Source organism: Lissotriton helveticus, chromosome 6 (genome assembly GCF_964261635.1).
Source record: "Lissotriton helveticus chromosome 6, aLisHel1.1, whole genome shotgun sequence".
In the NCBI taxonomy this organism is placed as follows: Eukaryota; Metazoa; Chordata; class Amphibia; order Caudata; family Salamandridae; genus Lissotriton; species Lissotriton helveticus.
Window position 1 is genome coordinate 1,432,200,116 of NC_136067.1, and position 144,179 is coordinate 1,432,344,294.

Below are 144,179 nucleotides of genomic sequence, written 5' to 3' on the forward strand. Positions count from 1 at the left end.
TTAGTGTTTAAGGGTGTTGCGGTATTTTAAGGAGTAAGGGTGGGTTATGATTATGGGGTGCAGGGGTGTTTAAAGGGAGCAGGGTGGACACCCAGAGTTGGAATGTACAGAACCTGGGAAGAAAAAACAATGAAATATTGGGCAAACCACTCGCTTTTTTTTCCGTAATCCCGCGCCCCGCACACGCCCACAGCACACGATATGAGACATGGCATGAAGGGCGGAACGTACCACACGCCCCCAGCATTTGTCACGCCCCCAGCACACGCCCACAGCACAACGCAGACACGCCCACAAGGGACTACTTTGCTGGCACGATTCTTTTACCTTTTAAATGTATATGGTGGGCGTCTGCATAGCCTATGTCCTTCTGCTGCAACTTCCCTTTCCAACGCTGTATTGGGTGTTGTGATTGGTGCTGTGGTTCCTGAGATTACCCGCCTCAAAGGTATGGGCTCTCTCTTTATTATAGTAGTATAGATTCGTACTGTGATTGACTCAAACATTTTAACCCAACTTCTGTTGTAAACTTTCTCTTATGTTCCACTATGCTAACATCACTCAAGCTCCTCCCCGCATCCTCTAAGATATCTAACTGGGTCGACGGGATGATCACTGGGGACAGTGGTAACTGAACGACAGAATTCTACAGCGGGGTAGGACTTAAAGGATGTAGTCAATCGCAACAGTCTAGACCCGACAATGGCGCAAATCTATTAGCTAGATTTTAAAAAAGGTAGTCTTTGATTAAATCCCTGAGGTGCTCTATGATTATTTTGTACCCGGACAAAAGATTTCTTATCAAAGAACATCCTCAGGTACCATATATTTACTTAGTGCCGAAAATCCATAAACACGCCACTAAGCCACCTTTTAGACCTATTGTGAGTACTTGTGATTCCATCCACGAACCTACTGGAAAGTACATCGATAAACATCTACAAGTTTGTGTCAAAAACATGTCTACTTATATTCAAGACACCACAGACTTCTTGATTAAGCTTCACAATATCACTGTTCCCCCAGATCAACCCATTATTCTATGAACCATAGATGTAAACTCTCTATATACATCAATTCCTCACAATCTGGGATTAGAAGCTTTGGAATCTGCCCTGGTACAAACTGACAAACCCATAGACTTGCAAATGTTCATTCTTGAATTAATGCAATTCACACTGCACCACAGTTACTTCAAGTCCTCCAGAAATGAACATTACTTGCAGCTATCTGGAGTTGCCATGGGCAACTGTCCCGCCCCAGCGTATGCCAATCTATTCATGTACCTATTCAAGAAACAACACATATTGAACCATCAAGATTGGCATCCATTTATATGTGCTTACTACAGATACATTGATGATATTTTCCTCGTTTGGAAAGGTGATGAAACACAGCTAATCAACACCATTGATTCTCTCAATTGCGTAAATGACCGAATTCAATTCACTTACAGTCTCAATACAACAACCATACCTTTTCTGGATTTACAAATCTCATTATCCACCAACCAATTTGTCACATCAATATACACCAAGGCCACTGACCGCAACAACTACCTACATTACGGTAGCTTTCATCAACCAAGTCTAAAACGTCATTTACCATACTCACAACTCCTTCGTGCCAAAAGAATTGCATCCACGTCTGACCTATATGCTCAGGACAGTACCATGATTACCACCAAATTCCACCAACGGGGATACCCCAGAGAATTAACTCAAGCTGCAGAAGACAGAGTATCAACGAAATCGAGACAAGACCTACTAAAAATTAAAGAAAAGCCTTCAAACACAGACACACGTTCTGTTTTTGTATCTAAATTCTCCACGCAATCCAAAAAAATCAAAGAGGCTATTCGCAAGCACTGGCCATTACTACAACTAGAAACAGATTTCAATAAAGTGTTCGACAAACCGCCCATTTTCGCTTACCAGCGTTCCAAAAACATCCAATCCATGTTGAAACAATCTCCCAGAGTTGGACATATTACCTTCAAAGGCACGATACCGTGCCATAACTGCGGACACTGCAGTAGTATCATTCCAGGCAACATACTACCCCACCCCACACAAGGAACACCGATACATCTTCAAGTAAATGCCACCTGTGATTCTATGAATGTTATATACATGCTAAGATGCCCCTGTGGCCTCCCATACGTGGGGAAGACAGAACGAAAAATCAAAACAAGATTGACTGAACATCGTAGTAATATCCGCACAAAGAACTTAAAGTCCTGTGTAGCTGCTCACTTTGTTCAACATTCTCATAACCCAAGCCAAATTTGTTTCCTGATCCTTGAAGTAGTAGACAAACACATTCACAAAGACAACAACGAAAATCTGCTTTGACGAGAACTATATTGGATACACCGTCTTCATGCCTTGCACCCGAAAGGGCTTAATGACAGACTGGAATATAGTTGTCACCTATAATATTGCATATATGGTTGATCTCTCTTTGCCCTTCCACTCTTTTTGCCCCATTGTTTATCTTACTCACTTTGCGCTCATGATTACTTGCATCATGTGTTTATTTCCTGCTTGTATTACTCTCTCACCACAGTTTTGCATTCCTCTTAAATTTACATTGTTACTCTTCTGTCAATCTTTCAGTTCCATCACGATCGTTTTATATTGTTATCTTTATCCATTACGCTTAGAGCACACTGATGTTCCATGTTAATTTTATGGTAATCCTTATTTCTTCTTTATTACTATTATTTTTTCTCCTTTCTTCTCCTCATCACCATTTCCACCACAATCACTGTTTCCTTGGTTTATCACGTCTGTATTCCATTCCCCACCGTCTACGCCTAGTCCGTTTTCTATGAGCACACTTTATATCCACATTAAGGAGCATGTGCGCATGCTCGGCGTCTTCTGGGTTGCCGTCTACACAAACCGGACTTCACCTTCAACACTTCGTCGGACTAATCCCAGTTCCTATGGTCGGTAAGTGACCATATCACATATGATTGGCATCAATTATTTTTCTTTAGACCCGCATGATCGCCTGTGCCACGTCCTGTTTTCCCTCACCATATCACATATGATTGGCGCTTATTATTTTTCTTTAGACCCGCATGATCGCCTATGCCACGTCCCATTTTCATTCACCATATTATTTACTTGGCACGTCCGTGAACACTATTACTATTTCTCCCGGATTACCGTAAGATCACTCTTGTCACGTTTAGAATTTGCTCAGAGACGCTTTCAATGCTCACTGCATAACATCGACCACAGCTTGGGGTGTCTTGCTCCCTTTCCTTTCTCGTTTCTTTTTCTCTACTTGCTTCTAGACACACTGTTTTGTAATCTTTATTAGTTCGATAGATGCATGATTCTTACCTTCTGAAGCACTTCACATCTTTTCTGCAGACACCAATCTCACAGATTATATCACGAGTTCACTGTATCTTAGACTCCTGATTCTCTTAGCGCCCTACAGACTCCTTTTCTTCTTTACACAGATTCCCCCTGAAAAAGTGCAACTCTGCACGAAATGCATCGGGGATTATTAAACCTTTGGAGCATATTTTCTTCATGACCTTGGGTTTCATGATCGAAATTGAAATGTATAATAACACCATCATATGACGTAATATGATCGAAATCTGAAATTATTGCCAAAATTGAAAATTGAACTGAATAAAGACTATTATGATCGTAACTACCTTTGGAATACAAATATACATTTAAACCACGCACTTCTGTGCATTGAAGAGTGCCCAGGGACAGTCCTTACTCCCTGTAAGGCTTGTTTTTTCACTATTTTGTACCCGCGACATCCGCCATCCATTCTGTACGAAGTGAGGTCTATAAAAAAAACAGAGGTAAAAGACCAATTTTATCAGCGCTAAAGTCTGAAATGTTGCTCCCCAGGCAGTTCAACAGAATTCCCAGCTCTCTCTCATCTTTATGACTGCTCTCCCCTCCGTCTCCAGCCTGTACATGTCCCTGCTATTTTGTCATTCCTAAAGAAAGGGAGATGACATGCATTTTACTTATTTACCTACACCGCCATATGAGTGCAAAAAAAAGGAATGCACACCAATTGAAAATGCTTTTTTGCTCATATTGATCAGTGCAGTCCGACTGGGTTCTTTGCAGAACAGGCGGCTGCTCAAGCACAGCAGGTCATGTCACTGCTAGTGCTGCCTGCAATTAGTAGGTCCAGGGATGACAGCGGCATCGGCATCCAGTGCTCAGCTTGCTGTGACCCTGCCTTCTACAGCACAAGCATTGTCGACAGCCGTAATGCTGCCAATGCCGGTAAATATGGCTGTGGCGCCTACTGGGCTCACGCGCGCTGGGCAATTAGCATGCTGGGTGGTAGCGTACAAATACTACAGGTGACTCCATGGTGCACAAAAGCTGTGTTGGGCCTCAGCTGCATCTAGCACGTTGATTATAGCAGCAATGCAGGGCTCCCATCTATACTACTCTGGCTGAGAAGCAATTTGAAAATCCACCCTTACTTTCGTTTAATCTTCCTCACAAGTTCCAAATGAGCTCTCGCACAGTTTCCTTGCCTCAACTCCATCATGACCCAGCCCCCACCTACAATTATTCAATGGAAGACTCAGGCTCAGGCAGTGACAGGGTGCAACAGACTCTAGGAATGGAACGCAAGCTATTCTTTGGCGATGAATTTGTGACAGGCGTGATGACATCATACTAACGTTTTGATACACAATCGTGCCTACCTGGACCGGCGTATGCCTGCTTGTGAACACAAACCGGCCAGTCACCATGCAAGGTATGTTATTCTTTAGATTTTGAAGTGGAATAATCAATATTGAGACCACCACCTGCAGGGTCAGAAGTCGTAGCCCCAGCCCTGTTGAATAAGTGCTGAGCACGGGAAAGCACCTGCTCAAATTAAGCACCGTTTTATCCCACACACAAGCAACATGTTGGATATCTTGTACACATGTTTCATGTAATGTGCCCAAACGCTGTAAACACAGGGATTACACTAAGGCAGGCTTCTCCAATGAGTAGCTCATGAGCTACTGGTGGCTCTCGAGGTACCTGTGAGTAGCTCAGTCAACTAAACTGGATGAATGAATATATGCATACCAAAATTAAAAAGCCTGTATTTTGGACAAAATGTGTGAATTTTCAGAACTCCAGCTAATATATGTAGAAAAATGGTTGAATTTCCAACATGTATCTAAAACTGATATTTGAGTAAGATAATTCAAATGGTGTTGAGGAGATTTTTTACTAATATTATTAACTTGGTGGCAGGGAATTTCACCTATGGCTGTTATGTGTTACTACATTAGAGGAATTCCACATTGACAAAGCATTTTCACATTACTGCTAGCAACCGCGCCTGATGCACTGAGCTGATTGCGGCTAGTAAGCTTGCATAAGATGGTCACTAATATAAAGTTGTCTGATGTGGTCTATTACATCTCAAATATTATTAGACATTTGGAAGAATTTTCATTGACCATAAATAGCTCCTATTACAGAAAAGGTTGGAGACCCCTGCACTAAGTATGTTTCACAACTTGAAGTCTTCATATGTTGTCGCTTCACCAGGTGATTTCATCCTGCAGATGATAGACCACCCTGGTAACTCATTACTAAGTCTTCTGAAATGATTGTTATTCATGATTTGTGTTGGGCTTTACAGATCCTATATAACCGTTTTTATGTTTTCACATCATTTTTTTTGTCTTAATTTTTTTATTGGAGATCAAAGATAGGCAATTTTTATAGGATACAAAACAATATAGTAAATATAAATGAGTATGTGACAAATAATATACATATGTAATATATCAAGGAAGAGGAAAAAAGGAGGGAAAAGGAAAAAGGAGAAGGGAAAAAGCTATATATAGGGAGGGAAAGAAAAGAGAATTAGAAATTCAGGAATCCCGAAGAAAGGGGGTCCACACCTGCTGGAATATTTGTTCTTGCTCTTGTATCTTATAAATTACCTGTTCATAGGATGCTGTCTGTATCATCGCAACCATCCAGTCCTCTTTGGAGGGAGGGCTAGGTTATTGCCACAGTCTTAAAACACATAGTTTAGCAGTATTAAGTGTAGTGTGTAAGAGTCAACTTTGAGGTTGTGAAATAGTAGGAAAACTTCTAAAGTCATGTAGCAAAATAGTGGCAGGTGTGAAAGGGAGTGAAAGAGGAATAGTTTCTAGTAGTGTAGCTCCTATTTGCTGCCAAAAATTGTTCTATAAAAGGACATTAAAACATGATATGCAGGAGGTCACAATTAGCTTCAGAGCATCTCCAACACCTAGAATGCAATGATAATCCAGCTTGTTGCAACTTTAAGGGAGTCCAATGGCAATCATGTAAAGTTTTAAAAATTCAGAACTTCATTCGTGCTTCACGAGTGCCGTTATCCAGGACTTCCAATATGTGGGGTCAGGTATCTTTGTCTCTGATGATATGAAGCCGTTCCTGCCATTTATCACGGAGAGTAGCAAGAAGTGGCTGCGAATATAACTGGTTAATCAGAGATCTATATAAATCTGACATGACACCTTTATGTCGGCCCCAAGTGCAAAGAAAAGTCAAAATCGGCGAAGTTTGCAGTGTCCAAGGGGGAAGGCCAAGACATCTCTTCAGAGAATGTTGAAGTTGTAAATATCTCGAAGCCTGATGTAAAGGAAGATCAAATTCTTCACAGAGAATCTCAAAAGATTTCAGTTCACCACCTGCTATAAGTTGATCTAAGATTAAGATTCCTCCTGAGCTCCATTCAGGCCAGGAAAGTGCTTGTCCATTAATACTTTCATTCTTCCAGATGGGAGCTTTAGAATGTAAACAATGGGCAATTCGCAGTAGACGATGTGCACGTTGTCATGTTTGATATGTGGCATTGAGCACAGGATGTGCAGAAGTAGTCCTAGGTTTATATTTCACATGATTAAATGTGCAGCTGTGCAATGTCTACTTTCGTATTTACCGCTGTCTTAACATGCTTTGTACAAAATAGAAAATAGATACAAATAAACGGGCAGACCAGAAAACAAAGATAAATCTTGGCTTCCCTGCTTAAACTGTGTGCTCCTGAGCTCCGTATCTAATATACATTAACAATGTTTATGAGTTTTATTGAGCGAACTCGACACGAAGATATCAGGTATCAGAGCGCTTTACATGAGCACCTGTTTAATTACAGACGAGCACATTCATTTTTTTGTTAGGCAGATTAAGTGATTTGCCCAGAATCACAGGATGTTGAGCGTAGTCACCGAAACTCGAACCCAATTCCCCCAGCTTCGTGGTCGACTGCTCTAGCCGTAAGGCTACATCCTCTCCCCAATGACAAAGCCAATAGCTCTCGCATAGCGGAGTTTGATAGACGTTGCCAATGCTTGTTCTTTTGGTCTCTGAGATCCCATTTTTAGGTCGAGCATTCAAGACCTCTTTTATATACTTCAGTATATACTTTAGAAAACATACTTTAGAATTTACCTATATGTGTATGTACTTTGTGGGCTCTAGAAACCAGCACTAGGACTTGTCTGCTTCAACTGAGGGACTTTTTTTCTGTTCAACTGCCTCTATTTAACTGTCTTGATAGAAAACGACCAGCAGTGGTCAGTAAAACACCAGAATTGCTTTCTGCTGAGGGACTTTTTTTTCTTCTGGCAACTGCCTCTATTTAACTGTCTTGATGCAAAACGACCAGCAGAGGTCAGTAAAATACCAGAAGCACTTTAGCATTTTCTAGATTCCAGTCCATAGAAATTGTCTTCCACCATCACCCGTAGACAATAATATTTTTTTCAAATCTTGGATTTTCAGTGATATGACAACCGAAGGACCTGCTTTTATATTAAAAACAGAGGTTTGGACTATAGCTTTTCCAGCTGAAAGGCAATATTTCTCTCCATGTGTTCCCATACCTGTTGTGTCACGCAGTTTGGTGCTTACTTTACCTCCATGTTAAAGAACAGTAGATGATTCAGCACCGAGGCTACTGGCTGCATTGCTAAATACATATAAGGACCCAAATGTGAGACCGGTTGCATTGCAAAGGCTTGTTAGCACTTACTGACACAATAAATCCAGCAGTGACTTAAAAAGTATGGGACATATTCACAAGGACTTACCTTCAATTTATCACCACCTTAACACATCAAAAGTGGAGATAGAACTAACACCCCATTCACAAGTTGTTGCAAACAGCAGATATCGTCAGAATTCCCGTGATAACAGCCCCAAAACCTAACACCACAGGGGACACCACCAACTAACACTAATGAGATGCAGAGTAGGTGTACCAGTGCAGAAACTCATGAAAAAACAGCAACACCACTTTCACAACAAACTGACAGATCCGCGAAACAAACCGAAAAAAACAATTGATAAGCAGCGGTACCGGCAGGTATTTAACACCTACCTCAAGCAGGTGTAAAGACGGACAACTACCTGCAGTAGGCAACGGAGCCCCGCACACAGCCACACCAGAAGAACGAACAACACCATGGAGCTACTCATCATGCAGCTCGGATCCCCAACAGGGCCACAACACCCACCGCCTCCACCCCCAGGACCGCCACCACCTCCCAGACTCACCCCCCCAGACCACCATAGAGGCAGCGCAGAGTAAGAGAGTGAACCTACTGAAAAAGCACCACTCTCACAGCCATAACACCCAAGGAACTCATTGCCCACTACAGGCTCAAAAGGACAACCATTCACTGCATCATGACCTACATCACCCACAGGCTGATGGTCCCAACACAGTGGAGAACCAACATCCCTCCACAGACAAAGCTATTGGCTATGCTGCACCTGTTGGCCTCTGGTACCTTCCAACCAACAACTGCCAGAGATGGAGGGGTCTCACAGCCAGCCCTATCAAAGTTCATCACACCTGTCCTGGATGCCATCCTCAGCTTCATACCCCAGTACCTTCACTTCCCCAACAATGCGCAGGAACAGCTGGAGACAAAGCTAGGCTTCTACACCATAGCCGGATTCCAGGCCTTGTTGGGGGCAATCAACTACACACATGTCCCACTTGTGCCCCCTGCAGATACTGCACACCACTACAGCAACAGAAAGCACACGTATTCCATCAATGTGCAGGCAATAGTGGAGCACTGGGGACTCTTCACCAATGTTGTTGCCAACTACTCAGGCAGTGTGCATAATTTCTACATCTTCCAACAGTCCATCATCAACCAGCGCTTCCAGGAAGGCACATAGGGGACAGGACAGCTTGTTGGTAAGTACCAAGTCAACACACCACACATCACAATGCCTCCAAAGCACAATGCACAACTGTGGGGATACACATGTGACCAAACCACATCCAACATGTCAAACTACATGAACACCTACCAGACATGACCACACCACTCCATGGTCATCCTGGCCTACCTCTGCACCCAATACAGACATTTCATAGCACCAAAGCCACACAACGGTTGGATGTGTATAGATGCAGATTTCAACCATAACACATTTGAAGCACTGTACTGCCCACATGACCCTACCCCAGTACCCCTCAGGTCAGCATCCCGCGGCGGTGGGCCCATATTGCCGGCTGTCCATCCGGGGCCACTAGCCCTGAGCAACTTGTGTCATCCCCCCTTGTAGTACTGACATTGCATGTCTGAGTGCCTGAAGACTGGTGGTGTAGTTGCCTGCATCAGCTACTCCCTGTGGGCTGGCTAACAGTCACCCCACACCCAGCCAGCACTGGCATCACTGGATTGATGGACCTGCCATCACATCGTGCAGAACCAAGTATTGACTCTTTTCTCCCTGCACTGTCACAGGTGATCAAGGATATGCACTCTGCCCTTGGATTATGACACCCCTTCGAGATCCAAACACACCCGCCCATACGTACCAGGGGCATTGTTGAATGCACATTTGGCGTGCTGAAGTCACGTTTCAGGAGCCTGGATGGCACAAGTGGGAAGCTCCTGTACAGCCCAGACATCATGTGCAAGCTGATCATTGCATGTTGTGTGTTGCACAACACCTGTTTGCGCACCAGGGCTCCATGGATCCCAGTTCCAGAGGTACCGGCCTATGATGGTGGTGATCGGGCAGCTTGCCCACATCCCACTGCAGCAGCAGCAGGAATGGCCCATAAGAATCCCATCATTGACACTTATTTCTCATGAGCACGTTACATTGTGACTGTCCATGGCAATGAAGCGACAGTAGGAAATGTCCAAAAGCACTGCATGTGTGAATAAAACATTTTTGCAGGTTTCAGCTTGTACTTGTACATTTTGATGTTACATTTCCCTGCATTTTCATATGTGATTTGGCAGGATGTGCACATTTGCTGAACCAATTGTGTCCTCTGTTCAAATGGGGGGTGCTGTTTGTCCCAAGATGCTGTCACTGCCCACTCCTGATTGTGTGCGTATGCTGCACAGTGGGTGTGTCGCTCCTGCGGCTCTGATTTATCTGCCACTGCTCTCTTTCGTGTGGTGTGCCTGTCGGTTCTGTTCTTCCACAGTGCTTGGATGTTGTGGTGTGCATGTTGTCCTCTGCAGTTGGCCAGGGTGCATCCATGGTATTCCGCTGTTGATGATTTTTGTTCAGTGGCATTTTCTGTATGCTGTTCTTGTACTATTTTCCTTCATTGCGCGTGAGTATTGCTGCCCTCGTGTTGATTGTCACTGTTTTCTTATCTCGCTTTTTCTCATCGCAGGTTTGTCTTTTTATCTCCGTCGAGGTAGTTGTTTCCCTTACATTGTCCGTGGTGTTGGCAAATTATCCATTGCTACTGCTGTGTTGTGAATTCCACGTTGTCACAGGGTTTTTTTCCCCAATGGGCTGCGATGTTGGAAGTTACGTTACGCTACTCTTGCAGTACTTATTACACGTTCTTGTGAATATACCCTATGTTTGTTTAATTACACAAAGCCACTATTAAATTGCTAATTTATTCCGCCTGAGCATTCAAGGTTGTTCGTTTACCAATTGCAAACTATGCATTCGACAGTGGCTGCAAGGCATAGTTTATTTATCGGTAGCCACTATCAAACGTTTATTTGCTTATTTATTCATTCTGGGTCGTGCGTTTTTACCAGCAACACACCCAGTACTGGCTGGAGCAACCTTGTTTTTCCCCACATGCAAGAAAACACTGGCTCTGATTTACTTAAAAGGAAAGGCTTACGTGTGAGGTAATGAATACATCAATTGCTGCCAATTTACCACTACCTACATAGCTACCTACAACAATAAATGTGTATTTTATTGGCTTGTGCGATTCTTACTGAACCTATTAATGTAATTTTAGACAGATTCTGTGGTTGCTCCCTTCAACACTAGTTAATCACACATCCAGGAAAATATCTTAGACATAATGATGCATGCCATGGCTGCTACTAAACAGAATACGATTGTACAAATAATGCACCATCTGGTAGGCTGCTGGTTCTTTCATATGCCTTTTTTGCAGTAAATAAATAGGTTTGTTGGGACCAATGTCCATCAAACGTTATTCGCAATAAAAATACAAAATACTGCAAAGATTCCAAAGACAGAGTGTTAATAAATTACAACTGTGCTAACTTGTCGGCCCGTCATTTTAATTCCATGTAAAAAGCGAGCTAACCTACTGCTACACCAAGAAAATACATGCTAGGCAGCAGTGCGATCGCTTACTGCCTAGATCCTGACTGATATTTCATAAATAAAGGTCTCAAAACTTAACTCGAGCTGATTTGAAAAAAAAACATGACATATTGAGCACTTCTTATTTAAGGAACACTGGCACCCACAAACGTAGAAGCCAATTCTTGCACTAGCAAGAAATCTTACTTATTTGAAATGTAACTTGATTAGCATACCTAATAGCTATCTCCCTCTCTATCCGGCTATCTAATGGACTATCTAGCTATCCATCTTAAAAAGAATACATCCAACAGTGGCTACAAAAAAACATTTTGTAATGTGTTGATCCTTAATTACTATTAAGCATGATTGTTTAATTGAAAGTGTTAAAATGTTTTGTATATCTGAAGAAATTGGAAGGCAAAAATTAAGCTAGTATCATTATCTTGATATGTGAGAACAGTACATCTTAAGGAAACAGAATCTACTATGGACTATTAGTGGACTCAAGGGAAGCAGCATTGGTATGTGATAACTGTTAGATCTGGGGGTCTCTAGTTGGCAGAGGTAGGTACCGATGTCCAAATAGGGACCCTTGCTTATAGTCAGGGTTAGGGGGATACACTCTTTAGACAACCCCTGCTCACCCCCTTGGTAGCTTGGCACAAGCAGACAGGCTTATCAAAGGCAATGTGTAAAGTATTTGTAACAACACACACAGTAACACAGTGGAAACACCACAAATGGACTCCACACCAGTTTAGAAAAATAAAGTATCTTTATCTAAACTACACAAGACCAAAATGACAAAAATCCAACATACACAGTTCAAGAATATGATTTTCAAAAAGTTGTAGGGTTTGCGTAAAAGTAATCCACAGTTGCGTCACGTTTAGCCAAAAGTACCTTTAGATGCAACAAAAGTTCCAAATGGAAGCTGCAGCGTTCAAAAACAAGCGATCCGTCACTCCTGAGACCCTGGGGAGGCGATGCGACAGCCCCGCTGGATACAGCAGGCGTGTTGCGACGAATCCGGTCTGTATGGGGAGGGAGGCGATACCTTGTATCGATTCCAGTGTGCAGGTTCGGTAGGAAGCATCTCGCAAAGGCACGATGCGATGATCTTCAAGACGGCGACGATCTCAGGTGTGGCGGCAATGCGCAGCGCAGCGTCGATCTTCTCCTCTCGCGGCCCCTCGATGCGATGGCTCTGCGATGATGTTCGTAACGACAAGATGCGGTCCGCAAGCAAACGGTGCAGCGATCTCACCCAGCGACGACAGGCTCTGTGACGATGTTCGCAGCGACAGTAATCTTCCCGCACCTGGCCGGTGCGTTCCGCAAGCGAAGAATGCTTCGGTTCTTGCAGCAGCAACAGGCGCTGCGACTATCTCGATCTTCGCTGCGGCGAGAATTTCTTGCACTGTCGGGGATGCGCTCCGCAAGCGAGCGATGTGTGAAAATTTGCAAATTGTCTTAGTTTCTCCTTGTCCAGGCTCCCAAACAGTAGGCACAAATTCCAGAGGCACCACAACTGGACCAAGCACTCTACGAAGGGCAGAACTCATACAGCAGAGTTCAGGGGGAAGCTGGGGGTGAAGTCCTTTTGTTCCTGGGACTTCTTAACAGGGAGCCAGCTCTACTCAGGCCCTTGGAGATCTCTTCAACCAAGGGGACACAGCAACAGCAAGGCCCTTCCCCTCTCCTTGGCAGCAAAGCAACTGCAGGTCAGCCCACAAGTACACAGCAGGACAGTCCTTCCTCTTCAGTCTTCCAGCTTTCTCCTTGGTAGAGGTTCCTTCTTGATTCCAGGATGATCTAATTTTCTGTATTCTGGGTAGCCAGACTTATACCAGTCTTTCCTTTGTTCTCTAGAGGCAGAGAGGCCTTGGCATGGTCAGAACCAGTTCAGGTCTGTTCCTGAGCACTTTGTTTTTCTGTCTTCTCCTCTCCTTTCAGAGAGAGGGGCAGGGTCGTCAGCCGCCCCAACAGGAGGTGGAGCCAGCATTGTGGAAGGCAGGCACAGCCCTATTCAGGCCCAGGTGATATCCCCTCCCACCACTTAAGATGCAGATGCAGTCAGTCAGCCTAAGGCTGACTCATCCACCCTCCTGGGGGCTCCCCAGCCCCTGTCACTCACAAACCAGACAGTCAGTTCACAAACAGGCCAAGGCACACAGAAAGGTTAGAAAAGAGAACAGTCACTTTCTAAAAGTGCTGTTCTCAAACACAGGATTTAAAAATCATCCTTCATGAAAGATGTGTTATTAAATTCTGAGTTCAGGGACACCAGACTTTAATTTTCTATCTTGCTCCTATGGGAAGATATGCAGGTAATCATGATACTCAGCATTCCCCATTATAGCCTATGGCCAAGATAGTCCTCTCAGCAGTGAAAAACGAAAATGGCTATCATTCACTACCAGAGCATGTCACACACTCCAGTACATGCTCTACCTTTCATATACACTGCACCCAGCCTAGGGGGGTACCTAGGGCCTTCTATAGGGGTGTACAATGTGTACAGAAAGGGATGGGTTAGGCCTGGCCAGTGTGTACACTGACCGGGGCAGCATGACAGTTAGCAACTGCACACGGGCACTGCGGTGGCAGGCCTGAGACACCATTTTAGGGCTACTCATGTGGATGGCACAATCAGTGCTGCGGGTCCACTAGTAGCATTTGAATCACCAGCCCCAGGCACACTCAGTGCACTTTACTAGGGACTTCCTGGTAATACAAGTATGCCAATTATGGAAAACCAATCACACTTACAATTTATTCAGGGAGCACTTGCACTTTGACACTGATCAGCAGGGGCAGAGTGCCCAAAGCATCTAAACCAGCAAAAACTAAATCCAGCACAGCGTCGAAAATACAGGAGGTAGAGGCAAAAAGTCAGGGGAAACCACGCCAATGATGCCAGGTCTAACAACAACAAAAAGAGAGCATGCATTAGGAGGCAAAAAGACACATCGCTTTGTATTTACGAAAGCTCCAACTTGGTCATTACAATTTCGATGTTGGCCTACTTCATTTTTGTTTGAGAATGAAATCATTTCCATAATTTCTCTACCCATTTCATGTATATGTGTTTTTGTGCAGTGCTGTGAGATTCAAATAAGGAAACTGTTTAGGTAGCAGTCCCAGGCCTTCAGTACTGATTTACCGGGCGTCCACGGAAGTCAAAAGGAACAGAACCACTGCCATAAATAAAATACTCATATTTTACAACAAAAACAGAGGGGAAAGATCCAAGTCCCTTCTACCTACCAACCTCTGCTTGGCCTAGCCCAATCAGTTGAGAAATCCTGGCTACCCGCCAGTTAGACATTTCCCATAATTAACTATAAATATGGTTGGTATGGCAACCCGAAAGTAGTGTAGTGCACGAAAATAGGAAATGATCATCGGTACAGCTCGTTCAGCATGCATCCCTTTAAAAATCTCAAGGCCAGTTCTTTCCTTGTCTTGTTTATTGTTTGATGCATCACGTTTTAGATGCCGTTGTTTATTTAGCAGAATGTTAGCACCTTCACAGAGCCCACTTACAGCTTCCTGTTGTGTCACCCCAGAGATCTGATTGATTTAATGGTTCTGAGATCCCTGAGGGAGGGTGTCATGCATGCGGTAATAGTTGGTGAAGGTTGGCAATGGGAAGTCAGTTTTACATACTTTTCATACACATTGAGACACTAAATATATGTAAATATATGTTGACGACGTGTGCAGAGCATTTTCTATATTTCCAATTTTTTTACATTCACACCATTAGTAACACACAAATTAGTTTCTTGCTACCATTGTTAATAGTAACATCAGGCAATATCATGCACGAGTTGGCCCATCTTCTATAAAAATAAATGCATATGCATTGTCAAGCAATATATGTAAATCCAGTCATTTCACATCCTCTGTGGAAATAAATAAATAAGATTAAATTATGTTAAAATTGACGGTAACCATCGGAGATTTCTGCACAGATCTAATGATTTACAGATTAGGTTTCCATTTGATGAAGATTGCTGCCGAGCTGCTGGATTCTCCCGTTTGAAATTCATGTTTCATGAATAAAAGGCCAATCTGAATCCTCAACATTCTGCCTGGTAATCGACAAAGAACGACAGGGCAATTAATTATCTTCATTTTTATGTCTGGCTTGACAACTCAGCATTCTACAAGACAGATTCTTTTCAATTCCTGTAAATGTACATAGAGTGGGTTTTGACTCCTCCCCAAAGAGTATTGCTTTCTCACCTGATGTTACTGTCGGTTTCTTGTATCATTCCACCTCCAAGGACTGCTAGCACTGCAGTACAAGAGGAACTATTTCAGATCTCAAAAGTATACTGAATTACCACACACTAATTATTTAGCTTATGGATGATTGTATACAGAAATATTTTTTCTGTGTGGCTTTCCACTGCAGCAATGTTTTCAAATGTTTGACTCAGAATTCAAAACACAAGCCAGACATTCTGACTTTGCTAATGTTTTTATTTTATCTGGCATAGTTTTTTTTTGTATTCAAGAACTAAAAATGCAGTTGCTCTCAGTGAATCTGCCCTGAATTGAAATGGGACTCCTGCTAGGTTTGTTTGGACTGCTGAAATTCAAACTGCCACATACAGTGTCCATTAGTCAATCACTATAGAGTTTAGTTCTGGAAGACATTGGATGGAATACATTTCCAGATACGATCATCTTCAGTGCTCGCCTGAACCACTTGTAGAAAAAGGCATACACCATGGGGTTAAATGTGGAATTCAGATACCCAAACCAAACTAAAGCATCAATTAAAATTGGTGGTATGGCATAGTTCATAAAGGGGTCCGTGGCCGTACAGAAGAAGAAGGGGGACCAGCATACCAGGAACACGCCCATCACTATCCCTAGCGTCTTGGCGGCTTTTCTTTCTCGAATGCGGGAGATCTGATGCTTTTCCCCAATTCCAACCTGACACTGAAACTGGTATGCGGCATCCGTGATGGCCCTAGCTTGCCTCCTAGCAATGCTGTATATTTTTCCATAAATCGATAACATAATAAATCCTGGTATATAGAAGGATATCAAAGGGGACAGGACACCTGTAGTTTTATTAAAAAACAAAAAGCAGCCCCCGACACAATTGATATGATCGTCAAAAAACTGCTCTGATCCCATGAGGTTCAACTTTAGGAAGATCACACCAAATCCAAAAATGGCAGAGCCCACCCAGCTGAGGCAGATCATGGAAACGATGACCAGAGAATTGATCTTCCTCTTGTATCGCAGTGGGTCACAGACAGCATAGTAGCGGTCCACAGAGATAAAGGAAAGGTGGAAGATGGAGGCGGTGCTGAGCATGACGTCCATGCTGCTGTGTAGCTGGCAGAAGAAGTTGCCAAAGTACCAGCAATGCTCCACTGAGCGCACCATGCTGAATGGCATGACCATGACGCCTAGGAGTAGGTCCACAGAGGCCATGGAGAGGATTAGGTAGTTGGTGTGGTTGTGGAGCTGCTTGAAGTGAGCAATGGAGATGATAACCACAAGGTTTCCTGCAACTGTTGTCAGTATCGTGCAGACCATGAAGGTATACATAGGGACACGAATGCCAAGAGCCCAGCTGCTCTTCTCGCAGGAACCGTTTAGTGAGTCGAAACAGAACTCAGCAGGCATGTTCTCATCAGTTCCCAATCATTCCTTTGTTGCGTTTACTGCCACTGAAAATTTGGAGTTGACATCAATCACACATGTTTAAGTGGAAAGTGTTCTGTTTCTTCCTCTGCACAGTGAAGACAATTCAGCTCAGAACACTGTATGGAAATGAAGAAATAAAAAGTAAATTAAAAACATGCAGTTGAAGTTGTCAAATAGTATTCAGCTACATTCTAAAACTCAAGCAGCAGTTTCACTGTAGAAACAACTCAGCCTGAGCAAACATATGCAAGTTAACATTAGAGGTATACAGTATAGATGCTCATAACGATATTAGTTTTCTTGCGCTTTTTCTTTCTTCCTTGATGGTCCAGCCAGCACGTGCAATGTGTAGGTACAAGGATACATCATAGATGTACAATATTGTGGAGACGCACATTTCCATGTCTATCTATGTCACCCAAAGTCAGTTAAAATTCATGTTGTCACATCTCATGCCTGATGTAATCATACGAGTTGGAATACAGTGGAAAACTCTACACATCATGATCATGAGAAAAAATGGGACGTTGTACACCTATCCATATCATTGAAAGTGCAAATATGTGCACAAAATGAATTGTATATAGGGGCGGACAGAAAAAGAAAACATGCGCAAAGTGTTTTGAAGCACCTGGCTGAATAATTCAACTGATTGCTCTTATGGAAAGATGAAGAGACTATAGGAGGGGAGGGACAAATCATATTGAAAGCGGAAGACCGTTTGACCGATTCCTAAAAACAATAGAATTAGAATGTAAATGGGAGAGAATTTAACATGAAACGAAAAGGTATCGGTGTTATCTGAGAAACTGGGAGCAATTGGGGGAAGTGAAGGGGGGACTATTGAAAGAGTTAAAGTGAGTCCAATGGTGTTCCAGCGAGAGGTAGAATAATAGGCACACGCTCTATTGAGACATCCAAATATGCTTTTGAGACACAGACATTAGCCTTTGAGGAACAGATACTAAGGAACTGAAAAAGAGACACTAAAGATATTTTGACCCAGGTCAGGCTGTGTCTTAGCATGGCATTCACAGCTTCATTGTGCTGGGTTGCAAACCTCTTTATTTTATTTGAGTTATCAATAAATCCCCATAGTAGAACACAGACTATTAGGTAAATGAATGTTGATCTTGTAATTCTATTGATTCATATGTCTATGTTTTCCAAGTCCTAAACAAGTCAAGCCTAAAAGAAACACTTACAAATCACACAGATGTGCAACACTGCAGAAAGCATACCATAGATGAATAAACATTTTTAAATAGATTTATATAGAACTAGACCCAAAGGTATCAGAGCACTTTGCATGAGAAACAGTTGTGTTAAAGACAGACACATTAATTTTTGTTTTAGCCACGTGAAGATTAAGCGATTTGCCAAGACTCACAGGATATTGAGCACCCCTGCCGAGACTCGAACCTGGTTGCCCAGCTTCGAGGTCCAATGCCCTAGCCGTTAGGCCACATCCTCTCCCCAACTTCCACCTTCCACTAACCTGGAAACTTCTCGTCATCCCTCAGCTCAAGCAACAACAAAAAACACCCATCAAAACCTTAACAACTTGTCCACAGTTTGCTCCAAGCTCGACAAAATTCAATGGATCTTCCTCATTCTATACAGACTATTTTACTGCTCAATAATTTACTGAAGACACTAACAACACTGCACAGTGTTCAAAGCAGTGCTATTAGATTTATATGTGGTCTGAAAACAAAATGACAATATATCATAATGATCCAAACTGATCTAACTACCCATCAAACAAGAACCCTCCCCGAACATTTGTAAGGCAGTACAACAAAAATCCCCCAAATAGCTCACAGCTCTATTTGTACAGACCAAGACCAAAAGAAAACACTTCTTCAATAAGAACCCTCACCTCTCAACCATCAAATGGTAATGAACACGGTTGGGGGCAATAACTTGCCAAAGCGGGAAAATATTATGGAATGATCTTCCTCTCTAATGCAGAAATACAATAAACTAGAGAATAAGAAACACCCAGTCTAAAGCATGGTCTACGAACTCAAATAGCTAAAGAAATCATGTAAAAAGCTGGAGCGCAGCTAGAGACAAGCTTATTGCCCATTTGATCAAAATAGCACTAAGGAAGTCCCAGAATGGTTTTATGCTGCCATTAAGAAGGCCGAAGGCAATTTTTACGCAGAGAGCGCATCGCTCAGTCTAAAAACAACTCAAAAGAAATGTTCTCCATTGTCCAGACTTTTCTGAAGCCTTGCGTGGAACGTATGGCCGTTCCCGCCTCTAATTCTTGGTGCGAGAAGCTTTCCGGTTTCTTTATAGACAAGCTCCAAACGATCCAGGACAGCTTTGGGTCCGGTTTCCAAGTGGAGTTGGAACACCCCCTCCGGACTGCCCTAGCCCCAGACTTAGCTCACACTTTCTTGACAACTTTTTTACCCATTCCTCTGTTGGACACATTGGCCATCCTCAAATCCCTTAAATCAGGTTCCCCAGAGCTAGGCAGTTAGCTGCGGTGGCGGAGGTAGTTATCCCTGAAGTGAAGATTATCATCAATTTATCGCTTCATACCACTACGGTCCCACCAGAGTGGAAACAGGCGAAACTACTCCACCTGCTAAAAAAGCCTTCCTTAAACCCCACTACACTAGCTAGCTACCATCCTATCTCACTCCTCCCGGCTGTGGCGAAGGTGTGTGAGAAGGCAGTTCACAAACCGCTCTCTGAGTTTGTTGAGACTTCTGGTGCCCTTCAAACAGCCCAGTCGGGTTTCAGGGCCTCATATAGAACAGAGACGGCCCTGGTCGAGATGTCAGAGGCTATTAGATGCCTAGATTCAGGCGGCATAGCGAACTTGATCTTACTGGACCTCTCTGCCGCCTTCGATACGATGCCGCATTGCCAACTCTTGGCCCATCTCTCCAGTATCGGAATCTCTGGCCTGGTGTGGGATAGGATTGAATCCTTTTTAGAGAATAGAACACAGCAGGTATGGCTGTCCCCATTCTCTTCAACACCAAGAAAGGTGACCACGGACATCCCACAAGGATCAACTTTAAGCCCCCTTCTCTTCAATGTATGCGTCATGCCGTTAATCTATCTGGCTCAGGAGCTGGGCGCAAAGATTATAGCGTATGCTGATGATACCCAGCTCCTCTTTTCATGGAAGGAAAATGATATGTCCCCTGACGTAGCCACAAAACTGTCTTGCAGAAGTTTTTAAATGGCTAGTGCAGGCTCAACTCAAATGCAAAGAGGACAAGTCTGAGGTACTCCTCAATGGGTCCTTGCCTCCGCATTTCAGGGATGACCTTTGGCCAGAGGGTTACCCCATGCCTAAGTCAACGGGGAAGAATGTGGGAATCTGATTTAGCGAGAACCTCAGATTCTCACCACAGATAAAAAAAACTGTCCGGCATGTGCTTTGGTACACTCAAACTACTTAGGAAATTCCTGCCATTGCTGCATAGATCTGCAAAGGAAATGACGACCTGCACTCTCATTCTATCACGCGTAGACAATGCCAATGCCTTATACATTGGCCTTCCTGGCTATCAGCTGAAAAAGCTACAGACCATCCAGAATGCGGCAGCACGAGTGCTGCTGGGCATCTCTGGTAGGTCAAGTACAAAGCAACATCTCTAGGATTTGCACTGGCTCCCGGTGGGTCAGCGTGTCCTGTTTAAGGCTCTTACCCTTGCCAATGGTGCCTTATTCAAATCTGGGCCCTTGTATCTCAGGAGGCGCTTTGATTTCTATGTGCCTCACAGACACCTAAGCTCCGCAGGGAAATGCCTTGCTGCTATTCCTCGTTACCGCCTTGCTAGAACAAGGGGCAGCTCCCTTTCATTCAAGGTGGCTAAAGCCTGGAATGCCCTTCCTTATGAGCTGCGAAACACCCAAGACATTAGGCTGTTTAAAAAGCATCCAGCCTCTGCACACGCCTCTCTGTCTCCTTTAAACTGGCTTTCGAGCCGGGACACCCTTGAGTATCCGTGCGCGCTACAAATGTCGGATAACATAACATAACATAAATAGATTGAATACTAAATACTATATAGATTGAAAACTGCAATGATAAATGTCATACAAGTAGACTTTGTCCGAATGTCCAATGAGTTCCTTAACTGCTTAAAGGACATCATATGTCCACATGTAGATATCCAGCCTTCTGTTCCACCCATACCTTTCTTTTTTTTTTGTCTTTCCCCAGCCTCTTGAAACCAGAATGCTTTCTGGTGTATGCTGTGCTTAATAAAGAAATCATTACAATTACAAATTCTATGCCAGCTTATGCCAATAATTAATAAAACAATACTGCCCACACACATAACCTACAAGCACACACACAGAGTTTGGTGGGAAGGTCTCTCCCCATCCTAAGACCTACTCTGCCAGTTGCCGCAAATGGTAAGAAAGTGTTCTTTGGATACAGAACTCAGGGGCAGTAAGAAAACAACAGGGAGTAGCCGGCATGGCAGTTCAGGCTGCACTGTTTCCATGACGAGCTGGGTCAAGACTGATTTGCATATGGCTGGGTCTAATATAGGGTGGTGTAGTGAGCAAAAGAATGATCTATTTAACCCAGATCTCTTGACTAGAGTTGAATGTTTGATACATTCAGCATTCCATCTATCATTTGTTGGAGCAGGTCATTATTTAAAAAGTAGTCACAGACATGGTTGTCTGCAGACCACAGCAGGCCACCATCCCTGTGAGTGCTGGCCATTACCAATGGGTTGCAAATTACGACCTGCCTCACGAATATTAATGAGGTGGGTTCCTTGTGACCCATTGGGAATTAAAAACAGTGGAATACACGTTGCTGTACATAGCTGTTTGCGATTTCCTAATATTGATTGCAAAAATTAGCTTTTAAGAAATTGCAAAATGGAGGCCTATGTACATCTGGACCAAATTGCTGAAAATTGTGCAGATACACCAATGTAAAAAGAATTGTACCCAGGCCTAACAAAATCCTCCTAATATAAAATAAAATGTTGTGTTGTGGATGTCAGTGCACCAGTGAAATCACTTTTTACATTTCTCGGGTTCTCAATACTTTATAGAAGGACATCATTAGAAAATATAATTTACATGAAAATGATTAAACATCTCAGAAAATTGCCCTAGTGAAAAGTGTGGGTGGAAGAGAGAAAATAGGACTGAAAATCTTGCACTCCGATTTAGGAAGGTTGGATGGGGTACAGTTCTGGTCACAAAGTATACAGTAGCGGTTTGCCTGAAACTTCAACTTGGTCTCCGTCAAGCACGACCAGATAGCTGTGGTTGACGCTTTTCACTTTTTGGCACTAGAAAGCACATTTATACATTTAATGTTTAAAAATCAATTTCTCTGTTTCCCTGCATTAGAATGCTGTTGTTTTGGTGTCATTTTAAAGGTAAAACTAGTTCCTGGTTTTATGAATTAGTGTTGGATTCATATTGTGTGTTGTGTCTTACTTATTTACTATTTTGTTGATAGTAAATGCTTTGCACGCCTGTCTTCTAAGTTAATCCTAACTGCTCATGAGCCAAGCTACCAAGGGTTGAGCAAGAATTCATTTATTAAAACTTGAGAGGGTCTTATTTGTGATTGAGGTGTTATTACTAGCTGTATGTACCTACCTGCACCTACTAATAAAACACCTTCCAACATTTTCTTTGAATGCTCTCTGGCTCACAAAATAAAACTGTCCCAACTAGTCAAACATAAAACGTCTTTGTTATGTACTCCAGTGCAACAAAATGGAAAAGTGACCTAGAAGAAAGCTACACAAAGTATATTGAGGACATGATTATTGGCCATTAGGAAAAAAATAGTAATCTCCATTTTTTTGTAACAGCTACGATTGCCTTTCATTCACCTTGACCATCATATGTGGCACAATCCTACTAAAAGCAAGAATGCCCAAAGAATAAATTAGACTGCAGATTTATTACATGAACAACTGAAAGACCCATTTATGGTCAAATGCAAATCGAAAACTATAAACCAATACATAATGAATAAAAAAATCTTAATCTGCATAAATGTTCTTTGCATGCTCTATGGCTCCCAAAATAAAACTGGGCCCAACAGGCAAAACAAAAACCATCGTTCTTATGTACTCCCATGCACCAAAATGGAAAAGTGACCTCGCAGTGAGCTATACAAATCACTATATGGAGCACATGATAATTGTCCATTAGGAAAAAAAAAATCTTTATTTCTATAACATCAATGATTTGCTTTTATTCGTTTGGGCTTCATATGTAGCACAATCTTGGGCTTCATATGTAGCACAATCCTACTTAAGGTAGCAAGAAAGCCTAAAAAATAAACTAGATGGCATATGTAAAGTTTCAGAATTACTACACGAACAATCAAAATAAACATTTATAGTTACATCATTATGGAAACCAATAAACAATATACATAAGAAATACAACAGATAAAGACAAAGAAATCACATTAAATCTGATTGCCTCTCTGTAGTTATAGTTAGTTTTCGTAAAGATAGGGATTCCTTGGATATTTGATCCCTAATAACTTTTAACCCGTTTGACGAATCAACACCAAACCTCCAGAACAATAGCATTTTCTACATTTTGAGACAATGTACATTTTTGTGGTGGATCATTAAAGAGGGTGTAAAGATAACAGGGGATTCCAAAATGCATTTTTCCATCAATGTATTATTCTCCATAGACTGTGGCATGTTCATACATTTAGCTGCAGAGATCATGGTTTTTGATGTATTGCAGTTAAGTAGGGTAAGTATTGTTTAACCCCTCCCATGCTCATGATGAGCTGAGCTCATCATGAGTCACGGTTCCCGTGTGCCCATGACGAGCTGAGCTCGTCATGACCGTTAAAACGCTCACACGCGGGGCTAATTCCCCTGCTGTTCTGAGCGTTCTAAGGAACGGACATGGTCATGACGTGCACACGAGAACCGTGGCTCATGACGAGCTCAGCTCGTCATGAGCACCGGGGCGCTGTGCGCACCTCCCCGCCCCCCAGCACAGCAGGGGAATCTGCCCCGCAGTGAAGGGGTTAAGTTATAAGACATTTAAACTTAGTGATGTCTGTCATCATGGTACATTTGCAGAATTTTTGAAAAATTGTGAAACTAACACAGTACATCGCCATAAACTTATTCAACAATAAATACAATTAATAAATACATTTCCCTACCTATTACCACTTTAATAAAGTAGTAATAGGTAGGAACCTCCCACTTACCTATATTTAAAAACCTAACTATGAAGACAACCAAATATGGCTGCCTTTTCATTCTCTAAAAACATCCATTGCCCAATTATATACTGGCTCGTCATTGTCAGGTACCACGGAATACTGCAAAGGTGTCATGGTATGCCATGGCCCAAAATTAACTAAGGCCAAGCTGTATTATTGGATAGCGGTACCCTTGCATCACTTATGGTGTCACATGGGCAATGCAATACTTAAGTCATACTTACAAAGGAACGCAAGGCTGCCATGCATGGCTCTGCGTTGATTGTTAATCTGGAGAAATTAAAGGCAGCGCAATTCACTGTTTTGCATTACTGTGCAAACCAGGTTCAACACTGTTGCTAAATTTCACATACATCTGTGTGCCATGCACTGTAGCCAGTTCATTATACACCATTCCACTCTACACAACTCCACTCTACACCTCTCCACTGTATGAGATTCAGCTACACACCACTCCAGTCTACTCTGTTACACTGCATGTAACGTCACTGTATACTACTCCTCTCTATGCCACCTAGTGTATGGCACTCCACTCTATGCCACTTAATTGTAAGCTATTCGTTTGGACCCTATGCCACTGTATTCCACTCCAGTCTACACCATTTCATAATATCCCACTACACTGTATGCTACTTCACTATTCTACTCAATGCCACTGCGCTCCGATTGACTCCACTATGCTATTACACTGTACAATCAATAAATCAATCATATCATTTGTAAAGCGCACTACATACCCGTGAGTGTCTCATGTCGCTAGGGGCAGGGGAATGCTGCTACTGTTCAAAGAGCCAGGTCTTGAGCAGTCTTCTGAAGGTCAGGAGGTCTTGGGTCTGCCGTAGGCGGATGGGAGGGTGTTCCATGTCTTGGCGGCAAGGTGGGAGAATGATCTGCCACCGGCGGTAACTCTTTGGATGCGTGGGACTGTGGCGAGGGCGCGGTCTGCTGAGCAGAGCGGAGCTGGCGGGTGGGGGTGTAGAAGCTGAGTCGGCTGTTGAGGTACGCTGGTCCGGTGTTGTGGAGTGCCTTGTGTGCGTGGATGAGAAGGTTGAAGGTTATCCTCTTGTTGACAGGGAGCCAGTGCAGGCCTATCAGGTGGGTTGTGATGTGGATGTGGCGAGGGATGTCGAGGAGCAGACGTGCAGGGGCGTTCTGGATGCATTAGAGCCGTTTCAGGAGTTTGGCCAAGGCTCCTGCGTAAAGCGCGTTTCCGTATTCCAGTCTGCTGCTGATGAGAGCCTGGGTGATCGTCCTTCTTGTTTTGGCGGAGACCCACTTTCAAATCTTGTGAAGCATGCAGAGAGTGTTGAAGTAGAAGGAGGAGATGGCATTGACCTGCTTTGTCACGGAGAGGGTGGAGTCGAGGATGACCCCCTAGGTTGTGTGCGTGGTCCACAAGTGTAGGGGGTGTTCCTAATGCAGTCGGCCACCAGGACTTGTCCCAGGTCGAGGGGGTGGACCCGAGGATGAGGACCTCCATCTTGTCTGAGTTAAGCTTCAGTCGGCTGTTCCTCATCCAGTCAGCGATGTCCTTCATTCCTTCATGGAGGTTGGTTTTAGCGGTGTGGGGGTTCTTGGTGAGGGAGAGGATCAGCTGGGTGTCGTCAGCATAAGAGATGATGTTGAGGTAGTGCAATGTGGGCGACCGGTGCAATGTAGATGTTGAACAGCGTTGGGCTGAGGGATGAGCCCTGGGGTATGCCGCAGATGATCTCAGTGGCTTCGGAGCGGAAGGGGGGGCGGACGCTCTATGTTCTGCCGGAGAGGAAGGAGGTTGTGCAGTCCAAGACCTTTTCATGGATTCCGGCGTCCTAGAGGCGCGTTCGTAGTGTGCGATGGCAGACCGTGTCGAAGGCGGCTGACAGGTCCAGGAGGATGAGGGCCCGGGTTCTCCGTTGTCTAGCAGGGTCCTGATGTCATCGGTGGCGGCAATGAGGACAGTTTCGGTGCTATGGTTGCTGCGAACCTAGACTGGGAAGGGGCTAGGATTCTGTTCTCCTTGAGGAAGCTGGTCAGTTGTTTGTTGACGGCCTTCTCAATGACCTTCACTGTGTACGGGAGCAGGGAGATGGGTCGGACGTTCTTGAGGTCCTCGGGGTCCGCCTTGGGTTTCTTGAATAAGGTGTTGATCTCAGCATGCTTCCAGCTCTCCGGGAAGGTCACTGTCTCGAAGGAGATGTTGATGGCTTTCCGGAGATGGGGGTCAATGATAGTGCTGGCTTTGTTGAAGATGTGGTGTGGGCAAGGGTCTGACGGGGATCCGGAGTGGACGGTGTTCATGATCTTGATGGTGTCGTCGTCGATGTTGGTCCAGGAGAGCAGGCGGTTGGTGCGGATGGTGGTCCTGGGGGCAGAAGGCTCAGTGGTTGCCGGGGTGGTCGTGGCGTTGAAGCTGTCTAGATGTCTGCAATCTTGCGGTGGAAGAAGGTGGCCAGTGAGTCGCATAGGTCTTGCGAAGGTGGGATATCGTCGGAGTTGGAGCTGGGGTTGGAGAGTTCGTTCACGATGTTGAAGAGCTCTTTGCTGTTGTGTGCGTTGTTGTCTAGGCAGTCTTTGAAGGAGGTCCTTTTAGTGGATCTGATCAGGTGGTGGTGTCTGCAGGTGGTGTTCTTGTGGGCTGTGTGGCCTTCCGGTGTTCGTTCAAGGATCCAGTTCTTTTCCAGCTTTCGGCAGGTTTACTTGAAGGCCTAGAGGTCTTTGGTGAACCAGCTGCTTTCTTGCTGGTGTGGTTGTTGTAGGGCTTCTTGAGCGGGGCGAGGGTGTTGGCACAGTCGTTGATCCACTGTCTGAGGTTGCGCGCAGCGGCAGCGGGGTCGGTCGGGTCTGCGGGTGAGCTCCGGGCAAGGGTGGTGGATTGCTGGTCTTCGGTGACTTTACACCAGCAGTGGCGTGGCATCTGCTGGGTGCAGTGGTGCGTGGTAGGTTTCTGGAAAGGGAAGTGGATGCAACGGTGATTGGTCCAGTGGAGCTCGGTGGTGTGGATAAAAGAGACCTGGGAGAAGATGGGGTCAAGCGTGTGGCCGGCGGAGTGGGTGGGTGAGGTGACAAGTTGTCTGAGTCCAAGGTTGGCAAGGTTGTCGATCAGGGTGGTGGAGTTGGTGTCTTTGTTGTTCTCGAGGTAGAAGTTTAGTCCATTGAGGCGAGGGCGTGTGTGCTGATGAAGTCGGCGATGGAGTCGCTGATCTGTGGTCGGGGTCCGGGGGGTCTGTAGACGAGGGGTCCTCTGAGGGTGGTGTTGGGATCAGTGTGAATCTGGAAGTATGTATGTATGTATGTATTGGCATATTTGTATAGCGCTGTACTGTCACCCAAAGGGTATCCTGGCGCTTTGATTCAGCAAGCCGAAACCACCAATGCAAGATCACACTGCTCTTGGAAACAGGTGAGTCTTCAGACCTCTCTTAAAGGATAGAAAATCCCCCTGACTCCTCAACGATATCGGGAGAGAATTCCATAGTCTAGCAGCCACAAAACTGAAAGACCGACCACCCATCCTTACACTCTGAACTCTGGGAACCGTCGCCAGATACGCCGAGGAAGAACGTAGTCTCCAAGAAGTGGAGTACCATGAGAATAAATTCTGCAGCAAAACCGGACCCTGTCCATGCAACGCTCTGAAAACCAGACAGGATGCTTTAAAAAGGATTCGTTGATGGACCGGCAGCCAATGTAAGTCCAAGAGTGCCATGGAAGAAGAGGCAGTGCGCGAGCGAGACAGTGCCAGCTTGGCTGCCATATTTTGTACCTGCTGCAGCTTGCCCACCAGCGTACCAGGTGCCTCCAGAAGCAGTGCGTTGCAGTAATCCAACCTGCTTAGAATGATGCCCCGCACTACCTCAGGCCTAGCCTGCGCTGGGAGCAATGGAAGAACTTTACGTAGCATCCGCAGCAGCATCATGCAAGTGGCTACGGTTTTATTAACAAAGATGTCCAATTGTAAGTTGGGGCCAAACATGACCCCAAGATTGCGAGCAGATTCCGCTGCAGTCACTGCCCCAGGAAAGGAGGGATGCCAGAAATCATCTGGCAAAGGACGCGGAACCCGATCATTAGAACAATGCAGCACCTCCGTTTTTGACCCAAGGAGACAGCGTCCTTACCCTCCAAAGAAAAGACCAATTGGGTATCGTCGGCGTAGTTAAACACCGAAATACCAAAGGAACTTATTAATTGGATCAGAGGGCGGAGGTACAGATTGAATAATATAGGACTGATGGCTGAGCCCTGGGGCACCCCCTGCCCAACTCTCCGCACATCCGACCTAAAAGGCGGCAATGCCACCACCTGTTGCCTGTTGTTAAGGTACGAGACCAGCCAGTCCCTTGCCAACCCCGTGACTCCGATCTCCTCCAGCCGCTCAATAAGGGTGGAGTGGCTGACCGTGTCGAACGAGGCCGACATGTCGAGCAGCACTAGAAAGGCTGCCAGACCCGTGTCGACCCGCAAATGAAGATTGTCCAACATGGCCACCAGCGCAGACTCCGTCCCGTGAGCTGGCCGGAAGCCAAACTGGGCCACATCCAGCCAGGTGTTATCCAATAGGAATCTAGATAGAGATCGGGTAACCAGCTTCTCCATGATCTTAACCGGGAAAGGGAGCAAGGAGATGGGTCTGTAATTTGACAAGCAGGAGGGGTCGAGTGTGGGTTTCTTCAGGAGGGGTGAAACCACTGCCAACTTCCAGCTCTCCGGGACAGTTGCGGTGGCAAACGACTGATGGCAGATGGAATATAATGGATGAAAAAGGTCTTTCTGGAATAATTTCCCGAATTTGTGCGGGAGTGGATCCAGCGGGGAGCCTGATGACACAGTTTGCGCTAGTGTTGCGGAAGTGCTGGTGTTCAGCAGTGCTGAGGGTGTCGTCAGTGCTGGTTGAGACTTTGAGAGTGTTTCTGGGGTTCAGCCAGGTCTCCGTCAGGAAGGCGACGTCTGGGGTGTTGGAGTCGAGTAGATCCCAGAGTTAAACGGCGTGTTTGCTTTCGGAGTGGGTATTGATTGAGTAGGATACGTCTGAGGTAGTTGGGTTCTTTGGTAGGTTGGTTGGTGTGCAGGATGCTGGTGAAGCTGCAGTTCCAGTCAAAGTAAACCCAAGGTATTGGGTTTAGAGACCTAGTACAAAAAGGTGGCTCCTAACCAGTGTGATCAGGAAAAACCAGGAAGAAAGAAAAATGTCTTTCTTGAGTCCCCTCATCACCAGGGTTTCCCCACAGTGACATGCTTCATCATTGGGGCCATCCCAGTTCTCTACAAACTGGGGAATGCTACAACTTGAGCAATTATGTAGGAGCACTTTAAGTGGAAGACTATGTGTGGTGCAGTAGGTGGTGGAGTGGTTGGAAAGTGATTAAAAATACCTTACTAGTGGTCCTAAATAACTTTTATTCTTGCTCCTAGGTTGGTATGTCTAAAAAAGGGGGGGTACACTGGGAAACCTAACTATGGCGAGTAGGAATTCAGTGAATGATCAACATGTTTCGAGTTTCCCCTAGCTCTTCATCAGGACCACACAGGGACCAGCCCTGTGTTTGCCACTCCTAATAAACCTCAATAGGAAATTAGAGATAGTGAAATAAAGAATATAAAGTGAACTCTGCTACTAATAAAGCATGCGTAATTAATACATACGTTCCCTAAGTCACGTTGTGTATCTGAAATGGTAAACATGGAGAAAATGCGTTAGAAAACAGAGCCCCCCTCACTCGAGTGGGGGTACACATTTTATTCTTCCATGCTACAGTGCTCCATATTGGTGATTTGCTCCATAATGGCGCACGCAGGCTTCCGAGGCGAGCGTGGTTTTGCCTAGAAAGGTTTAAAACATGCTCGTCAGACGCGCAGCGTGAATTATTTACATATGTGTATAAACAGTTATACACAACTCAAGTGATGACACACAAGCAACACACATTTCATACAAACAGGTAAACAAGGTTTTCATACTGTTACTTTGTTATGTGCGAGGTTGCGCTCCATGGACTCAGGGGGGGCGGTGTCTCCCTATGAAACAATCGTGCCAAAAATGAGAAGGTAGGAAAGGTCAGCGTATATATTTGACAGAGAGATTGAGGTTTACATGGGTTCACGCAACCTAAAAGATATGTCGGACTCATGTCCTTGACAGCGAAATCTGTGTAAGCAAATTTCACTTACTTCAGTGTTGGGGACGCCGCGTCTGGGCACCTAGACCTCTCCCCACCGGACCGCATATTAGCGTGTCTCCAGCGAGGAGACGGTGTAAATGCTTCCGTGTTTGCCGCATAATGTTGTTCAGAAACTAGACCGCGCGGGTTGTTCAAAATGGACGCTACTGTTGGAAAAAAGGGGTGGCCATGTTTGTAGGATACGTGGGCGGGCTCCGCAGTATCCTCGTCTTTCACACTAATATGTTTGTGTTACACATTGTTCTGCAGTTCCAGCAGGAGAAATGTTCTTGGGTGCACTTCTGGGAGGCCAGGCAGCAGGTGCGTGATCGTCCGGCATTGAGTGCGTGGAGGGTGCTGGAGTCATGGTGGAGGCGGCAGAGTGGTGTTCGCAGGGACCAGGGGTTCTGGCCCTGGGCGTGGTCCAGTCACGGATGGGCACAGACGGGCAGGCCTTAGGCGCACCTTTGGCGCGGCCGCTATGAGGAGGTGGGAGGGAGAAGCAGCTGGGAGGCGTGAGCGGGCAGCGAATGGGAGTGTAGGGGGTGGGGCTGCAGGAGAGGCAGCAGCGGGAAACGAGCAGGAATTATAGCGGGCGAGGGAACAGTACAAACAAATACACCTAGCAACAATAGAATCACAACAAGAGCAAAATACAAATGCAGGGGGCACAGAAAGAAAAATGCTACAAATGGGGGCAACTAACAGCAATGAGATCACAAGGGGCAAAAATACTAATGCAAGGGCACATCAGGGAAATACTGGAAAGGGGCAGCAGGCTTACAGTGGTGGCGAACTCAGGCAGCAGGGGGCTAAAGGCATGAACACACAGGTGGTGCTGTGTGGGCTGGGGAGCGGCCTAACCTGCAAGCAGGGTCAAGGGTACACAACTCCACTTTACTCCAGTCCACTTTACGCTATTACACTTTATGCAACTCCACTCTACGCCTCTTCAGTGTATGCACTCAACTGTGTGCCACTCCACTAAACGCTACTCCAGTGTATGATATTCCACTCTACACCATTCCATGGTATGTCACTCCATTTTATGCTATTCTACTGTATGCCACTCAACTGTATGCTACTGCACTCTACGTCACTCCTGTGTATGGCACTTCACTCTACACCACTACATTTTATGCTATTCGATTGGACCCCACTCCGATGTACACCACTCCACGTCACTGTAAGCTACTCATGTCTACACCACTCCATTATACACCATTCCATGGTACACTACTCCACTATTCCATATTACACTCTAAGTCACTCTACTGTACAACACTGCGCACTACACCAATCCAATTTGTGCTATTACACTGTACACAACTCCACTCTATGCCAATCCATTCTACCCTATTACACTGTATGCATCTCCACTCTATGCCTCTTCAGTGTACGCTACTCCACTCTATGCTACTCTGCTATACACTACTTCAGTATATGCTATTCCACTTTATGCCATTCCACTGTATGACACTCCACTCAATGATATTCCACGGTATTCCACTCAACTGTATCCAACTCCACTCTACTCCACTCCAGTGTATGCCACTCCACTTTACTCCACTTCATTCTACGGAATTCTATTGGATACCACTGTCAATGTTAATATTAATGTATTTTTAAAGCGCGTGATTACCATAAGACGTCTTGGAGCTACTATCATTATACCCTATTGTTAGACCTGGCATCCTTGGCAGGGCTTCTCCAGACTTTTTGCCTCTCCCTCCTGTATCTTTGACACTGTGCTAGATTTCGTTTTTGATGGTTTAGATGCTTTGGGCACTTTGCCACTGCTGATGAATGCCAAAGTGCAAGTGCTCCCTCAGTAAATTGCTATTGTGATTGGTTATCTCAGATTGGCATTTTTGCTTTACCAGTAGGTCCCTAATAAAGTGCACTGTGTGTAACAGGGCTGGTAATTCAAATGCCACTAGTGTGCCTGCAGCACTCATTGTGACACACACATGAGTAGCCCCAAAGAGATGTCTCAGGCCTGCCACTGCAGTGCCTGTGCGCAGTTTTCTAACTGCCATATCGACCTGGCCAGTGTACCCACTTGCTAGACCTTACCCTTCCCTTTTCTTATACCTAGGACACCCCTATTGCAGGCCCAAGATACCACCCCCCCCCTGTGCATGGAGCAGTGTATGTAAAAGGTAGGACATGTCCCAGTGTGTGTATCATGTCCTGATACTGAAATACAGCCAATTTAGTTTTTCACTTTTGAAAGGCTATCTTGCCTATAGGACAGAATGGGGAATGCTGTGTAATATGTTTACCTGCATATCTTCCCATAGGAGATAGATTGAAACTTGGAGTCTGGAATCCCTGAACTCAGAATCTGATAACACATCTTTTAGGAAGGAAGGTTTTTAAAGTGTGTGTTTGGGAATAGCACTTTTATAAAGTGGTATTTTCTTGTTCAGATTTTCTGTGTGCCTCTGCCTGTTTGTGGATTGACTGTCTGGTTTGAGAGTGACAGGGGCTGGGGTGGCTCCAGGAGTCTGGGTGAGTCAGCACTAGGCTGAATAGGCCGATCTGCATTTGGAGTGGTGGGAGGAGTAGCACCTGGGCCTGAATAGGGCTGTGCCTGCCTTCCACAATGCTGGCTCCACCTCCTGTGGTGCGTCTGATGTTCCTGGCCCACACTAACAAAGGAAGAAGTTGTGCACCTGCAGAGTGCACCCAGAACTGGTTTGGACTGGGTCCAGTACCCCTTACACCTAGAGAACAAAGACTTTGGGGGTATAAATATGAGAGCTGAAACCCCTGAACTTTAGACTACTTTGTGATCAAGAGGAACCTGTTGCCAAAGAGGACAGCTGAAGAGACTGAGGAGAAGTACTGCCCTTGCTGTGTGTCTGGGGCTGGGCTGCAGTTTGCTGTTTCTGCTGACGATAGGACAAAGGGACTTTGCTGTGTGCTGTGTCCCCTGCTTGAAGAAGGACTTTGCTGTTCTGGTGTGGCCATCTGAGGAAAAGTCTCCAAGGGCCTGAGAAGAGCTGGCCTCCTGTTTCTGAAGTCCCAGGCACAAAAGGACTACACCCCCAGCTTCTCTGACTTTCATGCTGGAAGTTCTGACCTGCCCTGAGGTGCCTGTAACTGTACGTGAGGCCCTTGCTGTTGGGAGCTGGAAGTGCGACGCAATGAGGGAGACGTGTAATGCCGCTGCAGCAGCTGAAGTCGCATTGTCAAGGAAGCGTGTTGCCACTGCCGCTGTTCGCATCACCGGAGAAGCGTGTCGCTGGGCCGTTGCATCGCCAAGGAAGCATGATGCCGCTGCTGCAGCCACTGTCGCATCGCCAAGGAAGCTTGTTGCCGCTGCCGCTGTTCACCACCGCATCACCGGAGAAGAGTGATGCAGTGCCTGTCGAGGCTCAGGAAACCACAGATTTCGGCGCACGGCTGTCGGCGGTGCACACATAGCATCCATGTTGACGCATCACATCAGAGACGCCATTTAATCACATAGCACCAGATCGTTGCAATACATCGAGGCACCATCTTGTCGCATCGCAACCAGAGCACAGGAAGAATCGACGCATCGTCTTCTCTGCGACCCTTTTGTTTGTTCTGCGTTTCGCATCTTTGAGAGAAAAGTGTCACATTTACCATCTACAACTTTATTTTTGCAAAAACCCTTTTTAAAGTCATTCTACCGAGTATCTGTATGTTGGATTTTTGTCAGTAGCATTACTAGGCCCATGAAAAAATTGTAAATTGATAACCTTTAAACTGTTTCCTGTCAATGATTACCTCTCACCCTCTTGGTCCTCCGATGGATCTTGTTTAGTGCTGAGAGGAGTTGGATATAAAAGGGTTCCAACAGTCATCCAATGAGAACCAGGAATTGAATGACTGAACTACAAACTATAAACACAACTCATATAGATCACTGTCAATACAATACTATAAAGATAGAAGATTATCAGCGCAAGCCCAAATCTCCTGAAGAAACATAGGCAAGCCAGAATCATTCACACTAAGACCTCAGTTAAAGCTATACAGTATACCAGCATTAGTATTTGATGTTGTGAGATCTCTCTAATATGATCTCCTCTAGTCATTAGTCCCAAATTAGGAATGCACATTCAATTGAAAAGGAACAGTCATGATAGCTGAATCGATATGGGGATTTTGTTTAGTTTATCAAAATTTGAGGTAAACAAGTGCATCAGTAAATCAGGTTATATACAATTTAGTCAAATTCTAATAAGGCAATTGAAATAATATACCAAAACTCAAGAACTCAGGAAGTGCATGAAACATATTAGTTCAAGTAGTTTCCTAAAAAATGAAGAGACCGCTCAACGCACACAGTATATGCTTCAGTTCATAACGGAAGCCAGGTGTGTCCGCATCCAGCAGATCAAGATTTGCCTAGGAACTTTCAGCAAATATTTAGCAAGTTAGCAGCTCAACCGTCACACTCAAGAGCGCTAATTCCAGCCAGCAAAAGGAAGAACCACACTCATCAGTTACATTGGGCAATATTATATTCTTGTTGTTCTGGGGGCGACACCTCCTGGAATGACCTCATCGGGTCAGACTACTCAGTCGATTGGTCAGCTTATCTAGGATGGGTGTCAAGCGACATAAAGAAGATCCACTATGTGAAACATTAGAGCAATGCTCCTTCAGCAAGTTCAAGAGGACAGTTTCCCAGGCAGCTGTTCAGGATTGTATCGAAAAAAGGTAGCAAAGTATCTTGTACAATGCATACGAACTCAGGAAAGAAAACACTGTTTCTCATTATTGCTTATTCCGAGGAATTCTCTCACGAACAGTAGCTTCAGCAAGTCAACGGACTTCACATCTTTAGTCAGGCCTACATTAAATTGAGCTAACATAATGTAAAACATACATAATTATTAAGCAGAAATTCACAGGGAATATGAATTGTCATAATTCTAGTTCAATTCTAATGCACTTGAAGTTATTTAGTATGGTTACAAATAATACGTATTAATGTGACAGATTTCTGCTCGAATGTACTAACATGTACAAACATTTAAAATCCTAAGGGATTAAATTCATTTTAGTTGGACAATATTAGTACATGTGAAATACAAGCTATGGAGGTTTCATGAAGTCATAATTAATTAGGAATGTGTAACACCTACTTTTCTTCTGTCATTTTGGTGCACACTTTTAAACATATAAGATATATTTATTTTGAATCTGTCATCATATTCAGGTTAAATCTTGATGCTTAACAAAGTCCAATTAGTTATACACATGAATAAATGATAACAAGAAAGATTAGAGATAAACTCCATAAAGTGAGAGATTAGCATTTACATATTTCTAGCACTCTTTAATGAAATATAGCACTTTGTCACTTAGTAAATCACAATCTATATTCTTTGTACGAATTATATCATGTAGGCTATACCTTTTTCTGCATGCTTTTATGATGCAGTAACCAAGGTTCTCATGTTTAGTCATGTGTTCTTGAGCCAGTAGTTAGCACGTTTATTAGTTTTCTCTCAAAAAGTGTCATAATCAAGTTTTTCATGTTATTAAAAGTTTAAATGTATTTTCCTCTCCAACATTTGTTGGCCTACCAAGATCGCTATTGACGTGAGATAATGAAAAGATAAGTTTTCGCTTCCTTCCAAAATATTAAATGATAGTACTGTTCTCTGTGATGAGATGGGAGGGGGTTCCCACACTTGGAGGAGCAATATGAGAAATGTCTTCCCCCATTGAAATTTTTTTATTCTGGGTACACAGACCTGTTGATTGTACTAGATCACAGGGTACGACAGGGAGTGTACATTTAAGAGTGGACTGTAGAAAGCAAGGCCTAACTTAATGCAGTGCCTTATGGGCCCAGCATAGAGCCTTAAACCTAATGCTTGCCCTAAAGGCAACTAATGAAGGTCTCTGATTGATTTGGATGCTAAACAGAATTTGGGAAAAATGTTAAGGACTCTGGCAGCCGCATTGTGAATGATCAGCTTGTTCATGAATGCAAGCCTGAGTGCCTACATAGAGGGCATTGCAGTGGTCCATCTTGGAGATGACAAAAGCTAGTATGGCAATCTGTTTCTAAGATCCACAGGAATAAAAGGTAAGATTTCCTTTGAAATTTTTAACATCAGGAAACAATAGGATGTAACCTGTTTAAAGTGATTGAGGAAGGGGAGATTTAAGTCACAGGTAACTCCCACATGTTTGTCCCTTTGAAATGAAAAAGGGAAGGGACCAAGGCTTGACAGCCACCAGGAAGAGTACCAGAAATAATAGTACTTCAGTCTTATCAGAATTTATGATCAAAAAGTTCTTCCGCATCCAGGTGACAATCATCAACGTACATGATCAAAAATCTTTGGCCACCGTGTTGGGGTCTGTGGACACTGATACCACAATTTGGGTGTCATTGGCATATGATTCAAACAAGAACCTGAATTCCAGACTAATCAGAGGAGGTATGTAAGCATTAAAAAATGGAAGACTAACCGAGTACCTCTGTAGGACCCCATATAGTAGCGAAAAATGATCCGATGTAAAACTGTCCAACTCCACCGATTGCTTTCGACTGGACAAAAAAGATTTTAGTAATCTAAGGGCAGATCCTCCTACGCCTAAGCTTCCTAGATTGTTTGCCAGGGCGGAGTAGTCAACCTTATCGAAATAGTCTGAAAGATCCAGTAGAGTCAAGGCCGTATTATCTCCTTTATTCACTATAGATATAATAGCTTTTGCTACAGCTAATAAGGTGGATTTTGTGCAATGATATTACTGGAATCCATGTTGAGCAGGGTGAAGGCTGTTAGAGCTTTCAAGGAAGATAGAGATATCCTGATTCATGGTTTTAACAAAAACCTGGGTTTCTTTAATAAAGGCAGGATGGATGCCTTTTTCCAGACCTCAGGGAAAATGCCTAACTCAAGTGCCATGTTGATTGAAGGCATGAGATAGGTAGATATTGCTTTTGAGAATGTATTTAACTCCTGCAGAGTAGTATGCACCCTAGGCATACTATCTCGAGCATCCCGTACGGTGAGATCTTAAGACTCAAAAGGATATGCAGCACAAATACTGAATTTGAATCTTGCCTTAAAGACATGGTTGTCCGTTTTAAAGCACGAGGTTATACTGATGCCACATTAAAATTAAAACTTAGAACTAGAGAAAGCCTATTCACACACAATGATCAGGAAATTGATACTTTGGCTATTCCTGTCAAATCTACCCCTAATGCCAACTGTCCACGCTTGATAACAACTTTTAGCAGAGAAGATAGACAACTCAAAGCCGGCATGAAGAAGAATTGGCCGATAATACTAAGTGATACCATTTTAGGTCCTAAGCTCCCTCAATCTCCTATTATCACTTTTAGAAGGGCAAACAATATGGGATCTGCCTTGAACAAGGCTGCCCCTGAGCTTAAGCAAAAGACACCATGGCTTCAATCTGCTAAAGGGTTTGGAAAATGCTCGAATTGTCGAGCCTGTAAATTTGGGGTCAACGCCACACGTTACTCGACCCCCTTTTGCCCAGATGGCATTCCGATCACTGGCAGTTATAACTGCAAAACCGATCATGCTGTGTATGTCCTGACCTGCACCTGTGGCTTGAACTACATTGGTAGCACAAAGCTGCAGGTGCACGTCAGGATATTGCAGCATTTGAGGACCATCATCCACAGTGACCCAGCCTATCCGGTTGCCCGCCACTTTAAGACTGTCCATAACAAAGATCTGGCATGTCTCAAATATTTTGTGGTGGGAGCTATTCCTCAACTCAGAAGAGGAGGTAATCGAGAACTTGTGCTCAGACAGTTGGAAACGAAAATGATTTTAGAATTTGACAGTAGGTAGCCTAATTGATTAAATAATACAGAAGAAATGCATCATTTCATATGATTATTGATATACAATCTTTCACTTCTAGAACCATAGGTTCACTTTACACACGTGCTTTCTCATGACCTATCAATTTGTTACAGCAACTAGGCACTCAATAGTTAGGATCCCTATTATTGAGTGCAATATTATCAACAGTTGCTATATGCGTATACATTCGTACTTGAAGCTGACGTTTTTCCAATTCTTGATAAATTTGATGCTATGCTGTAAAAATATATATATGACGCTATAGTTTTTAACTTTATCTTAATATATTCTATTTTTTCTCCTTCTTTTTCAGATAATTCGGTCCTATTTTTCTACTATATTTTTTTCTACTATTTTTCTACATATATTTTGAATGTACTTTTAGGCATTTATATACTTATTTATAAATGTATGATGATCTCTTTCTTCATGTTCGTGTATGGTTCAGCTCATATATTTGTTGATGACCATTCGGATGTACACACGCACATGTTTTTTTAATGTTTTTTACTGTTTTTATGGTTATTTTAGTAAATTTTATTGTAACCATCTCAGGGATCTGAGTATATACAGTTGCAAATAATGAATTACTTCTTGACCATTGCAGTATGCACCTTTTGCTTCTTTTGCACAATTCTTACACAGTCTCACATGCACTTTTATTTAATTGCTGCTTTTGTATTTTTGCACCAATCACTTCATAGACATATTAATGTTGGATTTTGTATGTAATAGCTCGTGCGATTTACATGTATTTATACAGATAAATAATTGCTTATTAAATATTTAAGCTATATTCATGAAGCCAAATGGGATTTATCCCATTATCTATTTGCAAAATTAAGCTACACAGAGAAAAAAATAGTGACAAAAGCAAATATTTATTTTATGTCTATGATCATGTGATATATGATGTCATCACTAGAGGTGTGTTCACGTTCAAAGCATATAAAAAAAGCAATTGTTTTTATTAGAATTACAGTGTGAACAAGGGCAAGTTGGCCCGAAATGCGTAGCTGTTCTCTGTTAAAATAAAATACCATCTTGCTGTACCTGGTTGGTCCGTCTCCTTCGTTGCTGGCGCAGCGCGCTGAGCTGAGCTGTAAGGAGCTGATTGTCCATATATATATATATTCACTGAAAAAACCATAGGTTATACACCATATATAGTTAGGAATTAGCATTTAAAAAACCTTATTTTACTCACACAAAACCATTGAAATTCCATATATAGTTAGTTGCACTAACTATATATCGCGCACCCGCAATCCACTGCTGATCATGTCACATATTACATCATTCATGACATGGTCAGTGACATCACTGATGACATCACTGATGACATCTCAAATGACATCACTGATGAGATCACTGATGACATCATCCAGTGACTGTGTGTTTCTGTAAAGTTTAAATATGTTTTACATATTGAAGAATGAGTAGATGTATAAGTGTCTGGACGAAGGATTTAGTAGGTGCATGACTGAATGTATGAGTGAGTGATTAAATGTGTCTCACTGAGTGCATGGGTTAGTGACTAAACTGTCTTAATTTGTGCATCATTATGTCTGTTGTTCTGTAAACTGCTGCATGTGTTGATCAGTAGCTATATGATTAACTATATGGGTTATTGATTGATTGTCCAAGTATTTGTATAGGAGACTGAGTGTGTGTGTGGCTGGCTGGGAGGTGTGTGACTCTGTGCAGATCAATGTGTACTTGTATCAATGATTGTATAAGAAAGTAAGTATGTGTTAGTATATGTTTGAAAATGTAAGGTGCTCTATGTTTAACTGTATAGACAAGAAAATGGAAGTGTGATTGATTCTTTACAGGACTGACTAGGTGTGTGAGTAACTCCATGGATGAGTGACAGAGTGTAAGTGTCTGTATAGGTGTATGAGTGCATATGATAGTGTTGTAAAGATGAGTGATTGTATGTATGAATGATTGTATGGGTGAATGAGTGAATGTGTGTGTAGACGTAGGAATCAGTGAGTACGTATGTAGCAACTAGTATTGGTGTGTCAATGGTTTCAAAAATTATACTCTGTATTTAACACTGGGTGAAACAGAGGTTATATTAAAACGTGAGGAGATGCATTGTATTGTCACATGAATGATATCATCAGTGATGTGGTCATTGATGTCAAATGAGATGTCATCAGTGATCTCATCAGTGATGTCATTTGAGATGTCATCAGTGATGTCATCAGTGATGTCACTGACCATGTCATGAATGATGTAATATGTGACATGATCAGCAGTGGATTGCGGGTGCGCGATATATAGTTAGTGCAACTAACTATATATGGAATTTCAATGGTTTTGTGTGAGTAAAATAAGGTTTTTTAAATGCTAATTCCTAACTATATATGGTGTATAACCTATGGTTTTTTCAGTGAATTTTCAAGGTTTTGTAAATGCTAATTCCTAACTATATATGGTCTATAACCTATGGTTTTTTCAGTGAATTTCAATGGTTTTTAATAGCAAATATCATAAGCTATCGAATGTCAAGTACGTGGTAAGTAAAAACATTTTTGTGTTTATGCACACTGATCTGCTTTGAATGCTGCCCCCCACCCCTCATTTCTATTAGGAATACTCTCTCTTTGCAGATAGTGAAGGGTAGTTAACGCAGCCCTTTGCCCCCTTTGTAATCCGTCGTGCCTGCTTCTCTCTCCATTTGATTGATTGTTCTCTTTGGTTCATTCTCTATTTACAAACAAGCACAGAGTCGCAATACTCTGTTTAGTCTTTGCAGATAGCGAAAAATCGTGTAAAAAAACAAAAGGAATCGAGCAAAATCAGTAGGCCACTAATGGGATCTCTTTTTGACCTCGCTAAAATAGAAACATTAGGAACAACCTGTTGAAAATAGCAATGCGTATGTACATAAGCGGCGTTCATTTGTGTTCACAGTACCCTTTGTTGATTGTTTGAATCGAGCATTGAATTGTTCGAAGTTAATTCTCTTAAGGATCTTCTCTGCCTGCAAACGAGGAAGAATAGGAATATTCTCTCTCCCTTTGCAGATAGTGAAGGGTAGGTAACGCAAGCCTTTAACACGTCGTACCTATTTCATTCCTCATTGATTGATTGATTGTCCGAACATTGACTGTTTGGGAATTAGTTCTTTTTGGAGGTATTCCCTGTTTGCAAATAAACGTAGGAAAATCTTTGCAAGTAGTGAAAGGGTACGTAATGCGGACCTTTCTCCCCCGTTGTAATCTGTCATGCCTATCTACTCCCCACTGATTGATGCACCTGTTTCACCCGGACCATTTACTAGAGATACGTCATCTGGCCCGACCAGAGAGCACCCCTAGTGAAAAGGACATATGCAATAATAACGAAGTGATCACTGTATCCTGTTAACAGAAACTTTAGCATGAAACAACCTGGAAAGAAAAGAATAGGAAAACGAAAATCAGTAGGCCACTGATTAACATGAACTTTTATTAAACAACGAACAAAGAAACGATAACATAACGTAATGATAAAACCTATTAATGTCCTAGAAACAAGAAAACGTTAAAATATGCCAGTGGTGAGAGACCAGAAAAACAGTAAGAGAAACCAAATCACCCCTCGCTGTCCCACCGCCTGCCACGGCAAAAAAATCGATAGACTAGGGAAAATGCAAGTCAGTAGAACATCCGCCCCCACTCTGGAAACTTCCAAGGTGGGGCAGGGTTCCGGCTACGCCCAGCCGGGACCAGCCCATATAAGGCAGGTCCTGCTGCCACGCCTCGGCCAGGAGATCCTAACGTAGGGTGTAGCCGGAGGAGAGGCCGAGGCCAGCGGGACCCGGCCAGGGGATTGCCTTTACAACGCTGAACAGTTGCAGGGGGGGGGAATGTCTCCTCGACCCTCCCCTCTCTCTCCCAGTCCGGCCGCGGTGGCCCTTGAGAGTTGCAGGTAGTCCCGCCACATGCTCTTCCGGTCCGGCCACCAATGGTCGGGGGGCCGAGGCCGACGGGATCCGGCTGCAGCCGATAAACCAAGAAACCCGTTCATGGGGCCAGAGCCAGGGGCGTCCGGCCGACATCTACCGGAAGCCCGGCCCGAAGACGGACGGGACACTTCTTCTTTCTTGAATAATGGCTGCGACAACACTGGGGGGGGATGTCTTGCACATGCCTCCGACCCCCCCCCCCCCCTCGTCCTCATCGCCTGGTCCGGCCATAACAAATCTCAAGCGAGACGCCGTGGGGTGCACTGGGAGGGAGAGACGGTGCGAACAGGCCTCTCCCGCCTCCCCAGGTGGAGGCTTCCCAGCTGCACCCTCAGCGCTCCAGGCGCCCGGAAAAGGGTTCTTCCACTGTGGCCATGCTGCAACGTCTCGCCCGGCAGGGTGGAGCCCGTCCGCTCATGTGACCCCGCGATCGCCGGTAGCTGCCGAACTCTCAAAATGGCGGTCGACCTGGCAAGAGCGGGCCCAGCATAAAGAAATGGCCCGGTCACTGGTTGACTCCACCACCGTAGTCCTCCACGACCTTGAAGATTCTAGAGGAGCCGCGGGAGTCTCCGACCCCCGATGGGGAATGACTGCCATGATCGCCCGTGGAGTGACGAAACTGTATCCGCGGGACGTCGGCGCTCCCATGCTGGCGCCAGCCTCACTTTGAATTACTAGAATCCTGCAGACCTCACTTCCGGTGAAAGCACAGTGTGACCCGGTAGGAAAAATTATTGCACCCCCTCCCCTTTTTGACTGATAGTTCAAACCACCGATCCTTTCCTTTGCCCTTTTAACGGAACTTTGGACTGCCTCCCCCTCTTTTACATTTTCATTAACCACTACATTAGCATAGCAGTTGACACCAGAACTGTTTTCAAATTGAAAACCAACAACATCTTCAACAGAATCCTTTTTGTTTCTGCTGTGACCCTGCTACAGCACAGGCATTGTCCCCAGCAGTAATTCTGCAATGCCGGTAAGAATAGCTGTGGTGCCTACTGGACTCACTCACCCCCGCGGCGCCCCACGCCGTTATTTGCTGGGCGGCAACTTACTAGACATCACCTTCGTGCCATCTAGATTTCAGCGCGTTCTGCTGCCTTGGAACTATTCGCACAACAGACCGCTACTGACAAGAATATTTCATTATTGGTGCTGTCAATTTCAATAAATCTATTGGATAATTCAAAAGAAATTGCCACGGTCTCTTCGTTGTTTAAATGTTTTTACTGTTTTTGTTTTGTTGTATATATTTATATGTTATTAAAGTTTTATATTCCTACTACTTTGTTGGAGTGCTATATATTTTTAATGTGACACATAATTGTAAAAACTTTGATGTACAAAGAGTCATTCCTGGAATCTTCCGCTTCAGGCTCGGTCCCCTCCCCAATCACAATACAGGATGGTTTTCAGATAGTAGGAACACGTGTGGTGTGACGGATCTCATCGGGTGTGGGCCTTGATCTACTATAACTCCTTTGAAGAGGGGTGATTCTTTACAGCTGGGGCCATAAACTACATCTGCAGGGCTAGCTGATAGCCTGGACAATCGGACACAGAGGAAGAGGAGTGTCAGAGGGTGCGGTAGTGAATAGGGCGAAAGGGAGGTGTCGGGCGGGCACAGAGTGTGATTCTCAGGGAAGAGCAGCGCAGATGGGGGGAGGTTTATTGCCCATGCATAAGGCAGAGAGCGGTGGTGACCAGTGCCTGGGGAAGATGCTTGCGTGGGTGAGGAGCCATGCTACGAATCGACAGCGTGCAGAGAGTGGGTCTGGTCAAGACATCTAAAATGGCTGCCGTGCACGACAAAAGTGTGGCATTTCAAAAAAGGCAAGATGGCGCAGACAATGTTTTTCAACACTTCCTCATTTCCTTCGAATCGAACGTTAACTGACGTTGGGGCATATTACCAAAGTTAAGCGATATTTATCGCTAACGATGCTTACCAACGAATTTTTTACCACTAAGCATCGTCAGAAATTATCGAAGATAAACCTTGCTATTATCAAGGTTTATCGCAAATGCGATAATAAACGGCCGCAATGCATGAATATCGCTAAAAACTCAGCGATATTCATGCATTACCGAGCTAATGCTCTTAGCCATGTTATCCACCTCCCATTGGATAACATGGCTAAGAACTGCTCAGGGCAGGTGTTACTTTTTGGAGATATTCGCGCTTAGCACGAATATCTCCAAAAGTTGGTAATAGGAGATAGATATCTTGCATGTTGTAATGCAAGTTATAGTGGTATATGGAACTCATACCATAATCTCTCAGGAAAGCAGAAACTGATCCTTTTGGGACCGCCTAAAAAGGCCTAGGGGGTGAGGAGTACTGTACTTTGCCCCCTTTTCACGTTCCGAACTATTTTATTTTACTCTCTTCTGTAATTACACAAAATAGCAGCGATAAGATGCATCGGAGACACACAGTGAGAGAAAGGAGGCCGGAGATGAAGAAGAGATGTCAAATACACATTGGAGATAATATAGTGGCAGAAGGGAAGTAAATATGAGTAAACTTACCATGTAACATAAAAATGTTGCACTCTATACTATAAGTCTCATTTTATACTACAATCACTTCGCTACAACCTCATAAATTAAAAATAAAAATGAATAATGTCTCAAACAATTTTTGATTTCTAAATATAAATTTATTCTTCAGAATTTTCTAAATTTGAAAGAACTAGTAACATGTCCTCATCAGCAATGTCCTCATGAAAAGTCTCCAATGATGATTCTTGTAACTCTATGGTCTCCAAACACTCGATAAATTCGCCATCAAGAGATTGATCAAAAAAATCATTCAAGTCATCTCCTCCTTGTGACAATATTTCATTATTGGTGCTGTCAATTTCAATCAATGTAGTGGAATCATTCAAGTCATCTCCTCGTGACAATATTTCATTATTGGTGCTCTCAATTTCAATCAATGTAGTGGAATCATTCAAGTCATCTCCTCCTTGTGACAATATTTCATTATTGGTGCTGTCCATTTCAATCAATCTAATGGAATCATACAAGTCATCTCCTCCTTGTGACAATATTTCATTATTGGTGCTCTCAATTTCAATCAATGTAGTGGAATCATTCAAGTCATCTCCTTGTGACAATATTTCATTCTTGGTGCTGTCCATTTCAATCAATCTAATGGAATCATACAAGTCATGTCCTCCTTGTGACAATATTTCATTATTGGTGCTCTCAATTTCAATCAATGTAGTGGACAATTCAAAAGAAATTGCCACGGTCTCTTCATTGTGAGCCATTTTATTTTGAAATTGCTTGCTGTAAATTGCAGAAAAAAATAATCACTTTCATTTATCGTTTTTAGTAATACATAATATAAAACTAACTTTATCAAGTATTTAGTATAACAGAAGGACTGCAAATAAATAACAGAAAACATTTTTCAAATTATCTTCAAGTGTACAACATAGTTCCCCTTACAAATTAACAACTCACCTTTTTAAAAGTAGGAGAAGTGTTAGTACTGTGTAAATCAAACACCAGAAATTCACCACCAAAAATTCCTCACAAATGTACCTCAGACAGTAGTATCACAAAATGGCTGTGGTTTCCTCTCATTTGAAATATATACATAACCAATTAACTTTCATCACACACAAATACAAAACCAAAGTAACATTTTAATTGGTTCTAAATTTCAACACTTTCAAATGTGTTTTCCCCATGCAATTTTCCATAGGACATTTACATACGTCTACAGCCTGAATGGCTGAACGGAATTACACCAAACTTGGCAAAATGGTACATCAAACCTAAGAGGTCAGGAAGGATCTACTATGCCCCCTTATGGTCATTTCCCCCTTCGCTTTGGCCTCCTCTTGTCTCTCAATCCTACCGAGAGACAAGATGGCGGCCGCTACGGACTGTTTGGAATGTTGACAGACGCCGGAGAACCAATCAGCTTCGCAAAGCTCCGTAACGCGAAAAGTACGCGAAGCGGAGCGCTGTTACAGATATATATCTTTTTTTGAACGTTAATTTCTCAAAATCCACTGGAGCACATATATTGAGACCTAGCAAAGGCACATCGGGCTACCAGTCCCTAATATTTTGCCAAGTTTCGTGCAAATCCATTCAGCCGTTCGATTATTATTATTTTTTTTTTTTTGCCCCGCGGGGCCCTTTTAAAACCTCCACATCAAACGTAGGGGGTCAGCGAGGATCTACTTTTCCCCCTTATGGTCATTTGCCCCTTCGCTTTGGCCTCCTCTTGTCTCTCGATCCTACCGAGAGACAAGATGGCGGCCGCTACGGACTGTTTGGAATGTTGACAGACGCCGGAGAACCAATCAGCTTCGCTTCACAAAGCTCCGTTGCGCGAAAAGTACGCGTCCTGGAGCGCTGCCCGGTCCGCTGTTACAGATATATATCTTTTTTTAAACGTTAATTTCTCAAAATCCACTGTAGCACATATATTGAGACCTACAAAAGGCACATTGGGCTAACAGTCCCTACAATTTTGCCAAGTTTCGTGCAAATCCATTCACCCGTTCGGGCTAAAAGTGAGGCCAACCGCCCTATGGAAAACTCAATGTTAAAAACACGTTTTGGGACCCCCCTTTTTTCTCAGCCCCCCCTTGACGAACCCCCCTCAAATTTTCAAGGGCTGCTCAGAAACAAAATGTGCCATTTTCCTGAAAATTTCAGCCAATTCCGTCCACAAACGCCAAAGTTATTAGACATAGAATTTTCAAAAAACCCATAGAGAAAAAATCCTAACTATATATACCTACTGGCGACCGCCAGTAGGTAATATATATATATATATATATTCACTGAAAAAAACATAGGTTATACACCATATATAGTTAGGAATTAGCATTTAAAAAACCTTATTTTACTCACACAAAACCAATGAAATTCCATATATAGTTAGTTGTACTAACTATATATCGCGCACCCGCAATCCACTGCTGATCATGTCACATATTACATCATTCATGACATGGACAGTGACATCACTGATGACATCACTGATGACATCTCAAATGACATCACTGATGACATCACTGATGACATCTCAAATGACATCACTGATGACATCACTGATGACATCTCATTTGACATTACTGATCACATCACTGATGACATCATTCATGTGATAATACGATGAACCTCTTCAGACTCTATTATAACCTTAGATACACTCAGTGTAAACAGACACTCACAGACTGTCACTCATCCATGGAGTTACTTACACACCTAGTCAGTCATGCAAAGAATCAATCACACCTCCATTTTCACAACTATACAGTTATACACACCTTACTTATTCAAACATATACTAAAACATATTTACTCACTTATACAATCCTGGATACAAGTTCACAATGATCCATACAGCCACTCACACATTCACTGGCTCCTATGCACAGTTATTTATATATGTCAACTCTCACATGTACTGTATTTTACATATGTACTTACTTTGACATGTAGCACTGAGATATCCATTCACTCACCAATACACTCATGCACACAGTCAACCGCCCATACAGCTGTTTCCACATGCACTTTTGAACCCATACATCTATGCACAGAGTCATACTCCTCCCAGCCACCCACACACACACTCAGTCTCCCATACAAATGCTTGGGCAACCAATCAATAACCCATATAGTTACTCATATAGCTACTGATCAACACATGCAGCAGTTTACAGAAGAACAGACATAATGATGCACAAATTAAGACAGTTTAGTCACTAACCCATGCACTCAGTGAGACACATTTAACCACTCACTCATACAGTCAGTCATGCACCTACTAAATCCTTCATCCAGACACTTATACATCCACTCATTCTTAAATATGTAAGACATATTTTAACTTTACAGAAAAATACAGTCACTGGATGTTGTCATCAGTGATGTCATCTGTGATGTCATTTGAGATGTCATCAGTGATGTCATCAGTGATGTCATTTGAGATGTCATCAGTGATGTCATCAGTGCTGTCACTGACCATGTCATGAATGATGTAATATGTGACATGATCAGCAGTGGATTGCGGGTGCGCGATATATAGTTAGTACAACTAACTATATATGGAATTTCATTGGTTTTGTGTGAGTAAAATAAGGTTTTTTAAATGCTAATTCCTAACTATATATGGTGTATAACCTATGGTTTTTTCAGTGAATTTTCAAGGTTTTGTAAATGCTAATTCCTAACTATATATGGTCTATAACCTATGGTTTTTTCAGTGAATTTCATTGGTTTTTTAAAAGCTAATATCTATAGCTGTAAAATGTATTCTTCTTTAAATCCAAAAATATATTTTATATGTTTATTAATCATTTTTTTTAAATATTTTTTTTTGTTTCGCTCCCGGTCCGCGAACCGGAAAGCTTTCCGTTAGCTCAAATTGATGCCGCGACCCGGTCCGCGAACCGGTAAGAAATCAACATAGTGACGGTATCGCGTTGCCGCGTAATGCGTCTTGTGACGTACCGCGTTAGCGCACCCGGAAGTGCCCCGGGGCGCGGACCGAGGCGCGAGGCGCAGCGACCCGGAAGCTAACCGGGGCGCGTTCCGCAGCGCGTAACATGAGCGTGAGAGGTCATGTGACTTGTTAATAAAACTTTTCATTGGTTCATTTCACTTTTGGTTTCATAATGATGTAAGGCTAGGTCAGGTGACCTAAAAATAACACTTTTCATTGGTTTAGAACTATTTTTTTTCCCCAAATGATGAAAGCCCCCACCTTTTTTCTCACTCTGACTTTCAACTTTGAGAAAGGAAGACCTGATCATTTGCTCTGATTAAAAAATGGCTTCAATAGTAGCTTCAGCTTCTGCACCCCCACCACCACCACCACCATCTCCTCATAGGAAGAGAGGACCACCTGCACAGTTTATTGGAGACACAGAGGAGGAAGAGGAAGAACAAGACGGAGAGGAAGAAGAGGGACCACGATTTGTCAAAGAGTTACCCCGGGTATCTCATCGCAAAGTTAGCTTTATCTGGCAATTTTTTTCCATTCCACCAGGAGAGAAAAAAGTCAATGCACGCCATGCTACGTGCCTTATCTGCCAAGATAAGTTATCCCGGGGCACTAATAAAAAATACAGTTATGGAAATCACACGATGCACCGACATATGCAGAGGCGGCATCCAATCAACTATAGTCGTGCAGAGATGCGTGAACTACAACAGAACCCCCCAACTTCGGTGACAAGTATATCTACTGATATCTCTCTCACAGTTGGAGAGGCCAACGAAACAGTGCCAAATATTCAAAAAAATGTTGTCCATATGAAGCTGACATGCTTATATTGTGGCACTTTAATTTCATGCGCAAACATGAGTCTGAAATTAATTAATTTGGCTTTTGAGAAACACCGATGCTCCAAACGCAGCAAGTTTTAATTTTTTTTTTTGCTCCTGTTGAGCCTTTTTCAATGCCTCTTTCTGTTCTTTCCCTTTGAAAAAAAACAAAAAAAACAAATAAGTGTTCAAAAAATACAAAAAAAACAAATAATGTTCAAAAAATAAATAAATATATAAAACAACAAAAATATAAAAAAAAAAGTTCTTTTCAGAACTACCTCCCCGTTATTAAAAAATTGCTAGAATGTTTAGCACTCTGGCAAGCTCTATTTCTTTTGGTTCGCTTCCCGGTTAGCTTCCCGGTACGCGGACCGGGAGCTAACCCAAAAAAAAAAAAAAAAAAAAAATAGAGTAAGTATAAGGAAAGTAAACAGAGAGTGATGTTAAAAGAAAGACAGCTATAGGGACTAAAGAAGAGATACTGTTTAATAGATCTATTTACCGAAGAAAAGACGGAAGAGGGTATAATTGTGAAAAACAAAATAGATAACGAAGTGAAAGAAAAAAAAAGAGAGTATAACATTAACAAAGAAGAGTTTCTTGAAGAATGTGAGTGAATGTTCAAAATAAGATTAAAACATGAAGAATAACAGAGAGAAAAAATAGAAAACAGAAAACAAAAAATAACAGAAAAAGATTAATTGAAACAGCAAAGAAATGTAAGTAACATAGAGCCATATCATCAACATATGCAATAAAAGTTTTGCAGCTTTTATTGGCAGAAATGTGTCGCTAAAGCTGCTTTTGCGGCAGAAAACTGCCGCTAAAACCACTTTTGCACCAGTTTTCTGCCAATAAAAAGAGCAATAATTTTATTGGCTGTGTTCATAATATGCCCCTTAGTGTGCTTCAACTACACAGAGAAAGCATTATGAACAAATAGTGATACAGTGATCAGTCAAAGACACTAAGAGTAATAGAGACGGAGTGAGTGAACAAGAGTGAGGAACTATGAGAAGAGAGGGACTGAGAAAAAGAGTGGAAGGAGTTGAGTAAGTAGGTAATAGAGAAAGGAATGAGGGAAGTAGCAAAGGCAGGCAACTGAGGGTTAAAGAAATGAAGCAGTGGAACTAATAGAAGTTAAATGTGATAGAAATGTAACGAAAAGAATACAAAAAATTTACCTTATAATTGTCGTTAAATTACTCACTTTTTGTTTTTATACTTTCAATCTGTGAAAGAGAGAACAAACATTTGAAAAATATTAAAACATGTATTTAAAAATTACAAAAGACAAGGGAAAAGATTGAAGGACAAACAGTTTTTCAACAACTTTGACACTGACAAGAGCTTCTGCTTCTCCAGGCCCCCTACACAGTCCTAAAGATATACATTTTAAACTAACAGTATCTTGATCCAGATGAAGTGAGGCCTATCTTAAAACATGGTGCATCTTTTGCATTGCTGTTGTCTCAGAAAAGTGTCGCAAGACACTAAAATTTTAAATGATTGCTTCAGGATGCCAATAAGATGTGTCCTATCCAGAGGTTTGTTTGAGGTGAGGCCTACTCAGGGTTCCAAATGAAATTTCGAGTTGTTGAAGAGAACAGAGGACATAATACATGTGAAGGTCTACCAATGAAGTGAGTCATGTCCACTGCACTCTTGAACAAAGTCCAAACCTCCTATGTTTCCCTGGACAGACCTAAACTTGATCTGCACAATGTGATTCGTAATGATAGGAAACACAGGTGATGTAAATGAAATACGTGCAATTTATTTTACTCATTTCACAATCACATCACTTGTGTTTCCTTTGCTTAGGTATCTCATTGTGCAGATGTAGTCCAGCATATGAAAGAATACGCAGAAGTGCAGCACTGCATGCAACAACTTTGACACTTACAGAAGCCTCACCTTCTCCATGCCTCCTACACAGTTCTACATATACATCATAAATGCAAACAGTACAGAATTAATTATACATGTTAAATGGTTTATTTTTGCTGTTCTCAGAATGTATCAAAATTCACTAAAAACAGTGACTTGAAGGTATTCATCATATAACAGCGGGGAAAAAAAAACACAATCAAAATGATTGTGTTTAAAAAACCCATACAACATAACAAATCAGAATTCAGAACTCCTTAAAGTTAACTTACTTTCCATGACGTCAAAGGATGTCCTATGAACAGCTTATACTCTGTTGTGCTGTTATTACTTTCAGCCCGCCACTTTCTGAAAGAAAATCTCCATCGTTTTTAAAAACATGTTACATGCAATAAATGACTTCTTGCTCTCTACCACAAGTTTCCACAAGGCCAAATCTTGTCAGAGCCATTTATAACTCTTGGATTTCTTGTAAGCCAATCCCGTCATTTGGCATTTCTGCAACTTTCAGAATTAAAATGTTGAAGATCATTTTCACAATCCTGGAATAGTAATATCTTCCCCTTCTTGCTCAGTCATGTTCTACATTTCCTATGACACTGATACTGCTTACTATGAAGCAGACTTACACTACCTCTATGAGTACTACAATTATTTAATTCTCTACATCACTTTTAATCACAAAGCAATGTAAAACAGTAGACAGCATTGCAGACTTACATTCCCTCTACTCTATGTTTTGATTGGCTGCTTCAATTAGCTTATAAAAAGAAATAGTTTTTCTGAACTCATTCAAAGTGCACTTATTTCTCCATGACGTCCAGTCTTATGGTTAGAAGTTATGTCTCTGAACTACACTTATCCTCAAGGCCAAATTGTGTAGGAGCCATTAGAACTTCTTGAAATTCCACAGAGCACATCCCGAGATTATTTCCCTAAAATTTTGGTTTTAAAAACACCAGGTAAGAGTTTTTAAGGTCATACGGCAATTTTTTTGTGAAAATTAAAACAGAATCATTGCAGAATGACCAGCCATTTCTAGACTTTAAATAAGCTGTGTAATGTCCTGATGTTATTGAAGGGCCGTCATGATATATAATTGCTGCAGTTACAAAAGTCCTTCCTGATATTGACAACTGCGAAGCTACAAAATTTTTAATTAAAGTTGTCAATTTTGTTCCATCAGGCCTACATCGTTGGAACATTAAAATGACATACTGGCCATATGTTCGTATAAATAATGTGGACATCATTTCAGATTTACATTGGCTACACTCCATGTTGTGATCAGCTGCTTTTACTAGCTTATTAAAGGAGACTGATTTACTGTCTGGCAAAGTTAAATATATAAATCTTTCTGAGTCTACACTAGTAGTACTTGATACCATACAGTTCTCGCAGTCATGCTGCCATTGATAAGAAAGCCCAAACAGCTGATCTACATCTACACCTTCAGCATGCAATACATCAAGCATATACATTAAAAACTCCTGACAATCTTGCTGAATATTTTGAGAGAATTGTGTTTGGCCTGAACATCTGTCTAACAGATTTCGAATTTCAGACACACTTTCTATGTTTGTTCTATCAGTGCTACATTTCTCTAACACAGAATTTAACAAACTGCAAAATCTTTGATCAGAATTGACCACAATCTCTTCTTTTACATTTTCTAGAGAAAACAAAACATTAACCACTACATTAGCATAGCAGTTGACACCAGAACTGTTTTCAAATTGAAAACCAACAACATCTTCAACAGAATCCTTTTTGTTTCTGCTTGTAATTTCAGGTTCATCGACTTTTCGTCTTTTTGCTACAACCTCCCCAGTATTGGTCACATTTCTTCGTTTCCGGCCTACCACACGTTTCTCAAACAAAGGATACTGAGGCAAATGTGGCGCATACTCTCTTCTTAACCTATTGTATTCCTTAACACAATCTAGATCCGCACAAATGTTTGTGACATCACACTCAATCAAGTACAATCCCGATAAAGTTCTAACTCGTGACAATGCCACATATGCCATACCCTCCTTGAACACAGAACTGCCAATATTCACCAATGCACAGTCTACACTTAAACCTTGCGATTTATGGATTGTCACCGCATATGCCAAGCAAACAGGAAACTGCTTACGGCGAACATATAAGTCTTTTACAAGCAAAAATCTAGCAGAGCAACGACCAATTAGCTGTACTTCCTCAATGCCATCAAATTTAATTTTTAAAAATTCAATTCCATCTCTATTTCTGTATTTTACAAAATCAACAACATTACCCATTGATCCATTTACCAGACCTCTTTCAACATGTAAATTCCTTCTTAAAATTATACGGCAGTTCAAGCACACATTCAGAGTCTTTTCAAAACCTGCAGTTTTAGATATACTCTTCTCTAATGAATCCAATTTTGTTTTCAGATTCTCAGACAAAATAATTGTTGATCCCATATGCTCTACTCTGTCAATAGCTTCCAGTTTCACAATCTCTTGCTTTTCTAAATGCAACATTTTGTTGTTGAATTTGGCACATTCTGCAAGAGTTGGCATCAAACATATTCCAGATTTCTTATCAGTAATTTTCTGAAAAATATTCTCAGGCACAACATCTTGTTCTGGATATAAATTTGACAGTAATCGTGCATGTAAAGCTTCTTTCCCATGCTCGGTCACTTTTCCAATTCTAACATCTTGTAGAATAGTCTTGTAAACTTCATCCTTCGCCTGACGCATATTTTCATGCAGTTCAGCATAATTGAAGTTTAACCATATATTGACGTTGCCAATGCTGCCTAGGCACTTCCTGGTATCTTCATGCGTGAGCATTTTGAACACAGGTTGCCCTTTCACTGGTGTCAGCTGCAAAAGATCTCCGAAAACAATGATGTGTTTGCCACCAAATAACACATCATACTCTGTTTTGAGAACTTCTTGCATTCTCAAATGCACAAAGGCAAGCATGACATTGGAAACCATGCTTACTTCGTCAATGATAAGAAGTTTCATTTTCCTCAAGATTCTTGAAACTTCAAAACAAGCATCTCCAGATAGCTTGTGATATTGTAATTTGTTGTCATGCTCCACTGGCAGCATCAGTAAACGATGTAAAGTAATCCCTTTAATGTTATGTGCTGCCAGTCCAGTTGGAGCGGTGACAACACAAGACAGCGATGACTCTTTCCTTTCCTGCAAATAGCATGAAATTGCTTTAATGAGGAAACTTTTTCCAGTTCCCGCTTCTCCACTCACGTACAGTCGGACAGGCTTCAACGACGTACATGAGCACTCTTTCTTGTCATGACTTAATCCATGATCAATTTGCATGGTAACTTCGTCATATATTTTCCTCTGCTCAACGTTGAGTTGTCTTTCCACCTCTTCTAAGTTAACCGCATCCTCCTGAGCATGTGCCATGGCTCTTTCCACTTCATTCATAGCAGTGGCAGCTTCATTTTCGATAACAGGTCCTCCTAGTGGATCCTGACTCAATGAAGCAGAACTCTGACTGTCCTGAGAACTGTCTCTGGCAATCTCGGCTGCAATCGTTGCTTCCTGCTCAATTTCCGCATTCAATATTTCTACATATTTGGGAAAAGCAGGACATTCTATGGTCTCCTTGGCAGCATTGAAAGAGTCTTCGTAACAGAGGAAATCTCCAAGCAGTTCCTCTTCTGCACGCCAAGGCTTGAAAAGTTGCAAAAGTGCTAAATAGAAAAACTCCTTTTTTTCAGGAGATTCGCCACTCAATTTTCGATGGTTTACCAAGTGGCATTTTCTTTGCTTGACCAGACATCCCTCACTTCCTATTACAGCATACACTCCTTTCTCAGTATCTTCTTTGATGTTCCTCTTGAATATGTAATTTTGAAGAACCTCATACAGACAAACATTGTCGAGGTGACTGCTTCTATTTGGATAATATGTATCCAACATGTTGGTCTTCAAAATGTCGGTATTGTTTGGCTCCTTTTCCGCCAAATACTCAATTTCCCGCACAGGTTTTAGAACTCGATTACGCGTTGCAGCAAGACCAAGACTCGCCCAAACGATACTCCTGGACTTGGCATAGAGACTTGCTGAAGACAACCGGTCAGAGCATTCGTAAGCTCCGATTTCTCGATGCGACAACATCTTCAGACTGAAACTGTACAACTTCTTGCTGAGGCTCTTTTCATGGGAAATGTCCTCCCACATATCCTTCAATTCTGTCTTCTCTTTTTTGGTGATGTAAGATGTCACATACCGAGCCACAGCCATACAGTTATCAGCCACAAACTGTATATCCATGTTAGCATTCCACATGGACAAAATCACCGGGTTGTAGTCGTTGATGTACTTGGACTCTTCGTTCCTCTTCAAATTGTATGTGTTTTTAGGTGATTTCTTCATCACATTATGTCGCAGCGAAGACATCAAACTGTTTACTCTTCCTTTAGAAATCACCGGTCGTGGAAAGCCGAAACGACATTTGGTGTAGAACTTGTCCTTGTTTCGGAAATTACGACGGCAGTACTTTCCACATCGATGGCTTTGGAAACGCAGAACTTTTTCTCTTAGGCTTTTCTTCTCCTTTGCGTTTGGAACAGCACACGTAGAATACTGTTGGATGAAACTCATCACTGAGTCTTCTGGATCCGTTCCAAATTTAGGTGCATCCTTGATCCACAGCAGCATATGTATATGAGGAGCACCTCTTGCTTGGTACTCCTTTCTCCAGAAGAAATCCAACACCTCTCCAAGAGGTGGATTCTTCTTATTCATGATGAAAGACATCATAGCTTCAAATCTATGATTGAAGTACCTACATACATTGACTGGATCCAAAGAGCACAGTTCTCCGGGTGTCTTGAATTCGATGTTATCTACGTTAGCATTTGCCTCTCGTAGAAATTCAAGTAAGTCTTCCCAGCCATACTCGGCACAGCTCAGAGTGAGGAACCATGTGGGAGTACCTAAGTTCCTCAGCATACATTTTAAATCACCATGACGACGGTACCAGTACTCATTAGTACCACGCTGACACGCCATGAGATTAATCAGGTGAGAATCCAAAATACTGTCTTGGACATTGACTTTATCCATAAAGTCACTTGCCGAGATGTTTTGCATGTGTATACCACTTTTCAAGATGTGGTTCACTGCATATGACAGTCCAGACAGATTGCTTTCAAACAGGAGATGAAACAAATAAGGAATGCATTGTCGAAACCTAGCATCTCCTGCATACAATCGCAAAGTCTGGTATTCAGAAGCAGGAATTTGATGAGGTCGCTCATCATATCTTCCTCCATGACCTGTTGGAAAAAGCTGTGGGAAACACCGAGCTTCCAAACTTTCCTCCCAAACACTAATGGGACTCCCTTTGGCTTGTTTCATTTGAAACAACTCAATAGCATTCCCCATGACTTCCTTGGAATGCAAAGGATGAACACTATAATGTTCATATATTTCTTCACTAGTAGAGGGTTCTACTTTCTCAATTTGACCAGCACACAAATCGCTATCCTCTTCCTCACTTACTTCCTCTTCTGCAACATATACATTCTTATAGTATTTATTATTTTTTTTCAAATACAATGTTGCCTTTTTAACTTTCCTAACATCTACTAAATCTTGCCATATTTTCTTATTCTTTGTCGGAACCCCATTAACTAAGATAACCAGAGGTTCCTCTTCCACTTTTTCTACTCCAATTGTGTTAATGTTTTTCTTCAAATCTAGAGGCAAATAAACAACTCTTCCCTTTAATCCTCTCTGTAAATCTGATGGAGGCAATTTCCCTGTCTTTGGCTCCATTCTTACAATAGCCTGAAAGGGATGGATACTTTGAATCAAAATAGATTCATAAGTATTTAAATCCTTCAATTCAGAAGGAATCTCAACCAATTCCAGATTATTATGAACTGCTCTAGCAGGCATCTGGTTTTGATTTAATTTGCAACAACAATAAGTACACACACGTTGATCCAATCCCAAATCAAAACAATTTTCTACCATCAAGTATGTTGCGAAATCCTTCCATTCACTATTATTTTCCCTTTCACTTTTTGCATATAAATCCACTAACTTAGTCTGATTCTTATAATAAGTGCGTCGACAACACACACAAGTGAAATTTGGCCTCTCACTTGATTTGACCTGAAATGTGACAATTTCCCTCTGGAAATTATCTGTACTGGAAACCTGTACACTATCTTCCACATTACCCGCTTCTTCTTGGTCAATTTCAACATTCTCCTCTTTACTTCCAAAGTAACAAAACTCAATTTCTTCACATATATTCTTCACATCTATTTCAGAACCATGCAAAAGAGCAGCGCATAATTGTTTAAGCATAATTGCTGGACTCTTAGCATAATACAACATTCTAACTAATTTCCTCACTTTATTATGATGCACTGCTAGCATCCTGAAATGATGAAAAACACTCTGGCATACTCTCCTGGAAAGACAAGCCAGTGAATGACCATGCAAACCTGTCATTTCTCTCACTCTGCAAGGATCTAATTCTTGCAACAACCTTATTTTCTGCTTCAAACTTTTCTTATTAAATGACTGTACAAAATCACAAAGCAAATTGATGGAATCCTGTCGCACACTACAAATACTACTACACTTCCAGGTGTACACAGGACCCTTAGCACGTCTTCCTAAAACCTCATTACCTAACACCTCTTCTGCCTCTGTTGTCACAAGTTTTTCTTTTTCAACTGGACAACCATCTTTCACTTCATAAGCACGACCACTGGTGTCAACTGCATGCACCAAATCATTATCCTGGAAATAACTCTCCTCATTAAAAAATGCCTCAGAGCTTGAACTATGCATCCATTCTCCAGAAAAAACTTCACAAAAATTACTACGGTTAACTATTCTCTTCCATCTACTATTTCTTTTGAAATCATAAATTGCCTTGTTTAGCTTCCTAATTCTATTGATTATCAAAATAAATAACTTACGTTTAATTTCAAATGCCTGATCAATAACTTTCTCAACTTTTTTTTTCTCTTATAAAAAACCACTTTCTGTTGACCTTTCTTAATATTTTATAACAAATTGCCAATTATCCTGTTGCGGAACATTCGTTTACGAATGTCCCTAAACTGTTGTTTCCTTCTACTATCATGCACAGAGTTATCTCTTGCTCTAGCAGTAACATTTTTGATTGGCCTTTCCTTTCCATTTGAATTGCTTCTCTTTTTATGGACTGAAACATTTTCTGTAGTAATATTTTTTTTACTACACATATTTCTTATGAATGTTTTTGTACTCTTACCCGGTGCTTTCTTCGTGACTTGACAAATCTTTTTGTTAGAGGACTGCTGCTTCTTTTGATTGGCCTGCTGTCTTTGACGTTTGGCAGCCTTTCTCTCTCTTTCTTTCGTTGGCATGGTGAAATGTTGAAATGATCTGCAGTTGAATCTGTGGTAAAATATATTAAAAAATGTTATTAACCACTATTACCAAACAGTAAATCAATAACAGTGATCAAAAACTTAACACACTACTTGACATTTTAAATAGAAGATTTTTTAGTCCTTGGCAAATTTACAATACAGAAATAGCAGAAAAGAAATGGAATTTATATTCATGTTACCTGTGCTATTTTATATGTGAATCTGATCTAATTTTATGAGCATATTTTAATATTTTATTGAAGACACTACACATAACCTGTTTTTGAAGGTGTCTTTATTTTTAAATTAAACGGTTTACACTTTTACTTTTTATTTATTATACATTTTAAAAATAAATGTTTATAGTTCCATAGGCTCAAGCAGGTCAGCTTCCCACCCTATGTCATATAATTCGGACAAATCTGCATCCTCATCACGCTCTTCTTCATCCTCAGGATTTAAATCATCCAAGGGATCAACATCCACTGATGTTTCAATTACAAGTTCAATGATGAGGTCAAAATCAACTGATTGCAGATTGTCGCTCATGTTGATGTTGTCTTTATCTTTAAAGAAAGATAACAACAATGAGATGTTGCAGAGTAAGAGACAAATCTCAGAGATTATAATAGTAAAATTGTTTAACAAGAGTAACATTTTGCAGCTATTATTTAGCCATGTCCAGCGATGCTGAGCAGGTGAAGCCTATGTCTAATTTTTCAGTGAACAGGACTCATCTCTTCTTAACCTTGGATAAGCCTCACCAACTCTGTGTCCCCTGCACATACTTAAATGTAAAGGGGCAGATTTATGTTAAATGGCACATCCCCAGGCATGCACCAGTTAACGTGCACCGCTGCTCTGCCACCCCCTGGTGTGCCGTATTTACAATCAGATAGGAGAAAGCTGCGTCAAAACCCTGCGCCTGCTTTAAGCAGGCATAGGTCTTGACGCAACATTGTGGAGATGGGGCACCCCTGAGCCTTGCTTGAGCTGCATCGCACTTGCGATACAACTCCAGCAATGCGCCACCTTTACAGCACAGATACGTCACGCATCTGTGCCATTTTTGCCCCATGCTGCGCCGCATTGTAAATGCAGCACACCATGGGTGGCGGAACAGCGGCGCAGGATGACTGGCACATCCCTGGTGATGCGCCAGTCATCATAAATCTATCCCTAAGCTTCTTATCTTGTTACAGATGAACCGCCATATGTACCATCAAACTATTTTGCATTTCCTAAAGAGCGAATTTTAAGGAATAAATAGCAATTCTTTACCATTCCTAATTTGCAATGAGCAAATTGCTAATTGCAAATTACCCATTCATTTCCATGGGCTAGGAGGCTCATAGGAATGAAGGTGCAATTTGCGATTAGCAATTAGCTCATCGCAAATTAGGAATTTTTCCAAGGGTGCATGGGTGTCTCAAGAACACCCTGCTGCACCCCTGAAAAAGAAATTTGGGGGCATATAGCGCACATACATGCCCTAAGGGCATGTATTGGCGTCATGTGGCACCTTTTGTTTTTTAAAAAAAAATGCTTTTTGAAAAGAATTCGCAAATTACCACCAACTAGAATTTGGTGGTAGTTTCCAAATCCTTAATGTCATTTTTTACATATTTTTAGTTTGATACATTGCATTTAAGGAATCGCAAAATTTGCAAATCCTTCAGTGCAATCGCAAAATAAGGATTAGCAAATTTTGCTATTCCTTATTTTGCATCAAACTTGTTTGATACATACCATTTGTCTAATTAGCATTCGCAAAGGCTGAAATTTGCAGAATTTTGATCTTTGCGAATGGTAATTAGCTTGATACATATGACCCCAAGTGAGGCCTGTCTTGCAACATGGTGCATCTTTTGCATCACTGCTGCATCGGTTTCATGTGGCACGTTTTTTTTACACCATGACACATCTGCCTAAATGCATCAATTTGTAATTTTCTCGCCTCATAGCAAATCTTTTGCACCGCCACTGCATCATAAAACTGACGCACAGTGGCGCAAAAGAGACATACACCTATCATAAATCTGTCTCTACCATTTTAAATGATTAATCCAGGATGACGATAAGGTGTGGCCTATCCAGAGGTTTGTTTATGGTGAGGCCTACTCAGGATTGCAGATTAAATTTACGCTTGATAAAGAATACAGAGGAGATAATACATGTAAAGGCCTACCAATGAAGTAAGTAATGTCCACTTTATTGCGCCAGTCATCATAAATGTATCCCTAACCTTCTTATCTTGTTACAGATGAACCGCCATATGTACCATCAAACTATTTTGCATTTCCTAAATAGCGAATTTTAAGGAATAAATAGCAATTCTTTACCATTCCTAATTTGCAATGAGCAAATTGCTAATTGCAAATTACCCATTCATTTCCATGGGCTAGGAGGCTCATAGGATTGAAGGTGCAATTTGCGATTAGCAATTAGCTCATCGCAAATTAGGAATTTTTTCAAGGGTGCAGGGGTATCTCAAGAACACACTGCTGCACCCCTGAAAAAGAAATTTGGGGGCATATGGCGCACATACATGCCCTAAGGACATGTATTGGCGTCATATGGCACCTTTTGTTTTTTGGAAAAAAATGTTTTTTGAAAAGAATTCGCAAATTACCACAAACTAGAAGTTGGTGGTAGTTTCCAAATCCTTAATGTCATTTTTTACATATTTTTTGTTTGATACATTGCATTTAAGAAATCGCAAAATTTGCAAATCCTTCAGTGCAATCGCAAAATAAGGAATATCAAATTTTGAATTAAGGACATTTTAAGTCATTTCCACATGTGCAGTGTTTTCAAATTATGATTTGAAAATCGTTTTTGGGGAAAAGGAATGGTTTGCAAATTTATGACAAGGACATAATGGTATATGCTTCTCTATAAGGCATTTCACTGTCTCTGATGTCATTTTTCCCATATTACATTATAAGACCTTTCCCCATGGAGCACATTCCTTGTAAATATGCTCCCACCTGTGCATGGTGAATTTAGATTTTGACTGTTTGAGTCACATAGCCATGTTAAAAGTGACCCAAAAAAATTGCAAACGCTTTAAAAAAACACATTCATGTGTCTTAAGCACATTTTAAGTCATTTCCCCGTGGACAGTGTTTTGTAAGTGGCGCAAAAGAGGCATACACCTATCATAAATCTGTCCCTAGCATTTTAAATGATTAATTCATGATGACGATAAGGTGTGGCCTATCCAGAGGTTTGTTTAAGGTGAGGCCTACTCAGGATTGCAGATTAAAGTTACGCTTGATGAAGAATACAGAGGACATAATACATGTAAAGCTCTACCAATGAAGTAAGTAATGTCCACTTCATTGTGCCAGTCATCATAAATGTATCCCTAAGCTTCTTATCTTGTTAGACATCAACCGGCATTTGTATCATCAAACTATTTTGCATTTCCAAAATAGCAAATTTTAAGGAATAAATAGCAATTCTTTACCATTCCTAATTTGCAATGAGCAAATTGCTAATTGCAAATTACCCATTCATTTCCATGGGCTAGGAGGCTCATAGGAATGAAGGTGCAATTTGCGATTAGCAATTAGCTCATCGCAAATTAGGAATTTTTCCAAGGGTGCATGGGTGTCTCAAGAACACCCTGCTGCACCCCTGAAAAAGAAATTTGGGGGCATATGGCGCACATACATGCCCTAAGGACATGTATTGGCGTCATATGGCAGCTTTTGTTTTTTGGAAAAAAATGCTTTTTGAAAAGAATTCGCAAATTACCACAAACTAGAAGTTGGTGGTAGTTTCCAAATCCTTAATGTAATTTTTTACATATTTTTTGTTTGATACATTGCATTTAAGAAATCGCAAAATTTGCAAATCCTTCAGTGCAATCGCAAAATAAGGAATAGCAAATTTTGAATTAAGGACATTTTAAGTCATTTCCACATGTGCAGTGTTTTCAAATTATGATTTGAAAATCGTTTTTGGGGAAAAGGAATGGTTTGCAAATTTATGACAAGGACATAATGGTGTATGCTTCTCTATAAGGCATTTCACTGTCTCTGATGTCATTTTTCCCATATTACATTATAAGACCTTTCCCCATGGAGCACATTCCTTGTAAATATGCTCCCACCTGTGCATGGTGAATTTAGATTTTGACTGTTTGAGTCACATAGCCATGTTAAAAGTGACCCAAAAAAATTGCAAACGCTTTAAAAAAACACATTCATGTGTCTTAAGCACATTTTAAGTCATTTCCCCGTTGCGCCACAGAGAAAGGTCTTACATTAAAATGGGAAAAATAACATCAGAGACAGTCAATTGCCTTATAAAAAAGCATACACCATTATGTCCTTGTCATAAATTTAAAAACAATTCCTTTTCCCCAAAAACGATTTTCAAATCATAATTTCAAAACACTGCACATGGGAAAATTACTTAAAATGTCCTTAAGACACATAAAAGTGTTTTTTGATTGCCTTTGCAGCATGTTTGTATCACTTTTAACATGGCTATGTAACACAAACATTCAAAATCTAAATTTACCATGCACAGGTGGGAGCATATTTACAAGCAATTTGCGCCACAGAGAAAGGTCTTTAAAATGGGAAAAATAACATCAGAGACATTCAATTGCATTATAAAGAAGCATACACCATTATGTCCTTGTCAGAGATATTATAACCATTCATTTTCCTCAAAAACGATTCTCAAGTCATAATTTGAAAAGACTCCACAGCTCCTATGCAGAAAAACACCCTGTCAGTACTAATACTTCACATTTTCTCCAATTACATTTTCTCAAAGAAACAAAATCTATTTGTAAAACACTTGAGACAAAGCAACATTTGAAAAACACAACTTTCTTCATAATTTTCTCCTTAAAGCACACTATTCTCTATCTAAATTAAAGAAATATTTTCTCACCTTAGCAAATACTTTGAGTTTGAAAACAGTCTCAGAAACACACCAATTTGTCTTCAGCAGAGCAAAAGGTATGCACTCCAGAGTCTGCAGCTATCAAAAGCACAGAAATGCTGTAATTCTTCACACATATCTCTCATGTCACCCAATCAAAACTCTTCCCTCACTTTTTTTCAAATGAAAACCCTTCCCCCCTCTGCCATTTCATGCCTTTTCTGCATAGCAACCACCTCTTGCAAGGCCTCTGGTGTTTGCAAGTTCACACAACAATGTTGCAATTGAACTCTGAACTCTCAGTGCACCTGCGTATCCACTGCAATCTTTCATTTAATGATTATTTATTGACCATTCAAAATACATCTTTCAAAGAACTCATCCATGCACCCTAACTTTCTGTTTTCAGCAATCAAAATCCACCAATCACTGTTACTGCTTCATTAACACAGAAACTCCACAGTTTTTTTCATTTTAAACTCTCATTTTTTCAACTGCCATTTCATTGCCACACTTCATCTGACTGCAGCAGAACCTTCTCTCACCATGTTTTCTGTCTGGATTGTTGGACATAGTTATATCCACTGGGCTCACAGGTATGCTGAGAACAGAAAATTACCTAACCTCAATTTACAAGATGTGGAAATTAAGTGGTTTGGCCACAGAGGATTAAAATGTCACCAATTGATACCATTGGTGAAAACCTTTATGGATTTGCCCAAACCTGACCTGTTAATTGTGCACTGTGGAGGTAATGATTTGGGCACTTTGACTGGGGTAGGTCTGGAAATGCTTTTAAAGGACACCTTTGAGCAATTGATGGCACTTTTTCCTCAGACTGCCTTGGTATATTCAAATATATGCCAAAGACAGAAATGGAGGTGGTCAAACCAATTTTGTCCACAAATTGAGAAGTCGAGGAAGCATGTAAACAAATCTGTTTCAGCTTACATGAGAGACCATGGAATGGGCTCCCTGTACAACAATAACTTGCGTTACTACATGCAAGATATCTACAGAGGAGATGGAGTTCACTTCTCAGATGAGGGCAACAGAGTTTTCATTCTGAATTTAAGACTGTGCATTGGTACCTACTTATAAGTACCTAAATGTACCATAAACCCAAAAGCTCTTCTCAGAGCTACCCTACATCTGATCACTCACAATTATTATTTTACTCTAACTTTTTTCACTAATTTTCAACAAAGTACGCTCCCCGGGGCGCTACCCGGTACGCGAACCGGGAGCTAACCTCGCGAAATTTAAAAAAAAAAAATTTTTTTCGCACATATAAGCCTCCTCAGCCACCCTCACAAAACCTAGGGGGTCAAGATAAGTCTACCGTGCCCCCTTCTACCCATTCTGAACATTATTTGCCCTCCATTTTGTATCTTAATTCGACCGAAACACAAAATGGTGGACTCCCGTAACGCTTAAGGTTCGCGAACCGGGGCGCTCAACAGTTCGCGTACCGGGTCGCTCCCCGGGAAGCGCACCATCAAAAAAGGTGGGAAAGTAGTTTACAGAAAAACCACTGGAGACAATTTCACCAAATATAGATTAGCTCATACTACATACCAATCCCTACCATTTTCACAAATTTCATTGGAATTCCATTTAGCCATTTAGCCTGTAGACCTCTCTTAATACCCTGAGGTAAATTACTTCTCAAAACACATCTGAAGTGTTGGAATTGACAACCAATTAAAATGTTACTTTCATTTTCTACTTTTTTTACCTGACATTTGATTGGTTATGTACCTGAATATATATAAAAGAAGAGAATGAAACACAGCCATTTTGACTACTACTTCCTGGTGTACATTTCAATTGGATTTTCACTAATCACTTCAACTTCTTTCTAAAGGTAAGTTGTTATTTTAAAAACTGAACTATATTGTGCACTATCAGTTAATATGGTAAACTTTTTCTGATAGTTATATACTATCCCTCTGTAGTAGTTATAGATTTAGATAGACTTCTCTGTTATAGTTATGGATGGAGTTAGGCTTCTCTTTTATAATTATGAATTTACTTACGTTAAATCACATACACTTTTTTATATTCCTACTTCCACTCTGATACTATACACTGCCCAAAGATAAATTCACTGATAAAAAATGCCTATCTAAAATTAATCCCAACAGTGCCCTATCTCTACTAATATATATTTTTTTTATCCAAATTTCAGGCAACATGGAAGGCGAACAGAAAGTTTCATTTCAAATTGTCCTGCAAGAGAGCAGCCAAGAATTAATTGATCCAAATTATATAGAATTTATGGATGAAACTTGGGACCAAGAACTACTGCAATGTGTGCAAGCAGTGGATGACCTCCTTCAAAATGAGGACATTTTACACCCTCATAGATTACAAGCTATGTTCAATGAAAATGACGACATTTCAGACAGTGAAATGTTAGAAATGTTATTAAATTTTGAAACACAATCACAATAATAAATAATTGCTTAAAAAATAAAAAAATTAAAAAATAATCAACAAAACCAACAATCAATTAACATACAGTATTTGAAAAAGTCTATCATTCATTTTTCATTGCAGTACGCTGCCCAGAACGCTTCCCGGTTCGCGGACCGGGCGCTACCCACGCAAAAAAAACAAAAACATTTTTTTTTTTTTTTGCCCCGCGGGGCCCTTTTAAAACCTCCACATTAAACCTAGGGGGTCAGGGAGGATCTACTATGCCCCCTTATGGTTATTTCCCCCTTTGTTTTGGCCTCCTCTTGTCTCTCAATCCTACCGAGAGACAAGATGGCGGCCGCTCCGGACTGTTTAGAATGTTGACAGACACCGGAGAGCCAATCAGCTTCGCTACGCGAAGTTCCGGTACGCGTAAGGTCCGCGAACCGGGGCGCTGCCCGGTCCGCTGTTACAGATATATATCTTTTTTTAAACGTTAATTTCTCAAAATCCACTGGAGCACATATATTGAGACCTACAAAAGGCACATCGGGCTACCAGTCCCTACAATTTTGCCAAGTTTCGTGCAAATCCATTCAGCCGTTCGGGCTAAAAGTGAGGCCAACCGCCCTATGGAAAACTCAATGTTAAAAACACGTTTTGGGACCCCCCTTTTTTCTCGGCCCCCCCTTGACGAACCCCCCCAAATTTTCAGGGGCTGCTCAGAAACAAAATGTTCCATTTTCCTGAAAGTTTCAGCCAATTCCGTCCACAAACGCCAAAGTTATTAGACACAGAATTTTCAAAAATCCCATAGAGAAAAAATCCTAACTATATATACCTACTGGCGACCGCCAGTAGGTAATATATATATATATATGTCACCAAAACTCCCTCACCAAGAAGAAGCAGGATCCTGAGGGGAAGGTTGGAGAGGCTTTATTAATCCAAACACAGATTCCAGCTAGGCGAATGCATTTCAACACACATATATATACATAAAAGAAACCAGGTTGCCCACATGGAGTCATCACTCGTGGAAGGGAAACAGCACACAGCCCCCGGCAGTATCAACACAGCGCTCCCATAGCCATTTCACCTGCAAACTGCCAAACGCGTTTCGAGCCCTGTTGGCTCTTGATCACTGGCTTGCACAAAGATGAACCAAACAGCAGGAAGGTGCTATGTGGCCATTTTTAATTTTGTGATTGTTACCGCCCATGTGGGCGTTACCCATAGCATGCTGGTTAATGTAGTCCTCAGGATAACCATATAGCCAAACTAGCCCCAGATGTCATTGCAAGTGGACTTACTCCACTCTTCAATTCAGATGCTGGAGAAAGGAGAATATCCCTCCATATGGAAGCGAGCATCCATCTTGCCACTACTAAAAAAACCCAACCAAGACATTACCAATTTGAACAATTATCGGCCGATAGCTCGACTTCCTCTCCCCGCAAAAATTATCGAAGGCAGCCTTAATTCACAACTTAGCGCCTTTTTAAACACAGGGGATTACCTTGACCCTTCACAACACGGGTTTCGGGCAGAGCACAGTACGGAATCCGCCCTGATTAAATCAGTGGAAGACATCAGGCAGGTGATGGACGCAGGAGGCAGAGCGGCCCTGATCCTGCTGGATCTCTCCGCGGCCTTTGATACGGTCCACCACAAACTGTTGGTGGACCGGCTGAGGGCCTGTGGAATCCAGGGAAAGGCACTCAATATCCTACAGGCCTTCCTGGCCGACAGAACCCAGGTAGTGGCCCTAGGAGACTACGAATCCCACCCGTTTGCGCTGCCTTGTGGTGTCCCTCAGGGGTCTTCGCTCAGCCCGACCCTTTTTAATGTCTATGTTGCATCCCTAGCCCCGGTGATACGATCGTTTGGCTTTCACCTCACAGCATATGCAGACGACACTCAGATAGTGGTGTCACTCTTACCGGGAAATGTTGACAATACAGCAGACAGATTTAAAAACTGCATGCGTGAGGTGGACCGCTGGATGGCACAAAACTGCCTAAAACTTAATTCCACGAAGACAGAAGTATTGCTCTTCGGAGCCACGGATAACTTCTGGTCTCCGAGTTGGTGGCCAGATGAAATGGGTCCTCTCCCCTCTCCGGTGGACAAAGTAAAAAACCTGGGCATTCTAGTGGACAATTCCCTGTCCTTTAAACCCCAGGTTAACGCACTCTCCTCCTCCTTGCATTATGTTCTTAAAACCATTAGAAAAATTCTTCCCTATGTGGAGAAGGAACATAGGAAAACCATTGTTACAGGTCTAGTCCTCTCCCGCTTAGACTATTGTAACAGCCTGATGCTAAACGCCCAGCAGAGCGTCCTTAATAAACTCCAACTATTACAGAACGCAGCTGCCCGCCTGATCACTGACACTCCCAAATTCGCATCAATCAGTCAGGACTTAATGACTCTACACTGGCTACCTGTCCGCAAGCGAATTGTCTTTAAGGCGCTATGCATGGTTTTCAAAGCCCTACATGATACGGGCCCCAGATATATGAAACTGCTCTTTCGCTGGCATATACCGGCAAGAACACTGAGATCAGGGGAACAGGCCCTGGTCACGGTCCCCAGAACCAAAAGAGCTCGCTGGGGAGGTAGGAGTTTCTCCCTTGGGGCTGCCGAGGCCTGGAACAAACTTCCTCTCAAGCTTAGACAATCCCAGGACCTGATGGTGTTCAGGAGAGAGCTCAAAACCTGGCTCTTTACCCACTAAGCCCATCTACTCATACCAGCACTAGCAGTCAGCGCCAGGACACCTCCGGGTAACAGAGCGCTCTACAAATGTGAAAATAAATAAACTGGACTCTAATACAGAACCTTTGCGTAAGTGCTGCTGTCATCGTTAAAATGAACCCAAGGGGGGGTAGTGTTCAAAGATTAAAGTCATTGGAAATGGTAAGTGGTTTCGCCATATTAACACCAATATCACTCCAGGGATCAGGCCCCTTCCACTCCAGAAGGCGCCCGCGGTTACGAGCGCTGGATTTGCATAATATGCGGCGGGACTTCTGCGGCCGGACTAGCTGCTTTACAAAAAAGAAACCAGGTTGCCCACGTAGAGTCATCACTTGTGGAAGGGAAACAGCACACAGCCCCCGGCAGTATCAACACAGCGCTCCCATAGCCATTTCACTTGCAAACTGCCATACGCGTTTCGAGCCCAGTTGGCTCTTGATCACAGGCTTGCACAAAGATGAACGAAACAGCAGGAAGGTGCTATGTGGCCATTTTTCATTTCATGATTGTTACCGTCAACAGCGTTGCTTGGTGGGAGCGGAAAATATACCGCCAAGCTATAGCAAAGAGCTATGTCATTGGGAACAGCAGGCTCATCTATGGCTCCCGGAGGGGGGCTACGCGGGCCCCACCTTTGTTCTAATTTGTCCTGGGGTGGTGGATGTCTCAAGGGCTGCTGGGGGCCATGGGGCCCCCTGCATTACTTTTCATTAAAGCCCTGGGGAGGTGGTCGTCCCTGGGGCTGTTGGGATTGCTGTGTGGCCCTCCTGCCTTACAGTTTAAAAAAGCTCAGTGAAGGTGGAGGTCCCCATGGTTTCCAGGGTGTCCATGTGACCCCCCCCCCATCAATTACAATTAAAGCCCAAGGGAGGTTGTGGCCCCCGGGCCAGCAGTGGTCTGGCATAATTGAAGGGGAATTAATTCCCCATTGTAAAACGTGCCACAGGGCGCGTTTGCAGAGTGTTGCTGTGAGGGGGCGGGGCCTCCAGCACAATCCTCGGTTTTGTTTGGTTTATTTTTTTTAGACGGGGGCTGTGTGGCCCCCCTTCTTTTTACTTTTTTTAGGCCCTGGGGACCCATCCTCAGGGCCTTGCCCATATTTTTTTTTTTAAATGACCGGGAAGAGGGCCTCATGGACCCCCCTCCCGTGGCCAATTCCAGCCCCGGGGACCCCATCCCCAGGGCATGTCCACATAATTTTTTTTTTATTAATATGGAGGGGGGTTGTGTGGCCGCCCTCCTGAAACCTCTATTGGTACCGGGAACCTCATCCCCGGGGCCGGCCTTTTTTTTGGGGGGGGGGGAGAAACACTGCGTGGCCCCCCTCCCATGCCACTTCTGGCCCTGTGGACCCCATCCCCGGGGCCTGGACATTGGTTTTTTATTTATTTTGAGGAGGGGGCCACATGGCCACCCTCCTCAGGCCAATTATGGCCCCAGGAACCCTATGCCCTGGGGCGGCCTGCCTTTTTAAAAAAAAAATTGTTGGGGCCCCCCACACTTTTTTTTTTTACAGTCCCCGGGACCTGGCCCACCGAGGGGCTAAATATTAACGAAGCACAGGAGTCTGCGTTTCGTTTTTTTATTTTCTCGGCAAGATCTGCAGATCCTCCACGGATTTTTAATGTTTTATTTGGCCCTGGGGGTCCTTGTGGGACCCCCTGAGCAGGCCTAGGGGATCAGAATGTTTCTACCCTGCCCCCTTTTCTTGTTTTATGCCTTAGTTTCCCTGTTTTCTTGTGCTTCGATTTACGAGGCACCAAATGGCTCCCAACACATCCTGGATTGGAGTGTTGATAGACAATTAGAATAAAGCTTTTGGTCAGGAGGGTCCGTGGATCCTCTGTGCCTCTAAATATCAAACCTTTTATTTTTTGATTTTCTCAGCAACTACTGAATGGATTTACACCATTTCAGGAAAAGAGTTCTTTCTGAAAGAAGGGCTACCTTTATGCCAAATTTGGTGTCATTCCGTTCAGCAGTTCAAGCTGTAGCCGTGTCTAAAGTTTCCTATGGGAAATTATTTTTTTACCTCTTTTTTGTAATTTCTCATGAACTACTGAACGTATTTACACCATTTAACAAAAAGAGTTCTTTCTGAAACATGGGCTACCTTTTTGCCAAATTTGGTGTAATTCCGTTCGGGCTGTAGCCTTGTCTAAAGTTTTGTTTTGGGACCCCCTTTTTTCTCGGCCCTCCGCTTGTCAAATCACCCCGTAACTGTCAAGGAAGGAGCTGACCCGAGTGCCCCACTAGTTTTGAAAATGCCATAAAGATTCGTCAACCGGCACCAAAGTTTTTGGGAAAAGAAAAAACACTTTTTTAATAGAAACAAGGTCCTAACTATAACTACCTACTGGCAACCACCAGTAGGTAATATATATATATATATATATATATATATATATATATATATATATATATATATATATATATATATATATATATATATATATATATATGTATATATATTACCTACTGGCGGTCGCCAGTAGGTATATATAGTTAGGATTTTTTCTCTATGGGATTTTTGAAAATTCTATGTCTAATAACTTTGGCGTTTGTGGACGGAATTGGCTGAAATTTTCGGGAAAATGGAACATTTTGTTTCTGAGCAGCCCCTGAAAATTTGGGGGGGGTTCGTCAAGGGGGGGCCGAGAAAAAAGGGTGGTCCCAAAACGTGTTTTTAACATTGAGTTTTCCATAGGGCGGTTGGCCTCACTTTTAGCCCGAACGGCTGAATGGATTTGCACGAAACTTGGCAAAATTGTAGGGACTGGTAGCCCGATGTGCCTTTGCTAGGTCTCAATATATGTGCTCCAGTGGATTTTGAGAAATTAATGTTCAAAAAAAGATATATATCTGTAACAGCGGACCAGGCAGCGCTCCGGTTCGCGGACTTTACGCGTTACGGAGCTTTGTGAAGCGAAGCTGATTGGTTCTCCGGCGTCTGTAAACATTCCAAACAGTCCGTAGCGGCCGCCATCTTGTCTCTCGGTAGGATCGAGAGACAAGAGGAGGCCAAAGCGAAGGGGCAAATGACCATAAGGGGGCATAGTAGATCCTCCCTGACCCCCTAGGTTTGATGTGGAGGTTTTAAAAGGGCCCCGCGGGGCAAAAAAAATAATAATAATAATAATCGAACGGCTGAATGGATTTGCACGAAACTTGGCAAAATTGTAGGGACTGGTAGCTCGATGTGCCTTTGCTAGGTCTCAATATATGTGCTTCAGTGGATTTTGAGAAATTAACGTTCAAAAAAAGATATATATCTGTAACAGCGCTCCGCTTCGCGGAGATAAAATTATCTCTGTATTACCTAGCTGTTGCTAACACCAGTTAGCGACCGCTAGTAGGAGATAGCGACCATCTTGGGCCCCACTTTGCATGTCAGTGATATTTATTACTAATGACATGCAAAGTGGGCATGCCAAGATGTTAGCGACTGGAAACAGTCGCTAACATCGCTATCTCCTATTACCAACTTTTGGAGATATTCGCGCTAAGCGCGAATATCTCCAAAAGCTACCACCTGCCCTGAGCAGTTCTTAGCCATGTTATCCAATGGGAGGTGGATAACATGGCTAAGAGCATTAGCTCGGTAATGCATGAATATCGCTGAGTTTTCAGCGATATTAATGCATTGCGGTCGTTTTTTATCGCATTTGCGATAAACCTTGATAAAAGCAAGGTTTATCTGCGATAATTTCTGACGATGCTTAGCGGTAAAAAATTTGTTGCTATGCATCGTTAGGGATAAATATCGCTTAACTTTGGTAATATGCCCCAACGTCTGTTAACGTTCGATTCGAAGGAAATCAGGAAGTGTTGAAAAACATTGTCTGCGCCATCTTGCCTTTTTTCAAATGCCACACTTTTGTCGTGCACGGCAGTCATTTTAGATGCCTTGACCAGACCCACTCTCTGCACGCTGTCGATCCTTAGCATGGCTCCCCACCCTCGCAAGCATCTCCCCCAGGCACTGGTCACCCCCGTTCTCTGTCTTATGCATGGGTAATAAACCTCCCCCCATCTGCGCTGCTCTTCCCTGAGAATCACACCCTGTGCCCGCCCGACACCTCCCTTTCGCCCTATTCACTACCGCACCCTCTGACACTCCTTTTCCTCTGTGTCCGATTGTCCAGGCCGGTCCTAGGCTATCAGCTAGCCCTGCAGATGTAGTTTATGGCCCCAGCTGTAAAGAATCACCCCTCTTCAAAGGAGTTATAGTAGATCAAGGCCCACACTCGATGACATCCGTCACAGCACACGCGTTCCTACTATCTGAAAACCATCCTGTATTGTGATTGGGGAGGGGACCGAGCCTGAAGCGGAAGATTCCAGGGATGACTCTTTGTACATCAAAGTTTTTACAATTATGTGTCACATTAAAAATATATAGCACTCCAACAAAGTAGTAAGATTATAAAACTTTAATAACTTATAAATATATACAACAAAACAAAAACAGTAAAAACATTTAAACATTTTTAGGGAAAAACAACGAAGTAGCGGTCGGCTGTGCGAATAGTCCCAACGCAGCACAACGTCCAGATTTCTGGACGGCACCCAGGTGATGTTGCCTGGGTGCCGCACTGATTTCGGCATCCGGCGTGGGGCGTCGCGGGGGGTGGGTCATCAGTAGCAAACTGTTGTGCGAATAGTTCCAAGGCAGCAGAACGATGGCACCAAGGTGATGTCCAGTAAGTTGCCGCACTGGTTTTGGTATCCTACAATGCTGCTCCGAATAACGGCGTGGGGCGCCCCGGGGGGGGGGAGGCGGCGTGAACGGGCCTCTCCAGGTGGAGTCTCGTCTGTTGTAGTGGGGCGCCCCTTTACAATTTCAGTTGCCATTCCGTCCGCTTTTGGTCCACTGTGTCAAAAGCCGCAATTCAGCTGAGTTGCGCCCACTCTTGCGGTGCAGCGATAGGCGGCTGTCACAGGACTCTCAAAATGGCGGCAGGCTCTTTCCTTTTTGGGCCTGGTCCACTGAAATGGCCCTGGGACACCTTGGAAATCGGACGCTTGTCTGCTAGGTCTTGGACCCCATTCTCGAAAGCGTCCCCTCCGCCTTGAGGATTCAACAAAAGTTTTGGGGGCCCCCGACTCCTGCAGGCTTCTGGTGGGGAGCGGCTGCCATGATTGCTTGCGGAATGACCACGACGGAGCCACGAGATGGTGGTGCTTTCATGGTGACCCCAGCTTCAGTCTGAAACATCCAGAAACAAGGTGGGGCTTTCATCGTTTGGGAAAAAAAAAAGTTTTCATCCAATGAAAAGTGTTATTTTTAGGTCATATGATCAAGCCTTCCATCATTAGGAAACCAAAAGTAAAATGAACCAATGAAAAGTTTTATAAACAAGTCACATGACCTGTTATGCGGCATAGGGTATAAAATGCGGAGAAAATACGTTGGCACGTGAGGCGGCGTCAGTAGCGGACCGATGTGCGAATAGGCCGAAGGCAACACAACGCGCCAAGATCCGGATGGCACCGAGGTGGTGTCCAGCAAGTTGCAGCACTGGTGTGGCCATCCTACAATGCTGAAAGTCGGCGTGGGGTGCCCCGTTGGCCTGTGAGTTCGCGTCAGTAGCGGACCGATGTGCGAATAGGCCGAAGGCAGCACAACGCGCCAAGATCCGGATGGCACCGAGGTGGTGTCTAGTAAGTTGCCGCACTGGTGTGGCCATCCTACAATGTTGAAAGTCGGCGTGGGGCGCCCCGTTGGCCTGTGAGATGGCGTCAGTAGCGGACCGATGTGCGAATGGGGCCAAAGGCAGCGCAACAATATTTTCTGAATAGAAGACACCACAAGGCGCTGAGATGCCAAGATCCGGATGGCACCGAGGTGGTGTCTAGTAAGGTGCACTGGTGTGGCCATCCTACAATGCTGAAACTCGGCGTGGGGCGCCCCATTAGCCTGTGAGATGGCGTCAGTAGCGGACCGATGTGCGAATGGGGCCAAAGGCAGCGCAACAATATTTTCTGAATAGAAGACACCACAAGGCGCTGAGATTCGGTTACCACCGAGGTGATGTCTAGCAAGTTGCCGCACTGGTGTGGCCATCCTACAATGCTGAAAGTCGGCGTGGGGCGCCCCGTTGGCCTGTGAGATGGCGTCAGTAGCGGACCGATGTGCGAATGGGGCCAAAGGCAGCGCAACAATATTTTCTGAATAGAAGACACCACAAGGCGCTGAGATGCCAAGATCCGGATGGCACCGAGGTGGTGTCTAGTAAGTTGCACTGGTGTGGCCATCCTTCAATGCTGAAAGTCGGCGTGGGGCGCCCCGTTGGCCTGTGAGATGGCGTCAGTAGCGGACCGATGTGCGAATGGGGCCAAAGGCAGCGCAACAATATTTTTGGAATAGAAGACACCACAAGGCGCTGAGATTCGGTTAGCACCGAGGTGGTGTCTAGCAAGCTATGCAGCTGAGTTGCGTGCGCACTTGCGGCGAATAGGTCGAAGGCAGCACAACAATGTTTTCTGAATAGAAGACACCACAAGGCGCTGAGATTCGGTTACCACCGAGGTGGTGTCTAGCAAGTTGCTGCACTGGTGTGGCCATCCTACAATACTGCTCCGAATAACGGCGTGGGGTGCCCGAAGGGGAGGGGGGAGGCGGCGTGAACGGGCCTTCCTAGGTGGAGGCTCGTCTGCTGTAGTGGGGCGCCCCTTTACCGTTTCAGTTGCCATTCAGCTGAGTTTCGGCCGCTCTTGATGCTACAGCGACAGGCGGCTGCAACAGGACTCTCAAAATGGCGGCCTGTTCTTTGGATTTGGGCCTGGTCCACTAAAATGGCCCTGGGACACCTTAGAACTGGGACGCTCGATTTTTTTTTCCTTTCCTCTACATGCAAAAAAAGGTAAATGCCCGGTACGTTATACGCTTCATCTGCCACGATGTACTCTCCAGAGGAACCGAAAAAAAATATAGTTATGGTAACTATACCATGCATCGTCATATGGAGAGGTGGCACCAATTAATTATAGTGATGCATAAAAGAGAGATTTGGAGGAGAACCCCCGACCTGCCAGTACATTCATCAAAGAAGTGGCACTGACAGCATCAGAGGCAAGGGAAACGGTCCCAAATATTTAGAAGAACTTTGGAAAGATTAAAATGACATGTTTAGATTGTGGCAAATTAATTTCATGTGGACAGATGAGTGTTACTCTATAAATACAGCATATGAACATCATCATAGTCGATGGTTGGTAGAGACATTTTGACTATATCCTGGACCTGCCCGTCCTCGCCCAAAATGGCGCCGGAATAAATGGGACTCGTAACTCCTTGTTGTGTACTGGTTGCAGAACCTTGAAATCCCGAGATACGTATGCAGTTTTGAAGCACATGGCGGGCGGGGACGAGAATTGATTGAGTATTTTGACATCCCTATTGATATTAAGTTCTGATGTGTTATTGATTACTGTACTATTGAAAGTTCGAATTAACGTCACCTATGGTACTTGCCCGCAAATGTATATCTAGATAATTTTATTGTAACTGGCCCTGTCGTATTTTAATTATAAAATGTACGTCCACCGATTCCGCAACTGTTAGACACCTTAGCTCTTGCAACCTAATGGCCCGCCCGTTACGTTCCTCTACAGTGTAAATGTCTACTCATCATATACGATTACAGTTTGCTCCGTGGCCGGCCCACGTGGTTATAGGCTCGTATTTGTATAATGAAATTTTCACAATAAAGGTTTTTAAAAGAAAACATGGTAGTAGTATATACATTGGTAAAGTTTTTAATAATAGTCACTGTTTTAGAATCATTAAAAGGCAAGTGAAATAAAGCAGACCAATTACATGAAGGGTAAAAGGTATAATACGCAGGAACGCAGTAAAGATAAATGGTCAAGGGCTGTTGTGTTTTCTACTCCTGCAACATAAAGTGATCGATAAGAATCTCATATTCAGGCGTATCGGCGACTAAGACAGCAGGTCGACCCTCTTTTGCTGAACGGCTCCGTCATGGGACGAAGAAACGCCCTTTTTCTCGAAAAAAGAATATATTTTACTTGCAGGACAGTTGTAAATTTTCCGGGAAAGTACATTAGCCTGGAACATTATAACATATATTTAAGAAAAAATAATGTTCGGAAGTAATAAAAAGCGTAATTTTTAGGTCATATGACCAAGCCTTTCATCATTAGAATAAGAAAAGTAAAATGAACCAATGAAAAGTTTTATTAACAAGTCACATGACCTGTTATGCTTACGTTACGCGCTGCGCGTCGCGCCCCGGATGACTTCCGGATGCGCTAACGCGGCGCGTCATATGACGCATTACGCGACAACGCAGGTCCAGAATATAGTCAAAATGTCTCCACCAACCAGCGGTCGGAACACAACCCCTTTCAGCAGGCTAAATAGTTCTGTTAAATGACAACAGAAGGGACAGGCAACAAGAACCATCAGTCAAAGAGGGGAGGGATAGTTCTTCTCTACCGGGTTACATTGGGGCGCTACCGGAACTGATCGAATTGGTAGTCTACAGTGTTTCTGGATGTTTCAGACTGAAGCTGGGGTTAGCATGAGAGCACCACCATTTCGTAGCTCCGTCGTGGCCATTCCGCGAGCAATCATGGCAGCCACTCTTTATCGTTATTTTGGGCGGGGTGGGTGGCGGAGCCGAGCTGTATTGCAGCCATCATGGTGTGGAGTTCAGTTCATCTCACTAGTTTCGTATTTGTCATGAGGGGTTGTTCCTAATGTTTCTATTTTAGCGAGGTCAAAAAGAGATCCCATTAGTGGCCTACTGATTTTGCTCAATTCCTTTTGTTTTTTTACACGATTTTTCGTTATCTGCAAAGACTAAACAGAGTATTGCGACTCTGTGTTTGTTTGTAAATAGAGAATGAACCAAAGAGAACCAATTCTAAAACAGTAAATGCTTGGATAACAATCAATCAAATGGAGAGAGAAGCAGACCATCAGTGATGTCATCAGTGATGTCACTGACCATGTCATGAATGATGTAATATGTGACATCATCAGCAGTGGATTGCGGGTGCGCGATATATAGTTAGTGCAACTAACTATATATGGAATTTCAATGGTTTTGTGTGGGTAAAATAAGGTTTTTTAAATGCTAATTCCTAACGATATATGGTCTATAACCTATGGTTTTTTCAGTGAATTTTCAAGGTTTTGTAAATGCTAATTCCTAACTATATATGGTCTATAACCTATGGTTTTTTCAGTGAATATATATATATATATATATATATATATATATATATATATATATATATATATACACATATACATATATATATATATATATATATATATATATATATATATATATATATATATTCACTGAAAAAACCATAGGTTTCACACCAGTTATAGTTAGGAATTAGCATTTAAAAAACCTATTAAATTCACAGAAAAAACCATAGGTTTGACACCAGTTATATTTAGCTGGAAATGTTACTGACATAAAACCATTGAAATTCCCACGTTATAGTTAGTTGGACTCACTATAACACGCGCGCCCGCAATGCACTGCTGATGATGTCACATATTACATCATTCATGACATGGTTAGTGACATCACTGATGACATCATCCAGTGTCTGTGTGTTGCTGTACAGTTAAAATATGTTTTACATATTGAAGAATGAGTGTATGTATGAGTGTCTGGATGAAGGATTTAGTAGGTGCGTGACTGACTGTATGAGTGATTGATTAAATGTGTCTTAGTGAATGCATGGGTTAGTGACTAAACTGTCTGAATGTGTACATCATTATGTTTGTTGTTGTGTAAGCTGCTGCATGTGAGAGTTGTCATATATAAATGACTATATATAACAGCCTGTGATTGCATAAGTGACTGTATCTATCAATATGTACTTGTATCAGTGATTGTAAAAGACAGTAAGTATGTGTTAGTCTATGTTTAAATAAGCAAGGTTTTGTGTGTTTAACTGTATAGTTGTGGAAATGGGAGTGTGATTGATTCTTTACATGACTGACTAGGTGTATGAGTAACTCCATGGATGAGTGGCAGTGTGTGAGTTTCTGTATAGATGTATGAGTGCATATGTTGGTCTTGTATTGATGAGTGACTGTATGTATGAAAGATTGTATGGGTGAATGAGTGGATGTGTATGTAGACCTAGAAATCAGTGAGTGCGTATGTGGTAAGTGGTTTTACTGTGTCAATGGTTTCAGGAATGGTAGTTTGTATTTAACACTAGGTGTATCATGGGTTAGATTAGAGTGTGAGGAGGTTTATTTTATTATCACATGGATGATGTCATCAGTGATGTCATCAGTGATGTCATTTGAGATGTCATCAGTGATGTCATCAGTAATGTCATTTGAGATGTCATCAGTGATGTCATCAGTGATGTCACTAACCATGTCATGAATGATGTAATATGTGACATCATCAGCAGTGCATTGCGGGCGCGCGAGTTATAGTGAGTCCAACTAACTATAACGTGAGAATTTCAATGGTTTTATGTCAGTAAAATTTCCAGCTAACTATAACTGGTGTCAAACCTATGGTTTTTTCAGTGAATTTAATAGGTTTTTTAAATGCTAATTCCTAACTATAACTGGTGTGAAACCTATGGTTTCTTCAGTGAATTTCATAGGTTTTTTTAATAGCAAATTTCTATAGCTATGAAATATAATATTTTTTATAATGAATCCTATATTGTATATTTATGTAATACTATTTTTTTTATGTATATTGTTCCTGTTAGTTTTTTTGTTTTTTGTTGCCCTGGAGCACTCCCGGTGCGCGTACCGGTGAGCGCACCGGTGCGCAGTCTTATGGCGCGCCCCGGTGCGCGTACCGGTGAGCGTCCCGTTAGCGCTATTGCCGCGAACAAAAACATCATCGTGACGTATCGCGTAGCCGCGTGATGCGTCTTATGACACACGGCGTAAGCACATCCGGATGCCCCCGAGCGCATATGATCGCGCTACGTAAGCGCCCCCGAGCGCGTACCCGGGCGCGCCCCGGGACGCATAGCGTAAGCGCGCCGGGTCATGTGACCTGAAAATAACACTTTTCATTGGTTCAGAGCAGTTTGTTTTTCCAAATGATGAAAGCCCCCACCTTTTTTCTTCATTCTTACTTTGTACTTTGACTGAGGAAGACCTGTTTGTAGTAATGGCTACAGTAGCAGCAGCAGCAGGAGCACCTCAACCACCACCACCACCACCACCACAAGGACTACCACAACACCACAGTGGTGGTGAAGAAGAAGAGGAGGAGGAGGAGGAGAGGCGCTTCCTCCTTGAAGATAATCCCCCTTATAAACCTAAGGAGCACTTTGTGTGGGAGTTTTTTAAAATCCCAAGGGGAGAAAACAAAGTTAATGCTGCAAAAGTGACTTGTCTCATCTGTGGCACTGTACTTTCCAGGGGGAACCCTGCAAAAAAATATTCATTTGAGAACCATACAATGCTTCGCCACATGCAACGCAGGCACCCAAATAACTATGCTGCGGCAGAGGTCAGAGAACTGACCAGAAACCCTCCTCAATCTTCTCCCAGCACCTCCAAAAGAAATCAACCCACTCCATCGGGTCCAGAGACAAGAGAGATGGTCCCAAACATCCAACGCCAGTTTGCAGATTTTAAAATAGTTTGTATGCCTTGCGGGAGTACAATTTCCTATGGGGAGCAAAGCATCAAACTCAACCGTGCTGGAGACAACCACAACTGTAGAAAGAAACCTTAATTTTTTCCTGATTTTTTTTGCTCCAGTTGAGCCGTTTACAATTCCCAGTTTTTTGTTTGTCCCCATAAAAATTACAAAAAAATATAAAATTGTTCATAAAAGCCAAAAAAAGTAAAAAATGTTAAAAAAACAATAAAAAAATATAAAACAACAAAAAGAATAAAATAAAACAGTTCTTTTTAGAACTACCTCCAATTTATAAAAAAATGCTACATTTATTAAAAACTCTGTCATTCTTTTTTCTCCAGGGTACGCGTACCGGTACGCGCCTTGGGGCGCGCACCCAAAAAAAAAATAATAATAATGAAGGAGTGAGCCTGAGGGAAGGGGACAGAGAGAGTGATGTTAAGAGAAAGTGAGCTAGAGGGAGCAACACAGTGGGACTGTGTAATAGATAGTAAGACAGAGAGAAGGTGTAATAGGGTATAAGTGAGAAAAGGAAAATGAATAAGGGAGCGAAAGGAGGGAAGAGAGATGAAGAAGACTAAAGCAGAGGTACTGGGAGAATGTGAGTGGGTGTTGAAAGTAAAGGGAAGGACAGTAAAGGATGGGGAATGAGGGGTAGTGACGGAACCGGAGTAAAGGAACAGCGGTGAGGGAGGGTGAGAAAAGAGCAGTGAGTGTAAGTAAAGAGGGGTGAAAGAGGGTGGATAAAAGTGAATAAGGGTAAGACATGGGGAGTGACAGAGAAAAAGGACAGAGAGAGTAAAGGAAGGAGTGACTGAAAGGGACTAAGTGAAGCAGCAAAGAAAGGTAAGTGAGGGAGTGTGGGTGAGTTATAGGGAGTGAGCATGATGAAAGAGTAGTGACAGAGCGAGGGGACAGAGACAGTGAGGGTAAGAGAGACAGAGTGAGGGAACGGGAGTGAGGAACTGTGAGGACAGACGGACTGAGAGAAGGAGTGAGAGGAGTGGAGTAAGTGAGTAAGGGAAAGGGAATGAGTGAGGGAGCGAAGGAAGGGAACAGAGGGTAAGGGAAGTAAAGCAGGGGGACTGAAAGAAGTTGAATGTGGTAGGAGAGTAAGGGAAAGAGGAGTAAACATGGAGGATAAGAATAAGTGAGAGAAGCAGAGTAAGGAAATGGGAGTGAGGTAGGATGAGAGAATAGTAGTGAGGTTAAAGCAAAGGGTGATGACAAACTACATTTTTTTAGTCACACTTACCATATAATTAATGTAAACTTAATTACATGTTTTTACTACACTTTGTATCTGTGAAAAAGAGAAGAAAAAAGAAGTTATAATTAGTAAAATATATATTTTAAAATAGAAGAGACAGGTCAAGAGGTTAAAAATCATAAAAGTGTACTAAGAAATAAATTAAAGAGTGAAGGACACAGAAAGGGAAATAAAGTAATGTAGAAGGACAAAAAGAGGGAAAAGAAATAGAAGGAGAGCAAATTACTAAGAGTAAGGCAGATACATACAGTGACAGAGAGGAAGAGAAGAAGAGAGAAATGAACTGAAGGTAAGAAAGATACTAAAAGAATGTGAGTTAGCAAAACTAAATCAGGAAAGAGGAGTAAGTAAAAGGGGAATGACTGAGAGGGAAAGGAGTCTGATTGAGGATGCATTTACAAGAATGAGGAATGGAAGATGACAGAGTGAGTGAAGGGGAGTCACAGAGTGAAGGGATGAAGGGAGAGAGGATAATATAGAAGGATTGAGGGAAAAGGATTGAGGAAGTTAGTAGACAGAGGGACTAAGGGAAGGATTGAGTGAAGTGGAGTACAATGAGTGAGGAAAGGAAGTAAGTAAGTAAGGGAGCAAAAGAAGGAAAGAGAGGGGAAGAGGACTAAAGCAGTGGTACTGACAGAATGTGATTCGGAGATGAAAGTAAAGAGAAGGACACTGAAGGATAGGAAATGAGGGGTAGTAATGGAACCGGAGTAAAAGAAAAGGAGATGAAGAACGATGAGAGAGGAGCAGTGAAGTTGTTGTAAGAGAAATGATAGAAGGTAGATAAACACAAGTGAGCATAACACAAGGAGAGTGAGGGACTGAGGACATAGAGGTAGTGAACGAAAAACAGAGAGAAGAGGACAAAAGAAAGGAGCAAAGAAAGATAAGTGAGGGAGAGTGGGTGAGTTATAGTGACAGAGTGCGACAAAAGAGGCGAGTGAGTAAAGAGGAATTACTAAAAGAGCAAAGGAGGAAAAGACGGAAAAGGGAAGTAAAGCAGAGAGACTGAAAGCTGAAAAGTGGTGGAAGGGAGAGAGGGGATGCAGACAGTTGAAATGCGAATGAGGGGTTGTGAAAGAAGTGGAGTAAAGGAACGGGGGTGAAACAGAGTGAGAGAAAGACCGTGTGAGTGAGTAAAGAGAGCTGAAAGAGGGTGGAAAAAGGAAAGTGAGTGTGAGACAATGGGAATACAATTTAAATTACACAATACAAACTATAGAATAACTTGTACAACATGTTAGATAGTATATTTTTGCTGTTCTCAGAATATATTGAATTTCCTTAAAAACAGTGAGTTCAAACTACTCATCATATGACAGCGGGGAAAAAAAACCCATATAAACTTACAAATCACATATGTACACTAATCTTTGATTTACTTACTTTTCCTTTAGGCCAAATAGTACACCATGAAGGTCCTTTTCGTTGGAAAGTACTCTGCTGTTCTCTAAAAATTCCATTTCATCAACTTTCTATAAGAAAAACTCCAAGAACATCTGAAATATGTTTCACTGTTTTCATTTCCTCCTTGTGTTCAGTCATGACTCTTTGCTCATTCCTTCACCTTTCCTTAAGGCCAAATAGTGTCAGATGTATCAGTATGTTTTCAAATTACTCAAAACAAACTCTGAAATTACCGTTTTCCCGACGTTCTGAAAGAAAGGCTCATACAACATTTTTACAATGTTTAAAAATTCATATTTCCATCTCTGGCTCACTCATGTTCAACATTTCCTATAATACTGATATCACTTACTATGAGATCCACTTACCGTACCTATATGAGAACTAAAATTTTTATATTATCTTGATCACTTTTACTCACAATATAATTTTAAACAGCAGACTAACTTTTATTAACTGCTCCCGTCTTCATAGGCCAATTACCTTTACTTAAATTTTGGTTGTAAAAACACTAGGTATGAATTTTTTAAGTCAAAAGGCAAACGTTGTTTGAAAGTCAAATGAGTATCATTACAGTTAGTCCAACCTTTTCGACATTTTAAATAAATTGTATAATGCCCTGATGTTGTTGAAGGACCGTCATGATAAATAATAGCTACAGTTGCAAAAGTTCTTCCTGAAATTGATAACTGAGAAGCCACAAAATTTTTAATAGAAGTTGTCAATTTAGTTCCATCAGGTCTACATCGTTGGAACATTAAAATGACATACTGACCATAATTTTGTATAAATAATGTGGACAGCATTGCAGACTTACATTGGGTACACACCATATTGTGATCAGCTGCTTTAACTAGATTATTAAAAGACACTGATTTGCAGTCTGGTAAAGTCAAATATATAAATCTTTCGGTGTCTATTGTAGTACTACTTGATAAACTACAGTTGTCGCAGTCATGCTGCCATTGATAAGAAAGGCTAAAAAGATTTTTTATATCTACACCTTCATCTTCCAATACATCAAACATATACATTAAAAATTCCTGACAATCTTGCTGAATATTCTGTGAAAATTGTTTTTGACCAGAACATATGTCTAAAAGATTTCGAATTTCTGAAACACTTTCTATTTTTGCTCTATCACTGCTACATTTCTCAAACACAGAATTCAATAAACAACAGAATCTTTGATCCCGATTTTCAACAATCTGTTCTTGTAAAGTTTGAAGAAAAAAAACAATATTAACCACTACATTAGCATAGCAGTTGACACCAGAACTGTTTTCAAACTGAAGTCCAACAACATCTTCAACAGAATCCTTTTTCTTTCTGCTTACAATTACAGTTTCATCTACTTTTTGTCTTTTTGCTACTACCTCACTGCAATTATTCTCATTTCTTCTTTTTAGGCCTAGCTCAAACAGAGGATATTGAGGCAAATGTGGAGCATACTCTCTTCTTAACCTATTGTATTCTTTAACACAATCTAGACTGCACAAATCTTTGTTTCATCACACTCAATCAAGTACAATCCTGATAAAGTTCTGACTCGTGATAATGCCACATATGCCATACCCTCTTTAAACACAGAACTTCCAATGTTCACCAAAGCACTATCTACACTTAAACCTTGAGATTTATGAATTGTCAACGCATATGCCAAACAAACAGGAAACTGTTTTCGGCGAACATATAAGTCTTTCACAAGCAAAAATCTAGCTGAACAACGACTGATTTGTTGTATTTGGTCAATGCCATAAAATTTAATTTTTAAAAATTCAATTCCATCTCTATTTCTGTAATTCACAAAATCAACAACATGACCCATTGCTCCATTTACCAGACCTGTTTCAACATTTAAATTCCTTCTCAAAATGATACGACAATTTAAACACACATTCAGAGTCTTTTCAAAACCAGCAGTTTTAGATATACTCTTCTCTAATGAATCCAATTTTGAATTCAAATTTTCTGATAAAATAATTGTTGCTCCCATATGCTCTATTTTATCTATAGCTTCCAGTTTCACAATTTCTTCATTTTCTAACTTTAACATTTTGTTGTTGAAGATGGAACATTCTTGCACAGTTGGCATCAAACATATCCCAGATTTGTTCTCAGTAATTTTCTTAAAAATATTCTCTGGAAGAATGTTTTCATTTGGATACAAATTTGAAATTAATCGTGCATGTAAAGCTTCTTTCCCATGCTCACTTAGTTTTCCGATTCTTACATCTTGTAGAATATTTTTATAATCTTCATCCTTTGCCTGTCGCATATTTTGAAGCAGTTCTGCATATTTGAAGTTTAACCATATATTAAGGTTTCCAATGCTTCCTAGGCACTTCCTGGTATCTTCATGCGTGAGCATATTAAACACTGGTTGTCCTTTCACTGGAGTCAACTGCAGTAGATCTCCAAAAACAATAATGTGTTTACCTCCAAATAACACATCATACTCTGTTCTAAGAATTTCTTGCATTCTCAAATGCACAAAAGCAAGCATTAGATTTGAGACCATGCTTACTTCATCAATGATAAGAAGTTTCATTTTCTTTAGGACTCTGGAAACTTCAGAACACGCATCTCCAGATAGCTTGTGGTATTGCAATTTATTATCATGCTCAACTGGTAGCATCAGTAAACAATTTAAAGTAATCCCTTTAATGTTATATGCTGCCAGCCCAGTTGGAGCGGTTACAACACAAGACAGCGGTGATTCGGTCCTTTTCTGCAGATAAGTTGCAATTGCTTTAATCAGAAAACTTTTTCCAGTTCCCGCTTCTCCACTCACGTACAGTTGGACAAGCTTAAATGATGCACATGAGCACTCTTTTTTCTCATGACTGAATCCATGTTCAATCTGTTCTGTGACTTTGTCATATATCTGTTTCTGCTCAACGTTTAGATGTTTCACCAAATCTTCTAAGTTAATTACATCCTCTTCAGCTTGTTCCATAGCTCTTTCCACCTCATCCATGGCAGTGGCAGCTTCATTTTGAATAATTGGTGCTCCTAGTGGATCTTGACTCAATGAAGTAGAACTCTGACTGTCTTGAGAACTGTCTCTAGCAATCTCTGCAACAATTGTGGCTTCTTGCTCTATTTCTTCGTTCAACATTTGCAGATAATTTGGAAAAACAGGACATTCTATGGTATTCTTGGTTGCATTAAAAGAATCTTCGTAACAGAGAAAATCTCCAAGTAGTTCCTCTTCTGTACGCCATTGCTTAAAGAGTTGCAAAAGAGCTAAATAATAAAATTCCCTTTTGTCTGGACATTCACAGCTCAATTTTCGATGATTAATCAAGTGGCCTTTTTCTCTGCTTCACTAGACATCCTTCACACCCAATGACAGCATATATTCCATTATTGATATCTTCTGTGATGTTCCTCTTATAAGTATAGTTTTGCAGAACTTCATACAAACAAGTGTTCTCAAGATGACTACTTCTATTTGGATAGTATGTATCCAACATGTTTGTCTTCAAAATATCTGTACTTTTTGGTTCTTGTACAGATTTCAAAACTCGGTTTCGTGTTGTAGCAAGACCTAGACTCGCCCAAATAATTGTTCTAGACTTGGCGTAGAGACTTGCTGATGATAACCGATCAGAACATTCATATGCTCCAATTTCTCGATGCGACAACATCTTCAGACTGAAACTGTATACTTTTTTACTTATACTCTTTTCATGTGAAATGTCCTCCCACATTTCCTTCAGTTCTGTCTTTTCTTTTTTTGTGATGTAAGACGTCACATATCGAGCCACAGCAGTAGAGTTGTCAGCAACGAACTGAATATCCATGTTAGCATTCCACATGGACAAAATCACTGGGTTGTAGTCGTTGATGTACTTGGACTCTTCGTTTCTTTTTAAATTGTATGTCTTTTTTGGTGATTTCCTCGTCACAGTATGTCGCAGAGAAGACATCAAATTATTTACTCTTCCTTTAGAAATCACTGGTCGTGGAAACCAGAAACGACATTTTGTGTAGAACTTGTCTTTGTTTCTGAATTTTCGACGACAGTACTTTCCACAACGATGGGATTGAAAGCGTAAAATTGTTGCCTTAAACTGTTTTCTTCGGTAGTTTTCGGAACAGCACATGTTGAATATTCTTCAATGAAACTCATCACTGTTTCATCCGAATCTGTTCCAAATTTGGGTGCATCTTTAATCCATAACAACATATGTATGTGAGGAGCACCTCTCGCTTGATACTCCTTTCTCCAAAAGAAATCCAAAACCTCTCCAAGGGGAGAATTTTTTTTGTTGGTAATAAAAGACATCATAGCTTCAAATCTATGATTGAAATATCTGCATACATTCACTGGATCCAAAGAACACAGTTCTCCAGGTGTTTTGAATTCTATATTTTGTATATTTGCATTTGCCTCTCGTAGAAATTGAAGTAAGTCGTCCCATGCATACTCAGCACAGCTAAGAGTGAGGAACCATGTAGGAGTTCCTAAGTTTCTTAGCTAACATTTCAATTCCCCATGATGACGGTACCAATACTTGTTTGTACCACGCTGACATGCCATGAGATTGATTGGATGAGATTCCAAAATATTGTCTTGCAGATTGACTTTCTCCATAAAGTCCCTCGCTGAAACATTTTGCAGATGTGCTCCACTTTTCAGTATATGGTTTACTGCATAAGAAAGCCCAGACAAGTCACTTTCATACAGTAGATGAAACAAATATGGAATGCATTGACGAAACCTTGGATCTTCGGCATATAATCTTAAAGTCCGGTATTCAGATGCAGGAATTTGAACTGGTCGATCGTCATATCGTCCACCTCGACCTGTTGGAAATAACTGTGGAAAACAACGAGCTTCCAAACTTTCTTCCCATACACTGATGGGACTTCCTTTTGCTGCTTTCATTTGAAACAAGTCAATTGCATTCCCCATTACTTCTTTGGAATGCAAAGGATGAACAGTATAATGTTCATATATTTCTACACTTCTACACACATCAACTTTTTCAATTTGGCCGGCTGAACAATCACTGTCTTTTTTTGCAACTGTTTCCTCTGCTCCAACACATACATGTTTGTAGTACTCATTGTTTTTGACCAAATACAACGTTGCCTTTTTGACTTTCCTAACATCCACTAAATCTTGCCAGATTTTTTTACTCTTTGTTGGAACCCCATTAACTAGAATAACAAGAGGTTCCTCTTCCACTTTTTCTACACCAATTGTATCAATATTTTTCTTGAAATCTAAAGGCAAATAAACAACTCTTCCCTTTAATCCTCTCTGTAAATCTGAAGGAGGCAATTTCCCTATCTTAGGCTCCTTGCGAACAATAGCCTGAAAAGGATGTACACATTGAATCAGAAGAGACTCATAGGTATTTAAATCCATCAAATCAGAAGGAATGTCTACCAACTCCAGATTATTATGAACATCTCTAGCAGTCATTCTGTTTTCATTTAATTTATTATAACAATATTTACAAATACGTTGATCGGAACCCAAATCAAAACAATTTCCTATCAACAAATAAGTAGCAAAATCCCTCCACTCATTATTATTTACCTTTTCGCTTTTTACATATAAATCAACTAATCTAGTCTGATGCTTATAATGAGTTCGTCGACAACACACACAACTCAAATTTGGCCTTTCACTTAATTTCACCTTAAACTTGGAAATTTCCCGGTCAAACTTTTCTGTACTTGAAATCTGTACATTGTCTTCCACATTACCTTCTATTACTGTGTCAATTTCTACACTGTCCTCTTTTTCACCAAAATTACAAAACTCAATTTCTTCACAAATGTTCTTCACATCTAATTCAGATCCATGCAAAAGAGCACTGTTTAACTGTTTAAGCTTAAGTGCTGGACTTTTTGCATAATACAACATTCTCACTAATTTCCTCATTTTATTATGATGCACTGCTAACATCCTAAAATGATGAAAAACACTCTGACATACTTTTCTAGAAAGACAAGCCAGTGAATGCCCATGCAAACCTGTGTTTTCTCTCACTCTGCAAGGATCTAAGTCTTGCAACATCTTCATTTTCTGTTTTAGACTTTTCTTACTATATGTACGTAAGAAATTACGAAGCAAATCGATTGAATCCTGTCGCACACTACAAATACTACTACACTTCCAAGTGTACACTGGACCCTTAGTACGTTTCCCTAAAACTTCATCAGCTAACACCTCTTCTGCATCTCTAGACACAAGTTTCTCTTTTTCAATCGGACAACCGTCTTTCACCTCATATGCTCCACCACTGGTGTCAACTGCATGCACCAAAACATTCTCCTGGAAGTAAGTCTCCTCATTAAAAAATGGCTCACAACTTGAACTATGCAGCCATTCTCCAGAAAAAACTTCACAAAAATTAGTCCGATTAATTATTCTTTTGCATCTACTGTTTGATTTGAAAACATCAATTGTCTTGTTAAGTATCCTAATTCTATTGATTACTAAAATAAATAATTTTATCTTAACTTCAAAAGCCTGATCAACAATCTTCTCTACACTTTTCTTTTTCTTGTAAAAAGCAGCTCTCTGTTTACCGTTCTTAATATTTTTTAACAAATTTAAAACTACCCTATTACGAAACATTCATCTACGAATGTCCCTAAATTGGTTTTGCCTTCTATTCCTATACATACTGTTCTCTCCTGCTCCAGTAGTAAACATTTTGGGGGGCCTCTCCTTCCTATTCAAATTTGCTCTCTCCTTCTGTATATTCACATTTCCATTAACATTTTTTTTATCTACATATGTTCCGAAAAAAGACTTAGTTGTCTTACCAGGAGCTTTTTTGGTGTTTTTTTAAGTATTTGTTGTAGGGGAGTGCTTTAATTCCGTTGCTGTTTTTGATTTTTTCCGCTTGGCATCTTTCCTTCTCCTCTGCCTTGAGGGCATATTTCCTTACTATTGAAATCTTTATTTCAATCTGTGGTAAAGAAAAAAATAACACATTATAGACCACTATTACCAAACAACAAAGCAATGACAATAAGCAAACGATATAAACACTAGTTTACAAAATATTTAAGTTTATACCACAGCAACTATGTAACTAGGAGTAAGACAGAGAAAAAGAGCTAGAGGGAGTAACACAAACAGACAGAGAGAGTCAGACAAAGAAACAGATAGATGGAGTAAGACAGAGAGAGTGTATAATATGTTGTAAGACAGAGAAAGGATGTAATAGGGAGAGGGAGTAAGTCAAAGAAAGGGAGAAAGGGAGTAAGTCAGAAAAAGGGTGTAACAGGGTGGAAGACAGAGAGAGGGTGTAAGAGGATGTAAGACAGAGAGAGGGTGTTAGAAGGGGAGAGGATGTAAAAGAGACTAAAACAGAGAGAGGCTGTAAAAGGGAGAGAGAGAGTAAGTTTGAGAGAGGGTGTAAGAGGAAGTAAATCAGAGAGAGGATATAACAAGGAGTAAGTCAGACAGAGGGTGTAACAGGAAGAGAGGAAGAGAATAAAAAAGTCAGAAAGAGGGAGAGAGGGTGTAAAACAGACAAAAGGTGTAATAGGGAGTAAGTCAGGGAGAGAATGTTTTAAAGAGAAAGGTTGTAAGACGTAGTAAATCAGGAAGAGGATGTAAGAGAGAGTATGACTTACAAATTGCTGTAAAAAAGAGAGAGAGGGAATAAATTAGAGACAGGGTGTAAGAGAAAGTAAGTCAAAGAGAGAGTGTAAGAGGGTGTAACAGAGTCAGGATGTAAAAAGGAATAAGTCAGAGAGAGGGTGTTATAAGGGGACAGGTGGAAAAATAGAGTAAGTCAGGAAAAGAATATAATAGAGAGTAATACATTCTTGATAATGCTTGGTAAAGAAATGTTGGTGCATAAAGGAATTGTATTTTGTAAATGAGTGAGGTTTTAGTAGTGTAATGAAATGCTTATACATATGACCTGTGCTCTGTTTTGTAAATGTTATTTAAAAAAAGATTTCGGGCACATGAATTGGTTTAAAATTATTGACAAGGATTAGATAATATCTGCATGATTAAAAAACTTATATTAGCACATTTCACAATCATGTCACCTGTGTTTCCTCAGATTAGTAGGCAGATTGTGCAGATGAGGTGAGGCCTGTCCAGGGATGCAGAGGAGGTAAGCCCTGTGTCCAAGAGTGCTGTGGACAGGACTCACCTCCTCTGACCCCAGACAAGCCTCACCTCCTCCGTGCCCCCTGGACAGGCCTCAATCTATTGGGTATAATAGATGGTAACAGGATGCAGATGAGATGAGACCTGACCAGGAGTGCAGATGAGGTTAGGCCTGTCCTGGGGAGCAGAGGTGGTGAGGCCTGTGTCTAAGAGTGCAGTGGACTGGACTTCATGAAGCCTCTCCCCCACTGCACTCTTAGACACAGGCCTCACCTCCTTTGCACCCCTGGACAGGCCTCTCTCCCACTACACTCTTGAACACAGGCCTCATCTCCTCTGTACCCCTGGACAAGCCTCACCTCATCTGCAACCCTGAACAGGCCTCACCTCATCTGCACCCCTGGACAGGCCTCACCTCATCTACACCCCTGGACAGGCCTCACCTAATTTGCACCCTGTTACCATCAATTATACCCAATACATTGAGGCCTGTCCAGGGGGCACGGAGGAGGTGAGGCTTGTCCAAGAGTCAGAGGAGATGAGTCCTCTCCACTGCACTCTTGGACACAGGCCTCGCCTCCTCTGCACCCCTGGACATGCCTCACCTCATCTGCACAATCTACTTCGTAATCTGAGGAAACACAGGTGACATGATTGTGAAAGGTTCAAATATATTTATTTAATCTTGCAGACACTATTTATTCCTTCTCAAAAATGTAAAAGCTATTCATTTGCCCCAAAATCATTTTTCCAATAACACTTAAGAAACAGAGCGCTCGTCCTATGTACTGTAGTGTAGTTCCTATTATCCCAATAGGCTCTGCGCATTGGAATAATACCTTCAATAGTATAGGCCTAGACCAGACGTTAACTAGGTCTACTACTGTCGATATTAGACTTAAAGTTTTGGGTTTGCCAGCTAGCTCAGAGTTCACTAGAAACTTTCCCGAATAGGCAAGGAGGAGTTGAACCTCCCTGGATAGACAAGAAGGGATTTAGTTTCTGACAACCATAGAACATGACAACTTTGCTCTCCCCTAATCAAGAGTGTATCTCGAGAGTCGTGTGAACAAAAGGCAATTTATTTTACTCAGTCAGTACGTGCATTCTTAGTCTCATCAGTTTGTAGAGAAAAGGAAGAGACGGGCGTGTTCAATAAAAGATGTTATTTATTGATCAGTCTCTTTTCTCATACAAGAGAAATGGATCGATATTATTGCAATACTTATGGTTAAGTAAAGTGCATACATTAAAAGCAGAAGTATAAAATAATACTGTAAAAACATTGATATGGTTTCTAAGCCATATGAAGGTTTAAAATGAATAAAATATATTACATACACATATACATTTGGTTAATCGTACTCAACTGGTGTTTCTAGCTACGCCTACCCCGTGTACCTGACCTAAGCCTAATACGTGGGCGGGAATAGAAAGTTACAGTTTACGTTAAGTTTGTTTTGCCAAGTGACTGACTAAAGAATTCTCTGTGAGGGGTTATTCAGTTCTGTACCTGGAATCTAGGATGGATGAGGGAGGGTATCTCTCGTCTCTGGTCTCGATATTCCAGGCTGCCTGCGAGGGCTACCCGGAAGCGCCGGAGCTGGATTTCTCGGCAGGAGAAATAGGCAGCTGCTCGTTCTCAGCGCGTCAGGAAGGCGGGGCTGCGCCAGCGGGGTCTGCTCTGCTCTGGGCTTCGGCAAGTCTGGCTGCTCCGTTCTCGTCACCACCGTGTGTGTTTGCATAGGGCAATATCGGTAATATTTATACCTTTAAGGTGCCGAGATTGACGTAAGGATGGACATAGATACGTCAATAAGGATGTCATACGACCAGGTCGTTAGCACATTCTTTTGCTGAAGTTCTCGGTGAAATCAAAACAATGGCCGCAGGGTTTTTCCCAAGGTGTCATAGGTTTGATTTGTTTTGAGAACTCCGTATGCCTTATCAGGGGCTGGAGGAATATCGCTTGTCTAATTAGATGGCAAGCGTTATGACCTAATCAGATAACACGTTCCTGTGCCATAGTGTGGCTTTATCAGATAACGGTTCCTGCATCATGGGGGTTTTCTGCCTCATGAGATGGCTGCTAGTTAACTTGTTAGTTTGCTAACCAGAATAGGGTCAGGAATAGGGGGATCGATACAGAACCTATAGGAATACATCACACCCACTCCACGCTAACTATGGACATATTTACTAATCTATGCATAGTAAAACATACTATAGAGTAATGTGTATACCTTACCACCCCAAAATACATAAATGCATTTTGAAATTATCAAATACACAGAAAAAATGCAGTCGTATGTATAGTATGCACTCAAGCTGTAGGAAAATGCTAAAGTAATCACGCATTTGTATACATTATTGCTATTTTGTACATGAAAATTTACACATGAAATGGCTCTTAATACAGAAAAAAGTTCGAGACCATTTCATCACAGAATAAAATATTTATGAACATACCAGCGGGCAGCTAATGTCTATAAACTATCTAAAAATAGAAATGTTAGTTCTCTAAGAATAGTTCTTACTTTAAGCAGAAGATAGTGTCCCGAAAAATATGCAAAAATATTTTGGGGCTGCTGAAAAATATGCTGTCCGTGAACTGGAGGGAAAATTGTTCATGTGACTGTATTATTAAAGTTGAAGGCCAAATTCAGGGAACGCCTTGTACGAGCTTGCTCAAAAGTCTCTATTTCTGCTCCGGTGAGAACATATCATTTAGACGCTCGAAAAAGTTGTCAACAGCTTCCTGGGAGAGTTCCACTAACTCGGAAATAGGTGTAACCATGCATTCGTGCGCATGATTGTCTCCATTGACATTCTGATTTGGATTGCTGACAGAAGGTCGTACCTGATCGATGCTGCTTTCATCTTGAACCTCACTACCCCTTAATCGTAGTGGTGAAGCTTCCACGAATGCCGTCATCAGGATTGGTAGCCGTTGAGGGCAGCACAAAGCATGAGCCTTTGTTGGACTCAACAATGTTTCTGCATCCATTGGCGCATCCGATTGTAGCGTCAGACAGGTGTCTAACATGCATTCTTCTCCGCATAGCAGGCACCTTAATACAGGTAAAACACATCGTTGCCACATTGGTCGAAAGGATAGAAACCAAGTCATGTTCAGGTCTCTAAGCCGGGATAGTCCCAGGATTTTTGATATCCGGTCCCGGTATCCAATGGCTAGGATTGTTTCTTCCCTTGTCGCAGGTGTTTTGTCTGTGACATGGTTTGCCATAACGAAATATAAGGACTAGGAATAGGATTCCTGCAATTAGTCCCAAAATGAGGGGAAGTCCGCCAAAAATCGAATGGACGAAATCTGGAAAAATACCCAGTATGGCTTTGAATGGTGTTAATGCCATCGAAAATACTGTCTTAAATACCTTTGAGACTCCACTGGTATCAGAAATATTTAAGATTTCATTCAGGATTTCTGCGAAATGTATGGGGGAATTAGTTGATAACAATGAATGTATCTCTGCAGTCGTCCTTGCGACTTGGAGATCATACGTTTCTTTTGATGACGTGAGCCTTGTCGGCGTCTGAAGAAGCACTGTTTTCATTCTGCTTAAAGTATCTATTCGAATAGAAGTAATTTTCAAGTTGGGCCATGCCCTTGCCTCCCTGTCTGGAAAGGAGCTGGGGAACAATGGGTGTCCACAGCACTTGACCTTCGCAGTCGTAGTTACGAGATAAGGAGTCCCGGGCATAAGACTACAGCATCTGCGGTCTACAATTAGAATGTAACTCCCATTATAGAGTCTTTGAAAGAATGGTTCAATCTCTGTTGCAGGTGCGCCTTGCTGGTGACATGAAAGGTTATTTGAGTTCCCTTCACAGGCTCCATGCAAACTAATTCCGTTACACAGAAGTGTACCGCTTAGTGACATTGCACAATTATTGCCACTAAGAAACACTTTCTGTCCTTTATTACTGACACATGCATGTGAATAGGGCAAGTTCCATGTTGTTTTAATGTACCCCTTTCCCAGCTTTTCGTACATGCCAGCCTGTATATATTTTTGGCAGTATTGAAACCTGAAGGTTGATATTGGAATATTAATTATCCCGTGTATTATCCATTCACTGACAGGTCGTTCTGACATTGTCACTGGTAATCTCTCAAGTTTCTCAATGCTCAGGATTGTATAACCAGCACCCTTCTGGGCCATACTGATTTGTCTATCAGTAAGGTTAAAGATATTAAAAAGTGACGTTGTGTTGATTAAACGCCAAGGCACATAGCCTGAACGCAGATTTTGTAACGTCCAGCCAAGCTGTACAATAGAGCGCAATTGGGACTGACCGTGTTGTAATAACAGTAAGTCTTGCGATAATATGTCGATTGCTGAAGACACAATGCTGTCCAAAGAAAAAATTCTGGAGGACAGAGTCATTAACCCATTGTCCACTACAGAAAGTGATTTTTCCAAATTAATACGGTCAATTTCCCGTATCCTTTCTGCTGTCTCAATTTGAGTAACCTTCCAGGCCTCGTTGTATGCTGCATATACAGAGGCTGCTATGAAACGTTTCTGACGCTGTTTGCGCGGTCCCATAATGAAATCACGCAAGTCAGCACCATCAGTAAGTAAAGTTAGGTGTTGCTTAATTTCTGCCAGTGTGGAAGTTTGTAGCCATTGAAGGCATAATTTGCCCACACTGTAGGTGGTTATTATCCCTGGGTGATGTCTTTGGGAATATCTAGGGTCTGGCCTGGTCATTTTGAACCCCTGTGTTTTGTTCAGGAATCTGTCTTGACAGTTATTAGTATCTGTGGGCCAGATCAACCACTTTTTCCAATCTGGATGTGTTCTGTTTTGGTTTAATACATAATTTACGTCTATCTCTTCATCTGTAGAGCTATTGCTGTTCATTGTTGGTTTTGGAATAGACGGTTTATTTAAGTCTTTGATTTTGGCTAAGCCAAGACAGGTAGTTTGTTGAACAGTGTCATTTAAAAATATAATTTGTTCTGGGATCATGCAGGCTCTAAACAAAGATTCTATACCCTGTACTTGCCATTCTTTTGTGCCCCAAACACTTTTCAATTCAACATATTTGTCCCAATAATCAAAACCAAAAGTATTCATTTGTTCAAAGAATGAGTCTGAATAGATCAATTTTGTGTTTGTTATCATGGTCTTCGTTCCTGTCTTATTTGACAATTTGAAATAAAATGTTTCAGCATTACTTATGTTAAAACCTGAAAAATATGAATATTTGTCGTAAACGGTTCGTGAGCTTCCTTTTGGAGGGGTTGCACAATGCTCCCATTGATTATAATTTAAAACATTTCTAGGTTGTGCAGATCTATGTAGAAAATGGTTACCATAGTGGTTATAACAGTACATACTATCATAATTTGTAGAACCCTGCAAATAATCATGTTTGGTAAATTTAGCAGACATCACTAAGTCAGACATCATATTGTTTATACTTTCGAAGTCCCAATCATCAGCATATGAGCTTGGTTTTACAAAGTCACTCAATGAGATCTTAATTTGGTGTGGATATTTCAGGATTTCAACCGGACCATAGATTTCGTAGTCAGTGTTGTCCCATGCTACCCCACCCGGTATAGGATTGGCTGTGAAGTTGACTGAAGAAAGTTCTCTTTTCTCGACGTGTGAAGATGTGTGTGGTTTGAGGATCAAGTTGATTTTCTGACTTGCTGTGTCCATTTTAGCATATTTTCCCTCAATGAAGCGTCCCAAAGTAAGTATCATGATGAGCCAAAGTATGAGGATAAATGCACCAAAACCCACCCAAAATTCGATCCATGGAGAAATTAGATATGTTTCTTTCAGTTGTTTCAAAAGTACTTTAACTTTATCTTTAAAGGTTTTTGTTGATGGCTGTGTTTTTGATTCAGTGAAGCCTTCAGAGGAATCATCGAAGTTTATGAAGTAGCCGGATGCAGTTCTGTCAATTGTTCCAATAGCTTCAGGATTACTGTTTCTTGCATAGTCGTTTGTTACTTCATTATAGGTTGATGTATCTCTGCTAAATGTTTTTATTCGGGTTTTCAGAGGTCTAAGTTCCATTGCATTGTTGCATAGTCCTTGTTGTTCTTCTGTAGGCGTTTCGAATGTGATTAGCCTCTTTGTTAGTACCTCTGTACTGGTAGCAAACCTTGGTGTTCTGCTACTTATGGGGAGTCCACTCGGCCTACTATTTGTTATCGGCCACATGATTGTGGTTTTACCAGGTCGATGGATACAACTCGGTTCTCCTTTTTACCAGCAAGCGGCGGTAGTACAACTGATCTTGTCCCGTTGACAGACAAGACAGGAACTGCTTTTCTGTAAGAAGGCCCAAATTCCTTCTTTACCGCGATCTTTTCTCTGACTAGATCCCCAATTTTTGGAATCCAGACAGGTCTTGCTGGGACAGGTGGTGGTTCTTCAGTGGTTGTTGGCTGCTGTTTCAACTTTATGTTGCTCAGGTCTTTTCTTGTTTCGTTTAAGTCCTGTAAAATAGCCAAACTATCTTTGATATCAAAGCTTTTTTCCTTTACCACTGAAGTCTGACTGTCAAGGTCAGAGATTAACATCCTAGTTCCAAATAATAATTCGTACAGACTGAATCCCTTCAGAGAATTTCTTGGCAGGTTATTTAGACTACGTTGGACACTTATTAGATGTTTGACCCACCCAGCTCCCGAACCTAATACCTTTGCCGTTATAGATTGCTTTATGTCACGGTTTTTTCTTTCAACAATTCCGTTCCCCTCAGGATGAAATGGACAAGAGTACCGCAATGTCACGCCCATGCTGACCATGGCCTCCTTATAAGCTCTAGAGCTAAAAGCAGGACCATGGTCCGAATGCAGCATGCCAATTGCGTATGTGCCGATAAAGACTCGCAAATCTTTTATAACAGTTCTGGCGTCAGCCGTTCGCTGGGGCCACATCCATATGAATCTCGTACATGAGTCCACTGCAACCAACATATATTTATAGTTACCATCCCTTTGTAAGGGACCACAGTGGTCTAGGTAAACACAGGCTAATGGTTTATCCGAGATTAGAAGGGGCGTCTGCGCTGGGCGTCTCACCGTTGATACTTTCATTCTTTGACATATTTCACATTCTAAAACATAGTTCCTTGTTTGTCTTCTCATTTGTGGCCACCAGTATCTCTGTTTTAATAATGATACTGTGGCTGAGACGCCAGCATGTATAGAAGCAAGCCCTTCGTGTGCCGCTATTATCAGTCCTAACCTATGTTCCATGTTTGGAATTGCCCTATCCCCCACTCCAGGGATTCGAGCAAAAGGAACATTGTTTGCATCAGTTATGTATGAGTATTTTACTGGAAAGCCTTTCGGGAGTGTTTCTATCGAATCCTTTTCTGTAGCGCTGACAGCCTGTAATATTTCGCTGTCTATTTTTGTTTTTGACTGTGTGATGGCAGCTACGGAAGCCGTTTGCACAGCTGCCTTCGCTGCCTCATCAGCCAATGAATTCCCTGCAACGTGAACGCCATCACGTTGATGACTCAGCGTATGTATCACGTGAGTCTTTGGCAGTTCTTTTTGTAAAAGAGCTATTTGTTCCCAGAGCAGTTTCTGCTTTATTGTTGCATCTGTGTCATCTTTGTACCCGTTTTGAATCCATGTCTGCAAATCGTTGTTATATGATTTGACGCAGTAATATGAATCGGACACTATAAGTGTCGGGAATTCGCGATCCGCATTATCTAGCGCCATTTTCAATGCTATTATTTCAGTCTGTTGTTCTGAATTAGTTTCTACTGAGTGTGTTTTTGTTAATAGAAGTCTTAGTTTACCTCCGCGCCACACTTCTTTTGTGATCTCACATGTTGGGTTGTATGCTTGTTCTCCCCAAACGGAAGGTTGAGCATGTCCGTCTGTATAGATTACACAAGCGTATTGTCGTAAGGGCAGAATGTCGATCGGCAGAGGGAATGTTCTTTCATATTCTAGATTTTTTAGTTCCTCTAGTTCTGGATCAAAGTAGTAGTATACTTTGTCCGTTGTGATTGAATTCACCCATTGTATCCATTCCGGATTCAATGTTGTTGTTGGTAAATTACATGGTGTTGTTAATGCCTCAAAGGCTGATTCTGCTGTTCTGACCGTGGTGTGTCTACCGTCTGCTTGATCTTTTTCTCTAGCTATTGCGGTTTGAACTGCATGAACAATTTTTTCTTTAATGCTGAATTTCTTTTCAGCTTCTGTGTACAAGTGTGATTTGAATGCAATTGGTACCTTTTCTCCCTCATTAGAGGTCAGGTATGTGAATCCGCATCTTCCTGGGATGACTCGAATCACAAGATTGCGTGTGTTATCACGTGTTTCTAATTTTGTTTTAATTAGCATGTCTGTTTGTAAGGATCTCAGAATTTCTGTGTGTATTTGAGTCCAATTGGTTCTTTTAAAATCCGGTTTTATTAGATCATAAAGGGGTTTGACCCTTTCTGCGTAATTTGCAATGTATGTTCTTCCGAAATTTAGGAAGCCTAGAATTGACTGAAGGTTTTTTAGTGTTCTAGGTGCTTGGAGTACGGCACATTTCTCTAGGAAATTGTCAGCCAGGCTTTTGCCTTCACTTGATAATTCATATCCTAAGAACAGGACTGTCAGATGGGCAATTCTGGATTTTTTAAAGTTGAATTTGTAACCCTCTGCTGCGAACCCAAGTATTATGGTGTTCACTCTTTTCAAGTGAGTCTCTAAGTCATCATCTGTTAAGTATATGTCGTCGACATACGATAATGCTTCGTCGTCATATGTTTGTAGTAATTCTGTTACTCTCGCTGAGAATACTCCTGGGCTGTTCTTGTACCCCTGGGCTAACCGACAGAATTGTTTTTGAGTGCCATTTATTGAGAATGCAGACAAATATCTGCTTTCTGGTGCTATGTTTTGACAAAAGAATCCATTAGAGATGTCTAATGTTGTTTTGTATTTTTTGCGCACTATGTTATTCATTAGTGCAGCACTATGCGAGTTTTGCACTGCAAAAGTTTTGCAACATGTGTTAAGGTGTCGGTAATCCAAAACTAGACGATATGAATTGTCTGGTTTGGAGACCGGAAACAAAGGGTTGTTCATTTGTGAGGTGCAAGTTTCAATCACCCCCTGGTATTCTAGCTGATCTAGGATTTCTTTTACCTGTTTTTTAGCTTCTTGCTTAATTGGGTACTGCCTCTGTGCAGTAGGTTGTGATTTTAACTGGATTTTGTGAGGAGGAGAGTCCTCATCCCATCCTACGTGATTTTTATATAAAGCAGGAGCTAGGGCTACTGCCCACTTTCTGGCAAGTGTGTATTTTTTATGAATTGGGATATGATTTGAGAAGGCAGGCATAATTATTTCTTCGCCATGAGGGCACTCCCTGACAAATTCTGGTGGCCAGTCCTTTTCAGCTAGAAGGATGTCATAGCCTTGGAGAGATTATCCCAAAATAGTCCCCTTATTTTTCTAGTCTTATCCCCTTCTATACGTAATGTTATTTCATATATTTTGTGAGGTTTGCTAACTCTGGTGTCTGCAGTTTCCACTTGAAGATATTCATTCGTGTCCACTGTCTCCAGATGATTCATAAGGACTTTGCGAGCTATGCTCACTTCTGCTGCGCTGTCTAGCATTGTCTGAGCCCATTCTCCGTTTTTCAGTTGTGTCCTCAGTATTCTCGGCATTGTTAACTACCTTGATACTGGCTACCTTCTTTTTTGGAAATTTATATTTCTTTTTTAGCTGAGCAGGTTCCTTGTCTTTGGACTTGGCGTGCTCTTCTCTTTGTTCTGATCGGCCTCTTCTTTCCGATTTCTGCGAGGAAGTCTGAAAAGATTGAGAGGGACGTGTATCAATGTCTTGATATCTATCAGGTTTCTTTATATTATCCCTATTTCTAAGGTTATATCTTTTCCCAGAGGGGTCACTCTGGGGTGACCTGTGTCTTTGGTTCGGAGATTTTTCTCTTCGCCTAGGAGACCTTCCTTTGGACTGGAATTTCTTTTCTTTAGGATTGGATTGTTTGTTTCCATCCCAGCTCTTTTTTTGTGATGTTGAGTTATTATTAAAAAATATTTTTTCAGGACTTTCAATCAGTTGTGGTTTTACTGGTATTCCACCTAAACTATCTCTACCTAGTTCCTCATAGGATTTTTCTATGATTCTGGCAATTTCAGCTGGTTGGTCTGCTATATCTGTCTCTTTTAACCTCTGGCGGATCACCACGTTCGCTGCTTCTCCTTTTATGTTGGCTAATAATATAGCCGAGACCTGCTTGAAGTCTTTTAGTAATTTCATACCAAGAGTTAAAGCGGGTTCTGGACCATATTCATCTTGAATTTGTTTTAGCACATCTGGTATTACCGAAATGGATGGAACACCGTGCGTTTTTGTGTAGATGGAAGCAAAGACTGTACCCCAAGTGTCACAGTCCTCAATGTGTGGTGCGATTCCCATTGGAAGACAGATAGTCAGAATCCTGTGTTTTTCTAACGGGGTGGTGTCTGGAAACACAGCCTCGATTTGGGTGATTTTTTGTGCTAACCAGAATGGTATTTGTTCCCGTTTAGCTGGTACTTTACCTAGGCATGATTGAATGTTCTGTGGTGTAATTTTATTTGTGTTCCCCTGGTGAGGGGTCAGCTGTGGAATTTTAATTGCTGGCTGAATTGTTGAAGTCCGCATCACATATTGGACTAATTGTCTATGTATTTTTATTAATTGTTTTAGCTGTGTTAACAGCTCTGCTGCAGACATCCCATTGATGTCTGGATGTGGTGTGTATCCGGCTAGGACCGGCCACGTTGCTCCTGGTCTACCTAAAGGACCGAGCCTGGTGATGTGATTATTATGTTTTAGGGCGCCATTAAATAAGAGCAAATGCTCTTGAAATTTAAGTGGTACTTCCACCTCCTCGAAAGGAGTGTACTCTCCAGGAGGTTCCTCTACTTTGTAATAGTGGAAGTACTTTGTTATAGCATTTGCTGCTGGAAAATGTATCCATGAATAGTATACCTCTGTCTGCCGATATTCGTGTGCCTCAATTACGAATATGACTGTACCACCTCTAGGTGTCAGTCAATTTTCTATAAGTTTTAAAGTTATAGATTTCCTTTTAATGACCGGGATGAGTATTATATCCGGGTCTGCGTCTTGCAGTGCAGTATCAGCTGCTGCTATTTCAGTTGCTAATCTAACTGCCTCTCTTTCTCCTTCACTGTCTGACATTGTACCGACAGAAGGTTATTTTGTTTGTTTGCAGATCAGGTTTCTTATAGAAACAAAGATTAGATGCACAATATTTTGGAACGGTTTATCCTTCAACGTTGACTAAACCAAGTACCATACATAGGAGTTTCCTCCTGCGAGGTTTGGCGGACATTACCTTTCACCCACTCCAGACGTCTTTGGAGTATTATGGGAAAAAAGGGGTCTGAGTGAGAAAGCATGACTGAGTTACTCTAAATGTCTTACGTTAGTTTTATCGCCCTTCCAAACGCGTTGGGCGCCATGTAGTGTAGTTCCTATTATCCCAATAGGCTCTGCGCATTGGAATAATACCTTCAATAGTATAGGCCTAGACCAGACGTTAACTAGGTCTACTACTGTCGATATTAGACTTAAAGTTTTGGGTTTGCCAGCTAGCTCAGAGTTCACTAGAAACTTTCTCGAATAGGCGAGGAGTTGAACCTCCCTGGATAGACAAGAAGGGATTTAGTTTCTGACAACCATAGAACATGACAACTTTGCTCTCCCCTAATCAAGAGTGTATCTCGAGAGTCGTGTGAACAAAAGGCAATTTATTTTACTCAGTCAGTACGTGCATTCTTAGTCTCATCAGTTTGTAGAGAAAAGGAAGAGACGGGCGTGTTCAATAAAAGATGTTATTTATTGATCAGTCTCTTTTCTCATACAAGAGAAATGGATCGATATTATTGCAATACTTATGGTTAAGTAAAGTGCATACATTAAAAGCAGAAGTATAAAATAATACTGTAAAAACATTGATATGGTTTCTAAGCCATATGAAGGATTAAAATGAATAAAATATATTACATACACATATACATTTGGTTAATCGTACTCAACTGGTGTTTCTAGCTACGCCTACCCCGTGTACCTGACCTAAGCCTAATACGTGGGCGGGAATAGAAAGTTACAGTTTACGTTAAGTTTGTTTTGCCAAGTGACTGACTAAAGAATTCTCTGTGAGGGGTTATTCAGTTCTGTACCTGGAATCTAGGATGGATGAGGGAGGGTATCTCTCGTCTCTGGTCTCGATATTCCAGGCTGCATGCGAGGGCTACCCGGAAGCGCCGGAGCTGGATTTCTCGGCAGGAGAAATAGGCAGCTGCTCGTTCTCAGCGCATCAGGAAGGCGGGGCTGCGCCAGCGGGGTCTGCTCTGCTCTGGGCTTCGGCAAGTCTGGCTGCTCCGTTCTCGTCACCACCGCGTGTGTTTGCATAGGGCAATATCGGTAATATTTATACCTTTAAGGTGCCGAGATTGACGTAAGGATGGACATAGATACGTCAATAAGGATGTCATACGACCAGGTCGTTAGCACATTCTTTTGCTGAAGTTCTCGGTGAAATCAAAACAATGGCCGCAGGGTTTTTCCCAAGGTGTCATAGGTTTGATTTGTTTTGAGAACTCCGTATGCCTTATCAGGGGCTGGAGGAATATCGCTTGTCTAATTAGATGGCAAGCGTTATGACCTAATCAGATAACACGTTCCTGTGCCGTAGTGTGGCTTTATCAGATAACGGTTCCTGCATCATGGGGGTTTTCTGCCTCATGAGATGGCTGCTAGTTAACTTGTTAGTTTGCTAACCAGAATAGGGTCAGGAATAGGGGGATCGATACAGAACCTATAGGAATACATCACAGTACAAGCATTCCTTTTCACTACTGAAACCTCACTATTTTTCAAAATACAATTCCTCTCTCTTGCAAACATTGATAACAAACATTATCAAAAACCATGACGCAAACCAACAAGAAAAAAGCACAATCTGCTTCCTAATCTGAAGTAACTCAGGTGACATGATTGTGAAAGATTCAAAAATATTTATTTAATCATGCAGACACTATTTATTCCTAGTCAAAAATGTAAAAGCCATTCATTTGCCCCAAAATCGTTTTTCTAATAAGATTTAAGAAACAGAGCGCAGGTCCTATGTACAAGCATTCCATTTCACTACTGAAACCTCACTATTTTACAAAATACAATTCCTCTCTCTTGCAAACATTGATACCAAACATTATCAAAACCCATGACACAAACCAACAAGAAAAAAGCACAATCTGCTTCCTAATCTGAAGTAATACAGGTTACATGATTGTGAAAGGTTCAAATATATTTATTTAATCACGCAGACACTATTTATTCCTAGTCAAAAATGTAAAAGCCATTCATTTGCCCCAAAATCGTTTTTCAAATAAATTTAAGAAACAAAGCGCAGGTCCTATGTACAAGCATTCCATTTCACTACTGAAACCTCACTATTTTACAAAATACAATTCCTCTCTCTTGCAAACATTGATACCAAACATTATCAAAAACCATGACACAAACCAACAAGAAAAAAGCACAATCTGCTTCCTAATCTGAAGTAACACAGGTGACATGATTGTGAAAGGTTCAAATATATTTATTTAATCACGCAGACACTATTTATTCCTTCTCAAAAATGTAAAAGCCATTCATTTGCCCCAAAATTGTTTTTTAAATAACATTTAAGAAACAGTGCGCATGTCCTATGTACAAGCATTCAATTTCACTACTGAAACATCACTATTTTACAAAAAAACAATTCCTCTATCTTGCAAATGTTGATACCAAGCATTATCAAAAAACATGGCACAAACCAACAAGTAAGAATCTCAATCTGCTTCCTAATCTGAGGTAACACAGGTGACATGATTGTGAAAAGTTCAAATATATTTCTTTAATCATGCAGACACTATTTATTCCTTCTCAAAAAATGTAAAAGCCATTCATTTTCCCCAAAATCGTTTTTCACATCACATTTAAGAAACACAGCACAGGTCCTATGTACAAGCATTCCATGTCACTACTGAAACTTCACAATTTTACAAAATACAATTTCTCTATGCAGCAAAATCTTTTTACCAAGCATTATAAAAAAACATGACACAAAGCAACATTAAAAAACCACAATGTGCTTCCAAATCTTCTCCATAGAGCATACAAGTCTCTATCTATATTAAATGAATCATTACTCACTTTTAAAAATGCTTTGGGAGATTGAGAACAGTGTCAGACACACACACCAATATTTCTTTAGCAGAGCAAAAGGTATGCACTCCAGACACTGCAACCATGAATGACACAGAAAACCTCTAAACCTATACACACATATCCCTCATGTTAACCAATTAAAACTCTTCCCTCTCTATTTTCAAACCAACACCCTTCCCCCCCTCAGCCCTTTCTGCTTGTTACCATAGCAACTCCCTCCTCACTGAGCTCTCAGGTTTAAAAGTTTATTCTACAATGTTGCAAATGAACTCAGCAAGGATGTTTGACCTCTCAATACACCAGCTTATCCAGTGCAATGTTTCTTTAAATGACTTTTTCTTAACCATTCAAATTACTTCTTTCACAGAACAGAACCATGCACCCTAACTTTCAGTTTTCAACTATCTGAATCCACCAATCATTGCTTGTGATTCAAGAGCACTGAAACTCCACAGTTTTTTTTTGCAAACTCCTACTGTTCCAACTGCCATTTCATTTCCACTCTTCATCTGACTGCACCAGAACCTCCTCTCACCATGTATTCTGTCTGGATTATTGGACATAGCTACATCCACTGGGCTCACAGGTACGCAGCTATCAGAAATGTTCACAACCTTGATTTACCAAATGTGGACATCAAGTGGATTGGCCAGAGAGGATTGACATGTCACCAATTGATACCATTGGTGAAAACCTTTTTGCATCTGCCACACCCTCACCTCATAATTCTGCACTGTGGTGGAAATGACCTAGGCACTTTGACTGGGGTAGGTCTGGAAATGCTTTTAAAGGACACCTTTGAGCAATTGATGGCACTTTTTCCACAAACTGCCTTGGTCTATTCCAATATATGCCAAAGACAGAAATGGAAGTGGTCCTACCAATTTTGTCCACAATTTGAGAAAGCACGGAAACATGTGAATAAATCTGTTTCTGCTTACATGAGAGACTATGGAATGGGTTCAATATACAACAATAACTTGCGTTACAACATGCAAGATATCTACAGAGGAGATGGTGTGCACTTCTCAGATGAGGGGAATAGAATATTCCTCCTGAATTTAAGACTGTGCATTGGAACCTACTTGTAGGTACCTAAATCAGCCACAGAACCCAAAAGCTCTTTTCAGGGCTACCCTACCTCTGATCACTCAAAATGAATACTTTACTCTAACTTTTTTTCACTGTTTTTCACCAAAGTACGCTCCTCGGTATGCTTCCCGGTGCGCGTACCGGGTGCTCCCCCCGCGAAAATTGAAAAAAATAAATATTTTTTTTGGGCCTATATGGGCCTCCTAAGCCCCCCTTAGAAAACCTAGGGAGTCAGGGGGTGTCTACCGTGCCCCCTTTTACCCATTCCCAACATTGTTTATCCTCCATCTTGTGTCTCAATTCTACCGAAACACAAGATGGAGGACTCCCGTTGCGCTGCCAGTGCGCGTACCGGGGCGCGCACCGGTAAGCGCCCCCAAAACTTTTTGTAAGTCAATTTACTTAAAAATCACTGGAGAAACTTTCACCAAATATAGAATAGGCCCTACTACATAACAGCCCCTACCATTTTCCCAAATTTGATGGAATTCCATTGAGCCATTTGGGCTGTAGCCCTGTCTAAATATCCTGAGGTAAATTACATGACAAAAACACATATAAAGTGTTAGGATTTACAAGCAATTAAAATGTTACTTTCATTTTCTACTTTTATGTGCTGACATTTGATTGGTTATGTACATGAATATATATGAAAAATGAGAGGGAAACACAGCCATTTTGACTAGAACTACCTCAGGTACATTTATACAGGATATTCTCAGAAAACTTCAACAGCTTTCTGTAAGGTAAGTTGTTAATTTGTAAGGGGAACTATGTTCTGCACTTTAAGTTAATTTGGAAAAATGTTTTCTGATGCTTATTTGCTGTCCCTCTGTTATAGTTATAGATTGAGATAGGTTTCTCTGTCATAGTTATGGATTGAGTTAGGCTTCTCTGGTATAATTATGAATTTACTTAGACTTCATCACATGCACTTTTTTATATTTCTACTTCCTGCCTGATACCCTGCCCAAAGATAACTTGACTGTTAAAAACTCAGAAGTACCTCTCTGAACTTAAACTCAACAGTGCCCTAACTCTACTGATATAGTTATTTTTTATGCAATTTACAGCAAGAAAATGGAAGATACACAACAGACCATCAATATTTCTTTCGAAGTTACCGATGAGGAGATTCTTTTCGAAATAACCGATGAGGAGATTCTTCAAGAAGATTTTCTTGACTTCCTGGATGAGTCTCTTGACCAACAATTCGTTGACTGTTTAGATAATATGGAATCATGCAATACAAATTTGGAGGAGATTCCGGAAAAATGAAATGTTGCAAGTGTTATTAAATTACGAAAATTCAGAACAATAAATTTATATTTAATAATTAAAAATTGTTTGAGACATTATTCATTTTTATATGTGATTCATGAAGTAGTACCAAAATGATTATAATATAAAGTGAGACTTACAGTATACTGTGCAACATTTTTGTGTTACATAGTAAGTTTGCTCATAGTTACTTCCTTTCTCCCACTATATTATCTTGAATGTGTATTTGACATCTCTTTTTGATCTCCAGCCTCCTTTCTCTCACTGTCTGTCTCTAATGCACCATATCACCACCAATTTTGTGTAGATTCAGAAGAGAGTCAAATGTAATACTTGAAAACATCATAAGGGAGCAGGGTAGACTACCCATGATCCCATAGGCTTTCTCAAGGAGTGCTTAAAGGATCTGTGTCTGCTTTCCTGACGGACTATGGTATGGATTCCATATACCACAATAACTTCTGTAACAACATGCAAGATATCCACAGAGGAGACGGTGTACATTGAATTTAAGACTCTGCATTGGTACCTACATGTTGGTACTTAAATCACCCACACAACACAACAACTATATTCACAGCTACCCTACCTCTAAGCACTTTAAATTATTATTTTACTGTTTCACTGGATTTTCCCCTTGGTACGCTCCCCGGTGCCGTACCGGGCGCTCCCCCCGCGAAAACCCCTTTTGGTCATTTCCCCCTTTGTTTTTGCCACCTCTTGTGTCTCGATCCTACCGAGACACAAGATGGCGGCCGCTCCGGACTGTTTGGAATGTTGACAGACACCCGAGAGCCAATCAGCTTTCCGCTCGCGAACTCGCGTTATGCGCTGGTATGCGCCCCGGTGCGCGTACCGGGGCGCGCTTATAGATATATATATTTTTTTGAACCTAAATTACTCAAAATCCACTGCAGCACATATCTTGAGACATAGCAAAGGCACATCGGGCTACTAGTCCCTACAATTTTGCCAAGTTTGGTGGAAATCCATTCAGCCGTTCGGGCTAAAAGTAAGTCCAACCGCCCTATGGAAATTAACATGGGGAAAACACGTTTTGGGACCCCCCTTTTATCTCGGCCCCCGCTTCACGAATCCCCCCCCCCAACTTTCAGGGAAGGAGCGGAGCGGAGCTGGCCATTTTCTTGGAGAAATTTAGCCAATTCCGTCAATCGACGCCAAAGTTATTCCAAATAGAATGTTGCGGATTTCCTATGGAAACTATGTCCTAACTATAACTACCTACTGGCGACCGCCAGTAGGTAATATATATATATATATATATATATGTATATATATATATATATATATATATATATATATATATATATATATATATATATATCAAAGGTTGTGGCAAGTTACTTCCAGCCTCAAAATACTGAGCTACAAAACATGTGCCTCAACCAAACGCAAAGCCAGCAAAAGAGACATCCAATATTACAACCTTATGACAAAACTTAAGAATAATAAAGACATCATTATCCATAATTCGATAAAGGAGGAAACCTAGTCCTCTGGAACAAAATAGATTCAATTGATGAAGCAATGAACCAGTTGAAAGACAGAGGGTGTTATCATCGAAGTTACCAACATACACTAAAAGCCATGTATAATGATTTTAGGATGAAATTCGTAGCTTGGAAGAATGGGGGATTACTGTCACTGGATGAATTCAAATTCTTAAAAAATGACAATCCGGTAACCCTTATCATGTACTTCATACCAAAAGTGCAAAAAAATCTGACAAAACCACCTGGGAGGCCTATTACTTCAGCCCGAAATAGCCTCTTGGAAAAACCATCGCAATATGTGGATTTTTTCTTGCAAGACCTCGTGCAACAGCTACCATCCTCTATCAAAGATACGGGGGACTTTCTGGCTAAAATACAAAAAATTGACTGGCAAGACAACTATTTATTGATAACACTAGATTTCACATCCCTATATACATCGATTCAACATCAGGATGGTCTCAAAGCCATACGGTATTACCTAGCAAAGTGAGCATTGGAATTCGAACTCCACAATACAATGCTAGTCAATATGATTGAATTCATCTTGAAAAACAACTTTTTCATGTTCCAAAATGTGATATATCAAAATCAACGGGGAGTTGCCATGGGGGCCAGCTTCTCCCCCAGCTACGCCTGCTTACATATGGGTTGGTGGGAGGAGCTGGTCCTATGCAACCAATACCCAATGTATGTAAATAACAACATCAAAACATGGCTAAGGTTCATAGATGACCTCTTTATTATTTGGCAAGGCACCCGAGATGAGGCATTGAAATGTATTGAGGAATTGAATGTCAATAACTTGAATTTAAACTTAACAGCATCTATTAGCTCAGAAACTGTGAATTTCTTAGATGTACAAGTGTATGTAAAGGATGGCCAGATACAAACCAGAGTACATAGGATAATCACTGCAGGAAACTTAGTACTCCTTGCCAGTAGCGCCTACCCTCAACACCTTATACAAAGCATCTCCTATGGGGAGATGCTGAGGCTTAAGCGCATCTGCAGTGAGGCTGAGGATCTTAGGGAGGCCCAACTAGCTAGCAGGAATAGATTTTTAGCTAGGGGATACCCCACGCTGTGTATTGATAAGGCTATTGAGAAAAGCAATGAGATCAATCGTGATACTCTGTTGAACAAGGAGCCTAACACAGCACTGGAGGCAGAAAAACTGACTGACACTTTCAGATTCATTCTGGGCTATAACAAACAGAGCAAAGCTATCAAAAAGATCATTGACAGGAACTGGCCTATAATTTTAGGGGACCCTATAATAGGCCATTTACTGCCCAAGAAAGCAGCTATCACATATAGCAGGGCCCCGTCCATGAGGAATTCATTAGTCCATAATGACCCTGGGGAAAATACTAACACCACCTGGCTTAGTCAATGCAAGGGATTCTTCAAATGTAGGTTCTGTAAAACCTGTACACACAGAGTTAATACCTCCAAGTATAAAACACCTTTTGGAGAACAAGAATACCCTATCAGCAAAGCCCTAACCTCTAAAACGAACCACGTGATCTATGTGCTGGAGTGCCCTTGCAATCTTAAATATGTTGGCAGTACTATACTGTAGGGACATAAGAGGGTACTCCAGCACATTAGGGCGATCAAAAATCAGGACCCCCTCTACCCAGTAGCTCGCCATTTTGGCGAGAAGCACAAGTCAGACCCTCAGTGCCTGTGGTACTTTTTAATAGACAGTGTACCGATAAACAAAACAGGAGGAGGCAGGGTAAAAGCGTTGAGACGACTGGAAACAAAATATATTCTAGAACTCAATTCCAGATCCCCCAGGGACCTCAACATTACTGAGGACCTTTACACTTGCCTCTAGTTTGATTAATCTTGCAGAATTCAGTATAAACTGATTATTTACTAGTGAGTTTTTAGTCAAACTAAATTTAAGCACTTGTTTTATAAGTAGCCACCGCCCAAACACTCTTCAAATATTTTACACACGGTTTAATGGTTTTTTATTGTAATAGGTTTAGATATATCAGCATTTGGCACTTTTTCTAGCAATATTTGCACATATCTATGTTTACAAAATTTCAAATTGCAACTTTTTTATCAAAGAACTGTATTTATGATGTGATATACATTTTACAGATGAATGGCAAATCTACCCCTTGGTGTATATATACCTGGATTCCATTGTATTTAAGAGGCTTAAAATGCATTGATTAGATTACCAAAGGTGAATGATTTTAAGGATTTTAAAGATATTTTGATACTGTTTTACATCCATTAGTATATATATATATATATATATATATATATATATATATATATATATATATATATATATATATATATATATATATAATTTATCCTCTTTCTTAGAAAATCTTTTGTTAAAATCTTGTTTACCTTGCAATTTTTGCACATATTTTTGCTCTGAAAATGGTGATATTTATGACTACAGTACTATATCTATGACTTATTATTTAGAAGGGTGGGAACCCCATCCTATGGTATTCATACCTCGATCTAAACATCAGACAGATATCCGGTCAATGATTTTAATAGTATACAGATACTTGATTATTGTATAAGATGTGCCACTGAGTATACTCATATGAAATATCTTCTTTGAAATCATGTGTACCGCAACTAGTGAAGATCAAGTACATTTTGTTGACAGATGTGTATCACAAAAGCATTTGGACACTTTTTGGTGCGTGTCACTTTAAAAAACTAAACAAATGGCCTATTAAACTGAAACAACAACCATGTAGCGCGTCATGTGATCAAGATCCTACGGGATCGAATGTGTCATGCTGATGGTGTACTAAGGCTGGAATGAAAATTGCTCTTGCACCTACCTGTGGTCCGGAATGGATGCAAATATTAGTAACGACTGCTTAGAAAAGAGGTGAAAGGGCCCTGATTCTAACTAGTGGAGTTTAGAGCGTGGTACTGCACACAGAAAATTTCGTGCGTTTGAGGTGTGCTATACACTAAGGGCCTGGTTCGCAAAGGTAAACTTGGGCCTGAAGTCTAAGTTTAGGACTGAAGACTAACTTAGATCTGAAGTGTACGTTTAGAACCTAAATCTGAGTTTAGACTTCAGATCTAAACTTACACTCCAGGTTTAAGTTTACCTTTGTTAATCAGGCTCTACGTGCTGGAGTGAGGAATAAATTCAGTGCCAGCTTGAAGGCAGTGCGACCGGTGATGTTGCACTGGACACTAAACTCAAGGGAGTAACATCTGCATGACAGTCTGAAAAGAGATCGTAAAATCCTGCAGCGATCTTTGTGTGTGCATCCTTTTTCAGGGAGTAATTACAATGGCTTGATAACTGATGGTTAATGCACTTGAGGGCAAGATCTGCAATTTGTCTAGTCAGAGTTTTGACCAAAGATGAATCAGCATATAAATGTAATGTTCCTGCTGTGAAACACAACCTGTGGCGTGTAGAGTAGAGATTAGCATTTTGTGTAGATAGTTTAGGAAGTTATTGCTTTTCTAACAGAGACCCTTTAGTTACTTGAAGTTGAAAAGTAACACTCCTTTCATTATAGCACACGAGCTAAAAACTACCATGAAAGTACTGCATACAAATTGAAAGGCATAGGCTTAGAATCCTTTTTTCCCCCTCAAATTTTTTTTATTCTAATATTGCTAAAAGTGTACTGTGGGTAAGAATACAATTGTATTAGTTTGACACCCCAATCATCGTGTTATGTTTACGGGCTGGATTTACAAATGGCTTGTGCCTCATTTGCAACACAAAAGGGATGCGTTCCTGATGCAAAGTGTTATTTTGGGGCATTCTTTCCAGTGCAAATCCTAAATTGCATAGAACAGTAGTTCTAAAGTAACGCAAAGTAGCACTATGCTCTACTCCATGTCAAGGAGACTTACCATGGTTGTACCCGGTTGGGTGCTTTTCAGTGCCCCTCTTTAAAGGCAGTCTTGTGGAGAGGAGAAAGGCGGTCCCATGCACCACAAGACATCCCCTTGCGGGCGGGTGAAGTCACTCACTGCACCCACCTGCAAGGGGATCTTGAATCCTTCTTGAAAGTGCTGGCGGGTGCTGCTTGCACTGTAAAACATAGAGTGGCTTGGAAGCATGAGCTTCCGGCTGCCCTGAGGGCAGCTTATTCACCATATTAGGGTGTACTTTCCCTGTTGGCGCCCTTATTGTAATACATGCCTTGGTCTCTACTTCTTGACCTCTGTGTTCTCTCTAAAAGCAGATCGTCCCTTGCCCCGGATTCCAGCTCCTTAAACAATCTGCTGCTGACAGCACAGCAGCCTAGGATAGGCAACGAGTGACAAATGCTGTTTTGACAGCGCATCACCATACACATAAGCTGTTGTGACCACTATACTCACTGGGATACAGCATGGAGCTAAAGCTTCTCAGATCTTCGGGCCTTTCAGATTAGGGTTAGGAGAAAGTGTGACATTTGCCCTCACACATACAAAATGAATGTCTTTCTAGAAATTGTATACAAGTGCATACCTCTTGTTCGCAAAACACACAAAGTACCAGTAGGCTTCTGAATTGAACAGAAAATGTGTTGGTGCTCCGGCATACATCCGTTTAACAGGTCCGCCATACCTTAGATGCAAGGAGTAGGATTAGGGGGATCGGGACACAACAGTGGCAGCAGATGACACCTCACCAAGTCAAGCGTTGGATCAGCTTACTGAAGACGGCCCTGACATATAATGCATAGTAGGCATATAACGTGCGATTCGTCCCCACCATACTTTGCCTCCCTTTTGGCCCACCACAAAAAAGGCACCATAAAAGTGTCTGGTCTTCACTGCGTAGTCTTTATTAATTCTCAGATAACGCCCTCTTTATTTGTTGATGCATTGTCAACATTCAACCAACTTTAATAACCAATCCAACACACATTGATACATTGGGTTGTGCAATATTCGTTTGCACCACTGGTTACAATTGTATTTCCAATACAGGATCTCCAGAGCCACCTTGGATATGGGTTGTACCTGCAGGCCACAACCCATCTCCACTCAAATTGCTTGTTCCAAGCACCGGCATCTCGGGTAGGGCCGGAGAGTCCAGGACCACCAGCAGGACGGCCCCCTCTCCCGCCAGCCCGGAGCCCTATTGACTGCCCTCCCTGTTCCAGGATGAGCCAGTCCCAGCCAAAAAAAGGAGTCCCCGCCATTTTCTTGCCCGGGACCCCGCCAGTTTTACCTTTAACAACAGGGATGGGTGGGTGGGCAACTTGCTTCTAGCTGCGACCCGCCACGCCCGAGGCAAGAGGACAAAGAGGGCTTCTCCCTCGTGCTCATTTCTCTTATTCTTTACCCTGGGGGGAGGCTGCCTACGCCCATCAGTGACGCAATAAGGGTTCACCCTACCTCATGTTTCCTGTTGACCACTCCCCTGTGCCTCTTTCTAGCCGCCTCTCACACTAAATGCCACTAAAGGCCCCCCTCCCCTAGACGCGGGGGGGGCCTCTCAGAATCCCTGCCATAGTCTGCAGCACCATGTCACATTGATAGCACCTTGGCATATTGAGCACTGTTGGAATACTGACTAGTACCCTAGCTCACTGAGTGCAGCCCTAGGCCTACTGAGTAATAATTTGGCTTTCTGTGCAAATCCCATGCATATTACCCAGGTTTTCTGAAATATTTAGAATTCCTCTTTCCTATCCTGCACAATCAGCCGTATTTAATGCATCCATCTTGCCAACATGTCTAGCATCTTGGTATATTGGGTATCACTAACAAGTTGAGCAGCCAAAACCACACCCTAAAGCATTGAATAGTACCATGGAATACTGAACAGTACATTCGCTGTTCCGGAAGCATCTTGTCATTATACCAATACACTCTCATAGCAACGCCAGCCTGTCCTAAACTATATAAAAGGGGGAATCCCAGTATAGAATGCACGCAAAACGAGAGGAAAGTACGGACGTAATTCGTTTAATTTTGGGGATTTTGTGTTACATAAAGTTCCCAATAGTATACCAGTATTCCAGTTGTGTAATTATGCCTGTTAGTGGCAAAAATATAGTACAGAAGCGCAGGAAAAACATGACAGCAGATGTTATTCACGGCAATTGTGTTTATGTGGGTTTTTTCCGACCAACATACTTCTTTGCGGCAGAAATTGAAGCAAGGACACATTTCGCGCTAAAAGACAGAGCCAAATGACCGGTTTGCACTCCACATAATAAGGTATCATTTTCAGGAAATTTTATGTAAATACCCAAAACTAAATTACAAATATGTCGCACACCTCTAGGCAAAGCCATCATTGGTCGGCATTTTGGCCATTACTGTTTTCGAGCTGTATGTTTTTGTACCCATTTCTAGTTCTCGGCAGGTGCCTGCTATGCAGCTTATTATGGAACGATTGTGGGTATATGCAGTTCTTCGAATGGGAATGTTGTATCCAGGCACTCACTATCCCACTGTACCTATTTATTGCTGAGAAGTGCGGGCACTCAACCGCTGTAAATACTGTACCACTGCTGAAAAGTGTTGCCACTCTCCCTTTAAAAGTAAAGAAGTACGAGTGATCTGTACCTGACAGTACCTGTCTGTTTAAAGCACTGGGAATATGATTGTTTTAGTACTTAGCCCAATCCACATTTTACGGGGATGTCATTCCTGACACTAGTAGAGTGAAAAAAAGTCTCCCTGCTCGACCTCTGCAGCCAAACCCCTGGCCAGGTTTACATAAATAGGACGACATTCTTAAAACATAAAAGCGATGCAGTCAGACAGGTAAGTCGTACTCGCTGATGCCTGCGACTCATTATAAGGAAGCGCAGAAGTTCGTTTTGGCTGAAATTCAGATATATCCCTCCCCACCAATCACCCCACTTCTCCCCAAAAATACATAAAACCCAAGGAATCTTCCCATTTACAGTAAACATGCGACTGTTATTGCATGGACTTTAATTTCACCTCGTTATGTCCCTCCTCTTTTCCAACAAATCATTAAGCGGGTAGACTGATGGCTTAAAACTTACTGTACACTTCTCAAGCTGGAACTGCGCCATGGCCGGGTTTCTTGCTCGAGACATCTGCCCGCCCGCACTCACTCCACAGAAGCTCTGCGGCACCGCGGGCTCAGTGCACCCAAACGTCCTGCGTCACTCGCTCTCTGCTCTCGCTTCCTCTACCCTGCGATACTGGTTTACGCCACGAGCTAACATCACTCTGTGTGACATTCTGCAATACGAAGGCGGGTGAGATCGCTATGGTCAGGAAAGTCCCGCCCAGGCTGCCTCCTCCCAGCCACTTCCCACACTACGGGTGTGCTTCAAGTGAGCATGTGTTTTGTGGCTGCTACAGCCCATAAGTACTCCTTACTGTGCAGCAGAAATAAGGACATTGTTCACAAGTAATAGGGCGTAAGTTCTAAAAAAAAGAAGCGGGTGAGTTAGAAAGTTAGGCGGTATGCAGGTGACATCATGGAGCATGACATCACAGCATGTGACATCGCATGTGGCTTCGCAGGATGAAACAACGTGGAAGTGGCATCACAACCTATGACCTCCGAGGAAGTGACATCTCAAGAAGTGACGTCAGCTCTCAAGACTTCAAAAATGTGTTTAGCAGGTCTATCATGAATACATTTGAGCGCATTACGAGATTTACCATATTAGATTTTTCGTCGTAGTTGTGCCAAAAAAGTAGTGCAACTCTCCCCAACTCAAAATCTGGACATCAACTTATACACTGATCTTTTTTTAAACTCTGAAACAAAAAAAATTATCAGCAAGGAGAAATGTGGCATTACATCTATGCTGCTCAATTGTTTGAAGAGCCTGCATTTTAAAATGTCTTATGAGGTTAAGGCACCTGCTGTAGAGAACTTTGTGTGCCCAGAATATGTCGGGTAATAATAATAATGGAAAGATAACTTTTGAGGTTAATGTATTTGCTGTTTTACCTAGTCCCAGTTTTGATTCAAAGTAGCAAAAAGAGTGAATATGTTTCCTGCAAAGCCAGGGCCTGGCTGGCTGTAGCGCGCGTCAGGTTATTCCCTCCCCGGGAGGCTGGAAGGGTGGGGTGAGGTTTTGGAGTGGTGGGGGTCAGTTTGCAGGTGTGCTGCAATATCAGCCCCCAGTAACAAAAACAGCGGTGCTGCGGGCTGGTTTAGTTCAGCAGCAGTGCTTCACACTCGCTCCCTCGCCTGACACTCCCCCACCATGGGAGCCGGTCCGATAAAATTGCCAGGGCTGCTCTGTGTTCTCAGGCAGCCCATGTGCAAAGCACATCAAATAATATGCAGATGACTTTCTGTAGCTAGGTAAGTGGGTTACTGCTTTTAACATCGAGATCAGTTTGTTACTTGCAACTCTTAAAATGTAATCCTTCTAATATAGCACAGTGAGCTTTGAAGGACATGTGACTTCTTCACCTTGTAACCCTCACAGTTTAATGTAACACATCCTGTACATTGATTAACACACTTGCATGATTTATTGTCAATGTATGTTGTGTACGTGTGATGTAAAGCCCAATAACCCCCTGCATCCGTATGTGTTGAAATTTAGTTGTGAGGCTCCAGATAGCTCTCAGTCAGGAAACTCAAATGAAAGGAGACCATTGTAAGAATGTCTGATATATCTGTCCATGAGTTATTACACTAATAACCATTTATACAGCACTTAATTATAAGTGTTTATTATTAACCAAAGTAATCTTTTTTTAGCAACGTTAAAATAACAAAATATTCAGGTAAAACAGCAAGGTTCTAAACGTATGTCTTATGGGCCTGCGACCCACCCCCTTCAGCTTGGGACGACTCCTGGTGGCCCAACCCATTGGGGAAACCCCCCACCTCCACAGACCACGCACAAAACCTCAGCATCATACTGGACTCCTCACTCACAAAAAACGGCCAGATCAATGCAGTGTCCTCATCTTGCTTCCACACACTTTGCCTACTTTGTAAGACATTCAGATGGATCCCCACCGAATCCAGAAAGACATTCATCCAAGCTCCCATCAGCAGCACACTCGACATTGGCAATGCCTTCTATGCCAGCGTCACCCAGAAACTCCTCCAAAAACTACAGAATGTTCAACTGCCGCAGCCGGACTGGTCCTCAACCGTCACCCGCCGCAGTTAGATTGACAAACACCTTCAAGAACTCCACTGGCTCCCAGTCAACAAAAGAATCACTTTCAAACTTATAACACACGCTTACAAAGCCCTCCATGACGCCGGACCAGCAAATCGGAACCACCACCTCTCATTCCACGTACCCACCAGACACCTACGCTCAGCTCAACTGTCCCTGGCCACCGTCCCACAGATCCACAAGAACGGAACCAGAGGAAGAACCTTCTCTTAACTCGCCGCCAAGTCCTGGAACACCCTGTGTCTCCACCTCAGGCAATCCCCATCGCTGACCTAATTCAGAAAGGATCTCAAGACTTGGCTCTTCAGCTGAACCCCAGCCCAGACAGATCAGCAGCCCCGCCCTCAGCCCCTTGAGACCCTCATGGGTGAGTAGCCATGCTTTATATACCCCTGATTGATCTTGTAGTTTGCATGCATTTCCTTAATACAGGAGTTACTATGCCATATGAGAAGTATTTCAACTTGTGACCTGAAGGTAGCACAAGGATCTCTGCAACAAAAACAATAACCAACTAAGCTATCTACATAAAAAAAACAAGCTTGTGATCTCCATGTTTCATGCTGTGCTTTACAAAAGGCACATTAACACTCCATGCAATTTTTCTGCCTATTCGAACCTTTGATTAGAATGCACACAGAACTTTCCAATAAGTGCACTAACCTCCAAAGTTATTAAAGTGCTACTGTACTATGGACTAGATGATATTTGAAATGCAGCCTGCTATGATCAGTTTAGCAATCCACTATAGAGTTATTATCGTATTTGTCTTGTTTTTAAATTCTTTCTTGTAAAACATTTTCAAAATAAACATCTATTTCTTAGGGGGGAATTGATGGGGCACGTATTTTCTTTCATGCAAAATCATTTAATTTAAGTTGCTGATGAGTGATGGTTTTCATGCTTTTTAAACAATGGACATGCTGCCCTGAACAATGCAGCCGGCACACCTGCCAAGTAGGTTTTACGATCACCTTTTAACCGACTGGGAAAGATGCAAGGATAAAGGAAAATACGCCACAGCTATATCCCTCCTCTCATACCATCCACAAAAGCACATGTAGTTTGTAGATGGTTGTGTTCTGGAGACACGTGCTTTTGCACCACCTCAGCCCTGGTTTCCCCCCTGTTTGAAAAGCATACTGTAAAGGACGCACTGAAGGTGCTGCTGGGTTGAGCTGATAAGCACAGCACCACCTTCATCTAAGCCAGGCCCCTATGAGTACTGGCACGCTTCTTGGACAAGGAAATTTTCCGGTACTCAAGAGGAGAAAATGAAAAAGTATTGGTACTGTTGCGGGAATTCTGCTCATGCAGAGAACTATGCGCATGAAACCAGGACCTCAGTGAATTGTGCTGTACCAAAAAACTCACCTCAGTACCCAGAAGCCCTATCCGACTAGTATGCGTGTCTCATTAGCTCTCCATCCTACAGCGAAGCTACCAATGATTAGACAACCCAGAACATGCAACGTAGGGTACTCTCAGGAATGGTGGAAATCAAGAACACTCTTTCATTTTTATTCTCATACCAGTCCACAACAAGAGTACATAGAGACACGGAAAAGCTTAAAATGTTTATTTTAACAGCGTGCTCTATGATGCAGTATTTTTGCTAACATAAGCAGGCATATGATTAAAAATAATACGATCGGCATTGTTCTATAGCGCCTTGTGAACCACCCTCCCCTGCTAGGATCAACGTTTTATATTAATAGAAGGTCTCTTAGGCTTGAATGGGGAACCCCATACCTCCAAGATCAGCAGAAGGGAATCACATCAGGATCAGCAAAGCTCTCTCTCACTGGAAAAGGTTTTTCTCCAAGTGCCCAAATCATGCATGCAGTGCAATATTAAAGTCACTAGAATTTCAGTTAGCTGCAACTGTGTTCATGTTGTGTCTAGAGCATGGGCCGATCAACCTGAATATTAGCATACATTGTTATCGTGACCTTGAAGGCTTCTGCACGCAGTGTACAGACTTAGGGGCCGATTATGATTGCGGTTTTTCCGCATCCTCCGGGCCGGCGGAAGCCACCGCCGGCCTGGAGGATGCGGAAAAACCGCTGCGGAGCCTCCAAAGACCCACCGCCAAATTAGGATGGCTGGTGGGTCTGGAATTCCGTCCGCAGCTTTTCCGCCGCGGTCGCCTTCCGACCGCGGCGGAAAAGCTCTAACATGTCTGGCGGTGTCTATCAGACACCGCCAGCCATATTAGGATGGTGGTGAATACATGCTTTTCCGCGGCGGCTTTTCCGCCGTGGAAAAGCATACGGACTTTCACTTCGGGGGCCCGTTGCGGGCCCCCTGGGTGAAAGGGGAGTGGGGGGTGCACATGGGGGGTACCTATGGTACCCCCCTGCATTTGCATGCACAAAGTGGCAGGCACTGCACAATGCCTGCTGCTTTGTGCATGCAAATGCGATGCATTTTTAACCTTGCGGCGGGTGCAGCTTGAAGCTGCATCCGCCGCAATGTTAAAGATAGAGGATGTGACCGCCACCCTGGCGGTCACATCCTAATCTGCTCGGAGGGAATGCCGCAGCCCCTGCGGACGTTCCCTCCTCCTCAGGGGTCGTGGACGGACTCAAGTCCGTCCGCGATCCTAATCGGCCCCTAAGTTTGCAATGTAAGTCTAGGGATGTTAAAAACAAGCCATTCTCATGTGAGGAAAATCGAGCAGTTTAACTTACAACAGCAGTTACATGTAGTGTCATATGCAAAAGATGCAATGTGGCAAAATGGCGTTTAAACTTCTAATAAGCTTCTGCTAACATAGCAATGTCTGGTAGCAGGGCCCTGTCTTTACTACAGCACTCTGTACTGGGGAGCATTGGCCTATTTAAAGCACTGGTTTGAGGTACATTGGTAGAGTTGGGTGTTCTTGCTGGGGGTGAAACAGGAAGACTTCACGGTTCCGGACTGAGGTGCATGTGGCGCTGTCAGTGTGCTCTAGTAAAGAATTAGTATAGGCTGATGCATGACTGAGGAACATTAATACAGATCGGTTTAGTTTGCAGTACTGGGCTAGGGGACAGGGCTGATGCTAGGTCTCAGCATTTCAAAATGTTGGGGTGCTTGAGAGCTGGGCTGTTGTATTTTTTTGTCCGAACTTCAGGTCAGATTTATAAACATTAGTACAAAATAATTTTTTGTTATTTACTTTCCAGGGCAAAACAAAGTTTCCTAAAAGTAATGCAAAGCAGTGCGAAGGGCTGCTTTGTGTTACTTACCCTCAAGGGGCATTACATGGGTGGGACATGGGCGTTCCCATGCAACCACCCATGCTTTGTGATGCAAAATCCTATCTAACAAAAATTTGAGATAGTGGTTTCCGTTAAAAGGTAACACCACTTGAAAGAAGGCTTTAAAAGGAGACATTTTTTATTTCTCCTTTCAGACTTTGCACATTTCTTGCACTGTGCAGGACTCATAGAAAGTATCAAAAGCTTTTTAGGCACATTATTTTGTACTTGAACAGAACTCTCACAGTACTAAACCAATGCTAGACGTGCACACAGACCTTTGCACTATGGAGCAAAGGTGTGTGTGGCGCTTCTAAGAGGAGATACGCACCCTATTGACCTGTATTACTTCAATTTTACTGATACATGCTGTTGGTACTGACTTATTTATATTAGAATGTTCACATGTGAATAGGTTGTCTTAAGATCAATTTAATTGTATCTTCTTTTGCATATGTTTTTTAATCAAATTATCTATTACTTCCTATAAATTAATATGGAAAACATCACATTAATAAGGATGGTCTACAAATACATTTCAAAAGTATTTCTATGTATTGTGACACATTTAGTGACACATGTTCTAGCATACTCAACAGTCATTCATGTGCGAGAATCGACATACCAGCGAACATGCCACACTGTGGCAAATAGATTCCTGGACTTTTCAGCATATTACGTGCCAACTCCGTAGCTATCTTTGGGGTTCCAGGGATCGCATCATTTCTTTGTGCCACGGGGCTCGATCTGGGGCACTTTGACGAGCTACATTATCCAGGACATTGACTTCTGATAACAAAGGATCAAAAAGTTCATTTGAAGTGCCAGATGGATGGCACCCCTACAGGCTCAGTAGTCACTGGGCCAACTTCTGACAAAGGAACCCAAACGTGGAGACGCATCCAAAGATATTTGCGCGTCATTATATGAGGCTATGCTTCTCGATCCAGATATAACCCTTAAGGACCAGTGCACCCTAGGATTAGAGATGTCCCTATAACCATCATAGGTCTTCCCATCATACCCACCTCTGGAAGTGACTTAGTCTATTGTTGTGTGGTCCTGAAGAAGGTGGCAAGCAATTGATATGCTCACATCGAAACATGCGTTGTACTCTTGTTGGAAAATAGATCCCAGTTCACAACACCACAGCAGATAACATCACATGCTGTATCTCTGCTGAGGCTCATTATGATATAAAGATTACTGGGACACCTGTATGAATGTTGAGTATGCTAGTGTTGCAGTGTGAATGAAATAAAGAACGAGAGAGTTGGTATGAAGTTAGTTGGTCTACCATTGTGTTTTTAACAAAATTTAAAAAATTGTGTTACTAAATGTGTCACAATACATATAAAGAATTTTTAAATGTATTTGTAGACCATTCTTATTAATATGATAATTTCCATAATAATTTATAAGAAGTAATAGAAAATTTGATTAAAAAATATGCAAAAGAAAATACAGTAACTTTGATCTTAAGACACTCTATTCACATGTGAACATTCTAATATAAATGGGCCAGTACCAACAGTATGTATCATCAAAAATTGAAGTAATACAGGTCTAGAGGGTTCTTATCTCCTTCTCTTAGTAGTTTTCCCCCCTGCAACTAGACCTAAAAGTATTTGCTTAGGGGGTCACCTTCTTAAAATTGGTGTGCGTGGTCCTTGGCAGGAAAATTCTGGACCGGCGCTAGGGATAGAGGAGGAGAGAGCCATATCTATGTAGTTATGGTGCTCTCCTGCTCTCTCCCTGTCATGCATCACAGTGCAGCATTTTTTGATGCTGCGCTGTGCTCCGTGACACTTTGGAAAATCTGGCCTTCTTGTTTTTGTGAACATGGCAACAGAAATTGAGACTACAGGTGAACTCCGGGTTAAATGGCAGTCGGTGTCAAAAGGTCTACTTGAACTGCACTGGCTTCTGATAGAGAAGAGCATTAAGTTCAAGGCACTGTGTATTATATGTACATAAGGCTCTCTACGTGGTAAGTCCAGCTGGAATTAAAGCCATGTTCCAATGGTATGTTCCTACTAGAAATCTTAGCTCAGCACATCATAACTGGGTGACGGTTCCCAGAGTTCGGAAGAAGAGATAGGGAGGCAGAGCTTTCTCCTTCACAGTGACAAGGCTTCGGAATACTCTTCCCTGTCATCTCATGTGCTTTGAGCTACATTTCCCCTTTCAGAAGGCCTTAAAAACCTGGTTGTTTACCTGTAGGAAGTCATTGTATCATTCGGAGCTTTTAGTACCAGTTCTTACTGGGCTGCATACCAAGACTACATCGCTAGACACTCTTGGCCATATGTTTCACTTTTATAACTCATGGTTGTATCATATCATATCATGGGCAGGACCAATGTTCATTTACAAAACTGTGCATAACTTTCATAAATGCTGTAGGGTGCTGTGAGTCAAGATTGAGTGTTCTGGCAGAGCTGGGTGTGATTTCTAGGTTGGAATAGCAGAGGGGCAGGATCATGAGTCTGCTACATCAGCAGTAGTGTTGGAATGAGTATCAGAATCACAAGGGATGATGGGATGTCTACATGTCAGGAGTAAAGTACATTGGGACAGCTGATTGTGAATATCATAGTGGATACTGTGAGGTGCAGATTGGAAGAGGTTTCAGTTTCTGACAGTATAGAAATAGAAGAGGTGAAAAAAGACAGGATTGTGGTACATTGGTTAGACAAGGCACAGGTCTCTGAGATTAGTAAATGGAATAGCAGAGGGTACTCCTTGTTCCGAACCGAGGTGTATGGCAGATCAGTGGAAGAGTGTGGTCTATGAAGTAGTGGCTGGTAGCACAAGACAGCATATTAAGGTTCAATGGCAGAACTATGGGTTAACAGTCATACATGATTAGCATGTTGTGGGGTGCAGAGTATTTGTTTATTTAGTTGTCTGTAAAGCACCAATTTTCATTTTACGATCAAGGTACATTTGAACAGGTTTGTGTTTTCAAAGTTCTGCAGCAGAAGGAAGGTCACAGTATATGATGGAGGCACATTGGTAGATCAGCGTTGTTGTCTCAGGTTGGGATTAATAGGGGGCAATGCAGGCCTAGATGAGGTGTATTCAGGGCCACTTAAAATATGCCGCATGAGAGGACTAAATTGTGCCTCATGTTTGACCAAATTATGTGTCAAGAAAAGCTAAATTAAGCGGCACAGTGCTGCATGTTTTTGAAGGTATTACCAAATTATTTTGTCATATTGTACGGGGTAACACTGGGCAGGCAAATGTTTCATTTCATTCATTTCAGTTTGACACACAAACTCACCAATACCCAACAAACAGGTGGCTAGTCAACCCATGTCACCACGTTTTTAGCAAACTGTGATCGCCTGAGCTAGAAACAACTTGTTTCTTGTTAATATCCGCAGATTATGCAGCAGATAATGGATTATGTGGCAACTTTGGCTATTAGTTGAGGGGGCTGGGATCTCCATGCTGTGGAAAAGTAAATTCTGCCATGTTCTGTGTCCCTACGAGTCCTTCATCTTATGTTATGTGTGCATGATTAAATATGCATATGTATCCCCATGTTTGATTAAAGATCCAGACCTGACACTTTATGTGGATGGTTCATGTATGAGAACAAGTACAGGAGAACTAGTAGCCGCGTATGCAGTGACTACTGACACTGAAGTTATTGAAACACACCGTATTGACACCCTGTCTGCTCAAGCAGCAGAGCTAGTTGCTCTGACACAAGCCTGCATACACGCTAAGAACCTGAAAGTTAATGTTTACACAGATTCACGCTACGCATTCGGAGTTGTACACGACTTCGGAGTGCTCTGGCAGGAGAGAGGTTTCATGACTTCTCATGGAACCAAGATTCAGCATGGTCTCCTTATTCAAGCTCTGTTAGATGCCATACACTTACCGACATCCATTGCTATCATGAAATGCAAAGCACATACGAAAGTTACTGACATTATTTCCCAAGGTAATGATCTAGCAGATCGCACAGCCAAGCTTACAGCACAGACTCCAGACATTTCAGTTAAGCCAACACAGACACATACTCCAGATCCGACTACCTGTATGACAGTTAAAGACCCTACTCAAGATGTCATAGATATCCAGTTACATGCTACTCCCGATGAAATCAAGAAATGGTCCGAACAAGGAGGGGTCCAGACAGATCAGGGATGGGTAACGAAGGGTAAAGCCACATGGTTTCTCCCCGACTCGATGGTTCAAGTCATTGTTAATACCGCACATAGTCCAGCACATCTAGGAGAAAAAGCTATGTTAGACAGTATCCAGAACATTTGGTTTAACAAGCATTTACGAGCTGCAGCCAAGCAGAAAGTCCGTACCTGTATGATATGTTGCCAGTTTAATCCAGGTAAAAGTGTCCCGGTGGAACAAGGTGGATTCCAGCCCCCTGACCACCCATTCGAGGTCCTCCAGATGGATTATATTCAGATGGAGCGATGTCGAGGTTTCAAGTATGTCCTTGTAGTTGTATGCGCTTTGTCCAGGTGGACAGAAGCATATCCAGTTCCAGATTACACAGCCGCGACCACTGCCAAGCAGTTGGTTCGTGAGTTCTTCCCCCGTTATGGACTCCCTAGAGTCGTATATTCTGATAACGGCCAGCCATTCTCATCTGAGTTGATGAAGCACGTTTCCCTATTGTTAGGGTACCAGTGGAAGTTCCATTGTGTACGCCATCCTGAAGCAGCTGGTCTCGTAGAGAGACATAATCAGACCCTGAAAATCCGAATTGCAAAAGTTTGTCAAGAGAAAGGTGTGGACTGGCTAGTAGCTCTGCCAATTGCTCTGTTCTACATGCGCATGGTCGCACATTCCAGATCAGGTCTGTCCCCGTACGAGGTCGTATTCGGCCGCCCCCCCTAACATGTGGGGTACACCTAGACCCCGAAGTATTACCGATGTTTCAAGTAATATGCTGACAGATTACCTAGCTTCCTTGATGTCTGCCCTCAACTCTTGTCGTTCACAGGTTGCCGCCGCATTTCCAGACAATACCGAGGTGGCACCGCATGAAATCGTTCCCGGATCCATGGTCTTAGTGAGAAATTTTGATCGTTCAAGTCCACTGGAGCCTCGCTGGAAGGAGCCCCGACAGGTCCTCCTGGCCACCCGTACAGCCGTGAAGTTGGAGGGACGCAAAGGCTGGGTGCATCTTTCGCACATCAAAAAGTTTTATGGATTGAAACCAGTTTCAAAGAACATTTCCGAGCATTTAAAGGACTGCCAAAGTACTATTCTTAAGGACAGTCCCGCAAAAGACAATGATACTGCACCCTCCCTGTTAGAGACAACTCCGCAACAGGAGTATAAGAAAAAGTTAAGGTCTAGTGAAATAAGTCAGCCAGTTTGATTGTCTAAGTCCTCCCCTAGGTGAAACGGTTAGACCGGTTTCTGACATGTATAAAATAGACCCCCATAGTGAGAGAGTTAGTCAAAACTCAATCCGATGTATCGTTTTTCTAAGTTTCATATTATTTCTCAGTATTATGATTTCCTGCACCAGTTATGCGTTTTATCTGTATTTTCCAGTTTCTCATGTAAATAAGTCTGCCAATGTTACAGTAGAGCACACGTTTAGTGATCTGCCTCCTCATGAACTCTCTTATCGCCTCGCTATGCGTAACAATTCTTTTATCCGCATGTTACATTATTCACACCAGACCAGCAATGCCACTAATTGTTGGGTGTGTGGTCGACTCCCCCCTTTCCAGACACCGAAGGGAGTTCTGCCACTCTTTCCTTATCCATTTTCACATAATGGTTCGTGTGGAGCATGGTCCACGTTAACGTCATCCTCAACAGATATGTCTTTTCTTAACAGTACATGTTTCTCAGACAAGCAAGGTCTTCCCCACAGAACAGGGTTAGATCTAGAAAACGAAGTTTACAATCTAGGTAATTATTCTTCGAATTTCATGGTCCTGAATGTTCAGTCTGATACTACTCCAGACTTACCTGCTATTTCAGTATTACCAGTCAAAGGCGAATTATGTGTCCGAAATAATGGTTCCGTACATGTAGGACATAGTGATTGTACTACTATTGTCAAGTATAGTGACAGTGGGAAATCTATTTTCAAAGCTTCACGTCATTCTTATTTTATTTGTGGTCAAACCGCATATGTTCGTCTGCCCCTCGATTGGGAGGGAACCTGTTACATTGCCTTCCTACTGCCACCTGTTTTCCTAGCTCCATCTGATTATCATAGAAACACACATCTAGTACACGTTAGACATAGAAGGGAGTCCCCGATTGTCGATTATACTGAAACTGCTCTAGAACAATATACAGATTTCAATAGAGGTTTCTTCTTCTTTATAGGACCTATCCAGAACAGTAAGCTAATCCGTAGGTTAACCAGAACCCTTGAAGCAGTAGTGAATGAGACTGCCTCTGCCCTAGGTAATTTAACCGAAGAGCAATCTGCTATGAGATTTGTCGTGCTCCAGAATCGTCTCGTCCTTGACGTCATACTGGCCGATAGGGGCGGGGCCTGTAGAGTCATCGGATCTAGTTGCTGCATTTTCATTCCAAATAACGCGCCGTCTGTTTATTCAGCTATAACCAGACTTCATAAAATTGCCCATCTGTTACACCAAGATCCAGGCACCTGGACATGGTCCGGTTGGTTCTGGAATATAATTTCCGCCTGGGGATGGAAAGTAATGTCCTTTCTAGGTATTACAGTAGCAATCATATTCAGTTGCTGCCTCTGTTTACAATGTGGCCCTGCGATTTGCGGCATTTGTGCTACCTCTTGTATTCCTAGTCCCAAGTCCCGTTTTAAATCCCGTTCCAAGAAAATTCGAGACGAGCAAATGATACTGTATGAAATGATAGATGGTATCATGAATATTGATGTTTCCTGATGGAAACGTAGTGACAAGGAGGGAATGTGGAAAAGTAAATTCTGCCATGTTCTGTGTCCCTACGAGTCCTTCATCTTATGTTATGTGTGCATGATTAAATATGCATATGTATCCCCATGTTTGATTAATGACGCAATTACAGTTGTGTCCATCTCTAGTATGCCTGTTTCCAGTTCTCGTGACTACTACGAATATCCGGCCTATGTAAAGCTACGTTGCCACGTTTCTCAGTGTGCACGTTATTTCATTGTAAAGTCCCCGTTTCTAGGCCTCAAAAGGGCCCGGACACCAGATTCAGCTCCTGTCTTCTGAGTCCTCGCTGAGGAGCGATACAGCCCCCACCTGTATCCTCGACCCTTCACTTACTTCCTGCCTCACAGTGCCCGGCTCAGCCTGGCTCTGCCTACGAGTCTGCCAAGAGTATGTTATGATTCTAGTTATCAGTTCAGCCTTCCTTCTCTGCATTCCTAAGCTACTGAACTGCATCAATAGTTTCCGTCATTGTCTAGCCTTTACGTCTCCATGTAAGAGAAATATTGTATTAAATGGTCCTTTAATATTCTTCATCACGCACTACATGTAGAATAATGCATGCTCCAGTCTTGGAGTCCGTTAGCCTCTCCCCTCCTGACTCTTAGTTTATATCAACATGTTCTCTAAACATCAGATACTAGATACTGTTTAGGTACATGTCGCCCTGACTCTCCAGACTTCAGTCTCTGCTCCTAGCACAGAGTTCATAGCCCCCAGCTTCTCCTAGTAACACGTCATTGTCAGTTTGCGCGCACCATTAGGTTAGAGGTCCCGGCTCCTTAGGTAGCCCCCTCCATGTTTCCGCCCCATTTATGACATATTCTGTTACGTTTACATCACATGTCTATGTATACGCCTCTTGTTACACCCACTTTCACCCTTATCTTTCACGACTGCTATTGACCACACCTACTGCTCCGCCTATCGTATGTGTTGTAATGCAACTGTTTTTAGTATATATGTTCGTGTATTGTTATTAAATGTTAGCGCACTCATCCCAGATCCAGCCCCGGCAGCTGCCGGGCCCTGCCATCCTATTCCTGTGCAGGTTGTCCTGTTCCTGTCCTTTATGCTGTAATAAACCTGCAAAACTCCTACTACCTCGAATCTTGACTCTTATTTATTGAGCTATCTGTTATTCATTTATCCATTCAAAAATAGAGGTATTATTTATTTATTTACCACAATGCAAGTAATAGACACAATCATTGTCAGGATGAACAGCAAAAGTCACCAAATAAAAATATGCTCAACCCTATGGTTGATTGGCGGAAAAGCAGTTAGACTTAAGTTAGAAGCAATATGTAGAGTATTTATGCAGCACTCAAACAGTAATAAAGTGAATACACAACACAAGTAAATTCCCAAACCAATTTAGAAAAATGGAGTACATTTAAATAAATAACATGATACCAAAACAACAAAAATCAGATTAGACCCAGAGTTATACATTCTTTAAATTCTCGTAAAAAATAGAGCCAAAAACCATAAAGTGGCACTCACGAGCATCTGGTCAAGCTGGACTGAGTCAAAGTCATAAGTTTAGCCTAACCACAATGGATCCAGGAACAGGTCTTTTCCAGTGACGGGTTTACCTTTGCATAGTTCATGTCCACATGGGGAGCCTCAGCTGGAGCTCTGCAATGGCGGGCCGCAAGGAACCTGTTGTCAGCACTTCATGTTCGTGGATGACACGGGTGGTAGCTGCTTGGCACGAAGAGAAAGTAGTCGCTTGGGTTTAGCCTTGGTGGGAGATGTGACAGTTGTTGCAGATGCGGCAAGCTGTAGCTGATGTGAAGAGCAGATCATTGCTGAAGTGTTGCATTGGTGAACAGACCTGACAGTCATTTATTGCCGCACAAAAGTCCACTTGTACTCGGGAAGAGCCCAAAATCTCTGCATTTTCACCTGGAGTTTTGTTTTACGACAGAAGGAGTACACTTTGATGCCAGCCAGGAGTCCAGGACCTGGGGTCACCCTTTCAGGATCAGGACTCACCCCAGTAGAAGCCAGCAGCAGGGATCAGGTGGATCCAGTTGGTACTGGTCAGCTGGGCAGTTGCAGGGAAGGCCTCTTAAAGCTTGTTGTTTCCCTGTAGCTCGAACAGGAGGTCAGCCAACTGACGCTTGGATTTACCTTCTTGGGATCCTGTGTGCAAAGCAATCAGGTCCAGTCTTCTTTCTTCAGACAGTCCTTCTTCTGAATCTTCCACAGGTCCAGAAGTATTCTTTTGAGAGGTTCTGAAGATTATTATTATTATTATTATTTGGAATCTTGTATAGCGCGCGGTTACCCTCGGGCATCCCAGCGCTGTTCATGACTCAAGGGTGTAGAACAAGGAAGACAGTATTAAGCTAGGAACAGGTGCGTCTTGAGTAACTTCCGGAACTGAATGGTACAAGTCTCTGTCCGTAAATTGGCTGCGTTCACAGAGAATCTTCTGCCACCCGTCCTGGCTCTCTTCACTCTGGCCACTTGTAACAAAAATTTGTGGTCAGAGCGCAGGGCTCTGGTAGCCTTGTAAGGGAGCACCATATTACCCAAGATGGGAGGTCCCTTCCCCCGAAGGATTTTATGAGCCGTACAGAGCGATTTAAATTTTATCCTCTCCCGTACCGGAAGCCAATGCAGCGCTCTTAATGCTGGTTTTACTGACTGTCTCCTTGGAATATTCATCAGCAGCCTTGCTGCTGCATTCTGCACTTGTTGGAGTTTATTGAGCGTCGCTTCCGGAGCGCCCAAAAAAATCACATTGCTATAATCCAACCTCGAGACAATTAGTCCTTGGATAAGAAGTTTCCTAGAGGCCGGAGGGAGGAGAGGTAAGATCTTACGTGCAGATCGGAGCAGACCAAAGCAGACTCCGGCAGTTTTTTTTGCGTGGGTCTTAAAAGACAGGTCTTGTTCCAGCCACACCCCTAGGCTTTTAATCTCCTTTTTGGGGCTTGGAGGATCGCCAAGGCAACTCGGCCAGCTGCCAGGCGGAAGAGAAAGCCCCGAATGTCCCAGCAGCATTATCTCTGTTTTAGAGCCATTCAGTTTTAATGCTGAATTGCCCATCCATGTGTGCACCTTGGACAAGCAAGAGTGCAATAAATCCGGTTGATTCACCAATTGGGAGAGGGCAACCACCAGCTGGGTATCATCAGCATAGCTGATAATTTTGATGCCAAATGGTGCCACCACATCCTCCAATGGTGCCATTTAGACATTAAACAATGTGGGGCTCAGGGAGGAGCCCTGAGGCACACCACATTGTAGGGGGATAGGGGCTGATTGTGCATTACCTTCCCAGACTTGGTAGGTTCGATGGTTCAGAAAAGACGCGAGCCACTTTAAGGCCGTTCCAGTCAAGCCTACCTCTGACAGTCGCTGGAGCAGCACCTGGTGGTTTACGGTGTCAAAAGCCGCACTGAGGTCCAGGAGGATCACTGCCACCAATCCTCCTGAATCCAAAATGCTCCTGGCTTCTTCCACGACTGCCAGAAGGTCCGTATCAGTGCCTTGGCCCGGCCTGAATCCCGTTTGGGAATTCCGCAGAAAGCCATTAGACTCCAAGAATTGAGACAATCGCCTGTTCACCAGTCTCTCCGCGATCTTACCAAGCCCGGGCAGCAAGGAAATCACCCCCTGCACAAAGGATGCGTTAATGAGATCTGTTACTGGTGCGGCGATAGTAGTTGCTATCTGCTTGAGGTATTTCATCGGGACAGGATCCCTAGGTGAGCCGCTCTTGATGACCCCTAGCACCTTGAGAACTTCGTCCGTGGTCACTGGGCCAAAGATGTCCAGCTCGATTTCAACATCACCCCGCTGTTTGCCTATATCTAATTCCTGGGCTGGTCGTGGTAAGGAACTCACGATGTTTTATACTTTCATGTAAAAATAGTTGGCCAGTTCCTTACATTTCTTTCGAGGACTCTCGTGGTTCACTGATGGTTCAGGAGTTTTTAAGAGGTCTCTAGATAGCACATATATTCCTTGCACCAGCCTTTGTGTGGGGCAGGGCAATTCCTGGCTTACCCCAAAACTACTTCTGGTCATTTTTCCCCTATCACTTGGGTTTGGTTCCAAACTCTCAAGGTGACAAAGGCAAGGGTAGGCCTGGTGTCAGGATCCTTTATGTGTGCTGTAGGTAGGGTCCTTTAAAATGTCATCTGAGCACCCCTAATGAACTTATCCTTTATTAAGAGTTATAAAGTAACCCATTGGTGGTTTATGGGAGAGATAGACTTTCTACAGTGAAAATGATTTTAAGAGTTTTTACTGTCATGGCATTTAAAACTTAAACACACAAGTCCTACTTTTTAAACACCATGCACCCTGCCCTATAAGCATTTAGGGCATACTTTAGGGTGACTTATTAGTATGAAAAAGGGAAGGTTTAGGCATGTCAAAAAGCTATAGTGCCAGGCCTGAAATGGTAGTTTATAATGCACTACAGACTGAAGTGGCAGGCCTGAGGCATGTTTTACAGTGCTACATCAATAAGTGCGGCAGTCCACTAGCAGCATTTAATTGGCAGGACCTGGGTTCATGTAGTACTATTTACTAAGGACGAATAAGTTAATGAAATGTGCCAATTAGATGTACAGCAGTTTTTCCATGTTTAAGGGAGATACCCCAAGCACTTTAGCACTGGTTCTCAGGGGTAAAGTGCAGAGAGTCCTAATGCAAAAAAAAATAACAAACAAAATGACGGGGGCAAAAAGTCTGGGGGAATACTACGCCAAGGATGTCAGGTCCAATAACAACCAATTCATACCTATGGGGAAAAGGCAGCAGCTGCAAAATCACATACTTCCAGTAGACCTGCGAATAATCCATAAGCCTACTGTTTATGCCAGTACTGCAGCAGGAAGGGCTGTGCTAGCAAGTACTGAGGGACACTGGCAGAGCTGTTGCGTGTCGTACATTAGATTAGTTAATGCAAGGCTGTAGATTATTACGATTGAAGCACATTGCCAGAACTTTGTTTGGTCTCAGTACTAGAAAGACTTGCTGGATGAAGAGTAAACCTGAGATGAATTGAGGGGCTGCATGTTTTATCTCAGAGCTAATATAGCCTGAGGTGCTTTAGCTCAGTTTAGACTTACATGTGCAGAAATGTGTGCCACGGACTGGACTGTTCCCATGAGGCACAGGGTCAGACTGATTTGCATATGGCCATGTCTGAACTGGGATGGCAGAGTGGGCTAAAGAACGGTGATGGATTAAACCCAGATCTGTTGACTGGGTGTGAGTGTTTGATTGGTTCAGATGCTCCGTACATCACCACCCCCTTTTGTATCACTTTGTTCGCCATAAGTTGGCAGGGTATGCTCAGACGTGAGTTCCTTGCTCACTTTGCCACTGGATTCAAGCAAGCCGGGCTGAAGACGGCTGAAATGCCAGAAACCGGTCCTCGGAAGCTTGTCTCCGGTCCAGGGAAGGCATGGCTTGGCAGTTCAGGCTGGACTGTTCCCATGAGGCGCAGGGTCAGACTGATTTTCATATGGCCATGTCTGAACTGGGGTGGCAGAGTGTGCTAAAGAACGGTGATGGATTAAACCCAGATCTGTTGACTGGTTGTGAGTGTTTGATTGGTTCAGAAGCTCCGTCCATCACCACCCCCTTTTCTACCACGGATTATTTTAGGGCAGGTGCAGTGGGTCACAGTTCTGAAGCATCAGGGAGTACTTTATGCAGGGCACAAGTCCTATAAAAAGAAGTGGGGAGACTGACCAATTTAGGTAGTAAGCCAGTGACATCATGACACGTGCCATCACAGCACATGACGTCATGACATGTGACAGTCCACGTGGCATCACAATAAATGACCTCACTGGAAGTGACAAGAGATACTAAGACCTCATACATTTGTTTATCAGATGTATCATGAATACATTTAAACGCATTATGATATTTATCAAGTGAGATTTGGAATAGGGGTTGGGCCTAAAAAGTGGCGCAATCCTGATGCTATACCTGGGCCTCAACTAATACATTTCTTTAAAAAACCTGCCACAAAAAAATTGGCAACAAGTAAAAGCATGGTCGTAGATCTGTTCTGCTTAATTGGTTGCAAAGTCTCAATTTTAAAATATTTTATGGCGTTAATGCATCTGCTGCAGAGGTGCCTGGTAAATCTCAGAGAATAATAATAATAGTGAGATAACTCTGGAGGTGAACGCTTTTTTTGGAGAGATCTGTATTTTGTGTAGTCCCAAATTTGAATCAAAGTAGTTGTCTCCTACAAAATATAACTGCCCACTGTTCTTTGGGGGCGGGAGGGGGCAGGGCGTTTGGGCATTGTTCAGTCTCTATTTTGTTGCTACCTTCTTCAGGTTTGTTATTCATGATGTTCAGTCTCTATTTTGTTGCTACCTTCTTCAGGTTTGTTATTCATGATATCGCAACACACATGGTGTGCATCTTATTCAATGTTGTGAGCATAAATGTACCACTTAATTATGCAATAATTCTCTGATAGGTGTATGATATAACATTTGTCAACAAGAAAATGCAATAAAATATGTGCTTTTTTAAAAAGTTGTCTCTTGCAAAGCACATCATGTAACATGCCAATCCCAGATGTGTATTTTATGTAAATGGGTAAGTGGATTACTGCTTTGAACACAGAGATCCTTTAGTTACTTGCAATTCATGAATTGTAATCCTTCTTGAAGACCACAGTGTGCTATGAAGGGTATTTGGCCTCTAAACCTTGTAACTCAGACTGTCTCATGTAGCACATCTTGCACATTGATTTGAACACTTACTTGTTTTTTTTTGAATGGATAATGTGTATGTTATGTAAAGCGCTCTAACACTCTGCATTGGGATGAGTAGCGCTATAAAAACAAAATATTGCTATTTAAATTGTTATTTGTGTAAATATTGGGACAGCCAAACCCATCTGACTTTCTTACAGTGCATACACTGTTATAGAGACTGAACAAAGTAAAAAGCATGCATATCTTAAGTACCTGTGAAGAGATAACAAGCTGTATGCTTTTGGTTTCTCTCTGTTGTATTTGCATGTAAGTGTGAGGTTCCAGGCCGCCTCCAGTCCGATACCCGATCAAAAGGAAGCCTGATGACCCCTTAACTTCTGCATTTATCTTTAACACAGCTAGAGGCGACTTCACCTGCCCCCCACCCCCCCTTTGCCTGCATGATGCTGCTGGGGATGGAAAGCAGACAGCATGCAGGAGCTGCTGAACATGTCCCAGTGTCTGAATTCTACAATGGGACAACTTCAACATATTTCTGTGGGGTCGTCATCTTGGCAGGGTGGACGACGTCCATCCTGAAAAAATACTGGGTAGACGCCGTCTACCTGCGTGTACCCCTGACTCGTGTCCTGACTGTATGGTGGAAGAGAGGTGCATGACGAAGTTTGAAATAATGGTTGTTGGCATTGCAGAGCTGTATTTAGTTGCATTCTGTGATCTGAGTGTGTAGGTCCCACTGACAGGTGAATTCTGGAATCAGTTATCCTAGCAGTGGCTGTCAGGTCTGAAAATGCATGATTTGCCACAAGACTTGAATCATGGCGCATTACCAAAGTTCCCACTAAATGCCATTTCCCGAATAGGAGGGTTTGCCTCATAGCAATGTTAATGTGCCTTGGCAGAGTTGTGTGTTCCTTCCAGTATTTGAACACTAGGGGCGCTGCTAGGCAAACAGTGTGGTGCAGTGGAGGAATGAGGTAATGTGGCAAAGCTGTGTTTGTATCCTAGACTGACAACGCACCCGAGACATCAGTGCAGGATTGCCCTCCATGGGATGAGCTGTGTGAGGTAAATATTAAGTCCGGTTAGCTGCGAAAAGCACAGCCCGTTTCAGTTGAATAGTTGTGTCCTTTTTTAATAAAGGTGGAAGACTTGCATTGTAGGTTTGAAGTAAATTGGCATAGACGTGCCTTTTTATCATTCTGGAATTTCAGGCGAAGTTGATACCGGTTCTGGGCTCGCAATTGTGATGTTGAAAAAGTTTGAGGTCCAAGGGTAGAGTTATTTGTCAGTGATTATCCTGGAATAGCAGGAGGGCTCAGGGCATGGGGAATGGAGGTCAGGACTGAAGTGCACTTGGCATAGGAGCCTGGGGATGTCAGTACTGGGCTAGAAAGAGAGCTGAAGATCAGGATAGAGGTACATCGACAGAGAGGAATTTGTGGCCCTAGGAAATTAAGGACCATATTTACAAGGAGGTATCGCCCCCAGAACGTCACTTTTAGTGATGTATGGTGCTGGTATCACCTTCTCCTTATTAATAAAGTGGCATTAAGCCACTTAACGTGGCTGAATACCGCCTTGTAAATAAGAGCCCTTTTCACGCTTCACTTAGCATGAAAGGAGCGTCCAATGGGTGTTGCAGTGGGCGTTCTGCTGCAACACCCATTGTTTTTTTTATGCTGCCCCAGATTTACAAAGCGGGGCAGTGTGGGGCAGCGGCAAAAACGAATTCCATGCAATGCCTGGTCTTAGTCTGACGAAACTAGGCAAAATTATGAATGTCTCCTTGTTATTTGCTTTTTCCATCTGTGCTGCATTCTGCAACACACATAGAAAAAGCAAATCACCTTTCAAGGTTGTTTATGTGCTGGAAGGTGTCCCTAAACAATCGCCCATGCAGCACAGGCACACTTGCCACATGACGCAAGGGTGCCAGCACTGGCGCTAGGCAGCCTTATTAGCGCCAACACTACGAGAAACACAGGGGTTTGTTTTACTTTTGTAAAAATGACACATTCCTGCGTTTTAAAACTGTTAGAGCGCGGCGTTACAATTTTTGGCATCACACCACGTGTTATATGTTGTAAATATTCCCTTGAGTGTCACAGGGTAGAACACGTAAGAAATAAAGATAATATTTACAACAAAATCTTATGCTAGCAAGAGCTAAAAACCTGCCTGTTTGCACTAATATTTTGAGTAAATAATTTATTTACTTTACTTAAAAGGACATCTGGGTTTCTTCACCCACTCTTGCTTTCTGAGTTTGTATATTCTACCTCTCTTTACTGCTTTCTCTCATTCTCTCTTGCACTGTCTTTCTCTTTATGTCCGTTGGTCTTTTTCTCCAGGTCTTTCGACGGCCGGACTGTGCAGAGCATCAGGACTGAAAACAAAGGAATCATTCATAGGAGAAATTAAGCATCAAATGACGTTTGACTATATCTTCCATCAAACCATGCTGCCGGGCTGCATATCATATATCACACAGCTGTTAGTCATTCCTTCTTTTCTTCATCTCCAACTCTCCACCACACAATGAATCACCACAACAACAAACATCCCTTACATGTCTCCTGCCCTTCTTGTCATCCTCAATTCCTCACCGGCGTCCATCTCCATTAACAACTTCACCTCCCCATCCTTTTCACTTCACCCACCACCAAAAAGCCGTTCCTCCCCTTCCCTTTTACCCACAGCCTTGCCCCTCACCTCATCTAACTCTGTCTCAACTCTGTTCCCATCCTTTGATCCAGCGCAACACCTAATCAGGGATTTAATACTCGATAACATCATACATAAATAGCCCATACACATTCACCCAAACCCCTGATGCGCTGGGGGTCAAGTTTTAATGACGTCAAAATGTATTTCCGTTACAGGTTTGTGTCTAACATTTCTAAATACATAACTAAACCTGTATATCAACTCTCTTTCCACTGGTCCATGGACCAATTGGTTGAGTAGTTGATGGTAATAATAGTACTATCAATCTAACTATCTAGTTAGCTAAATAATCACAGACTCTCAGTAATATTAATACAATTTATCTAAAATAAATGTGAATAATTAATGCTCATTGCATACAGGTTACAAATGGCCTCTTGGCCCATAGGAATGAATGGGACACTCATTCCTTAATTGCGATTCGCAATCTGCGAATCGCAATTAAGGAATTTTAGAGATTCTCAATAAAATTGCGAATTATTACCTACATTCCATTTTGCAATTCTCAAATGGCGAATTCTGAAAAATCGCTATTTGAGAATCGCAAAATGTGATCCTACATATGCCCCTTGGTGAATACAATTTAAAAACATCAATCAGTGCAAAATCAAGGGTTATACACATGTCAGTATAAAGATGACAAAAACATAATTATAACATTCTCAGATAAGAAAATCAGTTAAAAAAAGCTGTTTAAAATTCATTAACTAGTGTTTTGCTGCCGCCTGATCTTTCATGATTGGGTTAAAAAAGACGCAACTGAAAAGCAAACCATAGTATTAGGCAGAGATTGTAAAAAAGAATATTGCTACGCGACATTGTTTAAAATGGAGTTTGCACATCAGCGGGAGGATAAATCTTTTACAAGGTTCCCTGTATAATTTGAAGAAAAAGAAGATATGTAAATTTGATTGCGCAGAGGAGCCATCAGAGGGACAAGGAGGTAAATCATTTATAGAATAGATTCCTGCAGGGTGTGTCGGCATACACAGAATAACATTTGATCGGGAACTAATTAAAAGCAATCTGTGATGTGGATTTGTCCAAGTGAATAACTATGACCTTGTCACTTCCAGACGCTTCGGGCCTTCAAGGTATCATTTTGCCAATAGCTTTGTGCACTTTCTTTGCAGTCTAGCATCTGCTCTTTGTTTGAAAAAAACTGGCATTCAGCTCCTGTCTTGAAATGCTCATACAGTCCCTGGGGGTAACAAATAGACACTCCAAGCCTCAGGAGGAAAGGGTAGATTTGATGTACGAAATCAATGAAATGAAAGCAAATTTATAACCGCGCAAACTTAGCCCAATGGGCATCAAGGCGCCTAACCAAAATTATTAACATGTCCTGAGAGCTAATTCCTGGTAAGCTTTCTTGAAGCACCATGTTTTAAGGGCTTTTTTAAAAAGGGGCAGTGAGGATAGAGACTTGAGTTCCACTGGAAGTGCATTCCAGAGGCGAGGGGCAACTGTGGAGAAGGCTCTTCCTCCCCATCTGGTCTTCTTAGGTCGAGGGATCACCAAAAGGTTCTGTTGTGATGAACGTAAACATCTGCTGGGGACATAGCCAAGTAGAAGCGATCCCAGTCCGACAGATGTTCCAGCTTTCAGAGCACTATGCACTAGGCAAATGATTTTAAAGGAAATACGGTGCTCTATAGGGAGCCAGTGAAGGCTCTTTCTGGCTAGTGTTGCAGAGGAGGAATCCTATGGGCATTTTCGATGGATAGACAATCTTCAATTCATTTTTGGGTAATCTGAATAGGCTCTTTTCTCCAAATGGAATGCCACAGGATACTTGGTGCCACAGAGATTGTATAAGACAGACATGGGACCTCCAATTCTGTGTGGGTGATAAAATTAGAGCAGTTTACTTGAGGCCCATTATTTTTTTCCAAAAAGTATCCTGTATCATTTGGAGGGCATAAAGATTAATATGGCCCCATATGCCTGCCCCATAAGTTGCAACTGATACTGATTTGGCTGCATAGACCTTTCTTACCATATCAATAGGTTTTCCCCCTAGTTTTTCAATGAAGGAGTGGAGAGCACTGATACTTCTCTCAAGTGATAGCCCTTTAGTAGCAAGTATATGGGACCATGAAAGCTGCCTATCAAATGTTACGCCCAGGTAAGAAAAGGTATCGGTACGGGCTATTTTTTTACCAGAAATATAAAAACTCGGTACCTTCCTATCCTTCCTACCAGGGGTTAGAATAAAAGACTTTGCCTCATTTGTTTTCAGCCCTATATTTTGCATGTAGTTTACGTGAATGTTTAGTAACTTTTGTAGGGCCAGGCCCATGCGGGCAATTAGCACTGCGTCATCAGCATACAGGAGGATTGGGGTGCAGGTGTTGTTCATTTTGGGGACATCTGGTGTTAAGTCCTTCACGGGCACTTCAACCCATTGGTGCAGATAAAAAAAAGAAAAGGGGCAAGCATGCAGCCCTGGCGGACTTCTCTATTGATTGGGAATGCCCTGGTGCACTCCCCTCCCCTCCCGTATCTGACGCAGGCCATGGCTGATGAGTAAAGCTGCCTGATGAATAGTATATTAGCCCCATCTATAACCATTTCCTCCATTATCCTCGATAGGTGTTCGTGTGCCACACAATCAAGGGCTGCAGACAAGTCCATAAACGCCAAGTATAGTCTACCTGGCTTTGCTTGGGTATACTTGGTGATTAATAGACTAAGGTTGAGGCACTGATCTTGAGTTCCCACACTCTTTTTAAAACTATATTGGACCGGAATTAAAACCTTGCTTTTTTCTGCCCCTTCCTCTAAGTGGTTCAATAGAACCCTGCCCTTGAGTTTAGCTGTGCTATCCAGAAATGATATTATCCTATCATTTTTTTGGTTCAGACTTGTCTCCCTTCATGTAAATTGGTATTACAATTTATTTTTTCCATGAATCAGGTGGGCCCACTTTTGCGACTGTGTTAAAAACATTTGCCAGCACAGGGGGCCATAGATCTGGCTGGTCAATGAAGAAGTCTAGGGAAGAACAGTCTGGTCCTGGCACTTTATTAGTGGAGCACTGGGCAAGGACTTCTTTAACCTCATAATATTCAAAGACCAGTGGTGGCTCAATGAAAGGGATCATGGATACATTCTGTGGTACCACCCCCTTGGGGTCAAATGTGTGGGAAAAATACCCGACCCAATATTCCTCATCAACATGGCAATTCACCATGGGAGCTGTTGGTAAGGAAGGGGGCCTTAATAATACTTCAAAAGACCTTAAAGTTTTTTGCAATTGCCGCTTGAAATAGAGTCAAGGAACAAAGATTTCAGGACTCAGAAACGGGACAGGGATAGGAACAGCTAGGCCTCTCTGCAAACTGACAGACAGTTACGTATCAGCCCTTTCACGCCTCTCCTCTTGATCTCCTCTCTCCCCTAATGATGCTCTAAACCACACCCCAAAAGGCACCCCCGGTATATCCTAATACCTACATGTCCAACCCATATTAGTTGAAACAATTCATAAAATTCGACTTCTTATTGGATGAGCCGGGAGGTGGTCGGTCACACTACCATGAGTACAGGAAAAATTTCTACTGTCTTGTTTTACATCCTTTCTCATGACATAGTTTTTGACTTCTTCATTCATTTTAATACATGTAACTTTTTCATTATTTCACATGTGTCTCTCAGCTTCGTCAGCAGAAAAAGTCTTGGGCCCCACGGCCAGTCTCATCTTTTAGCAGACAAATAATGTTCTCTGTAGCTGAACAACCTTGGCTTTTCAGGCATTGCTTCAGCGCTCAGCTTTTCTGTCTATTATTATTCATCCTCTCTCCAGCCCCCATCTATCATGTCAATTTTAGGAAAATGCAGACCCATTCAGCTCACTATGGCGAATAAAACAAACATTCATTAATTACATAGAAATGCACTTTTTACTGTTTACCACCCGCGTTTGCAATATCCCATGTTAGTATTTTTCCTAGCAAAGCTTTAATCAAAAGGGGCCTTATTTATTATTATTTTTAAAGCAAAATGCAAGATGTGAAATGTGGCCTAGTCATGCATTGTTTCCTATTTCTTTCAAAGCGGAACCTAAAATGCGACTTAGTTCTTTCATGCATTAGTTTGCATTAGTGCACACATGTGTAAAGTGGTTTCCTGTGTGTTTCATGTGTTTTGGATGTTAGTTTCCACTGCACACTGTTAGTATGTATTACTGGGGTATCAATCCAAGCAGGTTTCTTTTTCCAAAAAACCCTCCTCTATCAATTTCCCTCTGATGACTTTCTGGAGCCATCATAAAATATCCACCATACCAAGTGCTATCTTCATTCATCTAAAGTTCAGTGTTCTTCTCTCTTTTTATTACATTTTCATCTAAATTCATCCATTCATATTAATCTCTTTCATCTCTTTGAGTTCTACTTCATCTATTTTTCTTGCACTTTATTAGTAATTTGTTTCTGTCATCTCTCTTCTCCTGCATTTACACTCCCAAAATGTATATATTTTCATTATAACTAAGGCTACTATAGCTACTGTAATGATTAGCATTATTATTTTCCTAATAAGCTACTTCCAAAGGTAGAAAAACATTTACCTACATAAGAGAAACTCTTACTAAGCCTCTCCCAGACACCATCAACCTCCAGCTGGATCAAATCTTTATGTAATTTTGTAATATTCTTAATATATCCCTCAATACCTTTACTTTGGTCAGGGATATAAGTGCAGCAGTGTTGGATTTTCAACATGCCACAGACTCCACCCTCTTTTGCCAATAAGATATCAAGGGCAAATCGATTTTGCAAAACCATTGATCTGATTGCAACCATTTCTGTGTCAATCATCAAGAACCCACCAGCAGTATCTGTTGATAAACGATCAACCACTGTGGACAATTTTCAAATTTTATGTGAATTGACAACAACTCCAACTGATGGTATCAGTGCAACAAAAATATCACCTATTATTTCTGAGTAACTCGCTCTCTTGTTACGTGTTAGTCCTTCTTTTATTTCATTGATTCTGTTATTGTTTTTGTCTACATGGTAGACCTTTGGGAAAACAATTGCAAATTAACAACTACCATACCAATGTGCACGCAACCTGTAATAGGCTTTCTTACCACAAATATATTAGACTCCTGGGAAAACAGGATCTGTTCCATCCTTCAATCCCCATACTGCACTAATTTGGAAAGTATGCTCTCATTCACTTGTACCAATGAAATAATTATCCTAGTTAGTCTTTAATCTAAGCAAACAGATTTGCATTTTTAATACCAATCCAGGGACATTGCAGCATATCTTTCGCCTTTCTCATAATTTCCCTCTCTGAAAGCCCACAATGGTACCAGTGACTTCTGTTCAGCAGCTTTACTTTGGAAACTTTCTCTTCTATTTTCTACCATATCTATGAATAGAAGAAAAACTCAGTTTATTTAGACCATAGTCTAGTTTAAACACAATGAAAACCCAGAATATTTATTGACGATATACATTTTTCAACAATTACGTTATCAGTAATAACACATGATAAAAAGATACGGTGCAAGCATCCTATCCACAATGACACAAACATACAATCACAGATCAATTCAATCCTTTAAAATGTATAAATTATTATAAAAAATGTTATATACGAGGGAAAAAAGATTACTAAAATCAAGGTTAAACTCACTAACACCCCTTCAGTTTCTCCCTTACGAAACTTTTTATGGCTTTCATATAATTTCCCAGTGCAATAGCAATTTCAAGTTTTGGCATTTCTGTGAGTAAGGCTAC

The 144,179-nt window shown here is 42.0% G+C and overlaps 1 protein-coding gene across 1 annotated transcript; it reads right to left on the reverse strand.

The window, feature by feature from the left end:
* Nucleotides 1-15,724: 15,724 nt before the first annotated feature.
* Nucleotides 15,725-116,876, reverse strand: LOC144761779 (trace amine-associated receptor 1-like). Its single transcript, XM_078647025.1, has 2 exons — nt 116,686-116,876; nt 15,725-17,383 (listed from the first exon to the last, which is right to left on the reverse strand). Exon 2 carries the CDS (start codon nt 17,244-17,246, stop codon nt 16,227-16,229), a length of 1,020 nt encoding a protein of 339 aa, XP_078503151.1. The 5' UTR covers nt 17,247-17,383; nt 116,686-116,876; the 3' UTR covers nt 15,725-16,226.
* Nucleotides 116,877-144,179: the final 27,303 nt, after the last annotated feature.

Coding starts and splice junctions, on each gene's coding strand:
- LOC144761779 (XM_078647025.1), bottom strand. CDS start 17,246: ATGCCTGCTGAGTTCTGTTTCGACTCACTAAACGGTTCCTGCGAGAAG.